Raw genomic sequence first — 144,179 nt, forward strand, 5'->3', positions numbered from 1 at the left:
GTCATCATCTAATGTACAATTTGTTTGTAGTCTTAGCTACTGTCCGATAGGCAGGTTCTCGCTTAAATGTTGTTGGTGATAGCTACTATACTGTGATAATGCGTTACGGTCAGTTGGCTTTCTATATAGTGAGCAGTCAAGTAAGCCACATTGTGCTTTGATTTCTAGAGCTAAAAAAATATTTGTTCTTTGGAATATTGATTGGTGGATTGGATGTCCTTATTACATCTCCATGCCAGGTCATTATAATATCATCAATGTAACGTCTCCATTCTTTGATGTGTGCATAGAGGAAAACATTTACTAAACCCATTAGTGCTGAGAAGATATGTGGTCATGCATCCAAGGTGCAGACTTGGCGCTAAAGCCTGCTTAACCTCCTAACTAAGGTGTGTGATCCCAGGCAAGTTATTTCATCTTAATCTGCTGTTTTCCCCAAAATTGGGGCATGACGTAAGGGTTTTGTATTGTGGGGAAGCAGGATGCCAGGCATGGGTTTGGTATTTCAGGGGCTGTTTGGGTTAGGGGGGACTTCATATCTGGATCTTGTGTTGTTGGCTCTTCTCTATGAACCACATTGTGTAAAACCCTATTAAAACCCACAGTTTTGTGAGCTCAGTGGTTTTGAGACCGTTTTGGGAAAATGGGTACTCCTTGTTTGTACATTTCTCAGCCTGGCAGTGAGGACCAAAACTATGATCCTCTGTCTGCAGCACTGATGGGCTGGAAGTGCTCTCTCTTGGCCGCTTGCCACGGAGGAGCAGGAGTGCTGCAAGAATCTGGCCAACCAGAAGTATGGAGGGAGAGCTGCTGTGCCCAAATGGCCCCTGTAATGAATGTCCTTATAAGCTGCCTGTAACCTCGCCGTGATACCCCAGGGTCTGGGCGTGTAACAAATGCAATAAATAAATAAATAAAGTACCTATGAGGAGGTGTATTTGCTTTGCTGTGGGTGTGGTGCCCGCAGCCCGGGTAGTGTGGAGCGTTGCTTGCCTCAATGCTTTAATGACATCCACCCATGCTAGCGGGTAAGTGTGGCAGCAGCTCTTATATTTAAATGAAAAAAGTGTATTTGCCATTTCAGGCACTGCGTGTTGGTTCCAGAGATAGTCAGACCGTCGCATATTAAGAAGCTGTTGATCCATAATGGTATCCGTAAAGACTATTACAATCATGTCTGTTTTGCCTTTCCTGAAAGCTTTCAATGGGGAACTTTATTCCTGAAAAGTTCCCAATAGGTTTTGACAGGTGGGCTTAGTGTGCCTGGTGCTGGCAGGAGTGACCAAGAGGAAGGGGGTGATGCCTAGCCTCCCCCATTTCATGCTTGATAAAACCACACTCTGGCTACTTTTCTGACTGTTCTGATGGCCGTAAGCAAGCATGTGGAATAGTGATTTCAGAGGAACATCCCGATGAGGAAGGGTTGCCGACAAATAATTATTATTTTATTTATTGGGTTTTTATAATGCGCTTACACACAAGTGTTTCAAGGCACAACAGACAAGGGGGGACGGAACAGAGATGACAAAACAGAAATGGTCCTAATAGGCCTTGTGACATTTGGATCGTGCAAGTGCAGTAATAGAAGTGCAGGGTGGAGGGGAGAAGGGCCGAAGGTTAAGTAAGTGCGGGGGAGGTCGGGTGGACAGAGTCCAGAGAGAAGAGAGTGCAGGGGCAGAAGGTCCACATGCTAAGTGCCAGGAACGGGCTGGAAGGGCTAAGGTGTTGCAGGCCCAGCCAGGCTAGTGCAGGGGGATAGCTGCCAAGTTTCGCAGTTCCATGCAGCATCTTTGAGCCAGTCCTGTGTTTTTTCCGCACTGCATGCTGGGGTTTGTAGGCCCACACTTGCAATGGGAGAAAAAAATGTAACTACAAGTTACAGCATGCAATTGGAAGAAAAAAAAGCAGCACTTGCTTGAGGTGTCAGCATGGAGCTGAGAAACTTTACTTATTTTTTGCATTTTTAAAGCGCTCTCGAGGCGCTGTTACAGGAATTGTTTCTTTGTGTTGCGTTATTGTTTTTTTGTTTCTTAGTTGCATATTTATAATGCGCTTAAACACCCATGGTTTCTAAGCGCGAACCAGGGGATTCAACCTGTGTTGCTTAGTGTCACTTTGCTTCCAATGCGAGCACGTTGCCACTGAGCTATCCTCCCAGCTACAGCTCCGTTAGAGGGATGAACACATTTATATAATTTGTCCCACAATGCATTTTGTCCCAATCATGCGATATAGTGCGTAATAGCAAGGTGAGCAAAAATATTAACTTTAAATCGGAATTCGTGATAGTTTTAGCCAAACCGAGAAACCGCCTGGCGTTTCATTGTATTGTAATGGGGAGGTGGAACCTGTCAATGGCCCCCACCCCCATTGTGCCCAATCCGCGTGACCGCCTGATAAGTCACTTCGTGTCGCCTCCTCCCTGTCCCTCTTCCTCGATAATCAGCCACAGAGGGCTGTGTGGTATAACTTGGCGATCGTCATTTCTGGAATTACTTGCATCCCCACTTTCATTGATCAACAACGGAGTGAGTTTCCCCACTTCCCGTGGCACCTTAGTTTACGTAATTTCCGGTATCACCTGGTGTGCAACGATTTTCATTTCCGGCAACACCTCGCAACTCGGAGAAAACTGTCCAGAGTTGGAGCCGGAAAGGGGATGGGGCTCGGGTGCCTCCTGCTGCTGCTGCTGGGTAAGTCCAGGGGGTCGGGGGGAGATGGGGCAGACCCGAGTACTTCCTCCCAAGTGTAGATGCTTCGGACGCAGGCTTCCCGGCAGGACTAGATACTTTCCCAGGGCTAGAAGTCCTCCTCTGAGCCGGCTGCTGGGCATGCACCCGCGGGAGGCCGATAGGCGCTGCTTGCAGGCGGGAGCGCGCACCTCCAGTTTGCTCGCTATATGTAATGTCTTATATATGCTAGTATTGCAGCGAGCTAGGGGTCTCAGGAAGAACGTGCAATGATTTCTCAGTGGGACTCCCATGCTTTTCAATGGGGCGGGATGGTATTGTCGCGTGTCGGCTGCAGGGGGCGACACAGTTGCAATGGCCCAGTAAAAGCAGCGCTCGCCTGTGCTTTGCTGTTAATTGGACGTTGCTGTTGCGGCATGTGGCCCCTCACAGCTGATTGCGTGGTTTTTATTTGACTAGAGAGAGAGTGTGTGTGTCTCTTTTTTTATTTTTTTTATGTATTTATTTTTTCTTCTTTGGGACAGTAGCCTAACTTCTCAGCTTGGCTGCTGAGTTTTCAATTTTGCATTGCTAGCGTTTCTCACTCGGAATGTTGTTGTTAGTACTGTAATGTTGGCCGTTCTCGTTAGTGCTGGGGTGTTTTAGATGTGAAACACTGCAGGGATTTCACACTCTATTTCCTGTATGTGTATCACTCTTGCTTACATTTTGTAACCTTGTACCTAAGCCTCGCATATCCTGTAACTTCTGCGCCCTGATACCCTTGGGTCTGGAGCACATTATAAATGATCAAACAAACTATGGGTAGGACACTAACCAATCATGGCAGGAGGGTCCTTGCAGTATTAATACACCCTCTCGTCCTCGTTTCAGGGGTAGTTTGGCTCAATCACGTCGAGGTGGTTCAGCTTGCAGGGTGTGCCATCTGAAATCCACTTTTACTTATCGAATGTGTACGGGCTAACTGCATCCGTTGATGGATATAATTATGTTTTTTTGTCAGTGGCTGTTGTAGTTCACTATTATAGTAGCTAAGGATTTGTCAGCCTCTGGAAGTGCAGATCTCAAAGAAGGTTTAAAACCATGGGTAACCAATTCAGAGATGCCGGAAACCAAAGGGAGCGCGCGAGCACCGAATAAACAAGTAGAAAGTTGCATGCAGGAACGTTGGCAGATTAGGTGGTGTATCGCTGAAGTGGGCAATGTTTCTATGTTAGCTTTCACACCAAATATTGCCCCATAGAAGAAGCTGGGGGCAAAGGGACATTTAAGGGAATACATTAAAGTAGTTTCTCAACTGTAGTGAACATATATCTGCACTTTTAAAACGGATTTGTGTTGTTGCAGCCTATACTTCATTTGAATTGAGCAATTCAAGTCTAGAAATAGATTTCATTTGATCTTTACTGACCTCTAAGGAACGGGTAACGCGTCTGCAGCGCTCCTCTTTGTCGACCATTTTGTGGATACCGGCTAGTTTAAGCGCAGCAATGCAGGAGGGTCGATGCTTGCAGTCGCCTCCTGTTTTATTTTCTTGTGACAGATCTGCTGCTTAACTGGAGCCTTGAGTGTAACTAGTCGTGGCATTTGCGGGCACAGAGGTTTGATAATGGTCTGCTAGTCTAGGCCATGCCGGTGAACAAGGTGGTGCTTGGTTCGCACCCTGGTAAAACGTCTGGTATGTCTTTTTTTGTTTTGGGTTGAGAAATCTGCTCTGCACTATGTACCTTATTGACCTAAAAAAATACAGACGAGCAGCATATACCATCTGAAAGGGAGTAGTTGGTCCCTTTACCGTGTCCGTGGACCTGCCCAAGAGCAAGTGGAACTGCCATTGAGACACTGCAGCAGTGAAGGGCAGGCATGCAGTTGTAGGAGGAAAGGGGCTGGTGGTGTAGGTTTACATGAAGGAAGTGGGTAGGGGGCAATATGGGTACCATGAGTAGGCGCTGTTGGCCTGGAGCGAATGTGGGTGATCACTTGAGGATTCTGGCCAGGTTCCCGACAACCTGACTGGTTGACGATTCTCCCCTGGGGGTTAATGTTTCAATCATCTGTGTAGTCAGACAGGCAAAATGTTTCGGTTGCAAATAAATTGCTCAGTGTAACGTGATTTGCAGTCAATGTACTGTCAATACACAAAGAGTAGGGAGTAGAATCAAATGAAAAGCCCCCCCCCCCCCTTGCCACCCGCTAGTCTGCCTTTGGGAAACTCCTTCATATTAGCACCGGCCACTTTCACTGTGACATTGCAGGCCTGAGTCTGGTTGGTATGTATTGCAAATGATGAGACCAATTTCACACTGTTCTCGAGCTCATCTTAGTGTTCTACTCCACCTCCTGTAAGAGCAAAGGCTCTCGGCTATTGCGGCCAACATCAGTGATGGGGTGGGGGAGAATAAAATAAGGGGCACAATCGTTAACTGTAAGGGGGGGGTCAGAAAATGTCCATTCCATGGGCCAAGAGAACACACACCACCGTCCACCTTCAGCCATGTATGTAGGGTTGGACTAGGACAAAAGTAGCCTCAGCCCAGGAAAAAGTGGCCCATTTTTGTGCATTTAGATTCACGACTTGCTGGTGGTAGCACATTTTTTGGAACATCTGTTTAATGTGAAGTGCATTTGGATCAGCGCAATTGGCCAGAACTAGACTTTCCAGCCCTGACCTCAAGGAAGCTCATTCAGTTCACCTATGCGGAAATCCCTGTAGCAATACACACGTTCCTGACGGGGCTGTGCACCACCCGGTGTGCTCACAATCGCCTCATATCCTGTGCGCAATATTGGCCACTGGTTCAGCCAGTAGGGCCGCAATTCCAGGGATGCGCCCATGACATGTCATCCGGTTTTCAGGGCATATTGTGCAACTCGAGCTCCGTGTTTCAGTACCTTCTTGACCTCTTAATAAAACCAATAGGTTGTTCTGGCTGGGACTATGCCAGCCGGCACTTAAACGACACCCGCTTTGCTGACACGTGTCTTAAAAGCTCCAGATGTCTGGCCCGTGTGTGTGTGTGTGTGTGTGTGTGTGTGTATATATATAACCGGTTCTGTATGAAGACCCTGGAGCCAAGCTGCAGAGCTGCCAGGGCAAACGCCAGCATTGTACCAATCAATTTAGGAGCAATATGTCAGTCCGAAGACCACCGAGGGAGGTAACTTTGCCAGCGCGTTTCATAATAACCAGGGCGTGAAGTGTCGAGCTATTCCTCTGGACAAAGTATTTCTGGAGCGTTAAATGTAATGGACATGTTCTTGAAGTTCCATGGCACAGACACGAGTTTATACTGCTACAAAAATATGTAGCGAGGGAAGTCCCTATCCTGAAACCCACCAGAGCAGGCACACAGATGAACATACTGGGCTGCGAATGATCGCGACTTGTAAAGGGAAATCACGCTTCAGGCCGCACAGTGTGTTCCCACACAGGGACCCATTTGTAGGTCTGAACATATCGCAAGGCCTGGTACAGGGCTTTGTGATGGTTCAAGTCACACATGGGTTTGCTACCGTTCGGGCCTGCCTAGAGGCGTTGCAAGATTGGTTTGGGGTGGTTCTGGACCTGCAGCACACCGCAAGGTGTCTGCCGGGGTTCTGTACATCTCCTCAGCCGTCGTGTGGTTTGTAGCATCCTGTGGGATGTTGCGTGCAGCATATTCGGGGCCTGCCTAGAGGCGTTGCAAGGTTGGTTTGGGGTGCTTCTGGACCTGCAGCACATCGAAAGGTGTCTGCCGGGGTTCTGTACATCTCCTCAGCCATTGTGTGCTATGCAGCATCCAGTGGGATGTTGCGTGCAGTATATTCGGGGCCTGCCTAGAGGCGTTGCAAGGTTGGTTTGGGGTGCTTCTGGACCTGCAGCACATCGCAAGGTGTCTGCCGGGGTTCTGTACATCTCCTCAGCCATCGTGTGCTATGCAGCAGCCAGTGGGATGTCGTGTACAGTATTTGCACTGGTTCTTCTGGGCGTCCAGTACGGTGTCATGGCGTTTGCAGTGGTTTTGAACATGCACTGGGATACCACGCCACTTGCAATGGCGCTGAGCATTCACTGTGAGTTCACATGGGTGCTTTTGCACCCGTCGGAACACGTCCTGGCGCACGCTTAGATGCATCACATGGGGTGTGAGGAACCGCTCTGAACATATCCTAAGGAGGTCTCCGGTTCATGACATGCACTGAAGGGTCACACACAGTATTGCTTGTGTTCTTCTGAACACACACACACGTGCCGCATAGGGTGTTTGCTGAGGCTCTGAACATACTGTGGGCTCTCATGTGGATTTTCCTGATGGCTTTATACATAAAGGGATGTTGCATGGGTGTTTTGCCCTGGTTCGGGTATCTCACAGAGATGCTTGCCATGGTTCTGAACGTACACCACAATGTCATGTGAGCTGTCTATAATGGCCTGTAGCATGGCGTTGGAGTGTTGCATACACTCTTAACTCCTCCTTCCAGTACTTACCTTTGAGTGGCTTTGGCTCCTTCTGGGAACTGGCCTCCAAGCTCTTTCCTTGTGGGCTCTGCCCCTCCTCTGGGGGTATAAACTCCACTGTACCCACAAGGCCACAGTTTTTCTTTGTTACTGCCAGGAAATGAAACTGGCTTTCTCTTTGTCTGGGAACGGAGGGACAATGTTTGGCGACCCTTGTCCGCGCAGAGCTTGGGCATCGTATGGTGACTGCTGCAGGATTGCCAGGGCGACAGAGCTTGGCAGGTGGGAGCCTGGTGCTGTGGGCAGACCAAAGAGGCCTGGTGGAATCTGCTCCACTTCATTGGGTCTGGAGGGTAGTGGCTTGCAGCACGGTGTGTAGGAACTGCTCAAAGAAAACGCCACAGACTCTCCCGGTAGGCAGGTATGAGATCCCACTCTCCGAGGAACCTTTTAAATTCAATTGGTCACTGGGCAGACACTCCTCTATCCTCTCTGCAAGCTATCCACATCAGGGGAATAGACTTTATAAGGGCAGACACGCTTATTGGGGCCTTCTCAGATAGTAGCAGGGTCAATGACTCTTCAACAGTCGATATTCCGAGAAATTTGCAGGAGATTCGTGAGTTCCTAGATAGACCCGTCTACATCTCCTCTCAATGCTCCTGTTCTTCTACAGTTCCCTGTGGGGGCACGGGTGGAGACCCTGTTAATAGACTAGCCCACGACCCTGGTCTCCCACCCTAGCTATTCCCTTAATCGCACTGGTGATGCTCAAGATAAGGGAGAGCCGAGTCACGGCAATGTTGGTGGTTTGTTTCTGGCAGGAGGGGTTGTTTCCTGGTTCTTATTTTGCATCAGTTGAGACCATCATGGGTGTTACTGGGTTGGCTGACCCCCTTACAGTGATGGCCTGTTCATCAATCCAGCCAGTTCAGTGGGTGGGGTCTGTAAGTTGAAAGGAGAGGATTGTAGAAGCTGGGACTGTCCCTTCAGGTGACAGGTGGCCGGAGGGCTCTTTGGTCTTCTACGCTTCATTCGTATGACTGCCACTGGGTCAACTTTGTGGCATGGTGCGGCAGAACGAATCTTCAAGCCCTGGAGTGTGGGATTCCAGTGATGTCGATTGGAGCATTGGTCCTCTCCTCGGTCCTCTCCTTCTAAGAGCTCATCTATCTCACTGCCAGTGCAATCATCTGCTGACCCGTCGCAGGATTTCTCTTTAGTTCTATACATGGGGCAGAAGCCCCCCCTTTGAGCCCACAGGGTACATTGATTTGAAATGTTTAACCTTGAAAACCACATTTTTAGTCGCTGTGCTCTTGGCACCGAGACTGGGGGAACTTGGGGAACTCTGTGCAGACTACCTTTCTTGAAGCTTCGTAAATGGGCTCTCATTTTCCGTCATGACCCCGTCTTTGTTCCCAAAGATGCTTCCTATAGATTTCAATGGTCTCAAGAAGTACCTTCCCAGCCTTCTTCCTGGAGCCTGTCTCTCCCGAGTGAAGAGGCACGTCACTGTCTTGATATCGAGAGAGAAGTATCGCAATACCTTGACCGTGCTACATCCATTAGGAACATTGACGACTTGCTGGTTTCCTTCTGCGGCTGGTGGGAGTGGCAAGAAGGCATCAACAACTGCCATTATTTAGGAAGCTTATCTTGATGGCTTGTGAATAAGCAGAGCAACGTCTTGGGGGCCTGAACCGGGGTAGATCCACAATGGGGATAGCCACCTCTTAGGCAAACCTACAGGGTGTGTCTTTGCAAGACATCTATTGGGCTTCCCCGTGGTCCAGCTATAACATATTTATTAGGCACTATTCTTTGAATGCGTTGCGGTTCCCAGTCTACAACATTTAGGGCTGGAGTGTTGCAATCGGGGCTCGATTAATCTGTACTTTCACTATGGTCTCCCAGCACAATAAAATGCAGATGGATTAGCTTGGCATCATCTTTGGTGCCAGGAGTATTTTTAAGTCCTAGATCCCTTTGCTATGGCCTTGGCACATCTCAGAGGTAAGTACTGGGACGAGGAAGGGGGGCATGGAGGTAATGCTAATCTTCATTACTCCTAGCCCAACTCTTCCCAGTATGGACGTCCATCCTCTCTCTCCCTACATGGGCATGGTTCCCATTACAGAGTTAAAAAAAAAAAGACACTGAGGTCTCATGGGTGAAGAGGAGGTTATAACTCTAGAGGACTAGTGGAGCAAACCGGGGAAGAGCTTGGAAGATGCTTCCTGGAGGAAGCAGAAGGCTCTTGATATTAAGTACTGGAACGAGGAAGAGCATGACTAGACGCAATGAAGGTTAGCGGTCAGTATTCCAATCATTAGCACGCAAGGGAAAGGCTGAACCCAGTTGGGTAGCCTGAAACGCTGCTGTGTTCACCAGTACAAGCCAGAGTTATACCCTCCCCATCACATCCACCCCCCCTCACCCCCGACCCAAGATCTTCCATTAATCACCTCATTTTGGCCCTGCCACAAACCCTATGTTGCATCTACTCCACAACCCTCACCCCACTGCAAATGAACGCTGGCATGCACAGCCCCTTCCTCATCGGTCTCATTTGGCGTTGGAAAGAGTAAGAACTTACTCCCTTTACTGTTTCCCCTTTCCAGCCGTCTTGATTTTTGGGTATGTGAGTAATGCGCTCTCCGATTTCCTTTAAAATAAATCAGGCAATGGAAGCTCCAGGTCGCTAATGGCGTACCAGTCCATCCCGGCCCAGTCATTAACGCTCCATTGGAATTGGCTCTTCTGAAGTCTCACTTGGGGGTGTTCTCAACATACTCTGGCATTGCAACAGGTCCTTGGGCATGTTTTGAATGTACACAAATACAGCATTTTGGTCCTCTGCTATGGGCTATACAGGATGTCATGAGGTGCTTATCACTGCCGAGAAACTCCTCTCCAGGCGGTGCCACAAGAATCGTGCCCCCACCCCCTTTTTATTGGGGAGCTATCAGTCTGTCTGAGGTGAAACTTTTAATTTTTTTTTTTTTTTTTTTACACTAAACTAGACCTGTGGTGGTGGTCAGTCCTGCCCCCAAATTTCCACTTGCCAATAACAATTCGAGACTAACAATTGACTCTTGGCAAGTACAACACTGTGTGCTATGAACACGTAAATCACTGAGGGGGCGTGACTTTATGCATGGCTAGTAGCTTGCAACTTAAACAATGTGAACTATAAATGAATTCTATGTTTTCGTAACAATATCAAGAATATTTTTTTTTAATTGAGCAGGCATGCATAGTTCATCGATGGAATTTGTATTAATTCACGATGAACTAGATAAGTTATGCAACTGGGATACACCTCACCTTTGCAAAACATAGTAGTTTGCAACTTGACGTTTGTATCTGATGATGATTTTCCATTTTTAAGTGAGTGGAAGACCACCTTTTGAAACTTGTGACTATTGAGTGGATCCTGCAATGCCTTGTGGGGAAATGTTGGATTTTTTTTTTATCTTCAGAGGTTTATAGTGTCTGTATATTTTAGATATTTACCCGATTTATGATTGTCTATTTGGAGTACATTTTTGCAGTGGGTACACCCTTCAAGCTAGTACTAGCCTGGCATAAAGTCACTTGAACACACCCCCGTCCCCCCCAACCCTCCCCATACCCCAATTCAGAGCCCAGCTCTGTACTATGTATTGCACAGGGTCAGTGGTCTCCTGTAGATGGTAACCGGGAATCTACAACTTCATTTTGTGACTACTCCAGAGCACAATGGTCTATTTAAAGCCGAAAGTGACGGGTGCAAAATGTTGGCATGTTGGAACAGGGGGCTTGCAGCAGCCATCGCTGGTCCACGAACTCTCCTTAGCCAGCCAGTCTTTCAAGCTCGTGTCTCCCCTGTGTTACTGAAATCAGAAAACCGCCTATTGCAGCTTTCCAATATCGGTGTAAATTGTTTCTTGGGAAATTAATCTGAGGCCGGGAAGTCACGGACATGTTCCATTCTCTAAGTGTCTTGCGCAGCATGCGATTTTCCCCGTATACATAGTTGATGAACCGACGAGAATTTTTCCAGTGTGAGCAGTTTCTATTGAGTCTTTTTGATGTTCAGGTGGTCAATGCAAAGCCCGCATTTCATCTTTAAACATGATTTTTGAACGCAGTAGGACTTCAATGGGACTTTCCCTAAATGCTCTGCAAACTGGGACATAGCAGCTCATTGATGATACCTTGTTCTGTGATGCCAAACAAGCTTTGAGATGGGCATTTAGATCCAAATGCTCAGCTAGCTCCGTCATGGCACGGTTCTTGCTGTATAGGACATTGCTCTGCCAGCTGTGCCAAGACAACGTTCTTGATGTAGGACCTTGTTCTGGAATGGTGAGCAAGCTGCGTCCTGACATGGTTCCTGCTGTATAGGACATTGTGCTGCAATGCTTTGCCATGACACGGTTCTTGGTGTATAGGACATTGTTCTGGAATGGTGGCAAGCTGCGTCCTGACACGGTTCTTGATGTAGGACCTTGTTCTGGAATGGTGGACAAGCTGTGACATGGCAAGGTTCTTGCTTCATGCCCTTGTTTCGGAATGTACTGTGGCAATCTCCGCCATGGTACGGTTCTTGATGTAGGACCTTGTTCTGGAATGGTGGGCAAGCTCTGTCATGGCACGGTTCTTGCTGTATAGGGCATTGTTCTGCAATACTGTGCCACAACACGGTTCTTGATGTAGGACCTAGTTCTGGAATGGGGGCCAGCTGTGCCATGACATGGTTCTTGCTTCATGCCTTGTTTCGGAATGTGCCGTGGCAAGCTCCGCCATGACACGGTTCTTGATGTATAGTGCATTGATCTGCAATACTGTGCCATGACATGGTTCTTGGTGTATAGGACATGTTCTGGAATGGTGGGCAAGGTGTGGCATGACACGTTTCTTGAAGAAGGACCTTGTTCTGGAATGGTGGGTAAGCTGTGACACGGCACGGTTCTAGAAGTAGGACCTTGTTCTGGAATGGTGGGGAAGCTCCGTCATGGCACGATTCTTGCTGTATAGTGCATTGTTCTGCAATACTGTGCCATGACACGATTCTTGATGTAGGACCTTGTTCTGGAATGGTGGGCAAGCTGTGAAATGGCAAGGTTCTTGCTTCATGCCCTTGTTTCGGAATGTGCCGTGGCAAGCTCCGCCATGACACGGTTCTTGATGTATAGGGCATTGTTCTGCAATACTGTGCCATGACACGGTTCTTGATGTAGGACCTTGTTCTGGAATGGTGGGCAAGCTGTAACACAGCAAGGTTCTTGCTTCATGCCCTTGTTTCGGAATGTGCCGCGGCAAGCTCCGCCATGACACGGTTCTTGATGTATAGGGCATTGTTCTGCAATACTGTGCCATGACACGGTTCTTGATTTGGACCTTGTTCTGGAATGGTGGGGAAGCTCCGTCATAGCACGGCTCTTGCTGTATAGGGTTCTGCAATACTGTGCCATGACACGGTTCTTGATGTAGGACCTTGTTCTGGAATGTTGGGGAAGCTCCGTCATGGCATGCTTCTTGCTGTATAGGGCATTGTTCTGCAATACTGTGCCATGACACGGTTCTTGATGTAGGACCTTGTTCTGGAATGGTGGGCAAGCTGTGACACAGCAAGGTTCTTGCTTCATGCCCTTGTTTCGGAATGTGTCGTGGCAAGGGTCTTGCTATGGGACTTTGTTCTGGAATGCTCGGCTAGATGGACACGGCAAGCCAATATGTGACCTAGCGGCACACGGAGTACGAATCCCGATTACACATCTTGCCTGTGGATTCTTCCGAGCACGCCTGGCAAGTTGTGGCAAAGCCAGCACTGTCACTAAAAACTTGAATGTTCAGCAAGGTGTCACCCCAGCCTGCGTGCCATGTGGAGCATCTTTGTTGCATTGCTTAATTCTGGAAAATGTGGCAGCATGCACTGAGCAAGCCGCTGCAGGCATCTGCGGGCAACACAGCGTCGCAGTGCTTCTGATGGCGAAATGTGCCTGACGTTCTGGGAAGGTGCTCCTGAAAGTGAACCTGACGCAACTATCCAAGGCTTTGAGGACCACTTGGAAGATCCTGGCGGTACATTCTATAACGGATGGAATCGCCAACGTGGCAATTAAGTGCTGTTTCTCGTGCAGGCCCGAAAGGAATTGCACTCGAGGCAGGAGTGAAATGTTAACTGCACGCCTTTTCCCCCGCCTTCAAAGGGAAAGAACATGACTGGAGTGGTAACGCTAGGCTTTCATGAGTTATGCTCTGCTTGTGTGCCTTGCTTTACTGCTCCCCTCCACGTGAAGTGACGGGTCACTGCCAGACTACACAAGGCTCCCCAAGACTGTACAAGTCTCTAATCCGGTTTCCAGGATGTGTTGGGATCTCGGGAAATTAGCCGTACTGGGAAAGCCGAACTAACTACCTGTGCGAACTGGTATTGCACTAGACCCGACCAGGCTACCATGGTCATCCAATTGCAAACTAGCCAGAAAGCAGACTGTAGGCTTGAGGGAGCTGATCAGGACTTACTACTGCTTCAGGCCGCTAGATGGTCACCCCTGACATCAGGTTTTAGTCCAATGATCCTTGAACTATGAGAACAGCCAGGCATTACCTGGCGTAAGCGCTCTGACGTGACGGAAAGGTGACCTCTGGCGCTCCGCCAAATGCATGGGTAAATACATGCTTCAAGAATAGTTTTGTAAAACGAATCTCTGGCCCCCCTTACCCCCCCCCCCCTTTTTGATTTTGTAATTTCATTCGAGTCACCCGCCTTTGTATGACGGAGAAATACTGCTGCCGCCCCTTAGGTGGTATGCAGTGATTTTATTATTCTTTTTTTTTTTATAATCGAATTTAAAATAACGAATGAAATTAGGTATTGTAAACAAGGTGCATTAACCCACTGAGCTCTCTTAAAAGCGAGTTGAACAAGTAATGTCTGTGTTGAGTTTAGTTTGCCAGTCTATGGCCTGCTCACAATCGTCCTTTTAAAATGGATGAATAATGAAATACGTCTTGTCTATATTTTTTATTGTGACTATTGGGTGTCGATACTGCGCACAAGCTTTAAACTCTAGGCATGGGAAGCTAGGAGAGAGATGGCATGTGCGGAGGGCGACACAGCCTGTGGGCGTCTGGATTTGTGCTTGTGGAAATAAAATGCTGAGCCTTAAAACACTTTATAATCAATATGTGTCCTAGCATCTGTTCTTTGCACTGAATTTTTGTTAGAAATAAGAATTGGCAAGGCTAACGGCATTTGCCAGTTGTTGCCATTTATGTCTAGGTAGTACCCAGAAAACTACTACAAATTCCACACCACATAGTTTTCTAAAATTCGTCTCCAGCAGCCCTTTTTATGGTTGGCTGGGCTATTTCCCCCCCTAACCCCTATCCTTGTGATGGCCAGGATTTCCGACATCAGTTGGTCCACGGAGACCATGCCCGAGGCGGAGCTGATGTCACGGCCATTGATCCCCGTGGCCTGCCTGCCTGCCCCCTTTTCTTCTCGTTGAATGCCTTTCGCAAGGCAACGTGGGCTGGCTGGATGATGTATTTATGTGGGTGACGATCTGTTAATTAATACCTTTCGGCTGTGGCCGCACCTAGGTGCGGCCCCCAACACCCAGTCGCGGTTCAGCCTCTCCATACTCCAGCTGTGATTTCCCGCAGCCAGCTTACCAGAGCGGGGCTTCCTGCCAGCCAGCCGGGTGTGGGCTGAGGCATGGAGCACGAGCCGAGAGGATTGGCCTTTAACCTCACTGTGCAGGTCCCTGTTCATGACAGCCTAACCTTCCTCACCAATGCCCTTTCTCTGTGCCGTCATGCCCGGGGCCGCACTCGCCTCTCGCCCAGTGTCGCCCTGTAGACGGATGGGTGGTTAGCAGACGCAGGCCAGATGGCTCTGAGGGTTCAGCTCTGTCTGTCTCGCCCTGCAGGTCAGAGGTGCACGTTTCCCGAGCAGCGGCTGGCTCGCTCATGGAACGTTCTCATGTGTTATTGAGTTGTGTGCTGCGCTCTACTGCCTTAGCGTGGGCACCCCAGTGCCTCGTCCTCCCAACCCCCCCCCCCCCCACACCCCTCCTCCATGCCCTGGCCCCATGCCCCCCCCACCACGCAACCCGGCATATGTCATACATTACATGTTGGCAAGAACAACTCGGAAGCCTTGTACAGTTGGAAGAGTGAAATGCCTCAGCAGCTTTATTTTTCATAAAGTCTTGGAGTTATCTTACAGGCGATCCGTAATTCACCACCACAGGTATTCTACTCTGTGTGCGGCTACCTAGGTATCCCTTGCCCCCTCCCCCTTACCGTCCTCGTCCGGTGGACGCCTCAGGTAGAGCCCGGCCCTTGCTATTAACCTCTCTCTACCCCTGGCCGTTTGTAGGTTTCCCATGACCGACTTCTTGACATATGCCCCGCCCCCCCCTTTGATCTAAGGTCCTTGTTGAGAATCCCCTGCCCGCCCCCACTCTACTCTGTCCCCCCCCCCCGTCCCCCAAGTGCCGCTTGTACTGGAAGCCCTACCCTATCTAGGCTGCCCTCCCGTGTCTCCCTTCCATCTTGCCGAGCCCCTAAAACCTCCCAGTTCCCTCTCCGCCAGGCCTCCCTGTGGAGTCTAGCCCAGTGGCCCCCGCCAGCGTAATCTCTTCCATGTACCCTAGCCCTTCTCCTTCCTTCCTTTCCCTAGCTTGCTCCTCCACTCTCCAGGTCCCCAGTTTTTTAGGGTGCCGCCAACCCCCCCCCTGCCTGCCGTTTCTGCCCCTCCATATATATCCTAGCTCCTTTTCCCCCCAGGGACAGACTTACCAGCCCTGTTTTTCCGTACCCAGTCTCCTGTCCCCCAGCTTTTGGTCCTTGCCACCCCCCCCCCCTTATTCCTTGGGGCTGGCTTCCTCCGTCCTGTTCCCTCTGTTCGCCTGCCGCCCTCTCTTGGATCCCCCTCATGCCTCCCTCCTTCCGTGAACACTTCCCCTTACTGTTATTTTGTCCCCGTTACCTGAGCCCCCCCTTAGTCTCCTCTTGCCCCCCCCCCCCCCCCCAACCGACTTCCCTTGATGGCCTTGTTTGTGAGTTTGTTATTCGTTCCCTCCCTCCCTGCAATTTTGGGCTTGGAATTGGCTCCCAAGTCCCCTACATCCCTCCCCTTTTTCCCAGGGCCTCCCCTGAGCCTAGTACTCTTGGGGCGTCGTAAATCTAATCTGTTGGCTGATCATTCCCCTATGGGTCTGTCAGTGCTCTGCTATAGGGATTGACCTGTGACACCTCCAAGATTCTCTGCTGGCTGCCAGCGGCGGAGAGTTCCCCCCAGCCTGCACAGGGCACTTCACTCTTAGTATTCGTTTTGATCTAGCAAGCCTTCGCGCCTCCACCTCCTGTTCTGGCGTGTGGATGGTAGGGGGGAAGCGGGTTGGGTGGGGTGGAGCGGGTTGGGGGAGGTACGGGGTGGAATCGCCCCCCCTTAGCCCCCTGCCCTGCCCCTTTTGCCTGTACCCTATCGCGAGCATCCAGCGTTTTTAGTGCCATCCTCCATTCTAAGGACATTAGAGCGGTGCCCACCTCGGACAGGTGTGTTTTGGCCTTATCAAAATAACCAGGTACCTTTTAGGTAATCAGCGGGTGCCGAACCCATACCCTCACTCTGCTTTTTAGGAAACCCCCCATACGACCATTAGTTTTCCTCCTCCCCTATCGCCCCGTGGCGTAGCGCCCCCCCCCTCCATTCCTACCTTGGAATTCTCTCAGACCACATCACCTCGCACTCCCTGAACACCCTTCCAATTCTGGTTAGTAAAGTTCTTAATAGCTCTGTCAAATCCTTCCTCCCTTTTGTCACCAGGTCGTTGCCCCCAATGTGTATTAACAAAATGTCGTTAGAAGGGTGTTGCTGAGCTGCTTGTTCCAATGTATCCCATAAGAGCATGCTTTTTATATCTCCCTTGGCGATCCAACTGATCTGTGTATTCCGGAGGCCCAGGTTCCCGTCCCAAAATGCCGTCCGTGCTCTGGCAGCTGCCCTGGCCACGAAGGAGTGTCCCACGACCCATACCCTGGTGACTTCTGTGGAAACATGAGAGGTCATATTAGATCTTTGGCAGAGGTGGTGGTGCCTCACAGGACCCCCCCCCCAGTGCCGCATTGGCCTGTTTACCGTACATATAATTTTTGACCCTGTCCTCCCCCAGGCCCTCCCTGCTTGCCGCCGTGGCTGCGCCTATGCGGAACGAGTGGGTTGAATATTGGACCGGGTTCATGCTGGATCCCGCCACGGCTCCCTCCAAGACTCGCCTGAATTGGAACTGGGTAAGTGGGGCACCGTCCTCGTGTCTGAATAGGTATCCTGGCCCCTCCCCCCGACGTTACACAGAAGAATCGCTCCAATGGCCCCCCCTGCTTCCTGCCGAGACCACCCACTGCAAACGGCGTTACAGTGAACGCTAGGTAACGTGCTCCATAGTACTCCTACTGCCATGTCCCTATGCTATCCCTTCAATAAAAGTAAACATGCTCTTGACCCCCAAGCTTTCTCTACAGAAGTTTTGTTCGCCCTCTCAACGGAACCACCGAGCGTTCCCTGGGAGCCTGTCCGCCTTGGTGCTTCTCCCTGAGCCGTCCCCTTTCCCTCCCCCCCGACAACCCCCAATCCCCCCCCCCCACGACCACGCTGCACACAAAACTACACTTGCGTTCGGCGGCCGCCAAGACGCTCACCTCGGGCCGTCCAGCAATCAAACCACTCAACTATTGGACATACCTTTCTTTGCCCGACTGGAACCGAAACCCGCTGCGGCCAGAACTCCCGAAAATCAGCACGTCTCCAACTCCTGGACTGCGCTTGGAACCGCGACGGCCGGGATCCAGGATGCAAGAGGGTTCTCCGCGTGAGGCAAGATACGAAACAAAATTCACGATCCGGCGAGGCAGGAAACCGAGGGATAATGTGCTGGTACCTGGAAAACCCGTGCCTTTATGGGGCCTGACTCTCCCTCGGTTCCCTGCCCCGCCCCTCATGTTTCGCGTGCTCCCGTCTACTTCCGGGAGCGGGCTATCGTGTTCCTCCACATCCCCGCCCCCCCCCTGATCCGTTTGAGGAGTGGGGGAGGAGGTCGGCTGGGCAACCCCCACTAAGGGGCGGCGCTCGCCAGGCCACCTTCGCTGGCGCGTTCGGCCGCCATTTGCAGCGGCGGATCTTAAAGGGTGGGGCATGGGGGACAGGTTTGGTCAATGCTGGAAGAGGGGAAAGTGCAGAGCCGCTTTGTTGTTTGATGCGTGTACCCAAAGAATTGCCCGGGTACTGGCTGTTGGGTGGCTTGTGTCCAGAAGGGAGCCCTGTGTTAATGTAAATGGAGGATCCACAGGTCGTGGCTATAACCTAGAGCTTGGTTGTAGAGGGGTAGCATTATATGTTAGTGGTGGGGGTGGGGGGGCGGTGTAATTGACGTGTGTGGCTGGCATAGTTGGTTTGCATATTGTTTGGTGGACGTACAATTGGATCATGTTCCACAGGGCACAGTCAGTGGAGATGTGATGGTCTTTGTAGCACCCATGCAGTGTGAATGTGCCAGCATCCTGCCAATTACCTGCCTCTGGATGGGTCATTGTAAGGAGAAGTCTGGCCGGTACGAAATCACATCACATCGAAGAAAGATGGGGGGGGGGGGGTGTCTAAGACATGTAAGAGAAGCCAGCAGTGGCTACCAAGTCAACAGTGGGGCAAACCCGCTCCATGGAAAATTCCACGTAGGGGCTCCTAGGAGCAGAACGTACACTGGGCACCTGCGAGGAAAATGGGCAGGGGTAAACGGCAGTATTAATCGCTATATAAAAAAGTGTGGTTTACATTCACATGGCTCATACACAGAACCGTCCTGGCAGGCCGACTGCCTTTTGAGAGGGTGGGGTGACGTAGTGTGGGACACAGTCTGTTTTAGTAATGGGAGTAGTAGTCTTATTCCGCTCCATTGCATCGACGCAGATCGCAGGTAAGGGGTAGTAGGAGTATATGGTATACGTTTCAAGTTGGGGGGGGGGCGCACAGCATGTAAGCCCATGGAAGTGGCGTGGAGTGCTGGTGTCTGCATGGAGTAACGGGATGTTGACATCTGCTTTGTGAACGTGGTCGTAGAGCGCATCACAGCAGAGTGGTGTCGCACTTTTCTTGTCGTTGGCACCTTTGGCCACCTGTTCCTGTTTTTTTTTTATTCAGGGGTAACTAAACCTGTCAATTTTCAAGCTACTAACCGGCATAAAGTCACTTGCCCCCTCAGTTCTCTGCATGCAAACGGAACATGATTTCTTACTGGCCAAATGCGAATTATCACTCGCCGATGGCTAGTCGTGAGTTCACATTTTGAGTCCTGTTTTAGGGATTGCAGTAGAAATTTAAATTTCTCCATTATGCTTGGATGTCTGCAATTTCTTTAGTATGTTCTAAATGAGTACACATAGTCTTGTGTTTTTTGTTTTTCTTCCATCAGTAGGGAGCCTCCCACCCCAGCCAAGCAACAGTTTCAATAGCCTTTCTCTTAATCTCATGCTGAAGGATGGTGTGGCTACCTGATAGGGGGGTGCACCTCTGTGAATGATCACGGTGTTGCTGAGGCAGCTGCTCTTGTTATCTGACCATCTGCCGGTCGCGGCACTCACCGGTTCCTGCTCAAAAGACTGGACCAGGTGCAAGACCCTCTCACTACAGTTTGGCTGTCCAGGTACTGAATCTTAAAAGTGAAATTCGCACTGTAAGCAGGCCATAGCCAAGTGGAGGGCTAGAATAATGCTGTTTGGTGGTTGAAGGAATTCAATGATGCTGGTTTACTACACCTTGTTTCTTGGTAGTTGGAAGATGGTCTCTGTAATTTGACTAATACACGTTTCACTTGGGGCCGTGCCATTACTCGCACCTCTAGATCCCATTGTGAACAGTTCTGCAGACTTCCCAGAGATGTTAGTCCTGATGAGGAGTCGCCTGCAGGATTCTTTGCGAGACTTGCGCCAGGAGTCTTACTTTCATTTATAGTGTGTGTGGCTTAAGCATTGAACTGCAGAAACTAACGGGATCCAAAGGCCAAAATATGCTAGTGGACGAAAGGAGGGGATGTTGTGGTGGCATAGGTTTTGCATCCTCCTACTTTTCAGGGACAAATTGAATTCGGTCTGACGGATGATTTTCAACTTCAGGTGTGGTGCAATGAATGTGACCAAAAAACGTAATGATCTTCCCAGCCCTTCCCTACTCGGCAGTCTGCCCTGGTCCCTTTTTCCTGTGAGCCTTTGCAAATTGGTGATCGTTCTACTCTGACTCTGCGGGAATGAAAAGATCACTAATTCCATTCTAGCCCCGATTCCCTTTCTTCCTCGTACAGATGTCCAATGCTCGCTCTCAGAGGAACAAGCAGGTTGGCGACACTTTGGGCGATGCCGGTCTAGTGGAGATTGCGCAATCCTTGCCTAGATGTCCCTAGCGACTGCCCACCTCCTGCAATGGCGAGCTTGACTGGGGACCTATGTTCCTCAACCAGCCAATCTTACAAAATGCATCTGACATACAGCCTTCGTCAGGATTGTCTTTTTATATACTGCTCCAGTCACCACTGTAGCAGTCGTGCAGCACCGAAGCTTGTCTGGAGAGTGGCACTTGCCAGGGGTATCCGGTCTTCAGTCCGCGAGAGACTAGAACAAGGCAAGCAGAGTAAGGGAAAGGGCATATGAAGAGAGAGGTTAAATGTGCATTGCAGATGTGTACGAGTAAGGCCGGGAAGGAGGAGTAGGAATGGAATTTGATTTTCCATCCTGCAGTGAGTGTGGCATGTTTACAGCATAGCACTGATCAGGAAAGGCCAAATGTTTAATAGTCCTAACAATACCATTGTGGGCAGTTTCTAATGCTGAATAGGAGGGGATGACCTATGTCAGTGTTTGGTCGGGTAATTGGATTGACATGTCTTCATTCGTAACATTTAAGCATGGATGGTGATGGCCTGTTGGGTGTTACAGGAAACTGCCTGCTCTGCCTGAAGGGAAAGAGACTGTAGTGGACTGCGTGGGTGGAAATTCCGGTGGACGCATGGATCGGCAGAGCGGGGGGGATATTCTGTGTGAGTGGCCCTGCCTCCGCATGCCACGTGCACATGGCTACATACTGAACAATGGGGTAAGTTGGAGGAGGCAAGAGGGAGTGTTGCATCTGAGAGCAGCCACTAAACCGCTCAGGTGTCCTGTGCAGAGGCACCATGTTTGCTTGTTTTATTAATTCTAACGCGCGCCAGACTCAGTTATCGGAGCGCAGGTACATGGATATGTTCAGCTTCAAGTTACAATTTATGGAGTTGCACAAAAAAAAACCAGTATAATAATTTGCGCTTGAAGTTACAGGTTACGGAATTACACAGAAAAACAGTAGGACTACAATGGTGAGATAAATATATACAATAAGATATATTCACATAGCAAGGTTAGAAGACAGGGAGGGAGGTATTCAGCAAGACTTGAGCATGTTGGTGGTAGAGAGGAGATTGGTAAGGTTGGTGGTCATTTTCTTTGAACCAGTTAAAGATGTTAAGTCTGAAGTTGCAATAGGTTTGGTCAGCCCTTAGATAAGGGGGTAAAGAGTTCCAGAACTGAGCTGCTTTGACGGGGAAGCTACTCCCCCCCCCCCCCCCCCAACTTTTGTCAGTTTGAATCTTGGGACTGTCAGACAGTTTGTGTTGGCAACTCTGGTGGGTCGGTGTTAGGGAGAATTCTCATTTCATGCTAATTTCCCTTACCTAGTGAGTCCCTCAGCAGCTTTGCTGGATCTCTGGAGTTGTTTCTTTCCACTTGGTAAGAGTGTGAGCTTTTAACCACTCTTACTAGTGTTGTGTTTTTACCTGTTTTTGTGATTGTGGACTCTGGAGTACACCACTTCAGTAGCCCCCTTCTTGCACCGTCTGTGCAGTGACACATGGTTGTCGTTCAGACTTCCCACCGACTCCATTTCTGAGGTTGACTACCGTCCCCCAGAAAAGGGTAATGTTACCATTAACTTCACTTAGTCAAATTAACAACAGATCCAGTACACCCCATCTTACATGGAGTACTGGAAGGGTTAACTCTTAGCCCTTTTTATCTGTAACTCGTAGAGCATTGTTTTGCTCTTTTAACATTTAGACATGGCTGGTGGCAGTGGTATCTACCCTACTTTTCTACTGCGGGTATCTTGTATATAACCGTGGTAATATTATAGGCTATTGTGTTAGCCTCGAACTTAAACCCGCTCGACCAAATACTTTTTCGTTTGGCTCCGGTTCATTCGCCATTTCTTTTTGTTAAAATCGTTCTTGTGTTTTACTTTGCGCGGCAAACCAGGTTTGCCTTCTTTGTTCACTGTCTTTTGGTGGGCTTCTGCCAAGAAGCCCTCCTCAAGGCGCCTGGGTGTCTAGGGGGACTGAATGTGAGGGAGGGGTGTCGTCACCCCCCTGCACAGGGTATCCTAGGAAACCCAAGTCACACTTTTTCATGATTGGCTGAGGTGGTTGTCTGGGCTGGACAACCCCCCTGCTGTGATTGACAGCCAGGCTGTGTGAATGGGGGATTCTCGCATAAAAGGCAGGTCTCAGTTGCCACTGGAACTACAAGGAACTGAAGAGAAGCGGAGGAGAGGTCGACTGCTGAAACTACCCCGTACCGGTGAAGCCCTGCTGCAGTCCTGAGCTATCTACCCTTCAATGACTAAGAGGAGATCCAGTCCGGAGTCTTCTTCCCTTGAGCCTGGTGGGGATAACCAGCTCATCTTTTTCAGCCAGAGGTCTCCTTCGTGGTCGAAATCGCTGCACATTGCTGTAGAGGTCCGGATAGCCACCTGAAGAACATCTCCAGTTTTAAGGAGCGCACCTTTTTATTCATCGTCGCTGCTGCCGGCCTCATCCCTGTGTGGTGTAGACCCCCTTCATTGCCCTTCTTAGTGCCAAAGCCAGGAATCGTGAGTCTACAGGAAACTACCAGGAACAACTGCTGTGGCACCAGCTTCTTCTTTGAAAGGGTACTGTGTCCTGCCTGAGGAATTTTTGGTGAAATCCCTATTTCTCGCTTATAAGGCTTGCCCTTATTTTTCCCTCCTTCTTATAACTTTTGCTTCCGAACATTTGACAATGTCTAAACTACTCTTGGCAACTTTGAATCCCGAACTATCCGACGTGTGATCCTTGACACAGGAACCCTGTTCCAATTGACACTGGCTCCGGCCTCTTGACTCTTGTATTTCTGTCTGAGTGTTCTTCGATTCTGTCTGCCTATCTAACATATTGCCTATGATTTCTGCCCACAACTCTCTCTGGGTATCTCAGGTTCTAAGTGTGTTTTTGCCCCGGTAGCATTTCTTGCCGCGGATACGTGTTTATGTAGTACACCGAATTGTCAAAAAATGATCGCAATCGTATTCACGGTAACGTGTGAATTGGTCAGGGGTAGTGTATTTAACGTGTGGAATAGAAGTGTTGTGTTAATAACAAATGGTTTAAAAAATAAATGTACTTAAATTTTTTACATGAAACCTTGAGTCAGTGTCTGCTTGAGTCACAGTAATTGTGTCCCTTTGTGTAATCGCTGCTACTGCTCATATGCTCTTGAGACGCTACCACTCTAACATAGTAGTACACCAAAGGTAAAACCTGTATTCCTAGCTGTGGTCTTAATTGTGTGTAGTGGTCCCTAAGGGCACTGCACAGGATTCTGCCTAGCAGTCGGTTGGACGGTTTTCTGTTAAATCTGTCTGAGATAGCGGGGTGCAGCATTATTTAGGCACTTGTAAGTTAGTGAGGCAGAATTTTGTCACTGGTGGAGAGGCAGTTATTCTGCCTCCTTACCTCAGAGATATGCTCTTTCCTGGCTATGCCTAGTGCTGCGCTCGGAGCGTTATTCTGTAATGTCTGAATTTTTCTGATGTTTTTATTGGCACCAAGCTATATGGCGTTACAATAGTCCAATTTGAACGAGATTGATGCTCTGGGCAGAGTGATGCAGCTGCTTTTAGATAAAAATGGTTTGGCCTCTCCAATCAACTTACATGTATAGGCCGTGGAGGAGGACATCTCATTCACTTGATTGGCCAAGGTAAGGCTAGAGTCCAGGTAGAAGCCTAAGGTTTTAATCTCTTTGGCAACCTTGATAGTATAACCATCAATATCAAAGGAGGTGTATTTATGACCTAGTTTGTTAGAGAGAGGTAGAGAGAGAGGTAGAGATAATGAATATAGCTCGGCTTTTCCGTAACTTAAAGTGGGCCTGATCAAAACGAAGATGGCGGGGGAGGCTGTTCCAAAGAAGGGAGCCTGCTGAGGAAAGCGTCTGACCACCTGCTCTGTTTTGCAAACCACTTCACATGCAAGAAGTTGGTGCCAGAGGAACGCAGGTGTCTAGAGGGGGAGTATTTGGCCAGAAAGAGTTGCAGATAGTGGTCCCTCGCCCCAGACAGCCTTATGGATGATGCAGAGGGATTTTAATTTAATCCGTGCTATGATCGCAAGCCAGTGAAGACTTTGTAGGGCAGGAGCAATTTCAGGGCTAGAGAGGATGCTGTCCCTGGGCTTGAGGCCATGGATAAATCTTGCTATCTTATTCTGGATTAGCTGGAAGGGTCGCAGAGTGGACGAAGGTAGATTAAGGAGGAGACTATTGCAATAGTCAAGCCTAGAGAGAGTCTGGGGGAAGGTGAGGAAAGGTAGAATTCCTTTCAGAAGGAAAACCTGAAAGTGGGACTTCTGGACAATGTCCTGGGTATGCGGGCAGAAGAAGAGGGAGGAGTCGAAGATTACGCTGAGGCTTCCAGCTCCCGAAGAGGGAGCAGGGGCTGAGCACATGGAAGAGGGCCAAAATGAAGGGAAGAAGTTGGGTGCCGTGGTCCCAATAGTGAGGATCTCTGTTTTGCTGGCATTGAGGCAAAGACCATTGGCGTACACCAGGCCTGGATGGCTGAGAGGCAGTCTGGGATGAAGGAGGGTGCAAGGGCGTCGGGCATCGGTAGGAAGTTTGAAGAAGAGTTGTGTGTCATCAGCATAGCAATGGAAGTTTGAGGAGAAGGAGGAAATGAGGCATGCCAGCAGAGTAAGGTAGATGTTAAAGAGCTAAGGCGAAAGAATTCAGCCCTGGGCGACGCCACAGCAGGAGGAGGAGGAGGAAGTGGGGGAGGAGAAGGTGCCCAGTATGACTTTGGAAGAGCGGTCGATTAGGAAGGAGGGACGTCAGTTCAGTGGCTGCTCTGAGATCCTAAGGGCGTCATGGAGCCTTTTTATGAGGATGGAATGGTTCTCTGTGTCAAAAGCAGAAGAGAGATCAAGGAGGATGACAACAGCATGGGAGTTGGAATCAAGGGATACAAGCAGTTCTTTAAAGGTGTTCAGAAGAGCAGTTTCCATGCCACTGGATGATCTAAATTCAGATTGATGGTCGTGAAGACCACCAATAAATTCTTGTGGGAGTTTTGGGGGAGGGCCAACATCTCGAGCAGTTTCCCCAGGAAAAGGGTGATAGTTGGCCAGATAGGAAGGGTCCGCTGATGGTTTTTTAAGGCGGGGGCGCACAAGGCAGTGCTTGATTGAGGATGGAAAAGACCCAGTAGCAAAGGAGTGGTTACAAAGATCAGCGAGAGCAGGGGCAAGAGAGATGTTGTCCTTGATGGTCCTGGATGAGCAAGGGACAACCCGTTTGGAAGAGACCATTATGGAGTTGACAACTCTGACTTCCTCCGGAGAGACCGAGGCAAAGGAGGAGGGTGAGGGGTCAGGGGAGGAAAGTGGGGATGATTTGGATGAGTGTATGATAAGACTATTGTATGTTCTAGGTTTTGGAGGTGTGGCGAGTGCATTGCAAAGGGTCTGTGAAGGAGTAGGGGCAGAGGGTACTGTGGACGGGTTGTCCAGTTCCCTTCAGATTTTGAAGAGTTAAGCCGTGTTGTTGGACGCGCCAGATACTCGTGCCTGAATGTGGGCCCTTTTTTGGCATGGATAGAGTCTGTAATGGCTTTGGAGCAAGCGGCAGGCCAGTTTGCCAGAGGGTGAACCTGATATTTGCCACTTTCGTTCTTCAGCCCTGCACTTATGTTTTTGGTCTTCAAGTTGAATCATACCAGGTGTTTATGCTTGGAGGCAGGTTTCAGGCGGATCCTCGTGAATGGGGCAAGGATATCAAGGCTGTTGGTAATTAATAGTTAGAGGTTGCTGAGAGCAGATTCAGATGTAGAGTCTGTGTTGGGTGGCCAAGGGGGAATTAAGGTGAAGGCAGCAGCTGACACACGTTTCATCTGACGGATGTTCATGAACGAGGTTGGAAGAGCTTTTGGAGGAGTTATTACAGGACCATAGGCACCCAAGAGTGGTCAGACCACGAGAGAGGGGTGACCAGAGAAGAGAGAGGTAGGTCAGAATGGATGATTGCGTCCAGCGTGTGTCAGGCAGAGTGGGTTGGACCAGAAGGAAGAATGGAGAGGGATAGGGCACTGCAGAGGTCAATGAAGAGGTTGGATGCCGTGCATGGCGAGTCCAAATGGATGTTAGTCACCCAGGAGTGAAACTAAAGTGTGTTCCCGTATAGATAATATTACACAACTGATTCAAAGGCTGCTAGCAATTGCTCTACTAGTAGCCGTCACGAAAAAAATCATATAATTTAGAAAAGAAATTATCATATACCACCTACATACTTCGCTTGTGCAGTGTATTATTGTCACAAAACAGACCTAGTAGTGTAAACAAAAATGTCATTGTTTATCGATAAAGAAAAAGCAAATTATAAAGCTTGTGTAAACTGCATTTGGTTACATCATTGCTTCTTAAAAAAATAGCAAAACATTTCACAGAAAAAGTTGCAAATATTTACAAAACTTACAACATCTTGGTAATATACAAATACATTTAACTTTGAAAGGAAACAAACAGAAAAGCTGAATATAACAGATCACGCTCAGTATGACATCCGCTTAGGTCTATCTATGAGGCTAAATGTGCTGGATAGGTCATGAAACGGACTATATAGCTACCTGTCCCTAGCTCAATTAAGGCTAGTATTAAGGCAAATTGAGAAAAAGGCTGTTGCAGTAGTCAGGCCTCAGGAAGAAAGTAAGCTTCTGGGGGATAGTGGGAAAAGGAATACCTTTGAGGAGGTGCAGCTGGCAGTGGGCCTTCCTGGCAAGGTCTATGATGTGAGGAGAGGGCTGAGTCAAAGATGATGCCTCACAGGAAGGCCAAGGAGGGCGACCAGAGTGAGAGAGGGAAAGTGGGAGCTGGGGTCCCAATGAGAAGGATCTCAGTCTTACTGGCACTGAGGCAGAGATCGTTGGAGGCGCACCAATCGTGAATGGGGAATGAGCAAGAGCGGAGAGGAGGCTGAGGGAAGCCTGAAAGAGAGCGGAGTGTCATCCGTATAACATTGAAAGTTAGAGAAGAAGGTAGAGATCAGGTGGGGCCAATTACATATTGAAGAGCCAGGGTGAGAGGTTAGAGCCCTGGGGAACACCACACATGGAGAGGTGGTGGGGAGAAAGGACCTCAGCTGGACCTGGGAGGGGGTGGTCTAGCAGGAAGGACAACCATTCCAGGACCTGATCCGTTATGCCCAGGTTCTCACAGAGTCGATTGAACAGGGTGGCGTGTTTGACCATGTCAAAAGCAGAGTAAAGTTCAAGGAGGATGAGGACGGAAGGAATGCTTGAATCAAGATTCATGAGCAGGTCTTCACTGATGTTCAAGAGCGCATATTCCATACCTCTGGCTGCTCTGAAGTCAGACTGATGTTCATGATGTTACTTAATACCCAGAGGTTTCTAAGCGCGGACCTGGGGCTCGAACCTGTGTTGCTCTGTGTCATCTTGCTTCCAAGGCGAGCATGTTGCCCCGGAGTTATCCTACCGAGGTCGAGTGCAGACAACCAACAGATTTCACTGTGTAGAGTAAGCTGGGAGATAGCCAGCTTTTCCAGGAATTTGCCCAGGAAAGGAGTGATGGAGATCGGGTGATAGTTTGACGGACAGGTAGGATCGGCAGAGGGCTTTTTAAGGAGGGGATGCAAAAGGGAGTGCTTGAGGAGAGAGGGCGAAGTTCAAGTGGCAAAGGAGTGATTGCAGAAATCAGCCAAGGCTGGAACGAGGGCGACAATGTGGTCTTTGATGGTGCTGGAAGAGCAGGGGAGCACCTGTTTGGACGACACTTTCATAGATCAGACTTGTCTAAAAACCTCGTCGGTTGTAGTCTGAGAGGCGGTCAGTGGGGGGGGCAGAGAGAGGCGGAGGAGAGGGAGGCCAGGGTGTCCTGAGGTTTAGTGGTGGAGTGAGAAGCCAGAGCCATACAGAGGGCCTGGGAGGGAACGGGGTAGGTGGAGACTGCAGAAGGATTGGCCAGCTCCTTGCATATTCTAAAGAGTTCAGCCGTGTTTGAGGCCGCAGAGATGCAGGCTTGAATGTGGGCTCTCTTCTTGGACTGTCTGTATTGCCTTTGGAGCCGGCAGCATGCCAGTTTGTCAGAGGATGCCCTCCATACCCTCTCAGCCATCCTGCACTTGCGTTTCAGGGTGGCGAGGTTGGAGTCATACCAAGAGTTGCACTTGGAGGTAGGCTTCAAACAGATTCTCGTGACTGGGGCAAGGACGTCCAGAGTGTTGGAGCTAGAAAGATGCAGGTTAGGGAGGGCGAGTCAGCTGCAGGAGTAAGAAGAGGAGGGAAAGTAGTGGCAAAGGCATCAACTGACACATGCTTCATGGGCTGAATGACTGAGAAGGTAGGTGGAAATGCTGGGGTGGGATTAGCCTGGGGGGGCAGAGCATGTCGGCTGATAGGAGAGCAGAAAGTAGTTGGTCCAAGAGAGGGGATGTCTGAGGAGATGAGAATGTTTCAAGGTGTGCCGGGCAGAGTGTCAGACAAGAGGGTAAAATGGCAAGAGAGAGAGTGTAGCAGAGGTTGCAGAAGAGCCCAGAGGAGGGATTAGAAGCATCCAGGTGGATGTTGAGGTCTCTGAGCAGAAGTTGAGAGGTAGAGGCAAGAAGAGAAGAAAAGAGACAAGGTGAGCCCAATCTGAGAGGAAGAGGGCGACTTGGCCAGGTGGCCTGTAGATTGTGGCCACAGTCCGAGAGATGTTAGAGCTAGGGAGCCTGCAGACCAGGAGATCAAAGGAGTAGTAGGCAAGCGTAGGAATGACGGAAGCAGGGACCCATTCCGCAAAGAGTGCTTGGCACAGGCAAAGACATAGACATTCATGAGAGCGGTTTCCGTGGAGTGTGTAAGATGAACACACCCCTTTTGAGTACTTTATTGCAGAAGGAGTGACACAGTGTGATAGCTTGTAAGTTCGGGCCAGCAACTTGTTTTTTTAGGTGCGGGACGACCCATGGCTGATTTGAAAACTGAGGAAAAGCAAGCACAGTCGAAGTACGGGTTGAAGAGTTCAGCGAAGTGAGAGACCACTAAAGGGGCAATAGGCTTAACTCGCTGAGGAGCAAGAGAGTTTGATGAGGCACAAGTGGGGTTAGCCTTCATCAGTAGAGGGAGGATTTTGTGATTATTAGTGTGACTAAAGTGGGATATGGAGGCAGAGGATGATGGTAAAGTAGGCGGAGTGTAGAATGTAGAAGGGAGTGTGGGGAAGGTCAGGAGAAAGTCTCTCTAATTTTGGAAATGTTTGCATCAAAGTATTCAGCCTGGTCATTAGCTGTGAGAGTGGAGTTGATAGTCGTAGACTTGGGGAGGAGTGAGGTTACGGTGCCCTGTAGCTGGTGAGGATGGTTGGAGTGAGTCAATGAGTGTTGGGTAGAATTTCCCCCCCTTTTCGCTCTATCAAGAGTGAACTCCCTCTTCGGCAAGAGTCTCCTTGGCCCTCCCAGGTGTGAGCTGGATCTCCTTAAGTTCTGGAAGATTCACAAGACGCCCACTCTCCCAATCGCTTGTTAATGCCCCCTCTGCCGCTTTGACTGGCTGCCTTGTCCCTTCTTGTGCTTGGTCTGTTCCTGCTTTGCCACTCTCTGGCTGCCTCCCTTGGCCCTGCGCCCGCGCCAGCATGCGAGACAAAAAATCTTGGTCATCTTGGATTCCACTCTCTCGTTCTCCCATCACATTTCAGACCTCTCTAAAATGTCCAACTACCAGCTGCCCCTCCCCAGATGGACTCTTCCTTTTCTCACCTTCCCCAAGAGGCTCAATGTCTCCAAAGCCCTGGTTCTCTCAAGGTTTGACTACTGCAACAGCCTCTTTCTCATCCCCCCTGCCTCTGCTTTACACCCTTTGCAACTCATCCAGAACAGAACCACAAGACTTATGCTTGGCCTCAAGCCCAGCAACAGCATCTCCCTGGCGCTGAAATCCCTCCACTGGGAAACGACATTCCTCTTCTCCTATTCCTTATCTCTCCCCCTACCCTGCTAATCCTCTCTCTGCTCTATCCCGCTCTCCCTCCTTTCCCACTCAGCATGCCGACTGGCTGCTGCGACTAGCTCAGAGTCTCACAGGTCTCCTGCACCGTCGTCAGTTCTCCAGCGCTTGCCTCAGGGCCTAGACTTGCCGCATTACTACTGCACTCGGTCAATTACCCATTGAGAATGGCATATCTCAGCATTTAGCCAGTTCCGACCAACTGGGGCACCTGGTCTCCACCCCCTGCACTTCTCCCCCCCCCCCTCCTCTGTACCGTCTTGTGCACTTGCATGATCTGAATGAACCATGCCTCAAAGATCGTCAATCCTTTCCTCCCTGTCTCCCCTCCTGCATGGTGGCACCTCTATGGTCTTGAAAAAACTGCAGAACCCTCGTCGGACCGATTTGCTATCTTCACTGTTTAACTGTATTATATGAACTTAATTGGCCTGAGCAGGCTGGTTATCGTTCAGAAATTCAAGGGCTCTCAATGACTGTTGTTTTTCTCCCCTGCTCCCTCCCTCCTTGAGCACCTTGAAACACTTGCCTTGTGTATAGGCGCTTTACAAATAAACATACCATACCATTTTGAATCTTACAGGGCACCAGGCCCTCCTTGACCAGTCTGCCCCAGCAACCACCCTAACATGCCCTTGCTCTTCTGGCCCCTTCCCCTAACTAACTTGGCAGGGTGTGCCTCCCTACCGAGGCTGGTCCACCCCCCCCCGTCCTTGCACTTAGCATGTGATGCCCTCCACTGGTATCCCCTGGCGCTTGCCCACCTGTCCTCCCCTTGGCACTTGCCTAGCCCCTTGGCCCTCTTCTTCCCCACCTGCACAAGTATGCCACCCTCTGCCCCACACCTTCCTCCCACCCTACAGTTAACACTTCCTCCGTGTGCTAACTGCCTCCCCCTCACTCCCGTACCCCTTGCACTTCTCATTGCTGCACTTGGATGATTTGAATGACACAATGCCTAGTAGGACCATTGTTGTTTTTCCTCCCCTGTCTTCCCCCAACCCCTTTTGGTCTTGTAGCGCCTTGAAACACCATTTACTGTAAAGGCGCTTTATAAATGCGCAATCAATAAAGTGGAGAGCGTAGTAACTAAGAAAAGACTGAAGTTCAGATTTCTGAGAAGTGATTGGAGAAGGGAAGATTAAAGTCACCTAAGCGAACAAGATGTTTACTGCAAAGAGAATGAAGGAGTTGCCCAAGATCATCCAAGAATGGTCCAGGGGGACCAGCAGGACGATGGATGGATGGATGGATGGATGGATGGATGGATGGATGGATGGAGATGATGTGAACCTATGAGGCGAGGCACAGCGATAGTAGATGGTGAATTCAAGAGATGGGAGAGGATGTAGCATTGGGGATTTGTGAGCCATTGAGACGTGAAGAGAGTAGGTGCCCGACGCCTCCCCCTCAGTCGAGGAGAGTAAAGGAAGGACAGTTTGAAGTTATGTAGGGCTGCCAGAGTGGCAGTGTCGGATGGAGAAATCCAGGTTTCAGTGATAGCAAGAAGGTCTAGCGGAGGAGAGCTTGAGTGAAAGTAGTCGGTGATAAAGGACGTTTTGTTGCATACAGACTGACCAGGTAAGCCAAGCGGATAGGTGTTCGAGCCGGTATGGTTATCCTGTCTGCTTTGTTGGGAGGAGGCTGAAAAGAGATGGAGTAGTGGGAGTTTCGAGTTGTATGTTTTTAGAATGGGGACAGGAAAAGAGGAGAGTAAGTTGAAGCGTAATTGGAGAAAGTGTAGGGCGAGGAGAGTAGGAGGAGCAGCAGGAGTGAATGCATTATTGGTGAGTAGCAGTGTGGAGAGACAGTACAGTAGTTTGGAAGCTTGGGGAAACTCACAGGTGCAACAGTGAGAAAGGCAAAGGCTCATGGGCAAAGAGGCTGGTCAACAGCTGGTCATCGCCCTTCACTATAGAGCGAAGAGGCTGTCTTCACCCATCAATGTTACGCCCCTAACCGGGATGGCCATGGCTGCATACATCTATGGAGCTCAGATGGGATGGCACGCCTAGTCCATCAGTGGTTGATCTCTCTGATATTGCCCATGGTGTTGTTGGGATGAGGTGATTTATTTCTGATTGGCATTGGCAGAGGAGCCTCTTGTTGCCTTCACTTAGATATGGGGTTGATCCAATGTGCCCTTTGAAATTCACTGATTAGCGAGACCTCATCCTTGCATCAACTAAACTTCTTGCTCATGTATTGTGCGGTCTTGTTTTGGTGAGTCAGTGTTTTTCTAATGCTGGATGTTGCTCTACCGTGGTCAACCAAGTAAACGTGACATTTCAGATGAGAATGTTTTGGGGCAGTTTACAAATACCAATGGGCTTCAGTCTCCTGAGGTTTTTGGATCCCTTTTTTAGGAACATGTTGATCATGCTTTTCCTCTCTAGATTGTGGTGGGGGGAGTGTGCCATTACAGGGTTCGAAGTTAACATTTGACAAGCCGTACTAAAACCAGCTCTTGGATGTCATACGTCCCCCGATAGGCAGGCGCTAACACTGGGGAGCCAGGATCGTGTACCCAGCCCACCGCCAATCAAACTTCAACATGAGATGCACACTTTACAATTTTGCCCATGTCTATTTATTTGAATTTTTGTTTAGCGCTGGCCTTACCCAGAGTGTCTCAGAGCTCCTTACATGGTTCAAATATTGAAAAGGTGGGAGTTGAAAAAAGGGGATACAAAATATTTTCAGGAAAGGATAGGATGATTCGGATGGACCAATCAGGGTAGTGGAGGCGGCTTGGATTATGTGTGGAGAAACTGGTATGTTTTGAGGCTCTTTCTGAAAGTGGTGATGGAGAATGCAGTGCATGTGCGAAGAGGATTATGCATGATTCGTTATGTTTAAATGTGTAATAGATATGTCCTAATTCTTCTGATAATTCTCAAGTACTCCACGGTAATGTCACTTATGCATGTTTGGAAAGCACCAGCTGACCTGGGGAGCCAAAAGTACCTCCTGGTAGATGTTTGTTTCATGCTTACCACGCTCTCCTAGGCTAGAGGCAGGAGCTAATTTTGAATCCCGTACCAATGTTGAGACCAGTTCAGTGGTTCCTTTCAGGGGTATGTGCACTTCATGTCCCAATACACATGAGGCTTCAAAGGTTTGTTGGGAAGGTTTTCGTAAGGGTTTTCTAGCTATTTTCCGAATCATTGGGTGGAGGGCCACTGTTTTTATATCTAGAATACATTCGAATTGCAATCCTTTTTTTAACTATGGGATTGAATAGTGCAAACGTTTCAGGCCCCCACCGCCTCCTGGGGGACCACAGTGTCTGTAATCCGGTAAATGGCAATGGAAATGAAGACATGTGCCTAGAAGTCCTTATGGTAAAATGTAATTTTTATTTTTATGAATGACTTGATGTACACCTGCAACTCAGCGCCTCTCCCACCACACCCCCCCTTAATTCAAATTGTCACCACCTCCTCCCCAGTCCTGGTACTCTAACCCCCTCCACCCCACAGCACAGTTTAGTTGTTGAGTGATCACACAGGACGCCACCACGAGGCAGCGGAAATGGTAACGGTGCACTTTGGAAATCCCTCAGGCCATTTTTTTTTTTTTTTTGTCCTAATGGTAAAGAATCCGTACCCTTCTTGTTATTGGGGATCTATCAGTCAACCCGAGGTGCTACCCTTTTTTTACTAACCTAGATCTGTGTTGATAATCGGTTCTTGCCCAAAACGTCCACGTACTACTAGAAATTGGGAGTGTCAATTGACCTGGAAGGTACAACCTTCCTTCACAATGAAATGGAGAGGTAGTCCCACTAGAAAACATCCCACCTTTTTGTAAAGCATAGTAGCTTGCAACTTGACCTTTTTCATATGGTCATTTTCTATTTAAGTGGGTGGAAGGACCACCTTTTGAAAATTGGGACTTGGTGTGGATTATGCAGTGCTTTGGGGAAATGTCCTTTTTTTTTTGTTTGTGCTCCTTTTCACTTCAGGGGTTTAAAGTGTCTGTCCACATCTTTTAGATATTGAACCAATTCGTTTTTGTTTTCTGCAGCGGGTAAACATTTAAAGTTGCAAGCTACTACTAGCCTGGCGTGAAGTTACTCAATTGCCCCTCCACACCCCCTTAGTTCACCACCTACACACAAGTGCTGACTCGCCACATCTCTCTCAATTGGTTAGTGAAGAGTGAACATTTTTAGACTTGATGATTACGGAAGAAACATCACAGCCCTAGTGTGAATTTGGAATTCTAATATTCCTTTGCGGAATTTCCTTTGGATTGCTTGTTGCTCTCGATTGTCATGCTGTGGCCATCTTCATCTGTCCATGTTCAACTTATTGTAGACCATTTTCTTAGTCTTTTTGTGTGACTGTCAGAGGTTACTTGTCTATTGAAGCAGAATTAGTCTGGCCTCCAAACCTTTAAAACGCTGCCTAATTAAATAAGATCCACGATTTTTATATCAAGTTCTGAGTTTAAAATTAAAATGGTTACCTGCTCAGGAGTACGACCGTGGAAATAATGGGCAGGCTTTCATATTCAGGTAGGCAATGTGAGTGAGTAGAGAACAAGGGAATATTGTAAGTACAACACCCATTTTCTCAAAATGAGAATCTAGGATAATATAGAGGGTTCGCAGTCGCCCATTAATTTTGGTCCAAGAGGGATGCTCACGTCTTTTTACTGTGCCGGCACTCATGTGGGCCCCACTGCAGTACTTCAGGGGCTTAAACTCCGCCTGCAAGACACCATTGCTCAGTGGGTGATCTACTGTGTGGCACTGAAGATTGCTGTGATTGTGGGCAAGAGAAGTGGGAGGTAGCCAAGACCAGCTGTCCTGTTGCCTCCGATCTCAGATGAATCCAATGAGCAAAACTCGGGCCACCTGTGGCATTCAATGTCTGACACTGACCCAGTGGAGTCCAAAAAAACATGATCTGGCATTTATAAGGCGCGTGTACACAAGTGTTTCTAGCCGCGACAAGAGAATTGGGGGGGGGGGGCAGGCAGAGGGAGGACAAAACTATCTGACTGGGCCTTGTCATTCAGATCGCGCAAGTGCAGGGAAGTGGAAGGGGAGAAGTGCCAAGAAGGGGGGGGGGTGGAGGTGGAGGTGGAGAGGGAGGGGAGAAGTCCCAGTGCAGCCAGCGAGTGGCTGGCTCGGTGCAGGTAATCAAAGTGAAGTAACCGGTGATTCATAAGTGCAGAGAGAACGGTCTGTAGGGTTACAGATACAGACCACAAGTGCTGGGGGAGCCAGGAGGCCGTGCGAGGTGCGACTGGACAGGTAGGGACCTGGGCCCAAGTTAGAGGGTGGCCAGGTGACAGTTCGTGGAACAGACAGGTTATCCGGAGGGGAGAGTAAAAGAGAAAGAGAAAGCGGAAGCGAAGAGGAAGGTCTTGCGTTGCATCCGGAACCAGAGGTGGTTCTGCTCAAGTTTGAGAGAGGCAGGGAAGCTGTTCCAAAGGGAGGCCCCAGCCGAAGAAAGATCTACCCCCCTCACCCCCTCCACACACGCTTGCTTGGAAAAGCGACTGACCCTTGGAGAGTTGGAGGTGGATGAGCAGAGAGCTCAAGTAGGGAGATGTTTAGGAAGAGAGAAATTGAGGTAGTGGGGTCCCAAGCCCCAGAAATCCTTGTGGCCGATACAGAGGGTCTTGAACTTGATCCTTGCCACCACTGGGAGCCAATGAAGAGTATCCCTGCTGAGATGGGTACTGGCAGCAGGCTGTAGTGGTACGGGGTGCTGGGGGCAGGTACTGATCTGCTGCTGGGGGGGCGGGGGGAGAGGAGGTCCTGATCCGCCACAGCCAACAATTGAAGGTGGTTCTCTGAACCTAGGAGTGACAATGCTAAGCAGAGTAATAAGGCAGCTGCTCGCAAATGGTGGCAGAGGCGGAAAGCGAAGGAACCCACAAATGGCCATCAAGAGGATGAGATCCACAAAGGCAGACATCCGAGACAGGCGTTCAAGGAGTAAAGCTGTTGATTAATAAAAAGTAGGGCCCGAATCAGTTTGGGGGAATGTGCCAGTGATGAATGGCATCATCTGTGTGACATGCAGCCCAAACCTGCAGCATGTGGAACATTAAGATACTGTTCCCCAAGGAACCCCTAAATCGAGGGCACCACCTACAGGCCGCAGCAGAGCATTTCTCAAGTTGGGAGCTAATGGTACTGGCCACCTTTGTCTGCCTTTTTGGAAGTAATATAGCAATGAGCAGGAATAGGAACCAGTGCTGCAGATAATATTTTGAACTGGGAGTATTTTACTCCCCCTTTTTTTTGTTGGGAGTAAAATGATTTTGTAGAGAGTAAAAAAAGTATGTCCTGTTCCAAATGGGACTATTGTATAAGCGAGTTGTAAATATTTTAACTGTAAAACAAATGTTTTTGTAATGAGTGTTTCTTTGCACCTAGTTCTTCATGCACATTAAAATAAACATGTTTACCTCTCCAGATCAGGCGGTAGTTTCTTCCTGTGTCACAACGTGCGCTACTGATCCAAACACATCAATGACGCTGTGTGGGTGAAAGTGGGTGGAAAGGCACCGTATGTGTCTGTTTCTTATTTTATGTCGGGAGTATTTTCCTCCCTATTTTTATTTTTTGGGAGTATTTGCCCATTTTTGAGAGTACACGTGCTTGATAGACCCCTTATTTGTAGGGCTGAGGGGAACACGAATAAGGTGGATTAATTGCTTGGGTATTTGCATACTTGATCGTTGCCCAAATTGATCTTTACAGAATTGACCACTTTTTTTTTTTGTTCAGATTCTTTAGCAGTTTTTAGTAAATTTTAAATTGAATGTAGATGTGGAGCAAGGGAATAGATTAAGGTGGGGGAGGGGCGAGGGATCTGTCCCCACCCCCTACATAAAAATTCGGTCAATTGTGAGAAGGTGATTTTTTTTTTTTTTCTCGATCAAATGGACCTAAACCGTTGCTTGCGCAGCTTTATCATGGTTTTCCCTCAAGCCAAGGAGAAGATGTGAAATGATGTTCTCTCCGCTTTAGAGTTGTGCTTCTGAAGAAGGTGTAGAACTAGGGGCTTTGTAATTCCAAAACCTGCATGTTAACCGGCGTTCTGTATCTAGGGTGTGCTAAAATAATTCCACCAGCCTGCTCTGTAGAATGCAGCATGTAATGGACTTCTGTTACTGCTGGATGGTCATTGCTGAACGTGTAGTTTGCGTGCTGACCGCTGCAAAGCGTTCGAATAATTACTCGGTGTTTGTCATTAGGATGTCCAAATGTTAAGTTTGTAATTTGCAAATAATCTTTCCTGGATGTAATCAAGCATGAGCTTTTTGTAAGTTTTGGCTAGAAGATATTGTGGTGGTTTTGCCAATAGAAGCAGAGGGTAATTGCATCACTTTATTAATTGAACTTTAGTATCAGCCTTCTTAAAATCATTTCTTATTTTTCTTAAGCACAGCTGTAACAGAGCTCCATCAGATAACTGATGCCACACTTTGAAATGGAGCCATTAGCTGCCAAATTAAGAAACCCAGTTGTCCTTTTTAGTTTGGGATATTAGGCGTGGCTTGCAGCGCTTAGAAGCTGAATTGCATTGGAGTACAGAAGGACCAAATGAGGAGGGACGCAGTATGTAGGTGTTGTTTGGTTATGTTTCCACCCATTGCCTGCCCATTGCCATGCTAATACCTATGGCCATTCGTATCCATTCCTGCCCCTGCCTGCCCAAAACACCTCCTCCCGGGAACTCTTTGAGCTCACCTTAATCGAGCCTTACCATCAGGCTTTGCATGCAAAGGGCCTGCCAGTGTTTGTTCAAAGCAGTCGTTTGAGAATTAATGACTTAATTGGAGTTGTAAACCCACTACATGGTGTAATAATAAAAATGTCATACCAGCCACTCAATTTATAAGCACTCTGCGTTTCCTTCACTGAAATCCTATTTAAAACCAGCATTGTCAAAGCCAACATTTTTGGCTTGTGCAAACGTTTTAAGCTTTTGACAGGCACTGCTATTAGATGCCCAGGTACTCGCACCATTTTGTACCTGCTGCCAACAATGGGTAGTTAATGCCACTATGGCTGTGCTTGACAAGTTCCGTTCCCATGCCTATACAAAAACCCAAACTGTTGGCATTGCCAATGCTTGTTTATTTCAATTGCCAATGCAACCAAAACGGGATAGACTGGAGCCCTATTTGGTGGACTACTTTTCAGTTGGATTACCCCTATCCCCGAAAGAAGAGTCTTGGTTTCCTGAGGAAGCACTTGGTGTATTGGATCAGTCAGATAATACAAAGCATTTTAATGTTTCGAAGACCCCACAGAGGGGTTAGCCATGGAAAATCTGCTGTTGCATTTGCCTCAATGCAGGAAATGATGTATGGTGGGAATGCTTGGTTTGTGGACAAGAATGGTGTGTCTGCGAGCAGGAATAATCAGAAGGCCGTTTAAGGTTTTTATTTTTTTGTGTGTCACCTGAACGCTTTTTTCAAAGTATATCATTTTTGCAAGTGCGTTGGTCAATAAGACACAGATAACTGCCTCCCTATAGTGCAGTGGGATTAGGACATCAATATCGACCCGTCAGCAACGCATGAGCAATATTGACTTTGGGGAGTATTTACGGTAATGAGAAACAGAAAGGATTAGCAGCAATGTGAAGCTTGGCTCGGATCAGCAGTAATGACCACCTGGCAAGGTCAGCAATACAAACGAGCAGGTGGAGGATTTGCTGGTAAATGATCAAATGTCGGGTCCTTTGGGATTAGGAAAATAAGCGCGTGTGGCATTTGCAACAATGACCAGAGGATGAGCCATGCTGACTGCCAGACCGGATTGGCAATGATTACAGACTGGATTCCTTGGCAATTCCATTGCTCTAGTATTCAACCAATTCCCCACTCCCTTTAACGTCTCCATTCAAAGGCGCGCTGTCTCCTCCTGTCAACAGACCCACAGCACATCCACAAGCTGCATTTATCCACCAACCTCAGGTAACCTATCTTATTCCACCCACTCCCCCACACCCACTAACCAGTGCTCCAGATACGATTTGGAAGTGGAGTATTTTACTCCGTTTTTTAAAATTGGAAGTAAAATTATTTTTAGGGAGTAAAAATGTAAGTCAATTTCCCAATGAGAGTATTTTATAAGCAAACTGTAAATGGGAACGTTTTTGTATTAATTCATTCTTTGCACCTAGTTATCCATGCACATTAAAAGATGCAAGCTTACTTCTTCCAATCAGGCTTTTATAACATGCACTACTGACCCAAATATCTCTCTGGAGCTCTGTGCAGGGACGTCGTTTCATCAACATGCCAGGGGTAGAGGAAGTGACATCACACGACCCTTGACCCCTGATGACATCACAGGAAGTGATGTAATTTGACCCCACTCCAAAGTGATATTGCAGGAAGCGATGGAACACAACCTTTCACCCGTTGACAAAACAGGAAGTGGCATCACATAGCATTGTACACTACGAAAAATATGGTTACGATATCACTATAATGTGATGTACATTTCATAACTGAATGGATCGCCATATGTATCGTTAAGATCAGTCAGTGTGTATAGGCCCATATTACTAAATTACTATGAATGCAAGCAGACGTCCATGACCAAATGATAATGATGTGTTATATAACACTTATGCTTAAGCGCTTTACATAGAAGACATATACACCCACTGTCACCCAACCTGTGTTGGTACCCATTTATCAACCTCAGAAGGATGAAAGGCTGAGTTGAGGCGTTTGAGAACAGACTAAATCAGTGACTCAACCCCTGAAGTGTGCCTGAAATAAACCTTTGAGTCTAGCAATTATTGTATAGAATTCCAGAAAGACACATTTTTTGCCATTCCTATTCTTTCTTATTTAGGTTCAGTGCTGAAAGTGTTAGACTTGTGGCCCTCATTTTATTTTTCTTTTTTTTTAAGGGGCCTGAACAAGAAAGCCCGCCACTCCAGAATTAAAGAGCGACATGGTGCTGGCCACAGCCCAGAAACTTGCATTGCAAAAAAAAAAAAGGTTCTTATTATTTAAGAGATTGCCTGGGAGACCTCAGAGGTCGCACTTGCGACCTCTGGCGACCCCCAAATGACGTCCCTGGCTCTGTGGGTGAAAGCAGAGTCTCAAGGTACTACGTGTCTGTTTACTATTTTCTTTCTTGGATTTTTTGTGAGTATTTGCCTATCTTTTAGTGAGCAAAAGTGGCCGATACATCTCTTATCTGTAGGGCTGCCACTGACGCTCATAAACCCCACCCCCACCAACCCATTGGCCATTCTACAATCACCCTTCACATTTCCATCAGCCAGTTGCATCAAATAAGGAGAGCATAGAAAGTTGCGTGAAAGGGGAGAAGACAAATGAAGGAAAACAGACCATGTCGACTGAAAAAGTTGGCCACCTGGAATCAGAGGGTTCCTTCTAATCTTGGCTTCCGCACTTGAACAAAGTTGCGTAATCTTGGGCAAGCCATCACTGTCACTTTGTGTGCTTCAGTGTCCTTTACTGCCAAATATGGTTGTGCTATATTAAATAAAAAAAATATTCCATACTAAGAGGGTGATGGGGGGGGGGGGGGTTTATGTATTTTACTGGCCTTGTTGAGGACCTAGGAACTAGACTATTGGGGTCCTAATCCTGTCTTTCTCATTTGACCCAAACTGTTTGTCATGTAAACCTCTTGCTCTTCCAATTCTTCTCACATCTGTTTGAGAATGCCTGCAGCCAAACTGAATGCCATTAAATAACGTTCTAGCCAAATAGATGGGTGTGAAGAGAGAGCGACTAGTTCGTAAATCGTGGAATTTGGAAACAGATGTTCAAGATTAAAATAGTGTAAATCCTTTTGGGTAGAAAATGCTATTCTTGGGTTACAGTTTAGTCACTGGGATCTGCTGTGCAAGCGCTATGATTTAACTAACCTAACTACCAATGCATTCCAACGAAGTATGCTGTGAGCTTTTGCTTGTTTGAAAAGTTTGAATATGCTGCAGCTTAAACTGTTCAGTAAATCTAGGTAGGCTGACTCTTTCGGCGGCAATTCTGTGAATAGAGTTAAAGTATTGCATACTTTTTTTCTGGCTTGACCACTTTCTCTCCCTGTGGTTTAGGCTATTTACCAAATGTGCCAAAAGCTGGAGGGAAACATGAACCTTTATAAAGTTCGTGATAACTGACCTTTTGACAAATCATCTTTTCCACTTGTGTTTCTGTTCCAAAACCTTCTAACGTGGGACTGTTTAGAAATTAACAGGACCCATCAAAAAGTGCAGCTTCAAATTATTTTGTATGTTGTGATTTGTACAAAACTAAATTACAATGATCAAGCTGCAAAAAAGCAAATCTCTCTGCTTGATGAATCTGTTAACTTTTCTAGAAAACCTTCCCTCCCAAATATAAAATGCTGCTTATTTTTAAGTAAAATAGATCTTTTCAATAAACTTTATGAACTGCACAGCCACCAATATTCCCTTTATACTTTCTGCATACAATAGGCACCTATTTTGTGGTCTGGAGAGTATGTGAAATGTACAGGGATCATAAATGATACATTCAAAGCCTTGCAACTCAACAAGTTGTATTAACTTATAAACATTGAGTTGTACCATATTTGTTTTATTAGGCTATGTTCATGCCCAAATAACCTATCATTTTTGGAAATTCAAACCGAGTGGAGTCACATTTTATTAACGTCCCAATCGTTTGCCTTTCAATTTTAGTCCCTGTACATCTCAGGAATTTACACGTGTCCAACTCTTCAGGGCACGATTATTACATTTTGCGTGCAACCATCCTTCTTACTATTTGGGCTGATCTAGGACTTGCTTAACACAAAACCCTTGTGTGTTGGTCTTTGTTTGCGAAATGTTTCTGTTCTAATGCACAGCCCTTGGCTGGCATGGCTAATTAAACCAAATCCAGCCAAATAAATGCCATTAATATGGATTGGGTAGGCCAGCAACTGATATACTTTACAAAACAGAAGGTTTGCCATCTGGCTCTTAATGGAGCAAGGCTGCAAGTCTTTTTAGGAACCGGTGTTACCCAGAGCAATTAAATGAAATGTCTAATGTATTATATAGAACCAGTACGTTGACTTCACGTAGCGTTACTCAAACACACCCTCCCTGGTGATGTATAACTTACAAATACACGCTCTTCATATCCCAATCGGCTACTAACATGTATACAGTCACTGCTAGTATACATGTTTACAAAAGTACACATTTGTAGAATGCAAAAGCATACATTTTGAAATCACTTATTGCTTTGTGTGTCAATTCATCTGATTGAATGTGACTATTTTTTTCTTTTCCACACTACTTGATACCAATGTTTCCTACACTGTTATTGCTTTTTCTCCGAGCTTAGAACAGACATGTTTCAACATATGTGCAATTCATTCCATGCCCTGTCTTCCTCAGGATAAATTATGTATTATTTGTACTTCGGTGTTTGGGATACCCAGACAAGATCTATAGAACAGATCTCCGGCGTCAGACCTCCACCACCACTAACCCCCCCCCCCACCCGCGTGCCAAATGCTCAAAGCTCCACTCTATAAAGTGTCATGGGTGGTACCTTTTTTACTTTGACATTATAGATTCTACATGTTTCAGTATGGGGACAATTCTCTGCAATTGGCCAATTCGGGCAGAAAATCATTGCTGATGATCTTGCTTTTTTCTTCTTATATATATAATCTCGTTTTGAAACCGAGGTTCACATCAGATCGCAAAGCTGCATCATAACTCGGATTTTCGTAGCAACAGCTACATCCCAGATCATGTTCTCCACCCCTGATACAGAGCCCCTAGAATCTCCAGCCCTCCCCATCTGTGTCCCGCTAGAACACCCCCACCCCACTCAATGTCCGTAGTCCCGCTCCTGCTCGTCGACCAACCCTGTTTCCCCTCCCCCCACTTAGCCCTCAACCTGCCTCCTGCCGTTTGCTCCCTATTGCATGATGCGTCTGGGGGCAGCCCCTTTCTCTGTATGTAAGTTTGAGCTCACTGCAGTGGTCCATTCCCTCTTGCCATGTTGCTATGCTTGGGCTTGCCTTGCCTCCCCACCCTGCTGCCAAGTCTTATTCGCCCCCATCAATGCTGTTTTAATGTGGCATTTGTGTTTGAGGGTAAAATCTGAATTCCCCCAAATATGGAGAAGTCGCCCCGTGGGGCAGTGCCCATACTCCCAGACATGGCCTCCCTTGCAGATCTCCAGTAGGGCTGTATCCTGTGTCACTCCCAGATGGTAAAACGTGCCGCAGCAATTCCACACCTCAAATAGTTTGGGTCCACGGCCCTCCCCATGTAAACTAACTCTAGTGTAGTATGTCCTATGGAGTATTTTGGATTGGATGAGCCGCATTCTACTGGATATACTGGCCTCTGCAGGTGCCCCCCAAAGCCTCCAGCCATTCTCCTCCATTGGTCCCTGGACCCTTTCCCACTTATCACGTAACCTTTGCAGCAGGAATGTTGAGGTTGTATTGCTCTCTGTGGCATTCATCAATGTTGACCAATATTCTTATGCAAAGACTTCATCCAATTGCAGTGGTCTCTAGCAATGCTATTAACTGGTTTCGATCTTTCCTTGAAAGCAGAGCATATGACTAGGCAATGTCCTCTTCCCTGGTAGCCATGCACCCTGCAGAGCGGCCCCATTGCGCTCCTCACCTTTGCCATATGAATGTTAAAACAGTAATGGAATGTTGTCTGGTCGTACACTCACCTCATCTTCATTCTCATGTGGACGATGGGCAGATCCTGGTTAAAAGAAGCTATTCTCTACCATCTCCAGAGGACTAGCCAACTTTGATGGATGAGTGGCAATTTCCTGAGGTTCTGTGGATCCATAGCGAAGGCAACCAGCAAATGGACACCGCCTGCCCTCCTCCCACCTTGCAGGCACTCCACATTAAACCAGTTATTTGAAACCTTGCTTTCTTGTTAAAGGCGAATATGACCCTCACTTGTCCCTATTGGTGCTGTGGTCACAACCACTTCAAGATAAATGAATGCACACGATCCTCTGCTTTGTTTCCCAGGAAGAGCATCCCATTGTGGCTGCTGGCTGCTCTTATCAACTCAAGGCTGGATTACGCAAAGTCGCTTTGTGCGTTCCTCCTGTAAACAAATTAAACCCATTTCGTTAAGCTAAGCAAGACATATTGCCAATCAGTTGTCGTAATTATAATGTTAAATGTCACCCAACCCGTTTTTCTCAGCCAAATTAAATACAAATTGTGTTTTTTCCTTTTGCACGTCCATGTTACAGAAAAACGACAAAGTGCATATAAATGTGCGAAAAATCCAACCCTGTCCTTTAAAAATGCAGTAGACATTTATTATTCGAGAGTAAATGCAATTTCAATACTAAAAGATTCTCCTTTGCAAAAGAGTAAATGTTTCGGATTCTGATCTTGTCACCCATACAACTGCATTCACACATAGCCCACCTACCCTGCACCTTAAAGATGACACGTCAAACCAAGGTCCTACACATAGTGTGCAGCAGCCTCTATCCATTAGTACATGGGGCACGTGTTTACATGGGCCTTCTCCGTCCCTAGTCGGAGCTTGTCACTGTTCCATCGTGTGACCCATCACAGGTGGGAGAGCCAGCAATGTCCTGGGTAGAGCTGAACGGGAACCGAATAGGTGGCCTGACTTTCGGTGCTAAACCTGAGCTGATCGGTCAAATCGCAAATATCCTTCTACCTGTCCTCCCCCCAACCTTCCACAACACAAAGCCCAAACCTGGGATCACAAGCTTAGCCGATGTGGCACACCGGAATAACGTGATCCGCCGAAGATCATACACTGTTCAAAAGGCGAAGCCAGGATTTGAGCCCATTGTGCACTTTGCACAGTATCTTGTAAACTCTAATTGATATAAATGTGCTATGTTTGGCTTTCTGCCAAAGGAGTAATTGTTCGATATTCAAAGGAGGGCTTTTCCTATAGAAATGTACACCCCCCTAACCCCCCTCACCACTGTAATTGTTTCTTCCAACTGAAGAGCTTCCGATTCAAAATACTCGGTGGATTGAGTTGCGTTAAAGGATTGTATCACTAGTTTCCCACGAGTAACAAAGCAATTAGTTTGTGTTGCCATTAGCATTTTAGAAAAACTCACAAGGGCTATTTTGGCACAAAAACAGACACACGGCCCTGCTTTCCACACGGCCCTGCTTTCCTTTTTTGGAACTAAAATGTTTACATGAACATCTTTAAATAAAGACTGGACGCTACCCTCCCGTTTTGGCTTCATCTTAGTGGCAGTCACTACTGAAAACGTAATCGCACCATCTTTATTCCAATCGAATTGCTTCTTCAGTGACCATACTTCTCATCTGAATGATTCTTGTCTTTTTTTTTTTTCAAGCTGTTTCACATGTAGTCATTCAAAGACATAATATATGGCCAGCGCATTTCGGACCGTGTCCCCCCCCCCCCCGGCCGATTCTGCAGATCCTACAAATCCATTCCCGATTAATAAAAGCCTGACGCCTTATCTTCAATCAAGGTGTAGCCCAGGACCAAGTCATTCGGGAGTGGTTTGCTTCTATTGTAACCACGAAAGGTGTCACAGACAGGAGTATTCTGTGTACAGAGGAAACCAGGGTTGATATGTAAATCCTGTCGCACTGATTGCAATTCAGGAAATGGTTTAAATGCAGTTCTATCCCTTAGAAACGCATGCTCTTTTTGACAAAACTTTTAACCAAATCGGCCTGCCATGGATTAGTGACAGACGATGTGAAGTCCTGCTTTTAAACCTATGCTTGCGAACATTCGGAGGGTTTTTCAGCTCCGAATTTATCACTTTTTTACATTTGAATTGTCGAATTCTACATCCTTCCTTTCAAGTTTATCATGCTGCATTTACAAAGTGACTGAAATATGTACAAGCCTCAGTCCCCAGTCCCCAGTTGTATAGATGAGAGGAAATCGTCCCTCCGTGTTATTTCTGTTGTGGTATCTTGTGCTCTAGCACAGTGCTTTTAAAATGAATGATCCATTACCCCCCACAAACCCATCTCTATGGGAAGCGAGCAGAAAACCTTTAACCCCGGAGCAAGCATGAACTTCAATAAACCGGTCCTCAAAGTGGGCTTGGGTGTTTAAAAACAGCGAATCCCTCCATGCCAGCCTCGGGATGAAGCGTCGCACGGAATTCTTTTTGGGGCAGAAGATCCAGTTAAACCCAATGAACCATGCCATTAGCCCAGGACTGAATTGCTGTACCAGCCACATACACTATCCATCTTCCCATGCTCCTAAGGGTGCAAGACATTGAGGGTATGTTCTGTTGTAGTGTGTCTACATTCTACAGGTTGCCATTAGTCTTCAGGAGTAGTAAACTGGGAGGAGAGGTGTGCAGGTGCGTGGGGGGAGTTGAAGGGGTGCATGAACAGCGAGCAATAACTGCGGTAAATCTCACCCATAGGCAGTAAGGATAATGTGATTAACTGCAGCTGAATGTCTTGTACTAACTGCATTGCATGTGGGGCACCGTGGACTACATACCAAAAACATCCTTTTGGAGGTGGCATAGAATTGCTCCAGATAAGAAAGCCCTGGTGTCTCTGCTTGCCATGCACATTAGTCAACGTGGGCATGGGCTGCAGAGTTTGGCACAAGGCTTCCCACAAGCTGAAGTGCTACAGTGCCACGTACAGGTGCAAGGTGAGGAGTTGCACTAATAGCCGCTATGGCCCACCTACGTAGAATAATACACATGGAAAAATGAAATGTGGCATATTTACAGCAATTGCATGTGTGAAAAGCTCTCGTATGCCACTTATCTGGAGGTCTGGACATTGTACATATTGAATTAAATTGCATTACAAATTGCTGAGTTCAGGGAAAAATACACCATTGCCATGTGTTCTATTTTGCATGTTGTGAGAATGTTTCAATACACTAGTCGGTCAGATAGCACAGCGAGTAGAGTGCTTGCTTTGACATCCGTGCAGAGTCTGCTGACGCAGCCTTTCATCCTTTCGAGGTCGATAAATGAGCGCCACACTATGGGTAAAAATTAGCAGCGCTCAGATGCCCGCGGGTACGTAGCGCTCTATAAATGCAAAAACAAACAAACTTAAACAGCTCTGTACATCTTTTGAAGCCTTAGTTCCAAGGCCAGAGCACCAGAAAGTAGGATGTGACAGAACAAGAGACGCAGCCAAACAGAACACGTGAATGCTGGGCCGTTTGCCACGTGACTACGTTAGTAGTATTCACTTTGAGCTACGTTCCTAAGGAGGCTGGTTAACCCAAACGGCACGTGATCGTTGCAAAGCGCAAACAACCCGTGAATGTTGGTCCACATAGCTTGCACGCTGCCACAGCAACGAGTCACTCCAACTCAATCGAGCAATGAGCCGTCCACCGCGTGACCACGCCAGTCGCAAGTAGTGAATGACCAGTCACGACGTTGCCGTTACCACGGCAACCAGTAAGTCCAACCCAATCGAGCAATGGGCCGTCTACCTCTAGTCGTAAAATAGTGAGCAACAGGTCCACTCCGAGCCCCGCCACCAAGAAGGCCAATCGACCCGAAATGGCACATAATCGTTGGTGCACACAACACGTGCATGCTGGGCAACGTAGTTTAGACGTTACCGTTGTCACGGCAACCAGTCATTCGAACTAAATCGGGTAATTTGGCTTGTACAGCAAAACTGACTCGACTAGTTTGTCTTGGGGGAAGAGAATACCCAGTCATAAGCCAAATGTGCATATCTCAGAAAAACGTTTCTTAAGTATGCAAATGGGCAGTCCCCGCATTTAAATGATGCCTGTGCATCTGACCCACACACTTCCAGTTGGTCAGAAGTCGCCAGCAAACAGGTTGCCAAGGCAACACCACAACTCTAATATGTCCCGACAACTGACCCAATATATGGAAGAGAATGTTGGACAAGGAATGTTATATACCTACATGCCAGGGTTCTAAGGTATTTAGCCCTTCGGTCAGAGTTTTTAAATTGAAGGTCCATAATTCTTCTTTGTAGGCTAGGTTTTTTAGGATTTGGCTTGAATTATTCCCAAAAACCCTTCCACACAAAACCATTCCATTTGATCTGCTTTATGGCCCATCTCCACATAATGAATCACCATAGGGGCATGAAGGTTACAAGTTTTTATTTTCGAGCGATGCTCATTGATCCGTGTGCTTACTTCCCGGGTCGTCTTACCAATGTACATTTTTTTGACATGGGCACCGAATTGCATAGCTAACATTTTTATTTTTGCAAGTCGTAAAAGTGCAGAGGTCCCACTGTTTCTGTTGCATGAAAAACAAAGTCGTTTTTTTAGAGAATCTACAAGCCACACAGGTGGTGCATGGATAATGCCTGAGGACCGGCTTTTGGTTCACGTCCCGTATCATCGTCAGTTTTTGGTTACTTCTACTGGCGCGTGTAATCTTCTGTTTAAGATTTTTACTTTTTTTAAATGCAAAAAGGGGTTTGGGTAACATAGTTCCTGAAGCATTTAAAATGCGCCAGTTTTTTAGTATGATGCCTTTCATGGCTTCACTATGTTGGCAAAAAGTTGATACCCAAAGTTCAACTACAGAAAAAAGAAGAACTAGTATGCGTAACAGGAGGGCCTCTCTGTTTGCAAAACGGGCTATTTTTCTAGATTGTTTTATAAGTCTTTTGGGATAGCCCCGTTCCAAAAGTCTTTGTTCCAAAACAGAAGCATGTTTTGTAAAATTGTTAATGTATGTGCAATTGCGTCGTAGTCGCAAAAACATGCCATAAGGCAAATTCCGAAAGACTTGCCGGGTGTTGACTCTCATATTTTAGTGTTGTATTTCTTTCAGTTGCTTTTCTGTGTAATTCGGTATGAAGAACATTTCCATCAGTAAAAATGGATGGGTCCAAAAATACAATTCTTGACGTGGAATGTTCAAAAGTGAAATGGATGTCTGTGTCCACTTTATTGAGCCATTCCATGAACGCCAACAAAAATTCCATGGAGCCCTCCCAGATCATAAATATATCAACGATAAATCTTGATCTTTTCTCTAAACGGATTGGAGGTGTGTAAGATTTGTTTCTTCCTCAAGTAGAGACATGAAGATTATAGCCAAGTTTGGGGCAAAAGTACACCCCATCGCTGTGCCCTTACTTTGTAGAAAAAATTCTTCCTTAAATTTAAAGAAGCTATTAGTCAGAACCAATTGGGCTGCTTTACACAAATTCTGTAGGTACAATATGGGGGGATGGTCTCCTATCTAGTATTGTTCTTAGACTCAGGATTGCTCTGTCTTGAGGTATATTTGTATATAACGCCTCAATATCTAGGGAGACTAATATTTGTATAGATGAATCGAAAGGTCTCAATTCGACAAGATTAATTACGTCTCGTGAATCCAGTAGGAAAGTTGGGATAGACATAGCCAAAGGTTTTATGAAAAAATCAATATATTTGGATATTGGTTCGAGTAAAGAGCCCCACATCCAGAGACTATAGGCCGACCTGGAGGGTTTTCAATATTTTTATGTATCTTCGGCATTATATAAAACAGAGGTGTACGCTCCTCTGAAAAATTAATATATTCAGATTCTTTTGTCGAAAGGAACCCTGCATGGCTCCCTTCCTCTGTTATTGACAAAATCTTGTCCTTGATGGATTTCGATGGGTCATGGGCAATCCGAGTATAATGGCCTGGGATAGACAGAAGTCGCAGGACTTCTAGATGGTATTTACTTGCTTCCCAGACAACTATGCCCCCACACTTATCTGCAGGCTTGATAACTATAGAGAGATCATCCGCTAATGTCTGTATTGCTTGGAACTCCTGTAGTTTCAAATTCGGTCCGGAATGCATTATTGGATAGCAAATTACTTGTTCAATTCCTTTTAACACCAGTTTTTCAAAAGTGATCACCTCTGAGGGCAAATCATTCAAGTTGGGAGTAGCTGCACAATACATCAAACACAAAGTTTCTACACCTTGACCTTTGACTTGGCCATAAACTATCATCTGTACATGTCTGTTTTGAAGACAGGCCTGCTTATTAAGTAAATCTGCTTGTATTGGAACCTCCAACGCTCATAACTTGGGAATGCTTCATCTGTTTTAAATTAATCAAAGGATTTTCCATTTCTGTAAATTCAAATATAATATAGCAGCATGTACACACTTAATACATTTAGCTATTTCAGTAACTTTTTCATATTACATGTTATTGGGGCCTGGGACATGTCTTTAGATTTAGAATGATCTTGCAGTTTCAAAAATGTATTCCATTTAATGAAGGGATATGTTTATAGCAGAAAGTAAGAGGGAAAAATTGATAGGAGTCTAAACTGACCCAGAACTTCAAACTGGAATGGCAACGTCGCTCATTTTCACATGGCAAAATACATTGGACCTGTCAAAATAGATTGGACGGTGATTTGGAGTTTCTGCAACTGAAGATGAGCAGTGATCAGACCTGTCCAGTGAGAAACCTTTGCATCAAATGATGCTCCATTCAGCATCCACTATTTAAGCCCAAGCACACAAAGGAGAGTTCACTGAAAATCTGCAAATGGAGAGATCTTGTCCGACAGACGTGCCGATGTGGGATCATACCTTGGAGGTAGCGAATGATGGGTCCCTTTAGAAAGTCTTGTCTGGAGGGAAACTGGTGCAGAAGCCTTGCTGAAGACAGAACCAGATTCCTAAGGGGTTTTGAAAGCCGAGGGCATATTGGAGGCAGAGCTGACTGGGCAAAGCTGCCTGGAGCTCTAGATGGACCTTTTTAAAAGGTAAACCAGAAGTGAGTACAATACATCTCCGTGCATTTAGATGCATGTCCCTAGAACTAGTAAACTCCTGATGGCAGTTAAAACTCCTTCTGAGGAATCCTTTACCAGCCAGGCCATTGAGTGAGGACTAGGCTGTAAGGGAAAGATTGGGGAGGTGTATTTAAAAATAAAATGCCATAGAAATGTGAGGGGTAGGTTGTAGGGATTGAAAGGGGAAAGTGTGACCTTTTTATGCATGGACTGGTGTTTCTGCTTTGCATCTGTGGGTGTAGAAGGAGGCACTTTGGCTTGAAAGTAGTTTATGGCTGGTCTGTAGGTTTTCTGCTGATATTGATCCAACTTGCAGTGTTGCCTTTGAAGGAGGTAGACTGGGTTGCAGATGAGAGCTGGGTTTTGAGATTAGCATCTGTTATTAGTTGACCAGTGTACATTTTCCAGGGAAACGAGAGGGTGAGTCTGATTAAATGTGACCAGGACATGTTCCTCAAATATGCTTCTCTGTGTTATAAGTGTATTACATGCTTGTAGTTTGGTAATTTAATTGGGCAGGGGTGTGTTTTGAAAGAGGTTTGGGTGTGCAAACGTTTTGATAATGAACACACTTATCCTGAATAACTCTAGCCCTGCCCTTTATGAAATTCAGGTTTCTGCTAGACTCTCATTTCACCCGACACCCTATGTAGTGGATGACTTTGGTCTTATTGCCGATACACCTGCAATTCTATAGGCCAAATGTGAGTTGGGGGATTTTGAAGGTGCTCTGCATTTCGAGCGTGGAACGCCTTGTAGTGAAGGGCAGGGTGCATAAAACGTGGTTGCCCGCCTCCATTAAGCTTGTGGGTAATGACATTTGCAAGAGAATTTCCTCTCTGCAGCGCATATCTGTTGGTAGGAAGTGAGCTATGATTAGGAGGAGTATACCACTAGCAGGAGAACCAGGATGGAGGGTGTGATGACCTTTTCTTGTCTACATGCCATTGGCCGTTCAGTAGAGTGCTAGTTGGTTGGAGACTGCTGTTGGGTTGCTTGTTTGGTGGGTGAGAGTTTGTGGGCCCTTACTATCAAGTAAAGATGGATCATTAGCAATTGAAGGTGTTGGGGATTTGGGGCTTGGTTCGTGCGTGTAAACCAAGCTAAAATGAATCCCTTTACTGGTTGCACAGCTCCTTTTGGTAGGACTTTGTCCGTGAATTCTCCAAATATTTACTTCGACATTTTCCTTGACCATTTTAATAATATCGCTTTCTTATATAGCACTACACACCCATGGATCTCGGAGCACTGAAATAACAGATGACATTATCCCATATAGCGGTACTCAATTTATCGACTTCGGATGGATGAAAGGCTGAGTTCACCTTACTGGGATTGGAAACTGCGACCCCAGGCTTCACACAGATATCTGGGGAGAGCACTCGGCTCGCTGTTCTACCTGACCGGCTACACGATTCGCGCACCATTCTCTGATCTCATTATTGGGGGAACCTCCCTTTCCCCAGCCTTTTATCTGCAAATGCATGTGTGTGCAATGGTTAAGAATCTATACTCCTTATTCAACCCACAATATTTTTATTTTATTAAATGTTCTGTCGGTGAGTTATTGTAGATGTTTACTTCTCCTGACTAAGACTATAAAGTGAAAGGCGATGAAAACATGTTGAAACCTTCTGACGTCTCTGCCTATTCAAATGTACAAGGCAATCTAAAGATGACTTGATCTACTTGAATTTCGAGATAAGGCACAATCTTTCACACTCTCCCCACTCTTTTTAGATTGCTGATGCAAACAGTAGATTTGACATTGTTAGCACAAGGAATACTTTCTCTACTAGGTTTGCTGTTGTACGGTTCTGAACCTGTGATCACCAGCTCACTTCTCAAGGTTTAGGTGGCCACCCTAGTTTAGTGGATCAGGTGAACCTTCTGGACAAGCCCGACCAATCAAGGTACCTTAACATCAGTAAGATGAAACAATTCCTACACTAGCGTATCACGAATCGGAGTGATTTGCCGCGACTGAAAGTACAGCGGGCAAACCGTTCCCATGAGAAAGGTGCGAACTACCAAAGGTTTGCGCCTTTCTCATGCGAACACACACCCACACACCCCCCACAACTCCCACACCCCCAACATAAACAAACCCCACTTACCTTCATCTTCACGCTGGTTCCCTGCAGCGCCAGTTCCCTTTCACTTCCGTGATTGGGAACCGGCACTGCAGGGTCCTTTTACTTTTTTTTTTTTATTTTTTTATTGTAACGGAAGGCTGCGGGGATGTCCCCCGCAACCCCCACTCACTATACCATAAAGTATAGTGAGCGGGGGACACCCCAGCAGCCCCCGTTTTTTTTTCTTCTTCAAAGGTTCAAACTTCTGGTGTTTGAACCTTTGGTAGCATTTTTAGAACTTTTGGTCAATGCGACTATTTTAGAATTTTTAGTACATTTTTTTTTTTTTTTTAGGTCATTTCAACCTAAACCGCGTATCACTAGATTACATATATACAATTGCTTTTCGACTAATGCAAGTTGGCGGAAAACACATCCACAACCTGTAAGAGAAGGGGTATTAACACCAGTATTGCATTGGGCCTATCTTGAGAATCCAACCACTAGGTTAAGCAGTCCAAACCTACGAAGTGGGGAGCCTTGTGCTCAAAGGGACAGCAGTGCATTTACAACACGTGTCGTGATCAAGAGCAAAGATTGTACCTCTTCTGGGGGCTGTAGCAGTTCAGGAAGGGGCTTGAGGTGATGAATAAGGTGCATTTATCCATGGAGAGTCTGTCTCTGCAGGTAGAGCAACTTTCGACGTTCAGAAATAGCTAGGGAGCACAGGCTAGCCCAGTCAAGTGAGGATCTTTCTAAGGGATTCTTGTCCGCAAAAATGTATCGGCTGTGCCAGGGCCCACTGGTAAGGTAAGCAAGTAATCACTGCCCCTTGTCATGGGTCAGACCAAAGTTTGCCAGTTTAGTCAAGGTCGCTTGTAGGTTCAAGCTCTGCAGTTTCTCGGGGAGCTGGCTTTCAGTGGCTGCGGGACAGTAGCCTTTTCTCAGTTCATGAAGGAGAGGAAGAAAATTCAAATGCTTCAGGACACAGTAGGGCAGCTGGCAAAGCACGCACAGTGACCGCCACCACAACGTAGTGACGTAGGAATCAAAAAGGCTTGCAGCGTGGTGCACTTTGTTTGTGACCCAGAGGAGCTAGGACTATGAAATGTGGTGGGAGAGGGCCCAGGACCACGATTCCCCAAGTCTTGTGTCAACTTGGAATAGCGGCGCTCCTATGCGATACTCCGGGGTAGAGCTAGTCAGTTCACTGGACGACCCAGGAACACTTCCAAAAAGGCTCTTTTGGTGGGTAATCGGGAGGTGCCATGAGTAGTTCTCACTACTCCAAAGGGTCGAAGCGCCCTTGCTGGCCTTTTCGGATCGATGACAAAAGCATTGGTCCAAGTGGACCGCAACAGGCTCAGGGTGCCATACCTTCCAGTGCATCTCCAGCGGTTCCACAGGTCTGCTTCAGCATTTCAGGATACTTGGCTCCGTCTGTACAGAGTGAACTTCACTTGATTGACCTGGAGTGGATGCAGAGCCCCTTCTCTTATCCAAGTTTCGGTTCACGCTCAAATCTGGGATAACCAATGGAAGATCTGCTCTCTTGCATGCACGCCATGCGTGGGCCAATCATGGTCCATGGTGGTCTGTCATTCAGGCATACCAGATATCCTGGCACCAGTAGTGTGGATTGGGACCAGACATTCCCAGTCCTCTTCCTGGGCATTAGCACACATGACATGCAGGAGCCTGCGAAAGATGCAGTTTTCGCGGGAGGCTGCATGCCCAAATAAGGAAGGCCCGGGTCCACTCAACCTGGGTGAAGGCTATGGACAAGATGCCAAAGGACAGAACAAAAGACTTTGTGGCACGGCCATTTTCAGCACTGCCCACCGCATGGGTCCAAATGCGATGAACGCGGTATGGTACAATAAAAAGTTAAAATACCAGTAAAGGCATATTTGTCTCTTCAGCAAAAATCCTTAGTGTCTAGGGCCATAATATGAAAAGACCCCTGTGTTGGATTCATAAACCTAGTTTCCCAGTACTGACAGTCCAAAGGACGTGTTCGTTTCCCCATAACAAATGAGCAAAAGCCCAGGTGAGTATAGCTGATGGCTGTGCTCCACTGGAAAAGTCAAGTTAGGTCAGTCGAGCAAAAGGTTTGGGGTGGAGGTCCATAATATGGAGGGAAAATTACACTTGGAGAAATCTTTCCTAATGCTCTCCCCACCCAGACCAAGGCCAAGGGGGGGGGGGAACTAATCCACCCCTGTATGGGCTTCTTAATCAGGTCTAGTAAACATTCTGGACAACCATCAGCATTTCTATGTTGGGACACCTGGCCTGTGCTCAATGGTGAAGTGAAACCTTTGCAGTCTAATTGACCACCTGAGCAACTTTGGATTCTCTCCCTTTATGTTCATTAGCCACTTTAAGGGTTTATGGTCCGTTTGCACAGTGAAGTGGGCCCCATAGAGGTAGGGTTCAGCTTCTTTCTCCACAATGGACCACCTGAGCTATGTCCTTAAGCAGGCGGCTAATTAATCCAATCGGGTGTTTCTTGCCTTTCTCATCTACCTGTGATAGTCCAGCACCTACCCCAGTGTCAGAGGCATCTGTATGCACAATAAAAGAACGTTTGTAATAGGACCGGGGGAGGGGGTCCTGAGAACAGGGGCCTGGCACAGGGCGTCTTTTAAGCTTTGGAAGGACTTCCCACACTCCTCAGACAATTCTTCGGTGTAGTGGGAGGGGCAGCTTTGGTCCCATAGGCTGCCATGTAATTTTGGTAATTCCCAAAAGGCGTTCACTTGGGTTTGTGTAGTGGGGGTAGGCCAGTCTTGTACTTGTACATAGTCTTTTACTGCTTGTACTTTGCTGGGTACAGGCTGTATCCTCCTCCACCTACTTTATGCCCAAGGTAGAACACTAAGTCCTGACCAATTTGGCACCTGGTGGCCATTCTGTGTCTGGTTGCCCTTAAATTTGGCAAACAAGGGAACAGAGGCACAGAGATGCAAAGAGCGGGTTGCCCCGTGTCACAATTTGGTTAGTGATGCTGGGAATAGCACTGAGGTTTACGGGTTCAAAGTCAGCAACTGACTGACTCCTAAGGTCCTGTGGACAGTCTTTACAGGCGTGTGACTATGCCCTAGGTGATCCAAACCAAGAGGCTTACTGGAAGGCCTCTTTTCACTAGCCCCAAGATGCACTGCTGCGCTCCTTGCAAGAAACGCCTGTGCTCACCAGGCAAGTGGCTCATGGATGCTGGGCAAGCATGCTCTGGCCCCAGCTTCTGCTAGGCTCAGAAGAAAGCAGTCTTTTAGGGCATGGAAAAGCAGCATCGTCTGCCTGATATCTGCCGGCGCTCTCAGCTACTGTGGGATAGCCTCCACTTCACTGGGCAACATTTCTTTCCCCAGGCTGAGCATTTCTGAACTGTGCCCAGATGCTTACTGTCACCTGCTGTGACAAGTCAGTGCGGGGAGCAGTGGGAAGAGGCGGAGTGTTCGCATGTGTGTTAAAGCTGCCGCACTCCTTGAATTGTTTACAAAAGTACTTAAATCTAGGCTTCTAGTGTCTCTTTTCCCCTCAAATAATAGCACAGAGCTGTGCCCCACACGCCTCCGCCCAAAACACCTCCTGCTGGGAAGCCTTTGAGCTCACTCTAATCCACCTTACCATCAAACTTTGTGCTTGACGTGCCCGTCAGTGTTTTTTCCAAGCAGCCATGTGAGTTAATCGCTTAATTTGGAGTTGTAAACCCGCATTTGGTGTAATAAAACCAGGTCTGCTTCAGCCACTCAATTTATGAACACTGCCTGTCCTTTTCTGGAGTCTTTACAAACATTTGTCAAATGGCAAGATTTTTGGCTATTGTAGAAGTATTAGGCATTTGGCAGGTAATAAAAGCCCAAACTATTGGCATTGCCAATACTTGTTTGGGGACATGGTCAGGCTGGTGGCAAGAGAATTCCCCTTGCATAACCTGCAGCAGCTGGCCGGGGCAGATTTGCTCTACAGAGCAATTACTAGTAGGGAATCTCTTCAATTACGAGCTAACTGCACCAGCATTAAAAGTCCTGTGAAAAAGGATTATCCTTTGTTCCACCTGCAATGCACAATCCTTTCCAAGCAAGAATTCAGTTTCCTCAATTGCTAGGAAAATCGGACTAAAACAATACTTTAGCACTCTCTCTGACTATGCTCCAGACACTACAGGATTGCAAAATCCCTCCACTTTTTATCCTCCTCCACTGCCATCTCTCTGTAATCAATCACATTTTGAGAAAGAACTAATGAAAAGTCTAGAAAAGTTAGCAGCCACAGTGCGTGTTCGTTATAAGAACTGCGCGAACAAAGATTGAGATGCTGTAACAGTTTGTCATCCAATACAGCCATTATAATAAAACCAGCAAACAAAGGTGGGGCAATTGTGGCAATGAACACCTGTGATTATCAAGAGATGGCAAAAAAGACTTGATTCTAGATCCAGTTACAATCCTTTGCCACTTGATCCCACACAAGCACTGCATAGCTTGATCAACCCTCTAATTGAAGAAGCTCTAGCCGAGGGATACATCCGTAACAAAGCAGCCTAATTCCCATCACCAAAATCTCCCAGCATTAGATCTACTCCCAAAACTATATAGAAAGTGACCAATCCACCTCCAGGTCGCCCTATTGTGTCGGACATAGTTTCAATTGTGGAACCATTATCACAATTTGTTGACTTCCTGAATGGAGAGATGCCTAAAATGAAATCATATGTTAAGGATTCTAAAGCAATGCTAGACCATATGACAACACAACTAGTAGTTACGTTTGACATAGTCCATAGAGTCCTTATACGCACAGGTGGAAACAGGAGCAACCCATTAGACTCTGCATCCTGAATCAGTTTGTTCTCCAACTACCTGAATTAGCCCTGACAAAAACTATTTATCTTTGAAGACCAGTTCTATGAACCGACATCAGGCACTGCAATGGGTGCTACCTTCGCCGTGAGCCTCGCTAACTTCTATGTAGCTGATTTTTGAAAAAAACATTGATGCACATAATCCTTTTTAAAGACCAGATTCTGTTGTGGTCAAGATACCTTGATGACATTTCTGGGGGAGCAAAGCATCAGTAAATGATTTCCACTCCTGGTGAAACACACGGCATCAGCATTGATTAAAGGGGTAAATGGTATGTTACGCATCAGTTTATCACAAAGCCGCGGATCACAATTAATTGCTCCTATACTTAAGTTATCATAATAGACATCTGCGGGACAATATCCCGTTTGGGCAATATCTTTTCTTTTGCAGAAACTGCTCTACCCGTGGAGAGTACGACAAGCAGGCTGACTTTTTGACCACTAAGCACCACTCGCGTGGATCCCCAAAAACATCTTAGACAGGCATACAAAAGGGTGAGGAATATTCTGCTAGACATTGCGTTACAACATCCCAGGCCAACAAAAACAAATAATAAAATCTCAATGGATTTGAGCTGCTCACCTGTGTTCTAAAATTAAGGAAGCAGTGAAAAAGCTGTGACCAATTTTAAATGTGGGATCTAATAGCATTAATCCACCGAGATTCGCAAACAGAGGCGCAACCTCAGAGACTTGGTCAACACTGGCCAAGAGAAATCTGTTGGAAGCTACGATTGTTGGGAAAGATTCCCATTTATGTGTAATTTTCCCTCTTGTTGTGTACCCCAAATTTTTTGCTGCTATTTAAACACCATAGTCTGACTTTGCCAGTGAAGCACAGCCTTCTGCTGCACTCCACAGGGCTTTTCGCTCACTTTATTATGGGGAAACTGACATGCCCTTAAAGACAGTCCGTACTGGGAGACTTTGTTTCCCTTAGTCCTTTTACAATGTTACAACTTTTCTGCAACATGTAACAAGTGCACAATGTACCTTACAGTACAGTGTGCTTTGGTCATCCTTTTGTTTCCGAAGGCCCTAGATGCCCGGAGAAGTGCGGATGTGCCTTGGACAGGGCTGGCGGCAGCTTATCTTTTTGTGTATTTTTAACCTTTTCTTGCCATGCAAACTTCGTTTACTGCGGTTTGCGCAGAAAGGCGGCCTAGCCCCAAAAGGACCATGCCACAAGGTTCTTTGTCCTTTCCTTTGGCCATCTTGTCCCTGTGCCTTTCCCCAGGTAGAGCCGATTCGGGTCAGTCCTTATTTGGGCATGCCTTTCCCCGCAATGCCAAGCTTTTGCGGGCTTCTGCGTGCCTTGTGTGTGTGCGCCTCCAGGATGTGGGCTGGACCATCTAGTTCCAATACACATCCTCGGTGCCAGAGAGTCTGGTGTGTTGGGAATTACTGGGACCCCCATGGTCCGGGTTTGCTCCACGTCTGGTGTGCCTGTATGTGAGGAGATCTCCCATTGGCTCCTCTCTGTTTTGGCGCAAAGGAGATTCTGGATAAGAGAAGGCCCCAAACACCCACACTACGTCCATCTCTTTGAGTTCTCCCTAAACCTAGGATACGATCCAAGTATCCTGAAATGAAGAAGCAGAGTTGGAACTGCTAGTGACCCGCTGGAAGGTTTGGCACCCTGAGCTCGCTGTTGTCCTGCTGGACCCCTCTGCATCTGATCCAACCAGAAAGTCTGCAAAGGCGCTTCGACCCATTTTTGAATAGTGGGACCAACTATTCACATCACCTTCATCTAAACCTGCAAGTAAGCCTCTTCGGAAGTGTCCCTGGGCCAACCAGTGGGCTGACAAGCTTGCGCAGGACCTTTTTGCTCTGAAACCGCTGCCGTTTCGAGTAGACCCATAACCTGGTACGTTGCAAGCTCTGTGTTCACGGCACTCGCACCGAATTTCATACACTTGCATTACCAGGTCTGGAATAAAGGGAGAGCGCCCGAGTACACAGTTACTGTCACTCAGCCGTGGTGACGAACTTCACAGGTGCCTTGCTGCTGTGTTCCTCTGTGCCCTGAGGCCTGCTGCAGTGAAACTGGCCTGAACCATCCACCAGGAGTGGAGAAATTGCCACTGTCCTGCCAGGGAATCATTGCTGTAACTTTGCTGCTGAAAGCCACAGAGCCGCACAATTACTGCATTTGAACCTGCAACCGAAGTGGACTCGACTGACGAAGTTTGGTCCGGAGTGCGCCAGGGGTCGGTGAGTACTTGCAACCCTTACCAGTGGCCCCTTGCGCATCCATCCACTTTTACGCACTCGTGTCCCCTGAAGGCCACTCACCTTTCCACAGGTAGCCTGTGCCACTGTCCCTTTCCCAACTCCTGGAACCTGTTCTGCCCTTTTGGGGAGACCCTCCATGAATAGTGTCAACTTTTTCTTCATTGCTTCACCCACCTTCCGGAGCTGCTATAGGCCCTGCAATAGAGCCTGTTTTCGCCCTTTTGCATCCTTCTGCACTATCGCGTGCACCAGCATTTGAAAGTACATTGAGCGATAGGCTCCGCTATTTGTAGGGACTGGACTGCCTCTCAGTTGGGGTTTATTTTATGAAGAACTGCCTAAAGACTATTTGCACTACTTGTTTCCTTCCCTTTCAGCTTGTGGACCCTTCTGTCCTTTTAACCCCTTAGGCCACTTGGTATGGTATATATGTTTATAGTAGTGTTGTGTTGATGTATTGCTATTGATACTTGCTTGTGTTGAAGTTCAAAGGCCTTGGATACATGTACTTATATTTTTAATATATATACACCTGTCTGGGAGTGATTTGTAGTGTCCTTTACTCTGTGTGCTCATTGAGGTCTTTCAGTCGCCCTCACCCCTCCTGAGACCTAGTCTTGACCGCCACCAATGCTACCTTGATTGGTCTGGCTTGTCCAGAGGTTACCCTATTCCAAGAAACTAGGCTGGCCTTCTGAACCTCTGCCCACCAGGTCGGAGTTCAGAAATCCATCGTAACGATCAACCAACATTGTGGTCGCTACCACGCACAATAGGGCATGCCCCTTGTGGCTCCCGTTCAATGTTTGACCAGACCACCCAGTGTTTGACCAGACCACCCAAAGTCTATCGATTGACATTGGCTGGAACACCTCATGGATCCAGTAAGATTTCACTAATTACAACTCACAAAATGTGATATACCACATAACATGTAAATTTGGATTGCCTTACGTGGGCTTGACTCTGAGATGTTTAAAAAAACGGATTATTGAACACGGGTCGGGTATCTGCACAAAAAAGATGTGTTTGCTTTCGGTGGAACACTTTGGACAACACCAACACTCTGAAAGGATTTCATGTGGACCATTTTATAACAGATAAAGCTACCATGGAGGGATAGGAATATCAGCACCTTGTTGCTGCGCAGAGAACAGAACTGGATCTTTAAGCTCCGAACAGATAGGATGGGCCTTAATGAAAATACACCATGGCAATATCTGGCAGTTCTGTAACCGTCTTGCAGTATGTGCATGAGGACACAGAGTAGCTCTAATGGCCAAGCCCTTTACATTTTCAAGATACCAGTAGAAGCAGCTCTTATTGGGCCCCATTGATTAGGGAAATTAGTTGCTACACTGAAGCTTTGTTTAATGCCACATGCAGAATAAGAATTGATGTTCAGTTCCATTTGTTTGTAGAAAAGTGATTACATTATTATACTGTGCTCCATATTACGGTTCCTCACATACGTGTACTTCTACAGAATAATGGGTAAGGCTTTTGATGTAGCCTGTTTGTGACTTTTCAAGATGGCTCTAGAAAATGCCCCATGATCACCATATGACGCATGCTACAATGTTGTTACGCATCATGTGACAAGAACGCGTATCCTCGCAAAATAAAAATGGCTACACAAACGCATTCCGAATAAACCAAGCGGGAGACTCCAGCACTCGGTATTGCGGTAGCCAGTGTATGTATTTTTGCTGACAAATTTGGTAGTTTTTAAATGAAATTGTGTTTGGAAGCAGGTCTGACTTTTGTAGCGCTCGAAATAGACAAGTGCTAATGAACATGTGCATGTTTGCAGGCATGAATAACCAAACGCAAATAAAACTGATGCTAAACAAATTATGCAAAGGAACTTTCCAAGCCTTGACATGGATACAAAGTGACTAGAGGGCAAGTCCCTTGATCCACATGCCAATTGTTGGGGTGTTTTTTCTCAATCTAATTCTCATGGCCGTGGACAAATTAATTAGAGAAAGTTGTTCTCTTTTTTATCTTCCTCACTGATTGCATTTAGCAATAGGTGCGCGTGAAGTATGGCATCTCACGTGTTAGCATCCCTCCAGAAAAAGGGTTTCCCTAATCCTGAAGAAGGCGGCAGAACCACGCAAACCAGCTGAAACCGCTTGACTGTCTATAGGGGAGTGAACCCAAACAGGTTTACCCCATAGCATCTAATACCACAGTATGATACGGTGGATTGAGTAACTACACCCCTATTGGGTGTTGCTCTTTGCCACTGAAATTTCATCTGATGACACTTGAGTGATTTTTGTTTTTTAGCATAGTATTCAGATGGTCAAGAATAAAATTAGGTGACACATCTAGAATACTTTTTACATTTTGTATGGAAAGTGTAGCTAGAATCATATTGTTGATGCTTTATTAGGGCAAGCTATTTTTTAAAAACCTTAACAATTAAAGTCAGTAAGACAACACAATTAATATAAACAAACATTTACAATTATATATAATCAACAACCATAATTAAAACAACCGTATCAACGGATACCTATATACAATTATTCAAAAACATACATTCTTAAATTCATCGAGTAGTTACAGACAACATTATTGGAAAATGTTCCAAATTCAATCGTGATCATCTCATTATTGACAAAATCAATAAACATAACAGTACATAAGTTCAGAGTAATAGCAAGAGTAGTAAGATAATTTGCACCAAACAACAACTTATGATAAACACGTCCCTGATCATTGTTTACTTCATGCTAATTCTGAACCAGGGGTGACTACTGACTTTTCAAGTAGTTTACTTTCAAGAATTATCAGAAAATTAGTTAGACTCAAAACAAGACTTTGAGACCTGCCCCACATGCATCTTTGCCATAAATTCTCCCTGCTCACATTTGATTCTGAGTAGAGATACTCTCCAAACATAACTTTCCTTTCAGGTTCAAAATACCCACAATAAACAGTTAGATGTTTCAACGATTCATTAATATTATTAATTTTACAGAATCTACAGTACCCCCTATTGGTCTTACTTTTATATTGGTTCCAATGCATTAATTTTTCATATGTTTGTAGCTGGTTTAAACGAAATCTTAGATATTGCGTCCTGGCTAAGTGACATGGAAAGATTTCATCGTACTTCGTACGATAGCCCCACTGCTTTGGACATTTAGCATATTCAGAGAAGGATTTATAGGTATTTATTTTATCAACCAAAAGACACCAGTAGTAGCGACAATATTTGATTTTACCTGAGGGGAGTCCTAATATCAGGTCCTCATGACTAACCATGGTGGCAGGTAGTAATTCCTCCATCTTAGTTCTAAATTTCAAAAAGGAAGGTAGATAGCCTTGGGCAATCATCATCCCTAGATCTACATATAACAAATCTTTGGGAGGTGACAACATTTTACCATAATTTACAAGTAAACGCCAATGCCATTTGACGGATAATGGCAGCAAGCCCAACTCATGGCAGATGATTGCATTTGGCGTAGACAGAGCCAGGCCTAAAACTCTCTTCCACATTTTACCCTGGATTATGTCTAATGTTCCGTCCAATTCATAAAGACTTATATCTAAGGCATAAAGTAGAATCGGCTCCACTTTTTGTAAATAAAATGTAAGAATTGGATGCAGAGAGAATTTCCCCAATCAATTGTATATTATTTTCATCTGTGCAGTCAACGGTTGCACTTTGTTGTCTATGATCACCTTCCAGCCATCAAGAGAATATGTACTCGATAGGTGATAAACCAGATATCGAATAGAGGATGACTTTGGAATCGAGATACCATTAAGGCACCAAGTAAATTTGGCCAATCTTTTTCGACCTTCAGCAAAAACAATGAAGGACTTTTCAGGTTTTACTTGTAGGTTATGTTTACTAGCAAAGGAATAAAATAAACCCAGCTTCGTCTGGAGCCCAAAGGGGGTCCGATCGAAAAACAAGAAGTCATCGGCAAAACTTAACCAATTCAGAGACAAAGCTCCCAATTTTACCAGAAAAATCCAAGCCTCCTTCCATTCACATCTAGATCCAATAGATATAGATTAACTAGTACTGCCACAAGATTACAGCCCTGTTTGAGTCCTATTTCCGTGAGGATAGGCTCGGTCAGTGCACCAGCCTTTGTCAGCCGAATCCTATAAGTAGTTTGTTTGTGCAGAGCTGCAATCGTTGCAACCAATTGGGCAGAAAAAACATATTTAATCAATTTAGCCCACAATATTACTCTATTACTGAGTCAAAGGCCGCAGTAAGATCAAGGGCTGCCATATAAATTGGACCAGAAGTAGAGAACCTAGCCAGCTGATATAAATGAGCAATTTATGCTCTTTTCCTAGATAGGCGGCCCACCATCGCACTTTAGGGAAGGAGATTTTCAAGGGACAGAGTTTGTCTGTTGGGGGAAGGCAGTGATTGCTACTAATGCCGATTGTGGTATATGAAAGTTCTTTCTTTTTGGGTGGACACGATTCTATATGGGTCCCTGCGGAATGGCTCGACTTGAACATCATGTAACGTGAATCTCGTGAATACCTGGTGGTTCTCCCATAACATTAGTTCCCCGCAAGTGAATTAACCGTTGATCTGGAATTGGTTGCCTGAAATTACTTTGAATACATTAAATTGAATAGTAAATGATGGCCACTTGCTACGATTGGCAATCTGCTTCATTGTTAATGGCCCGCTAGCCTGAGGTAATCAGCCTGAGTGAAGCACATGCCAATTTTGGACTGGTAAACCCTGTACCTGCAGCCATCCATGCTTTTAGCACTCTCCTCTGGTAAAAATCTGTGGTACTACTGGTCGTCTTTATTTAATTAATGTAAAACGGGAACATGCTTTGTGCGTACATATTTCCCTTAAAATCATAAAATCGACAAAGATGGCATGACTTAGAAATAGTAAGAGACTTTGTGCATGCTCCCTCTTATTTCCGTTGGGGCTTTGGCATTTGGTGAATGAATGGTGGATGACGGCAGCAGAGAACAGGTTGGCAGAGGAGTAGTCTGAGGGGTTTGGGATTCCAGAGGGGTTGGTAGATGTTGTTCCTGGGAGCCGGGCATGTGGTAGACAAGTCGATGCCTGTCTGTGGCAGAGGCCCAAGTGGCCGGCATGGAAAATGGGTTTTGATTGCTAGATTAAGCCTGCTTTCCTGGCCCATTGGTTGACTACTCTCTGCCGCGGGTTCAATTGCAATTACATTTTAGAATTTTCTTTGCTAAGTTGTATGGCATTTATTATGGCAAGTAATGTTTGATTCGAGGGGATTGGTTCCTCTGACGTATTCCAGATCTATGACAGGTAATCACCACAGCTGTGCTGCATCAGAAAACGTTATACGTCGATACGCTGTCCTCGAGGGCCTCTGTCGAGCAGATGTCACCGGATGTTATAAGCAGGATGCATGACGCCCGTAGCCTTAGTTCTGTTTTTTCCACGAACATGTTCGCTTCGGAGCACGCCTCGGTTCTTCTGAGTTTCTATCGGTTCTTTCGTACTTGTTCTTTGTGAAGATCATCATGTCTTCGTCTTCTTCCACCCCGCTGCTGGGTTTCAAGAAGTGTCGGGACTGCGATTCCAAGATGTCACTGACGGATCCGCACAGCGCCTGCCCCTGGTGCCTCGGTGAGGACCACGCCACGGATGCCTAACGATTGCCAGTCGCTTACGTTGGAGGCCTTGCGGGAACGTAAGAAGCAGCTTTCTGTCGGTAGGGTTTCCAAGCCCCGAAAGTCGAATTCCACCGGGCTTTCGACTGACGATTTGAGAGGCGACTCTCCGCATCATCGGTGTAAGTCCAGGGGGTCGGGAGGGGGTCTTGGTCCCGGAGTGGTTCTGTCCCGTCATTCCTCTGCTTCTTCGAGGCACTTGCGGCGGATTGCTTGTCCCAGCAAGCATTCTGCTCCTGCTTAATTGGAGTCATTTCGCAAGGAAATGATGGTGATTTTTGAGTCGCAGGGCTCCGGTCCGTCTGCACCTTCGAGAAAAGCCGGCCGTGACCGTGCTAGAGCCACCACGCACACGCCTTCGGGCTCAGGTGGTCGGCCCGATCATCGAGCACCTTCGAGGTCTTGATCGGAAAAAGGTGGATCGCTCTAGCCATGCCTGCTCCAGGTCCTGGTCCTCGACGCCCTCGAGACCGTGTGAGCCTGTGAGGTCTTCAAAGAACACATCAACGCCATCGGCGCCATGTCCGTCGAGGGACGCCCTTGAGGCCTGTGTCAAAGTCCTCGGCGCCACGCTCAACGCCGATTCTGTCGACTCCCCTGATGCCTTTTGTGGAGGCTTTACCGGAGTTACCCCATGTTTCAGTGGAAACTCTGAGGAAGGCCCTGAAAAAGTCAGTAAGGCCTGTCTTTGAGCCTTTTTCTGTGCCCTCTTCCAGGGATTTGTTCCAGCCTCTGGATTATATTTCTGAGGTGGAAGAAGGGTCTGAAGAAGGTTTGGTTCCTGATGAGGTACTGATGAAATATTGTCTGGCCATAGCCAGATTGAAGACCTGCGTCAGTCGTTGCACGATGCCAGTGGTCTGGACACCTCTCCGGAGGTGGAGTTTGGTGGGCCTGAGCCTGGCACTCACGCCGAGTCTTCATACCGGTGGCTTATGTCAAGGGTGTCGGAGTACTTGGGGTGGTCTGCGCCCCCAGTGGATTTTCTGCAGGATGACCTGACAGATATCCTGGACCTTGGTCCACCAAATGAGCCGGTTATGCCTTTCCATATGGCCTTCCAAAGAAGGGTGGTGGCGGCTTGGACTGCTCCGGAGAGTCTTCTGGCGGTGGGAAAGTCGTTGCCGGAAAAATACCACCCAGCCAGTGGCGACCCCGGCTACTTGTCCGTGCATCCTACTCAGGAGAGTCTGGTGGTGCATGCAGCTACGGCCCCGGCTAAACAGGCGTCGTACCCTATCATCCCTCCTGATAGGGACGACAAGCGTTTTGATGGTTGGGTGAAGAAAGTGTTTTCTTCAGGGGTATGGCTTTGAAAGCAGTCCCTTGTCACGTTTCACTCATACTCTGTGGAATTGTGCTTCATTAGCGGCTGAACATATCCCCAAAGGGGAGGAACGGGATGCCTTTCTTGCCCTTGTACAGGATGGCAAGGATGCCATGTGTGAAGCCGTTCAGTCGGGTCTGGACGTGGCAGACTGTGTCAGCCGGTCCATGGCGGCGAGCACCGTGATGCTCAGATTTGCGTGGTTGCGGAAGTCGGGGTTTGCTCCTGATGTGCAGGCCCGGCTTCTCAACATGCCCTTTGATGGTGACCATCTTTATGGCAGCAAGGCTGACGAGAGCCTTGAGAGGTTGCAGACCTCCAAAGCTGCAGCGAAGTCATTGAGCGCTGCAGTTTGCCAACCTCCGCCTTTTCGTCCTACGGGACAGCAATGGGGGGGAGGTTCCTTTCGATATTACTCATCCTTTGGTAGATCGAGGGGAGCTGCAAGTCAAAGGAGCCAACGTAGGAGTACCAGAGGTGGAAGACAAGGTACTCGCGGTGCCAAGACCGCTCGGGCAGTTGCCTCTTTGCCCTCAGGCACTGCCGCTTCAGGTCAGTCTTGAGGCCATGTCCCATGGTTCGCCAGTTGGGGGAAGGCTGGCGCAGCATCTTGTAGAATGGCGTGCCATTACTCCAGATGTGTGGGTTCTGGAGATCATAGCCCACGGCTACTATCTTTCCTTTCGGCAGAGGCCTCACGACAATCCACCAGGCAATCTCTCTTTGAAGAGTCCGGATCCGCTCCTTGCGCAGGAAATCAAATCCCCGCTGGAGAAAGGCTTCATAGAACTGGTGCCTGTAGTGGAGAGTAACAAGGGATGGTATTCCCCTTATTTTTGAAAAAAGACAGGGGATTGAGACCCATCATGGACTTGTGTGGTTTGAACAAGCTCCTCAGGTAGGACAAGTTCAAGATGGTTACTCTCTCAAGTCCTCCAGGCCCTTCAACTTCAGGACTAGTTGGTGTCACTCGACCTCAAGGACGCTTACTTTCATGTGCCGATTCATCCCAAGCACAAGTACCTGAGGTTCACGGTTGGCGACTCGCACTTTCAGTTTCGGTTCCTGCAGTTCGGATTGGCCTCGGCCCCGAGGGCCTTCACCAAGCTCATGGTGGTGGTGGCAGCGTATCTCAGGAAAGGGGGATTCACGTCTACCCCTACCTGGACGATTGGTTGATCAGGGCATGCTCTCCCAAGCAAGTCCGCGATCATCTGTTCTTCACCGGCTGGGCTTCTCCCTCAACTTAAAGAAGTCCCACTTGACACCAACCCAGCGGCTTCAGTACATCGGAGCAGTGCTCGACACATCCCTGGGGCAGTGTTTCCCTCCCCAGGTCAGGGCTCATCACATTCTGCAGATGGTGAACAAGTTTCAACATGCCCAGAGTCTCCCGGCGTTCGAGTTCTTGAGGTTGCTCGGCCTCATGGCATCCTGCATTCTTCTGGTGCCAGAGGCCAGGCTGCTGATGAGATCTCTGCAGTGGGCTCTCAAGATGCAGTGGTCACAATCCTCCGGCAGGATGTCAGACCCCGTTCAGGTGCTGCCCTCGGTTGCCCAGAATCTTCTGTGGTGGGCCGTCAAAGGCAATCTGATGAAGGGAGGGCCCCATTTTGGCTACCTTGGCCGGAGGTGAAGATTGTGACGGACGCATCACTCACGGATGGGGAGCTCATGCCAACGAGTTGACAGTCAGTGTTTGTTGGTCTCCGTTGGAGTCCAGACTCCATATCAATCTGTTGGAGCTGAGGGCCATCAGGCTAGCTCTGAAAGCTTTTCTGCCGTCTGTGCGAGGGAAGAATGTCCCGATCCTGACGGACAACACGGTGGCCATGCACTACCTCAACAAAAAGGGGGGGGGGGCAGGTTCACTTCCTCTGTGCAGAGAGGCGATGCAGCTCTGGTTCTGGGCCATCCAGCAGGAAATTTATTTCGATCTAGGCAGTTCATCTGGCCGGAGACGAAAACGAGACGGCGGACGCTCTGAGCAGGCAGAGCACGATCTCTCACAAGTGGGAGTTGGCTCAGGAGATTCTCCTGGAGATATTCGCCCCTTAGGTGGACCCCACAAGTGGATCTTTGCCACCAGTGTCAACCGGAAGTGCAAAGGTTCTGGTGGTGGGAATTCCCTCCAAGAGGAGCCTTAGGGGACGCGTTCGTGGTGAAGTGGTCGTTCCCACTGCTGTATGCATTTCCTCCAGTCCCTGTCATTCCTGAAGTGCTGCGGAGGTTATGGAGGTTCGGTTCCCGGATGATCCTCATTGCTCCGGCATGAGCCCGGAGAACGTGGTTCTCGTACCTTCTTGACTTGTCCATCTGCCCCCCACGCCGTCTTCCCTACCGAGACCATCTGTTCTCACGGGAGGGGGGGGTCAGGTTCTCTATCCAGAGGTCAGATCTCTCAACCTTCACGCTTGGCTTCTGAAAGGTTGAGGTAGAAGGATTGGGACCCCCCCCTGAAAACGTGATGGAGGTGTTGCTTTCAGTCAGGCGGCCTGCAACTAAGACCCTGTACCGTTGTCGTTGGAGAAAGTTCCGTGACTCGTGCAGGGTTCAGAATGTGGATCCTTTTTCATGTGACATACCTGTGGTTCTGTCTTTTTTTTTTTTGCTTTCCGTAGCCCACAAGGGCCTGCAAGTGGGTACCATTAGGTTACCTGGTGGCGCTGTCCATATTTAAGCGCTCGTCTGAGGAGTGTTCTTATTTCAAAATTCCTTTTTAATTTCTCAGTTTCTGAAAGGGCTCACTAATGTGTTTCCACCGTCACCTTTCCAGGTGCCTGGTTGGGGATTTGAACCTGGTTCTAAAATTCTTAATAGCTGCTCCATTTGAGCCTTTACATTCTTGTCCTTTGAGACTGTTGACGCTTAAAACTGTTTTTAGTTGCGGTCACTTCCGCTCGCAGAGTGAGTGAATTGCAGGCACTTTCTGTTAAGCCACCCTTCACGGTGTTTCATAAGGACAGGGTTGTCCTTAGGGTTCGTCCTTCTTTTCTTCCGAAAGTTGTATCGGAATTTATTTTATGCCAGAAGGTCATTCTTCCGCCATTCTATCCTCCTCCGCATCCTGTTAAGGACGAGGAGAGGCTCCATAGGTTGGATCCTAGGAGAGCTTTAAGTTTCTACATTTCACGCATGTCCCAGGTCAGAGTGGACGATCAGCTCTTCATGGGATACGCTGGAAGGCATTTGAGACAAGCTGTCTAAGCAGACTTTGTCTAGGTGGATTATCTTGGCAATTTCTGAAGGTTACCGCTTGGCGGGTAAGGACCCTCCGGTAGGCTTACGGGCCCATTCTACTAGGGGTGTGGCTGCCTCTACTGCCCTGCAGAGGGGTGTTCACATTCGTAACATCTGTGAACAAGCCACATGGGCTTCGGTCCATACATTTGTAAGACACTACTCCCTAGATTCTATCCATGGGCAGATTCTGGCCTTTGTCAAGGCAGTCCTCTATTCTGCAATTTAATTTGGCATTCTAAATTCTAAATATTTTTCCCTCCTGCATACGTTGGTACTGCTTTGGGAGTCTGTCATAGATATGGACTATGTCGGAGGAACCAATCCCCTCAAAGAACAAGTTACTTTCTTACCTGGTTACGTTCTTTCGATGGGATGTTCCGACAAAGTATTACATATCGCACCCTCTCTGCCCCGCTACATAATTTCTTATGCTATTGCAGCTTAGTTTCTGCAAGGCTTTCTGCGGTCATACTGGCAGAAAATTAGTGCCGCACGTTCTGGGAAAAACTACAACTGAGGCTACGGGCGTCGTGCGTCCTACTTATAACATCCGGTGACGTCGACTCGATGGAGGCCCTCGAGGACAGCGTATTGACGTCATCGACGCAGGACGCAGACGCCTAAAATTTTCCAAAGCGGCACAGCTGTGGTGATAACCTGTCATAGATATGTAATACGTCGTTGGAACATCCCATCGAAAGAACGTTACCAGGTAAGAAAGTAACTTATTCTTCTTGACTTTTTGTTTGTTCAAGCCGCTAAGTAAGTATCCTAAAAAATATTCTACTACAATCGGGGCTCAATATTTGCACTCGACGATTGGCTAGTGAACTTTTGCTCTTGGCGAGTAACAAAATAGGTGTGCTGTGTATAATGTTAACGATTGAGATACCGAGTGACTTTTTGGCTGGGTAGTAGCTTGCAACTGATACAATCCTGGCACGAGAATATGCAAGGCTCCAGGTAAGGATTCGAGTGGTAGCATTTTGCTCCCTATTTATTTGAAGTTGCGTACAACATTTTTAGGGATGAAAAAAGGTAATTCCCATTGGAGTATTTTTGTTTTGTAGGAGAGTAAAAATGTATTTAATCTGAAACTGGCAGTTTTGAAATCTATGCTTCTTTGCACCTAGTTATACATGCAAATACAAATATTTTTTTTACAGTAAAGTTCATCTTCAGGTCAGGCAATAATAATATTGGAGATCTTTCCTTTGGCACTCATTGTTTCCTATTTTTGTTGGGAGTTTATCAAAGTCTATCCCTGGGGTGTGTTTGCTTAGCTGAGCATTTACCGGGTGTACCAGTGACTGGGAGGACCCTACTCTGTGAGCTGGTATGTCTTTGCCTTTTCGGATAACGCTATTTGCATTGTGTGACCTCCTGTCCACAGACTCCTATTGGCCTCAACAGTTCTCCCAGAAAGCCTGTCACTCTATGCTGCTGACATTGCTCTTTCCATCTGTTCTTTTTTTTGGTGGGGAACCCCCAAATCTCTGTGATCGCCTGCCCATCATGATAATTTGCCCCACATTAGCCTTTCGATGTGCGAGTGCAGTGGTGACGGGCACACTGTGCCCAGAATGGAGGCCAAGTGTTTTAAGCCACAAGGGTTCTATGGCTTCATCCACCCATTAAACTATTTTTTCAGGCTCTGTTCAGAAGAAAATAGTTTTCTAGAATATATGGCAGTGCTCGTTTCAAAAGAACACGCTCATTCGATGGAAACTACTGCTGTTACGCCGTGCCTCCACTAAGCTACATGACACACCCCTGACTCGGAAGTGCTACGTACATTAATATGACTGTCTTCAATTGCATGGGTCAAACATACCAACAAGTAATTGGCATATTGATAGGTCTTTGTGCGTAGACCAGATAAGCATGGGGGGGGGGCGCTTACCCTCCCCACGCACAGTTATGTACTTTAGAGGTTCAGGTTTCCCCATCTGCTCCAATTGCTGAAAAAGGGGCAACCCCCCAAACCCCCGGTTGCATAGTGAGCAGGAACCGTACCTTTGCCTTCAAATGAAGTAACTCTAGATCGCTCAGTCTCCATTTTTATTTTTTCCAAATCTGATTTTATTTATTAATGCAATAAAAGCTATAAATAAAAAGCTTTGTATCTTTTTGTGGTTTCCGCAGCTTGAGGAATAATGGAATTCTGTGAAGTAATGGGAATATCATTAAGAGGTTTGTGATGCTCAGCCTAAGATCCACCTCCACCAATGTAGAAACCATAAACTCTAGAAGGGCTGACCTGAATCCTGGATTACCTTGGTTTGCACACAAAAACTTCACAAACATTTAGACTTTTTTTTTTCAATTTTTTCTTTTTTTAAAAATCATTGTCAAATTTAATAATCTTTCATAAAATGAAAGCCATCGTATTTTCAAAAAGCATCGCTACAGGGTGAGAGATATTTAGGCTATGCATTTCAGCTGCATCAGATGAGTCATTTACAAATAGGGAAATTGCACGTGAATTTCATTAGTAAAATACTCGAGACATCCAATGATTTCAACATGTCTTGAAGATATGGGTGACTTTCGGTTGATGAAATAGATCATGAAGTTAAAAGAATATTTTCAAAATCGAGCTATTTGAGAAGTTTCTTCCTTCGTTTGCTAACAAAGCTAAACTGGGGTGCATTTCGGCCCATCTACACTATACTTAGCTGTGGGGCAGTTGAAATGCTGAATATTGATTTTCTTCTGCATAAAGGTTGAAATTCTGTTTAACAAATTGTGGAGTTTACTCCTGTCAGTGAGTGGGGAGCGTGTGTAGAGGCGTTTGAAATACAGGTGCAGATGTGCTCATGTCAAAAAAGTATACTAACCCCTACTCCAACCCCCCCACACTATCTTGTTTCTGGGGGGGGGGTCACGATGACAGAACCGTGCCCTTTTTGGTCAATGCTCTTTCTCCTCTATCCCAGGTGTTATGGAGGGTAACTTGCTGTCACTTTCTCTGGTTCCCCAACAGTTGTATCTAATGTTCTCTCTGTGTACATCAAAGTGGACGACGAAGTGTATGGAGTCGTCGGAGATCAAGTAAAGCTTCGGTGTACATTTCAGTCAGATTTCCCGACCTCCGAGAAGGTAACGGTGGACTGGACTTACAAGCCCCAGAATGGAGGGCCCCTTGAGACGGTAAGTTTCTTCAATGTCGTTCCAAACCCCAGCGACGTTCTGCTGTGTGGCATGATCGGACATCTCCATGTGTTTGCCAAAGGAGGAATAACCGGGCTTGCCTTCTGTTGCAGATTTTTCATTACCAGCGGGAAGCTTATCCTACGACGAGTGGCATCTTTAAGGATCGCGTTGTGTGGAAGGGGAACATTCCTTGGAAGGATGCCTCTATCGTTATTGAAGACCTGACCCTGCAGGACAACGGCACCTTCTCCTGTACAGTCAAGAACCCCCCGGATGTCTTCAGTAATCTTCCACACACTGTGCTTATGGTGACAGAGAAAAGTAAGATGTTCTCAAGATGAGGCTGTTTACCAAATTAGAAGCCAACCCATAATGTTGGCAATGCCTGACCTCTGGCCAGGGGCTTTGGACATAGTTTGCATACGTGGGCTGAGCTTTGCCACGCAGGTGTTGGTTGTCCACGAGGTTTCCACTACAGCACCTTAGTAATAATATTGAATGTTGCTGCTCGGTAGCTCTAGGTTGCCCCAGACTCCAGTCTTTGTGTGGGGGTGGATGTTTTGGTTTGCAGGAGCTTCCGAGCATGCTGTCCTTCTGTTTCCTTTTCAAAAGCCGGTCTTCACTTTGCAAAATCAGAAGGGACCTTTTAAATGTGGTGTTTTGAAATGGAAGTCTATGATCCTACTTTCATAGTGGAAGATTTAAAGTCAAAGTAGAACTTTCCCCCAGTTGATGAGGTCTCCGCACATATAGCGTGTGCTTAATTAAAGATCTAAATATATAAATGCTATTATCAAATGCAAAACTAAGAAAATGCAACAGCAAACTTTGCCAGACCGGTTTAAAACAAACCAAAAGGCAAGGCCAACATTCCTCTTCTGAAGGCCATAATCTCCATAATCACTTGTTCATCCTTTCCACAAGTCATCATTTGGCTTATACATATAAACGTAGGCCACATTAGGGAAGTACCGCAGCTGGGGCAATGGGAGTTGTATGCCAACATTGAGCTGCTCACCCTGTAAACATCCTACCTGTGTTGCAGTTTCTGCTCCAGATAAGATTTTGAAGTGGGAGTATTTTACTCTTTTTTTGAAAGTTGGGAGTAAAATAATGTTTGGGACTAAAGCGTCCCATTCCTAGTGGGAGTCTTTTTTTTTTAATGGAATATCTAACTATAAAACAAATGTGTTTGCAATACATATTTGTATGCACATATTCATTCACATTAAAATATACATTTTACCTTTTCAGATAGGCAGTAATATTTTGTTTTCCGACGGCTCAACATGTTCCATTGGTCCAAACATATCCATGTAACTGTGTAGGTGAATGCAGGCGGGCAGGAACCTTGTGTCTGTTTCCTAGTTTTGGTTGACCGTATTGTTCCTCTGTTTTACATTTTTGGAGGTCGGGCGGGGGAGTGAAAGTGGCCGGTACACCCCTTATCTGTAGGGCTGGTTGCAGTTTGTGTGATGGAACTGAAGGGTTTCACGTGGTATCCTCTCACCCCTCCTGTTTATTTGTTCTCTCGAAGGCATCTTTTTCCGTCTGACTGAAGTTTCGCTCTTGTCCATCCTGGTGTTTGCCCCATCGACCCTCGTGCTGATTTTGCTGTTTGTGAGAATGGGCAGAAAATACAGTGTCCTGGGTCAGCGGAGGAAGAGCACCAAGAAGTCCTCTATTGAAGTCTCCAGAGAGTGAGTACGTGTGTGTGGCATGACTGTGGGCTTGACTGACGCATGCAGGCAGAAAAGAAATGAGCAGAACCTCCTGGTACTGCAAGCCTCGTGTGGACACGGTCTCGCGTGGTGCGCAACTTGGAATTCTGAGGCAGGATCTTCCTGGGTTCTTCATGTGACTCTGGAATGGTGTGGTTTACCAGAAGAAATTAACAAAAGGGAGAGACCAAGTGTGAGTCTGTCAGGGGGATAGAAGGCGGTGCTACAAGTGTCTAGTATAATGTAGTACGATGATACATAATCTAAAAAAGAAAACCTATTGTGCAAGGTCCTGCTGGTGCACTTTAGACACACTTTCCTTAGGCATTTCTCATAACTAACATTTAAGACACACCTACTTATGCAGCAATTACATAAGTGTGAGATATAATTAGAGTGGTTGATTTCTGACCCCCTCCCCAGATGTCTGTTCTACAGAAGAAAAGATGTGAGCTTTATCGTTTCTGGCGCTCGTCTGCCCCAAGGAACCATGAGTGCTGTTAGCATTTTCCTCTTCCCCTTAAAAGGTGCATTCCCTTACGGGCTTCTCTCCGTTGCCATGGCCGTGTTACCTAGAGACCAGGCAATGCATGGAGGACAGCAATGTGAGGGGGTCAGAAATGAAAGCTGGCCACAAAGTTGTCATGTTTTTGGTTAAAGATTTTTATTTAAATAAAAAGGGGTTGGGGGAGGGGAGAGCCTCTCTGACTCTATTCTAAAGAGGAGGCCCCGACCTGAGTGTTTTTTGTTTTTGTTTTTTTGGCATCTGTCTGTGTCAGGATGTCAAAAACTAAAAAGCTGCCCTTGTCTTCAAAATGTCCTCTCCTCACCCTTGCACTACAAACAAAACAAAGTGAGAAAGGAAATGTCTTCAACCTGATATTGGCAAACAAGTGTTCACAAATGATGATCAGAATAACTCCAACAAAAATGTTCTCCAAGGTGAAAAGATCTTGGATCCAGAGGGTAGTTCCCTTCTACTGGATTCTTAAATGGGATGGCAATGTCTTTCTACTAACAGTTCCTGTGTCTCTCTGTGATTCACAAAACTCCCGTTAGGCAACAAGTTCTGTAACAGTCTTTCTTTAACACAAGCTTCTTCTTTGTCTTACACTGTCCTTATTTAACATTTCTTGTAGCTTTGTAAATAGCCTTTTGTACTCCTCTGCCAGGTCTTCCCCTGTGTTTCCAACTGTCTGGTATCCTTCTCGTGCCAGGACTACTTATGTGTTTTCAATTCCTCTACCACCAAAACTGCATATACCATTCTTGACTTGGTATATCTCTCTGCGCCAATGTTCGTTCAAACTTTGCCCCACACTTGCATCTCATGCACTCGTATATTATTGAGGTTTGGTTCTGTACTTTGCCTTTTTTCTGCTTTCAAACAATCTTCTTATGGTTTAGGTGTTTGCAATCTCCTAACTTTCAAATTGTCGTTGGCGCTGTTGCCAGAATGCCCTTGGGTCCCCACTTGCTTTGGGCTGGCTCTCTGCAGCATATCCGGTCCTGTTGCGCCTCTTTGGCTCTGCCGCTTACTTCCCACTCTGGGTTGTGCACACGTCCTTCTGGCTTCCTTCGTGGCTCTGCTCTCACGCCTGCTTCTCTTCAGGTCGCGTTAAGGCGAATGCTGCATTTCTGAACTTCTGCGTGCCCAGGACCTTTCTTGTGGCTCACGGCATCTCCGCGGCTTCTCTTGTTCACGCACTGCGTCTCTCCTTCTGTCTCGGTGAACTCTGTTGTTCTGCCACATCGGTTCGCATCTCCAGCATTCGTGAGCCCCTGCATAGGAACCAACATCTTCTCCTGCACTGTCACTCTGTAGTGCGGTTGCCATCTTTAAATGTCCCGCACACAGGTGTTTTTGTAGAACTTGCCTGCACGTTGTACTTCAGGCTTCTGTTACCTTGTACCAACTCCTTCATCCACCTTGTCTCGGTACTTGGGTGGTTATGGGAGTTGGAGTCCATAGTGTCATTGGACATACAGTAGTCAGATAGTCTTTCTCAGTGGTTTTACATGAGAACAGTTTCACATAGAGGTGCACCAGAAGCTAAAAGTGTTTTGTTGGAGCTATGATTCTTCCATTCATAGGTAGGAGTTTGACCTAAAGAACCATTTAGAAGAAATAATTTTTTTCTTCCAATACGAGGGGGGAACAAACCAATGGCTATAGGCAATCAAGGTCTTGGGCATTAGCGGGTCTTCCTCCTGGGAAAGGGGGGGAGGGAATACTGTGTCTCGTCCAATGAAGTCATGACGTCTCCCCAGTAGTTGTCTCCTCATATGTGATCCTTCCTCATGTAGCCGCCCCCAGGATCAGGTAGCAACTGCATTCCGCTGGCCTCATGGTAGGAGGTAACCAATGGGGAAACGGTGATGACTCCATTGCAGTCATCACAGCAAACTGATGCGATTTTCCCCTCCACCCGTAGTTCCTTGCAGTATTTCTCAACCCTTGATCCTGCAGACAGAGCCTCATAGTATGTCTTCAACAAATGAATTTTATATAGAGAAAGGTCGCAGCACTGGAATAGAAGGGTTTGCTGTGGTCTGGATTGAGGTGCATTGGCAGAGCTGTCCGAGGGCCCTGCTGTTAAAATAGCTGCAGATGTTACATTCCATGAATGATTGGATTGAAAGAGTTCTGTATAATAGTCACCCATTGAATATTTAGGCAAATTAAAGTAAAATGGGAATTTAAAGCAGTAGTTGCCGCAAAGGCTTGTGAGGTGTCAAACTTATTTGATTGGCCAAAAGGGTTGTGACCTTTTTGTATTAAATTCCCTCACCGTCTCCACAGGACCGGCATGGACCAGAGGCCTGGCTGCCTGATGCGGGTATGCATCCGATGTGCGAGCTGCATGGAAGTAAGTTTTGGTTGATTTATTTTGTGTGCCAGATCGGGGCTTTCATTTATTTTTTGTTACAATTTAGTCTCTGAAAATGAAATGTAAAAGATTGAATTGGGTTTCCACTAAGAGGTTTTACTAACCTGCGATCAATGGTAATCCAGGTAAAAATACCAAGACTTCAGACCAGCCCCACCCCCCATCACACTCCCTTGTCCTTCTCCTCTCCTGTCACACCTGAAGAAGTTACCAGAGTTGTCCGCGCCATGAAGGTCTCTTCTAAACGGGTCTCCCCTTGTTCATCCAGGACCATCAAGGCCAACCTTGGCTTGTTTGCCCCTACTCTTGCTGATTTGTGCAACCACTCTTTTGTCACTGAATACTTCCCTCCCCCCTTAAGCACTCCCTTGTGTGCTCACTCCTGAAAAGAAACTCTGACCCTACCTGCCATGCCAGTTAACACCCGATCTCCATCACCCCCCTTCTTGGGGTAGCTGATTGAGAAGATGGCCTTGCCCCAACTCAAACTCTCACACTGAACTTGTTGGTGGCCTCCACGACCATCAATCTGGATGTCGAGCACCCAGAGGCACGGAACCTTCTCTTCTGAACACCCGTGAAGAACTTCTCGCATTTCTGGATTCCAATTCCCCAGCTGTCCTTATCAATCGCTCCTCTGCATCTGACAGTTAACCATTCCATCCTCATACAAAGGCTCCACAATACACTTGGTATCTCGGAACGGGCACTGGATTGGCTGTCCTCTTTCCTCACTAACCGCTCTTCCCAAGTCGTGCTGGGCCCCTTTTCCTCTCCTATTTCCATCTCCTCCTGTGGTGTCCCCCAGGGTTCTATACACTCCCCCTTTCTCTTTAACATCTACCTTGCTCTCCTTATCTCCTTTCTCCTCCAAATTTGACACACAGCTCTTCAGATTCCCTGCTGACCCTCTTGCACACTAGATCATCCCTGACTGCCTAACTGCCATCCAGTCCTGGTGCGCTTCCAGTGATCTCTGCCTAAACGCCTGTAAAACTGAGATCCTTCCCATTGGGACGCCTGCTCCCTCCTTCTCCCCCGCACTCTTGCCTTCCTCCATGGGCTCTCCCCCTGTGCCTTCAACTGAAACCAGAAACCTTGGGGTCTTCGACTCCTCCCTCCCTCACACTCAGGACATTGCCAAGAAGTCCAACTATCAGCTCTTGCTTCTCAAAGGAATTTTACCTTTCTCATTTTCCCCTAGAGGCTCAATGTGACTCAAGCCCTGGTTCTCTCTATACTCAACTGCTGTAACAGCCTCCTCCTGAATCTTCCTTCTTCCACTCTGTGAACCCCCTCCACCCTGCAGCTTATCCAGAATAGTGCAGCAAGACTTAATCTTGGCCTTAAGGCCAGGGACCGCATCTCTCCTGCACTAAAAGGTCTTCGCTGGCTCCCGGTTGCTGCACGGATTAAATTCAAATCTCTCTGCATCATCCACAAGGCTTTCTGAGCCCGGGGACCACACTTTCTTCAACTTTATCTCACTAAATAATCTCCCTCTAGATCACGTCACTCCTCTGGCACCAACTCTTTATGTGTAAAGCTTTTTGCTGAACAGAGGGCAGGGGGGGTAGCTCACTTTCCTCTGCGGGCTTCCTCCTATAGAATAGCTCCTCCTGCCCCTGCGCAGGATCTTCTCAAATTCCAGAAGCTCCTTAAGACTTTCCTCTTTTCCTCCTCCTTCCCTCCTCTGCTAATCTCACAGTTGGTGAATCATTGTCCTTGGTCCTTTATGCATCTTTGGGGCTGTGACCCCCTGCACCAATTCTTCCCAGCTCCTGTCTATCCACAGCACTTTGCATCTGCACACCCTCTGCTCTAGAGGCTCACACTTACACCTCCTGCGGCCCAGTCGTGTAGCACACAACATTCCTAGCAATTTGTCCATGGCTCACCCACAAGCTGGACTCCCCAGCACTTGCCCCCCTCTTCCTTTCTGCACTTTCACGTTATAGGTTCGTCCCTTTTCTCCCCCCCCGTCCCTCCCTCTCCTCCCCTCTGCTCTTAAAATGTTGTGGTGTAATGTATTTCCCACCTGTTCTCCCTCCCTGCCCTGTGGGTGCTTTGAAACAGTATTTTATTATTGTATAAGCACCTAACAAGCAAACAATAAATAAGTGATGGTAGGGCCTCTGGTGACCTATGCACCTGGTTGGAGCAAGGACGGTACTCTGCTGTACGTCTGGCTCCTTCCCTTGACAGTGCAGGTACCCACTTCAGGCAACAGGGGCTGCATGATTTATTATTTTATTTACTGCGTGGACCTCGCTCGTGAGAAGTGCAGTACTGTACAGAGTATGGGTAGCCAGAATTTGGGCTGGCATCTTTTAGTAGCGCAGTACTGTGAGGTATGCATCGGTATGTGTCCCCATTCAAATTCGTCTTTGGTTGGGTGTTGTTGAAAGAGCCATGCTTTGAGAGGTTTGTGAAATTGGAGAATTAAGGAGTTGCGAGCAGACACCGGGATAGAGTTCCAGAGGGTGGGCACACGACAAGAGAAGGATTGTTTGTGGGTTCTCTTTGCGGACGAGTTGTTATTCAAGCCAGTTGGTCGATTTGCTGCACGAGAAGCTTGTGCTACGAGATATGTGGAACTTAGCTGCCAGGTGCGCTGTTGTGCTACTCGCGTCTGCTTTGTAGATGATACATGCAGTCTTGAACAGTATCCTGGCTTGGAGTGGAAGCCAATGTAGTTTGCATAGGATGGGGGTAATTCTGTCAAATTGCTGTGCTCCATAATAAGACGTGCTGCAGCGTGGTGGACTGCATTTAGGGGTGATGCAGGTGGAGTGAACTCTACAGCACATCAAACAGTCCTCTAGGTAAAGCACTAGACAAATGATGTGTTCTATCAACCGGGCTAAACTATTCTACTCTTGAAAGCCCATTTGTCTTTACTTTGTATTCATGTTGTAAAAAAAGACGTATGTAGCCAAAGTTCAAATATTTCACACTCGGACAAAACCCCCTTCCATACGCACAACCAGGGGTACATGTGCATTAGGTAACATCCAGTGTTTTTTAGACGCGGTGACCCAACACCTCGCTTCATCCTGTATAGCAAAGCTGTCTTCCCACCCTCTCAAGTCTCCCGCAGTACCACCAGTATTGCCTCTGGGCACCTTATGGACTCGAGCACGGGCCACAGCTTCAGTCTATCAACTTTGTTGAAGGCTGTGCTTAAGTCCATAAAAGCAAGGTACACCGCCTCTCCCTTGCAGAACACAAAGTTGGAAACCAGGAGATACAAATTCAGTGCTTGTACCATCGTTCCCAATCCTGATCGAAATCCGAACTGGATGTCTGTCAAAACCTCCCCTTCTGTAAGCCAGGTCTCAATATGTCCTAACAAGACCTGTCCAAAAACTTTAAATGAGGTATCCAAGAGAGATAAAGGGCAATAGAATGATGGTATAGTTGGATCTCTTTTTAAAGATTGTGAATATGATCGCTTATTTCCATGAGGACGGATAATGACCCAAAATTAAGCAGGTATTAAAAGCTAAGGTCAATACCGGTGCCCATAGGTCAGTTTGCTCCAAGAACAGGTCAGCCGGTATTGCATCTGGACCTGAAGCTCGATTTCGGGCCTGGTCTCCTCCCCCATCGCTTTTAAGACCTTCTATAGAAAAACAAAGCATTGAACTGCAGGTCTCCTTCCTCTCCGCTTCACAACTTACACAGAACAAAGACCCAAAATAGGATACCCAATGAGACGCCCCCGCATGGGTTACCCTTATGACCCACCTTCCCATTGTATACAGGCCCCCCCTTAACAAATTTTCAAAAACCTTTGGCATTATTCGTCCTATTTGCCTCCAGAAACTCTTCCCATGCCAATTCTCAAGCTCTATTTTTCTATGTTCAATCGCCCTACGGTAGTTGGATCTGGCCTTGCCGATGTTGCCTCTAGCCGTCTTCGGAGATTTTAGAGCATCTAGAAGTGCCTGTTTAGCCGTCCTACAGGCCTGTTTGAACCAAACCCCTCCTCCCAGAGTTCCCCTTCCATTTATGCTCTACTAAAAAGCTCCCTGTGAGTTCCTCCAAAATAGCCATAAACAATCCTGCCACCGCCACCACTGGTTTGGCTGAGTTTGCAAGGGTTGCAGTCATTTCCGGGGTCAACCCAGCCAATATATTTAAATGCAAACTGGATACTTGAATTTTCCCCCAGTTTATCCTTCTTTGTGACACTGTTCGATTACCACTTGGCAGGGACCCTCCCTTCCAAACAGTCCTCTGATGGTTAAGGCCAAGGGATAATTATCACTACTTCCCACTCTGACCACTTCAAAACTCCTTTCCACAAATCTAGTGATCGCCAAAAATATTCAATGGTTGAGGAACCCTGATGGTTATTGAACGTACGTTTCCCTGGGATGTCCGGCTCAATAGGACCGTTCACCAATCTCATGCCCCATTCGATCAACCAAGCACTTAGTTGAAGACCCCTTGCACATATCCTGGTGTCCTCCATTTGAGGTTCCCAAACATGTAGGAGTTGGTCCTCCAATGGTTCACAAAGATCTTTTACTAACCCACACCCCATTCTAAGGTTCAAGTCACCCCCAGAAATTAACCTATTGTTAGTACACCCTTTATTTGCCTGATAATGTTCCCCTCTGCCTTGTGGGGACTATTATAGCAATTTAGGATATCAAACTTCTCTACCAGGCGGACTAAACCTTAAGTTGTAAAGTAAACCTGCGTCTCCACCACCTTAAGCCTTCCAGGTAGTGACACCTTGACCAAGATGGCCAGACCTCCATAACTCCTCCGCCTCCGGTTTCTTTTGGCTGATCTGCCATAAGAGACCTAACGATCCAATAGGGGAGTCTCTTGGTCCCAGGTTTCTTGTAGGAGGATCACATCGTAAGGCCTCAAAAAATCTAGGTGATCTGCTGCTCCAATTTACCCTTTGAACCTGCTCTATTCCAGGAAATGATCTTACATTGGAACCAACCTCCTCAAGATCATGCCCACTCCCAGCCCTACAATCTTGGACCCCCCCCCTCTGTGCTCTGAGGCAAACAGTCCCTCTGTCAGTCCTGCTCATCCAGGGATAGTAAGGGATCAAATCTATTCTGGGACACCAAACCCCCTGATGACTTCACCCCTACCATACCCCTGTTGTTCACTCCTATGCACCTTGACCCATGGTTGCATGCAGATAGAATTGCGTGTAACTGGGGCACCCCCATCACCAAGTCCTGTGCCCCTGTTTACCATCCTCTACATGAGTCCCTCTGTGGGTGCAGCCAGTGACCCAATGGGAGGGGGGTTAAAGGTCCAAGCCCCCCATCCTACTGCCCAGTCTCGATCCATTTGCCATTAAATTTGAGGTTACCATATGCCTGACAGTCTGGATTTGTGAAGCAGACCACAATGCAGTCGCCCTCAACTGATGTTCTAGTGAGGCCCACCCATCCCATCCCATTAAAACTAGATTCAGGGCCATGCTTGGACCCATCAGGTTGGTATAAATCCAATGCGTAGCTTTGTTCATCGATTTCGTGGATTCAGACACCCTTGGCCAGGCCCCTTACTCCCATTATCTTCCCCCACCAACGGGGGGAAGATTTAACCCAGTGTTCTCTCCATCGGCCTGCACTGCACCAGGAGCACTAACCAGGGCTTCCTGAATAGGCTTGGTCCTTCCTGAAGCCTTGAACCTAGGATTCTTCCTTCCACAAAACTGTCACCCCCATCTTGGACAATTGTACCACCTGTTTCAGTGCCCTCCATACAACTCAATCCCACCTTGTTAAGGGGCTACTACGGAAAAAAACACTCCCACACACACCCCCCCACCCACACCCCCACCCACACCCCCACCCCCATACACACCCCCCCACACACCCCCTACACACCCCCCCCACACCACCCCCACACACCACCCACCCCCCCACACACCACCCACCCCCCCACACACCACCCACACACCACCCCACACCCCCCCCACACCCCCCCCACCCCACACCCCCCCACCGCACACCCCCCCCACCGCACCCCCCCCCACCGCACACCCCCCCCACCGCACACCCCCCCCACCGCACACCCCCACACACACACACACACACACACACACACACACACACACACACACACACACACACACACACACACACACACACACACACACACACACACACACACACACACACACACACACACACACACACACACACACACACACACACACACACACACACACACACACACACACACACACACACACACACACACACACACACACACACACACACACACACACACACACACACACACACACCCCCCCCCCCCCCCCCCCCCCCCCCCCCCACTTTTAGTTTTAGGTCTCTAATTTAATCATCCAAGATTTCTAAGGTATTCATTACCCCACTTTTGAAGGATTGGAGTAGGATGTGGGTGGCTTCAATTTTATCCAACCATTTAGCATCTTCAGGTATATTCATTGTTGGTGTACCATGTTTAGAGGCCAAGAGCTCATAAAGGGGCATTTTTTACATTTTTTTTATCAATTAGGGTCTCTAACCAGATCTTATTGTCGTTGAGGTCCGTGAAATATCAGCCACCCCCACCTTGGACCTCTCATCCATGGCCCCCTCCCCTCCATCTATTGATGCTGTGGGTACTATTGTAACCCCATTGTTACAAAACAGGGAGGTACCCATTCTCAAGGGAGTCTCAAGGATAGCCAGGTTGGACCCAACCACCACGTCCGCACCAATGTCCTTATTGCTCACATTACACGATATCTGGCCCACAGGTGAACCCCCCCCACCCTTCCCCCCCTTTCGTCTAGCCCCCCAATGGACGAGGCAGCTTCCCAAATAGCTTTTTCAGTAACCTGGATCCTCTCAAGCAGATTCCCGGCTATAGCTTTTAGATGGGTATCCAATGAATGTTGGGATGCAGCCCGCCTAGCTCTTAAGGTCCCAACTGTGAGTTTGGGGGTTTGTTTTGGGGCTCTGGATTGTTTAGGTTTTTTTGCACTAGCCATTTTACCCGAAGCTCCTTCTTCCCTCAATTTCCTTCTTAAAATTGCTTGAGAAAGCTCGTTGTTAATTTGGTAACAGAGAGTGGGGGCTAGAATGCTGAAGTGCTAGTAATATACAGTAATATGCAAATCCGTTCTAATAAAACAACGTTGGCACAAGGAACAAGTGAAGATCATGAATATCAGGATAAAAACGAATATGATGTGGTGATTGATACACAAATTATTAAAAATATTGCTGAGTTAGTGATAAAAAGTGTGTAGCATAGAAAGGATCAAAACAATCAAAGGCAATATTTGTTTTTATTTTTTTTTAACAAATTAATATACAAATTCCAATACTAGAGTTAATAGCCAATTCCGTTTTTCCTGTTCTTTCTACAAATTGGACAGGGTTAGTCGGGAGTGATTTTAGGCAGTCCGATTTGTAAACAATTAGCGTTACCACATATATATATTTTTGAAGCCAGTAATCCAATGTGCCGATCTTATGAATTCTTATCAAATATTAGCTGATATGAACTGATTAAAACAGTTTTGAGCCGGTGATCTTAGCAGCCCTCTGCTTTCGACCCCTCTAACCTCTCCAGACCCTGCTGCCTAACCGCTGCTGCTTAAGGGGAGAGGAACTCGCAGCACCTATGGTGCAGATGGAGGGCAGACCGAAATTACAGGCCCAATAAGTATCAAATGTCAAAATATAGCAGGAAATAGAAGGTGGCGGTCACTAGTTTTTGCGGGCCAAAATATTCTGGGAGAAAGCAGCTGGTGTAAGGCAGAACTAGTGCTTCTAAGCCCAAGGGTAGTGCACGCCCGACGGCTTAAGGAGCTGCCAAAGTCAACCTCTACCCCCTCCCCCACCCCCCCTACCGCCCCTTGGGACTAAAGACGCGCACTGCAGAAAACCTTTTCGGAAGACGGCAGTCAATTCAATTAATTCTCAGTCAGTTTGGTTAATTTCAGCAAATTTAGGACCGCAGCAATGGCGGCATGAAGAAGCAGCAAAGGCTGTCAATGTCAACAGTGATCGGCCCCAAATCTGAGTAAGTGGGCTTGAGTTGCGATTCCATATCGTAGCTTACTGCCGCGCGGTTCTGTGCGCCGGAAAGACGGGGATTCCCACGAAAGCACCACACAGGTCACACCTGCGTGCGCCATATGCACGGACTGCAAGGACTTCAAGGACTTTATGCATTCTAATGAAGCTGAGCGTAAGGCCCTTTGGGTATTGTGCATGCAATGGATGGCGATGCAGAATAACTGACACCAAATAATCAAACCAACTCAGGAAGATGGAATAAGTGCTGTTTTATTAACAATTATCTAAAACTGGGAGTTACAACGAACGTTCGCTCGAGCTCTCAATGCATTTCTCATAAAAACATCCTTATATGCAGAAAATACATCGGTTGTGACATCATACTACGTGGCAAATGAGAAAAACCTATCCGGGGTTGTGTTAGGTTCAAGGGGACCATCGAAGTACACTTTCTATAAGGGGTGTGATTGTGATAACTCATGCCTACCTCTAAAACATGTCATCTTCAACACTATTAAGTACACAGTATGTCATTGGCTCTCAAACTATAAGGCCCTTTGTTTTACGGCCCTCTATAATTGGTTGGCATGCTCGTGCCATGTCTAGAAAATTCGGTTCACTTAGCAGCATGTAAGCTCAGACCCAGGTGCCAGGAGGTGGACTTGACTTTACCTCCCCATCCAATTAGCCCAACATCTCATCACCCATGCCATCTGCCATGACGATTGTCTTTGAACTTGACCTTGCAAAGTATCCTTGTCTGTGGGAATATATGGGAGTACAGGCTTTCACTATCGTTGTTCTAGAACTCAACGCTGAACTCCATTTCCATCCTTCACTTACGTGACAGAAGACCACAATTTGGTCCATTTTGCAGCATTTAAATGTCTTGAATGAATAAAACTTGGCACGCTTGGTGTTCTTTCTTTACACCTTAACAAGAGATGATTCAGCTTCGCACAATCACCGACCTTGGCTGCTTCAGCGTTGACACAAGGCCAGACAGCCCTTCCAAGCTCTTTCACGATCTCAGCTAATGTGTGCTGTAACACAGTTCTCGGCTTTTCCTCCATGGGTCCTGGCCTACTAAAATTCATGACACCGATGTCCAGCTTCTATACATTGGCAGCTTCGGCTGCAGTCTATTCACTACATATAGCTGGCTTCTAAGATTACTTAATCTACTTGCGTTACAGCATCTGTACAGTTATTGAATGGCTTGCATTGCTTGCAATGCTTCACACACGTGCAATCTTCTTTTCGCATATGAAACTTTACTAACTTCGTCAGTTTCTGTAAGGGCCATGCATTCTCTTCAGCCAGTATTGTCCGGGCATCGCGCTAGTCTTTCGTGATGTCGCCAGCTCCTCTTTTTGCTCCTTTTCATATTCCTTCAGGGAGTTCCTTCCTCAGATTGTCGTCTCTTCGGGGATACATTTAATAGGGTTTTCTCAGTGGGTACCTTTCGAAAACTCGCTGTGGAATTGGCACAACTGCTGCTGTTAAACATGGCACAATCTCAGGCTTCCAACATAGAGGAGGTAGGGGGGCAGGACTTCATGCAGAGGCATGTAACTGCTCATCTACAAAACTATTCTAGTGCAGCTTCAATGCTACAAGCGGTTAACTCTCTCCTTTAAGTCTGAAAGCACCCACTTATGGACTGCTGTGAGAATAAGCATTCTCCTGTCCCCTCTCTGCTCTTCCAATCACTTCCCTCGCATGCAAGCACTAAACCCACATCAAGATTTCAATTGTCTAAAGAATTATGCATTTGAATGCAGGCACTAAGAGTGAAATGCTTAACGTTCGTAATTGCTGGGCCTTTCTTAACAGCGAAACCCTGGTGCCGTTTAACATCTGTGTCCTGTTCTGTCATGGGGAGTGTGTGATAAATCACAATGGTCATCCATGTCCAGGCTAAGCAGGCTTGCTATGTGGAATTAGTGGCTAGAGAGGCATTTTGGTGCAGCCAGTCTAGTAATTTCTTAGTTTGGCTTGACTTTTTTTTTTTTTTTAACTGGGCATCTCTGATAAAGCAGCCCTGGCTAGACTGGCATTTGTGTGCTGCCAGTCTAGCGGTTTCTTACGGCAGCATTGCACATTTTTCTGGGCATCTGTGATAAAATAACCTGAAGTGTAATTGCTTAGTTAGTCTGCCATTTTGGTGCAACCAGTCTAGATGAACTGGATAACCTTCCAGCCCTTTAAGATGGGTTAGCAATACATTTGAGAAGGATGGGGGGGGTGGGTGCAGAACACCAATAATCAAAATGACTCAAAGTAGGCAAAAAGATGCTATTTTAATATCAATTATCTAAAACTGGGAGTACACCAAACCTCTGCGGACGTCCAAATATACGATCTCAATGCGAGTTTATAAAAAAACACACTTTTCTACTAAAATCTCGTCATAAGTGACATTTAACCTGCATTTTACTGACATCCTACGTGGCCAACTACAAAACTTATTGAAGCAAGTGATAGGGTTGGAGGAAATATCTAAGTATACAATCCATACTTGTCTAATGGGCGTGTGAAAAGTGATAGGCTTCTTAACATCATGTGGGGCAACTAAGCCCTTCCCTCAAAACAGCCACTATGAACGTCACTAAATACACGACGTCCCATTGGCTACAAAATTATAGGACCCCCCTAATCATGTTTGTTTGTTTTATTCATTGTTTGTGCGCGCCAGACCCAAGGGTAGCAGGGCGCAATGACAAGAAAATGCGAAACTTACAGGTTACATCAGAGCACAGTGTACATTAGAAATTACATTAGGGCACGAGGTTGCATCATAGCACAATGTACATTAGAAATTACAGTAGGGTCACACAAATAGATACAAAATATACAAGTTCAAGTAGGTCGATCAGAATTCCCACTGTATGGAATGATGGTCTATTGATAAATATCAGTAGGAGGTAGATAACACCAGTCAACTAAGGTCAGTCAAGGTAAGGAATTGAATGACTTTTTTCCTGAAACAAAGGTAGGTCAGGTCCGCTCTAAGGTCTTGTGGTAGTGAGTTCCAGGTTTTAGCTGCCATAACCGGGAAACTATTTCCTCCGATAGTAGTGAGTCTAAAGTTCGGTATTGTCAGGCAATTGGAATTGCCGGCTCTAGTTGGTCTAAGAGATGTTCTCCTGTGGAATTTGTTAGACAGGTAACTAGGGGCCGAATTGTTAAGGGCTTTGTGGGTCAGTGATGACACCTTAAGTTTTATTTTGTTCTCCGTGGTCAACCAGTTGTGATGTCGACTAGTGGAGGAAATATGGGACCTTTTATTAATGCCTAGTGCTGCTCTCAAGGCATTATTTTGTAATGTTTGTAGTCTTTGGGTTATTTTTTTACTGGCTCCAGAGTATAGCGCATTACAATAATCCATTCTAGAAAGCATTAAGGCTCTAGCCAGGATTAGGCAACTCTTATTGGAAAGGAATGGTTTACCGGATCCAATCAGTTTGCACGTGTAGGCCGTGGATTGGTATAATTGGTCAGTTCCTAACCTTTGTCAGCGCCTGCCCAGGTGCTGGCGTTTTAGGCTTGAGCATCCGCTTCCCACCAATTGGAACATAATCACCTCAGTGGTCTGCTGTCAATTAGGGCCTTTGAACTCATCATTGGGAGTGTTCTTCTGCTGTGGAAGGTACAGGGGAGTGGAGGCTCACCCTGCCCTCCAGTGTAGGTGTGACCATCATGCTCGTCCAATTTCTTCCCTACACGTGACTGAAAACCACAAAATCGAGCTAAAGTGTATTTAAAAATACTATTTTCCCCCAGGTCTCTGACGTTTTGTTTGTTCTCATCCATGTCTCTAACTAGGAGGTGCGTTTCCCCCACAACATTGTAACCAATTTCTGTTCTTCTCAGCCGGATACAGCCTTGGCTTCCTGGCTCATTCAAGCTCGCTATTCTGAGATTCGCCTGTAATGCGCCATGCTGAAAAAGCAGCCTTTCTCCTTTTGCTCGGCTCTGTTTTATAATTCTTAGTGGAACCATTCAGTCTTCACTTATTCCTATGTATCCATACGTAGGCGCTTGCTGCAATCTATTCACTATAAGCTAGCTTTTCTGAAAACTTTGTCTGCTTGCATTACGTTGCTTTTGTACACGTATGAACTAACTTGATAACTCAATTATTTCTGTAGCATAAGCCTCTACACCTTGAGCCCAAGATGTTGCTTATCTTTGATACTTTCTTGATGCCTTATAGAATATCCGCATTCTCTAGTCTCTGAATCTCTTCTATGCACGTCAACTCGGCTCTGCGTGATGTTACCAATCTGCTTCGTCATTCAGGCGTCCTGCTTCTTCTGGAATCTCATTTAAACAGCCATCATACCATCTCGTATGCAGGTATGGTTTTCTCAATGGGAACCTCGCCTCCAGGATTCCCTTGGGCCTTTGTCGTTTCAGTTGCTCTGTATACGGTGCATACTCTGCTTTCCAACATATAGGCACAACTGGCGGGGCATTTGAGGTGGGGGTACTTGGCTCCTCCTTTACACAGGTATGTCTAAATGTGGCCTGGCGTGCTTTAAAATGTTAAAGGTATTTTTACCACGCACCGTCACCAACGGAATTGGTCCCCAGATGCTCTAGCGGATCTGTAAGCGATAAGGTGGGATGGGTTAGTAAGGTGAAGAGGGAGTAGGATAGTGAGAGGAGTGGTGTTCTGTTGGCAGCTTCAACTCGGTATACACCCGGTGCAGAGCTTTGGTGCAGGTATTGGATCGGTGTCAGTCCGCGTGTGCTGTTGCTCCGGCTTATGTGTTGTTGCAGTGTTGTGAAGTGCGTGCGGCTTGTTGTGTGAGAGATGGTTGAGAGTTTTTATAAGTGAGAGAAGTATGCAGAGTTTGAACTTATATTGGTTAGTGGGTTACCTGACCTATAGCATGCTAACATTCACAGTTTTGTTTAAGTGTGGCACTTGTTGACCTTCACAATCCTATCTAGATGCGGCGCAGGCTAATGTTTAGAATTCTATCTAGGTGTGGGCATGCTAACATTCAGGCTTTACTGTAATGTTATTACGTGTCTAGGCTGGTCTTTATGGGTGCGGGACGGTATGGCCACCCATGGCACATAGGGTATTCCCTCAAAAAAAACGAATCGCAAAACGAGCCCGGCAATGCAGTGTTATTTTTATTTATTGAATTTTGTAAAAAAAAAAATGTTTACACAAAATAGAAAGGGGTGGGGTAAGGGAATAAATTAAGGTATGGGGGCTGTGGAAGGTCTCGACACCCACCCTTATATATATATATTTTTTTTTTAAAAACTGCAAAGAAACAAAATGCCTTTTCGGCTTTATTTTAAATTTGGTATTTCAACGTAGAACCGGCACATAGGGCCCAAATAATTTCAGCAAGTTGTGGCATCTATAAGCTATAGGGCGACACACCGGGCTTCCTGCACACTAAAAGGCTGGATATACCAGTTAATACATTTGGCAGAGTTTTGTGTTTTGAAGCAGTATCTTTTACAGTATGAGTAAGTATAATTGACGGTACAATCATACATGTACATTAAACATAGAACTATATATTATTACTTCGTCTTATCAAAATGAATCACAATTAAAGCAGAGTTTAATCTAGCAGACACTAAAGTCTCGACCTGCTTCGGGAGTCCTTTCCCTTCAGGAGCAGTCCCTTGAATCGATCAATATTTTTACGCTGTGTAGGGGCGCTGGGGTATCTCGCAACTTGTCATTTGCCCATTGGTAGTTGATGATTGGTTTTAGGCAGAAAATACGGCTGTCCCCGCTTCACTGTGAGAGCTCATGGCAGAGATATACTGCAGTGCAAGCATCAGAAGAATACCTGTTCAGTCCTTGAGAAAGCCACCTGCCGCTTTTTCTATAGAAGGGACCAATGTAGAAACGTACTATTCAATCTTGAATGCAAAGAAATCTGTTGGGTGCAGCACCCTAGGTAGGCCAGTCCTGGTGATCTGCTGTTCTGTATTGGCCCAGCCTCCAAGACTGATTACTTGCAAACTAGGGATTACCAACTCGCCCCGAATCAAGCGAGTGCACTGTTCTCAGACATGGGTCTGCAACCTGCGGCTCTCCTGATGTTTTAGACTAGGACTCTCATGATCTCTCGCCATTGACTATGCCGACTAGGGCTGGCTGATCGTGGTTGCATTCCAAAACATCTGGTGTGCCCAGGGTTGCAGACCCCTGTTCTACAAAGAGCGTAATGCTGCAATTGCTCTGCAAGAAGTGCTGGAAATCGAGTGAACATGCCTTATGTCCTGCACAAAGGACTTTATATGTCACTCTGTTCTCCACTGGTGGGTGAGGCGAGCGGAAGGGGGGGTGGGAGACGCACATGGTTGAGTTGCCTCGGCCGCCTCCAGTTGGCTGCAGCTGATGGAAAGACTGCTTGGGAGGCACATATTGAGGGCTTTGCAATGGTCTAGCTTCAATGAAACCAAGAGATTAGGAAGCATAACTTGCACTAGGGAAGTGAATGGCGTACAGCATGCATCAGAAGCCAAGGTTAGGAGGGATGGGGCAGAAGGGGAGGCGAAGCAGACTAGGAAACTGGTACATTTGAAGAAAGTACAATCTTCTCTAAACCTAGTAGTGCTTTCTGAGATTAATTTGGGTTCTTTAGTTGAAATGATTCCCTCTCCCACCGCCTTCGGCCATGCAAGATGGGGCGATCCGTGTCTAATCTTAGGAAGAATTGAGAAACCATGCTGTATTTGCCTCACTTTCTTATCCATCAAAAGGCTTTGAGATGAGGCCAAAAGGCGTTGGGGAAGAAGGATAGCTCAAGGGCAATGCATTTGTCTTGGAAGCAATACAATGCAGCCGCAACACAGGTTCGAATCCCGATCGCATGCTTAGAAAACATTAGCTGGCATTAAGCGCATTATAAAAGAACAATGAAAAAGAACAATTCTAATTGTGCGTTTTATGGGAAAGTTGTGTACATCTGATCAGCTCCCCTCCCGGTTCGTGTTGTGCACGCTTTAGTACCCCGCTCTTTATATGTAGTCCTCTGTTATCCGGTTGGGCCTGGTCCGAGCTAAGCAAAACTACATGTTAAGATTGATGCTATTGACTTGTATAATGTGACTCTCCCCTTTTCCCTCCCTGTGCAGGATTCCGATGACGAGCACGATGTCCAGGAGCGTTGAAAGCTTATCCTTGGTGACCTGGAATTCACGCTGGTGACAAAGACTTTTCTAAAGTTTCTCGCCTGTAGGAGGGGCATCAGCCTGCTGCCCACCTGTCGTATAGACCTAGCGTCCTCTTCCAAGGAGCCGAGAAAAAGAAATCATTCCAAGCTGCTTTTCGATTTTTCTAGGATATATTTGTCTACGAATTTCATATTTGCCGGAATAGTAAACTGCAAATATATATTTGAGCATTATAGCCGGTGGAACAAAAGATGCAGCGGTCCTGATCAAAGGAATTGGTACCTTATCACAAAATAAGTTTTACTATGGCAAGCGTTTTTTGGCTACATTTATGAAGCTAATGGAACTCGTGTGTATGACACTGGACATAGAGCTGCACATAAAATGATCTATTTTATTTCTTGTACTTTCCTAGGATGCAGTTGATTTGCAGTTGCAAACGCCCTTCCCACTGTCTCATGTCGAAGGGAGCTGCGACCGTACTGTCATTTAGTGCTTTTCATTGTTATAATGAGCCTAGTCCTTTTTAGTGTGTGTTCTTCTACGTCCTTACATGACTGAAGATGCCCCAGTGCAAGGAACCTTCCCTGGTAAGATGTAAGGTATTGGACGCAGGGGTGGAGCTGCCTTGACCTTCAATGTCCAGCGGGATGCATTGAGATGGGACCTTGCCTTCTCCTATCGCTCCCTCATTTAAATGAAGTGTTGACGAGTTTCGTGTGGGGTCTACTCCCTAGTCCCTCTAATGTGCCATAGGTGTCCATTATCATCTGTGGCACCCACATGCACCCTCTCCTCTGCATGTCAAATTGCTGCAGACCACCCATAGTCTGGCCTGTGGAGTCTGTCACTGTTCAGTCTCTTGATATCAAATCAACCCCCGGCGTGTCCTCCTACAAGTTCTCGACACGGTCCTGCATGACCTCGGAGCCCAGGGTAATGCCTGATTGTATGTAGGGTCTGCATTTACATAATCTACCTGAAGCAAGGTACAAAGGAAGGCCACACACTGTTGGTTGCTGTGTGGCTGAGACTGTGGCTATGTTTCTTGTTTTTGTAAATTTCTCTAAATAACATAGTACCATATAGGGGTCCAGCAGGTCATAGCCCCCTATGCATTTGTTTTTGGCCTTTGAGGTCCAGCTAATGCTGTCCGATACTTGGCTGTCGGATAAAAGACGGTCATGTCAGAGACCTGGCCTGGAAAGGGAGTGGAGTGGAGTGTAGTGTGTGTGTGTGTGTGTGTGTGTGTGTGTGTGTGTGTGATGCTCAGTGGCTGTTCCTGGGGGTGAAACAAAGTTGGCATCCTGTCTGCATTTATCACATTTATGGGATTCATTTAGGTTTTCCCCTTCGATATCGTAATGGTGACGCTCGGCCTTGAAATGCTGTAGAATTGTTTAGCATTCCTCTTGCTGATGGGAGCAGAGAGAGCCTCGCCAGGCTAGTTCCAAGCCGCCTCAACGTGCTGCGAAGGTTTCATCTGGAATCTTGCTTATTCCATGTAACCGGATTCACGGTCATTAGATCTTTGGTGTAATTCTGTTAATGGAGTCTTGGATATGGAGGGTATTATCTTTTTTTAAATTGGCTCGATTTAATGATGGAGTTACCTAATCTGCGGGTGGCATTAATTTGGCTTCAGAGGGATGTTTCTCTGATGGTTTGTTATTTAGAATCTCAACGAGGCTGCTAATCTTGGATGACCGTTGCGTGTGGTTGATTTCAGTGGGAAGTGCTGCCTGATTGGGGGAAGCATAGCATAATTTAATGGCAATGGCAGGAAATGCCTTCAAGTGATTGGTGCATCACCACTGTCTCTTGATGATTGATTGATGCTTGCCCGTTGAACGATGGGGAATGTGTGATGCCTCCTCACTGGATGGATATGTATGTGTATGTGTGTGGAGTCGCACAAAGTGTACTTTATTGAATAATGGAAATGGTTGACCTTTCTCCATGAAGGACTATGATGATTGAGCAGGGTCTTGCCAATGCATGATTGCGTGGTGCACCTCCTTTGGATGCTGGTGTTTGGTGACCACACAATTCTTGTGCATTAGAAGCTGGTGATGGTGCCTTAACCCCCGACCCCCACCCCCACCCTACCCTCTTGGATGTGTGAAAACAAAGAAATTGATATGAGGCTGGGAGGCCCAAAGGAAACACACCAACACAGATTACAAAGGACATACAAAGTGATTTATTTAAAAGCTACAACAGTTACCAAAAAGTCAATTGACAAACGGATAGCTATTCGGCTCTCAGAGTAACATAACGAACTTCAACGAGAGTTCACTGCGTTAGTGAGAGAGACCGTACATTGGGATATTTGTGCTTTTATACTTTTTATCCAGCTCTGGCCAACCCCCTCGCGGGTTAACCATTCTTAGGACCAGGCCTAGGGTTCCTCGCCAGGTCAATCCTATAATTTATGCATTTTGATCAGTTTCGCTGATATAGTTGTACATTTACACATAGGTCAGGGATAGGACAAGGTCTCAGTTCGCGACCCCGACAATTGGCCTGCAGGCATATTATTTATTCATGTGTGCGGAGGTCACAACGGCCAGAATCTCACTCAGAATGTCATTCGGCCTCCATTTTAATGTTCAGGGTGACTTCCACATTACAAGAGAACCTAAAATGGCGGCTAAATCCAAGATGGCGACTTACACAGTTTTCGTTAAGGTCAAGACCTTGCCGCGGAATCTATTTACACGATATTTTAGACAACTTGGCGTAGGCCAACACACATTCAAATACTGGGATAGGAGGCATAATATTTCAATTCCAACAGATGTTGCTGGGATTGGGCGGTGCTCGTCCAGAAAGTGCTGACATTCCAGAAGCTGCCCGTGCAGCTGTGGTGGTAGTCTTTTGCGCCTGCTCAAGTGGCGGCAGTCCCTGGGGCATACGTCATTCGTCTTCCACGACATCCAGCTGCTTCACCGTGCCCCACTTTGAGACGTGTACAAACGAGCATCTCCGTGCAGGTGTGAGCCGATGCACTGTTTCCTTTGCTGTTCTGGGACAGTGTGTCCTGTGACTAGTTGTGCGGCCTAGGATTGAGGGGGCTTCCGAGTACTGCCGCAGCAGAATAGTCGCAATGCGACTAGGATTCCGTTTAGAAATCTGCAGTGCACCTTAACTTTTTAAACACAAGTATTGTTTTTAGCAAGTGTCCATCTTCTGGAAGAAAAGTAGGTCAATATAATAGAACACATCTTTTCTTAGCTACCAATTGCACGTGTTACCTTAGTTCTTCATCTTCATCTCCAGCTCTGTGACCCCCCATCTATGCTACTTTCCTGCACACAGCACTAATCCGTTGTGGGTCTTCCGTGCTCTGTGCAGTAGGTGGCCCCTATGCCCCACTGTGCGTCATTGGGGAACTGTAGCAGAGTCGGCTTTTCTGCACCCTAGTATAGCTGGCCCCATTTTACAGCTGAGTATTTAGGAGTGCTTTTTTCCCAGTTGAATCAACTGAAGATTTGGAAATTTCAGTTCAAAACCGTTTTACGCTGCTATTTTCTGGTCAGTATTCTGTAAATTGAGTATGGGCGAGGGGGTGAAACTCTTGTGGAACTTCTGTAAATTATTAAAGTATATTTTATCAATCGAGACTGGCTATGTTGCTTTCTTTGTTGTGCTTAGGTGCACTACCCAATGTGAACCAGTCCGTTGTCTTACGGCGAAGTGCTTAATAATTCGAAATGGAGCGTAAATTGAGTAATCCTAGTCCCCAGCTGGGCTCTACCCCGAAGAAGTTCATATCAGACTTCCTTAATGTTTTTTGTAATGTGATGCAAGAAAATACAAGATGGTCGATTGCAATTAAGAACTCTACGATAAACGGGTTTTTATGCTGCGTATTTAACAGTGCTGCATGTTTGGTAATGAGGAAATGTTAAACGAGGTGGCGGGCGACTGTCAGTAATGGCCCACTGCTCAAATTAAGGGCCTGAGCCAAGCGAGCCTCCCTTAAGGAGGGTGGCGGTGCCATTACAGACCGGGTCGGCTCACCACCGACGTTAAAATTGTCATTAACAGCCATGTTGTTTCCTACACGGGTGCCAATGGTGTCCCTTTTTTTTTTCTCACGAAGGAAAAAAAGAAAAGGAACCTTACCTTTTGTGGTGCAGCTCGGCCCCGGAAGTGCTGTCGGGGAAGTGAATTTTCCATGTTGATGACAGTCAATCACATGGACGACAGATTTCCTGAAGAGCTGCACTGATGGAGCCGAGACGCACCACAAAGTTAAGGTTAATTTGTTTTCCTTATTGTAAAAACGACCCCATTGGCACCCATGTGTAACTACATGGGTGCTAAAGGGTGAAGGGGGAGCGGGGAAGGGAAGCGCCAGTCACCAATGAGAATGCTCGGAATGCAGGTTTTACTTGGTCAATTCAGCTCTTGTTCCGACCATTCCTATTGGTGGAAGGCGCCTTGCAGGGTGCTAGTGACTTTAATTGCCCTTAAGAACCAGAGGAGCGGTAAAAAAAATGATCAAAAGGATAAACTGTTGTGACGCCACTAGCTGTTTAGAGTGATGGCTCTGCACTACACAGCAGTAAAATTGGAAGTTTGTTCAGTAGTTTGTTGCTTTAGTTTTGTTCATGCCACCCCACCCCACTCCTGAAGTAGGTGGTTGAAGACTGAGGGGGTACAGTGGAGCAGCCATTGATGTGACTGTGGATATATTGGGGCAGACGTGGATGTACAAGGGCTTTGCTTGGAACCACTAGTCCTTGTTCTAGGGCAGCAAATGGTTTGGGGCTGATTTTTTTTTTTTTGTTGTTGCTGTTCTACAAAGGTTATTCAATTCACAAGAGCTGCAAGCTCCATCTGTAGTACTCCTGGCTGTCCTACGGGGAGGATGTACCAGGACCCCAACCTGCCGGGCGAGCCAGTGTGTGCGCGCCAATAGTGGGCATCTCAGCGGCAGGAGTTGGCAAAGGGTACATGCAGCAGGAGCACTTTCCAGGATGATGAGGCAGGACTCAAGTGGTAGGCTTTTGACCCTGCAGGACTCTCCAGGGAAGACAGCCCGAGAGGCTTCCTGGGCTCCCGCATGCTCCTCCTCCTGCTTGAAATGGGAGTTGACGTCTGTCGTGGTCCAACTCTGCAAGTGACCAACCCATTTCTGGCAAGATTGTTGAATCAAGATGGCATCCTTGTGGATTTCATGGTAGTGACTGTGACTTGTAGGGAGTGGGCAATGTCATACCTGCATATGCGGAAGTCCAAAGGGGCGTATCTATTTTTGAAATGTTCAACTTCATCTTTGACCTGGTGGGTGACAGTTTGATAGATGCTGTGTTTCCTGGGATGCAGCTAGAGTTGTTAGGACACACTGTAAGCTCGATGGAAGCAGCCTACTGTGGTGGTGGCAGGCAATCTGAATACTTATTCACCATGCTGCCTCACGGCATTCAAGGTTATTGCAGGGGAGTCTTCACATCGAATGAGCAAATGACAAAGGCAAGTTAGCCTTTGGTGTGGGCTGCACTCCCTAAATACTCATTTGTGGTTAAATTCAGTAAGTGCGATTGTTAATATCTTTAGTTCAAGCTTTCATGTAGAGTTCATACACCATACACTTTTTGTTTTGTTTTTCTTCATGAATGCCACAAGTTGGCTTATTTTAATTGAGATACTTTCCGGATGCGCCTACAGCCAATGGATTTCGGACTGTAGAGTCCTGCTTCACGGCCTGCATTAGTCCTCTTTAGTCATACATGTCAAACAAATGTCATAACACAAACCATATTCAGTAATCAAAAAATGTTCCCAAAAGTTGTGCCGATATCTACCCAACCATTAGTCCCACATTCATAGGAGTAAACATCAAGGCAGCGTGTCGCCAGCATGCATAAAATAAAACGATCAACTGTAATTGCCATACAATGCGCAATTGCCACAACATACAACATGTAAGCAATTCATAAAAAATAATGAAAAACGTTCTAGGATAAACTGCGAGCCTTCATGTCAATGTAGCATGATCAGCATACATTACTTTCTGTGAGAAACTACAAGCCTTTGTGTCTATGTAGCGTGGTAAGCATATATTACATTTTACTCAATGGCGTTCGTCCACAATTCTGTTATTGCTACCAAACATTACTGAGTTCCCCAGAACACTGTGGGTATGAAATGTTGGCCCTAGTTAGTAGAAGTGATGGTAAAGCTTCTTATGGTTGGTATCCTTGGCACCTAAATAGTGCTGGCTGACCTGCATTTGCCACTATACTTGTATCTGGTAACGGACATTGCCATATATAGTGATTCTGCTGAAAGTGTATGATGATCGATGTTAATCTCTGTGTACAGTAGAGAAATCGCAATGTTATTTGGTTTGCAAAAGGCTTACTGAAGCTGACGCTTGATTCAACCGGTGTGTCCGATCGACCTCAGCGGGAAGCGCTCAATATGAAAACATTAAAGTCAACAGTGGGTATCTATGAACACTGTGATGATACCCTGCGGCGTCATGCTGGCGTGGAGCCTGCTGGGAGTAATGTGGAATTGCTGTCAGCCATCTTGGATTGGTGTAAATAAACGTATATATGTTCAATACTAAAGCGTTGTATATCGCCTGCTTTGAGAGTTGGTGCTTTACAATCTATTGGTTTGCAATAATCTGGATGTTTTTTCTTGCAACTTTGGTACCAAAACAATAAATCCACCCACAAAAACTTGGTGTTAATATGGAATAGCCAACAAGGCGGCTGGTCTATCTTCCTGTGTTATGCTTGTAGAAATAGGTTCAACACATATGCGTGGTATGAATACAATCCGCAAGAATCTAATGACTATAAGAGTCGCAGCATTTACTGGAGTCATTTATTATTACTGTGTATTGTAGCGTATAATTATGTTCCTTTCCAACATGGTTTTTGGTGAACATGGTCATACAAAATGATTAGTTAAACATACGCAAAAGAAATATGTACAGAAAGGAAACAGAATTTTTATTAAAATAAACACGATCATTTAAAAGCATGCAAAAAATAAATCTATTCAAGATTGGTAAACAGGAGATGAAATGCTTCAAACCTATTGCACATAATTCCATGCTTATCTGATTTACTCCTGCCTCATATTTGAAACAACTGATTCAAAGAAAGCAGTTACAATCAAACTGTTCATTGCATCCGGCGTTAGTGCATCAAGCCAATCTATCCAAAATGCTTCTTTTCTTTAGGTCTCTTTTGCGACTGCCTGCTTTGAGGATTTCCAACAATTGAAATCTTAGTTGTGATATACTGTGTGCTTTATCTTGAAAGTGTCTGGCCACTGCCGAGGTCATGTTAGTATTTCTAATGCAAGATTTGTTCATTAATCCTCATGCAGACTTTTCTTGCAGTTTCACCTACATAATATACTCTGCAAGGGCATTTAATGCAGTAGATAACGTTCTATGATAGGCCGTGGCTAACTGTTTTAGTCTGATCTTATCTCCTGTCCTAGGATGGAATACAATTGCCCCTTTAGTGATGTTACAATTGCCACAGTTCAAGCATGGGTAGGTGCCTTGCTGTTTATCCTTCACCTTAGTGCCTATGAACTGGATAGTACAGCCCCTTTGATGAGCAGCAATTACCCTTGAGATGGATGGTCATGCAGATCTTACTCTTACACCAAATGGAGCCAACTCAGGAAGTTGACAAAAGAAAGACTGTTTTAATGTTCTAAAACTGGGAGAATAACTAACATCAACGCAAACACTTGATCTTCAAACTCAAAGCATTTAAGAAAAACTGTACTTTTATAATCAAGATGTGTCATCACTGACGTCTAACCTACGTGTTACCAACGTCGTCCTACGTGGCAAATGAAAAAACCTAACTGAGGGAGAGATTGGCTCTAAGTGTATATCCTAGTCCAAACAAGTGTAACTATGTGGTTGGTTACTTAACATAAGGTGGGCAACTAAGCCCTTGTCTAAAAATGACCACTATGAATGTCACTAAATACACAACGTCCCATTGGTTTACACACTAAAGGACCCTTGAATACGCAGGCCCTCTAAAATTGGTTGGCACTCTGTCCATCTTGAGTACTTTTCCACCTATGTTAGCAGCCTTTAGGCTGGCTGTCCAGATGCTGGTATGGTTGCCTTAACTTTAGCTTCCCACCAATTCGCATATCAATCCATCATCTCCTCAGTGCTCTCCTGTCAATTAGTCCTTTGAACTTAGTCCTTGAGAGTGTTCTTGGCTCTGAGAAAATTAGGGAGTGAGAAGCACAGCCTGCCTCATGCGTAGGTGTGATCATCTCGGTCATCCTACTTCATGCTTCCATGTGACTGGAGACCATAAAATCAAGCCTTTTCGTGTATTTAATATTTTATTCCAATACACCTCTGACGTCTTCCTTGTTATTTCACTCCTTTGGACAGGAGGTTTGTTCTTTCACACGATTTTGTATCCAAAGTCAGTCTACTCCAGTTTGATGAGAACTTGGCTTCTTGGGGCTCATCCAACATCGCCTTTCTGTGCTCCACTTCTGTAATACAATGTCAATTTTTCCAACTGCGACACAATAATCTGAGGCCTTTTTGCTAACGTTCCAACCTTCTTTAATATGTTTAGTGGAAACATCCATAATTCTCTCATTCCTATGTATGTGTACGTTGGCGCTTGTCGCAATCTATTTTACTATAAGCTTAGAGCTAGTTTCATGATTACTTTGCTGCTTGCGTTTGTTCTGCATCTGTTCACGTGTAAAATGATTTCATATCTTCATCTGTTTCTGTGGCATAAGTTCCTTCACCTTGAGCCCACTTATCCTTATTGCTTTCTTGATGCCTTGTAGAATATCCGCATTCTCTGATCACTGCATCCTTTTATGTACTTCATCTTCATAGAACATATACTTGGCAATGGCTAGTAATACTACCATTCATCCTTGCCGTTTATTGGTTCTGCTTCTTCAGGGAGTTCATTCAGATGGCCATCATATTTCTTTGTATGCAAATAAGGTTTTCTCAATGGGTTCCTTGGCTGCCAGATCCTCTTAGGTACTGGCCCTTTTATTGGTACTGGACTGAGTCCATATTCTGCCCTTTGTCGATTCAACTGTTCTGTATGTCTCATACTCTGGTTTCCAGCATACAGGTAAAAGGGGCATGTTGATTGAAATGGGAGTACTTGGCTCCTTCTCTACACCTACGTGGCTCCTGGTTTTGACCAACATATCGCTCAAGTTATTGCTTCTGTGGTATGCAAATACTTGTGTATCTGGAAATCTATTTTTAGTACGCTTGTCACAGGTTAAGATGTTTCAGTGTTTGCAAATAGTTTTTTTGTTTAGATTTGCTGGCTTTGTCTTGAACATTTTGATACAAAAAACATCCCTGGTGTTTCCTGCTTTAGTTTTTTTTCTGTATTCGGTGAGTGTGTTTTGCGATCTGTTTTGTTACCTGCTGTTTCAAGATCTTCTCCAGGATAACCTCTTGCTCTTAGTTTGTCCTGTAATTTTGCTATTTCTTCTTTGCATTCTTCTGAGTTGCTTACAATTCTCTTAATCCTAAGCATTTGTCCATACAGTAGGTTTTTGAGGGTATTTGGAGGATGAAAACTCAATCTGTGAAGCAAATTATTCCTGTCTAATATCTTGGTGAATAACGTTGCTGTTATCTTTAGTTCTTTTAACTCTGATCTGTACATTGAGAAAATGGACATCTGGATTGCCTATGTCAGTTGTGAACTGAATTCTTGGATCAATATTGTTGATGTATAGTAGAAAATTATTACATTTCTCATTGCTGCCATGTCAGATGCCAAAAATGTCATCGATGTATCATAGCCATTTCTTGATGTGAGGTGTCCAGCCCGGGTGTTCTAGGATGTGTGTCATTTCAAAGCTAAACATGAAACTATTGACATATGATGGAGCCATTGTGGCTCCAATCGCCGTCCCTGATGTCTGGAGATAAAGTGTTGTTGGACTCAAAGTAAGAATTCAGAGAAATGAAATTCAAAAGTATCAGAAATTCTTTCAAGGCTCCTATCGATTCCTGTTGTAACAATAGCCATTCCACTGCTTCTTGTCCTCGATTGTGTGGAATGCTTGTCTGCAGACTGCTGACATCTATAGTGAATAGAATATCTTCTTAATTTAGTTGGATTTGTAAAAAGTGAGTAGTGTCCTTCATGTATGTAGATGTCTGTTGTATGATTGTTTGTAAAATATAGTCTATGTATGTTTCAAGTGGTTGCAGCATCCCTCCAGTGGCCGCTACAAATGGTCTTCCTGGTGGTTTGTGTATTTTCGGAACGGTATATAAATGTAGTTTCTGAGGGCGAGTGAGTAGAAAAGATTTGATTTTCTCAGAAATCCACCCCATCTCTTCTGCAGGGATACAATCTTTTCAAGGTCAGACTGTATCTTTGTAGTAGGATCCGGGTCCAGTTTAGAATAGGTGTTGCCACCTGTAAGTTGTTGTTCACATTCTTCTTTGTAATCAAGGGCATCTAATATCACAATGGCCCTGCCCTACACCTCGTCCCATCACTCACAATAATTAATTTTTTCACGAAGTCCTCTTTAATGCCAATTAATGTAATCTTTCGTAATGCACCAGTCTCGAAGTGTGGTACTGGGGTTCGAACCTGTGTTGCTCTGTTGTCTTGCTTTCAAGATGAAGGCGTTGCCTTGCCTTGTGCTGCACTCCTTGCCCTAAATGTGTAGATGGCTTCTGTGCAGAGGGTGCAATATATGCACACGATCTAAACTCCATTGAAGTGATTAGGAGCCCTACGGAACACGTAAGTGTGGGAGAAAATAAACCTTTCTATGATCACATGCCCCTTCAAGCTAAGATGAGCATTAGATGATGGACATTGAAGAGCTGGGCGGGAGTCGCAGTGCGGTGGAATTTAGGCATCCGAATGCTGGGAAGTACGTGGCAGAGAGCGAGTCAGGCAGCAGTTTCTAACAGTGTAACTCATTGTGCTTCAGTGCCAAAATTCCCAGAGCGTGATAAACTCTGCTGGGAAGGAGACCAGCAAGATTGTCCAGGCTGCAAGGGACTGGGAGGATGGAGACCAGAGAGAAGTGTGGAGAAGCTGGTATTAGCTTGAAATGACAAAACAAGAGTGTGAGCATGTTGGGGACTGAAGTGAGGAAGGCCGTCTTGTACCAAGCCCACGAGCAAGGTTTTTGAGGCAGTCCATCCAGAGCTGGGTGCCAGTGGGCAAACGCTTCTGCAGGGGCAACTCTGTCATCAGAGCAATGACAGATGGTGGGAGTCCAGAGAGGGCCACCAGGGAGCAGCAGTGGAAGAAAGCGGTGGGGCCTAGAGCCCAGGAGAGTCTTGAGAAGATTGAAACTGGGGCGAGAAACGGGAGGAGGTGCTACGGGCGAATTGCATATGGACGTTTGGAGTTTTGGTCCTTCGAAAGTCTAGCACAATTATATTGACATGGCTAAGAGAACCAGAGCTGCTGTGCCTATTGGCAGGGTCGGCCTTAGGGGCAGCAGCGCCCTGGGTGAATTGGCGCCCCTGGTCAACAGGGGGTGGGGCCAGGATGTGCCACTAACCTCCTCGCTCCGGCGAGGAGATAATGCTGTGAATAGGGTGCATCAGCACCCTATTGTTTTTAAATGAGCTCTGCTGCCGCAGGTGCATTGACTAACAATGAGTTGCCTGCCATGCCTTCCACCACTACGCCAGCTCGGGGGAGCCCTTGAAAGACTCCCCTGAGCTGGCGTGGTGGGGGGCTAATGGATCCTTTTGTTAAAAGCCCCTGCGGCAGAGGAGCACATTTAATGACAATAGGGTGCTGGCAGCACCCTATTGTCATTAAATGCGCCCGCTGCCGGAGGTGCATTTAATCGCAACAGCCCGCCTGCCGCGCCTTCTCCCACTAAGCCAGCTCGGGGGAGCCCTTGAAAGAATCCCCCTGTCCTGGCGGGGGCCAATGGTGCCCAGGTGGGCGAAGCGCCCGGGGTGATCCCCCGGCTCGCCCTCCCTTAAGCCCGGCTCTGCCTATTGGTAGTTTTTGTTCTAACGGTTCTACATTGAAATGACAAAGGCGAGAACAACACGGCACTGAACGCCGAAGCGTAAAGCTACGTATTACAAAAATATCCACTTCTCCAGATCGGAAGGACTGTGCGTGGGAAACTAACACGCAAAAGCAAAGATAGTGAAACACATGCTCCAAAGATCTTTAAAAAAAAAAAACTTTACGCAGAAAGTGAGGAAAGTAAAATACATGGAATATAAAGCTTTGAAATGTACGCGTTCCCTGTTGCTCCGTATCGTTTGTTAGATCCACAAAATCCTGCTGGTAATCTCATCAGCGTGGGAAACCAGTGGGTTTTCTGACAGCCATCCCAATAAAAAAAAACAACGGTTTTCCTCACAGCAAGTTTATTCAACTGGCAATTGTCTCATGCTTTCCACACCGCCACAACCCCTGAGCCCATAATGCCGAACAAGGGTAGCTGGGGACACCTCTGTAACCCCTGCTCCCCTTGTTTGGTGTTATGGGACTCAGAATTTTCATCTGTGCTGAATGCGCACTAAATTCGCATTCCGCGTTTTTTTTGGAGTTATGTTCGAGCAATTCCGTATATCACTCCGAAAGCCTAGCACGGTAGTGTTGATACACAAATGCTAAAAAAAAATAGACACACGTGCACCTTGGGACTTGCAATCCTAACACTACAAAAACCTGTATAGTGATGGCACTGAACATTGCAAGAGAACCAAAGGAGAAAGACATTGGGCGTATTGGTTCTAATCCTTTAAAAGCCTGGTACAGTGGCATTGACAAAGTCAAAGGTTCCATGTGTTAAAATCGTGGCAAAAATGGCCGTGAACACAAAATATCGCGTCAAAAAGGCTGTGGTTTTGCCGCTGCAATCCATGTAAAGGATGCGGGGGACACCCCCCGACCCATTATACCATTTATTGGGAGCGGGGGAAACCCCTGTAACTCCCGCTCCCCTTAAATGGTGTAATGGGGTACATCTATAACGGGTCAAACCATGGCATTTTTGCCACCATTCTTTTTGTTGAGGCGACATTTTTGCAGCGATTTTTGTATTTTTTTTTTGTATTTTTTAAAAAAAAATTGTATTTTTTTTTTTTGTATTTATTATTTTTTTTTATCACTGCATACCAAGTCAAATGAATCGGAGCTGTTCATGCTGCGAACATTGACCTGCTCTAGTGCAGGCACACTGCCACGACCTAGAACCGAGGGCGCGATTGGCATCTCTGAGTTCTGGTTCCAACACCCAAAAGCCCAAAGCATGAGTAAGCACTGACCAAGATGGCTCTAAGAATTGTGATTTTTGACTTATGAGCAGCGCACAGTGGGGACTGTTTTAGGTGGCATTACTTAACCGAAATTTGCCAATTTCAATGTGTGGTGTGTGTGTGTGTTTAAAATATATATGCATATGTTTTGCATTGTAACACAGTGTGGGAAATCCTATCTCCTTACTGTGATCTCATCGGCGGGCAGGATCTCAATGTTGGAGCAGTGCCCTGCACGCCTGCATCCGCTGATCAGGCCTATCCACCCATAGAGGCCTGCATCTCCGCTAACAAGACTCCCTTCCACGGTCATCTCAGCATAACGCCACCAATTTCAATCCAGCACCCTGCTATCTGCAGCGCTTGCACTTACCACCCCCTTGACCAGCACCAGTTGTATTCTGATTGGCCTCTCCAGTCTATCTCCAAACCAAGGACCTGACCCCATGACAATTCTCCATAAGGTAATACGAACGCTATCTCACAATTTGATGCTATACTATCTCCTTTCTCACGGTGCCATTGTGGCTGTATATATATAAGTATAGGCATAGGCAGCTTACTGTACCTGCCCTCAACTCTATACTGTGTACTGGCCTACAGTGCCTGCCCTCAATTAGACTTGTCATCAGACTGCATTGTGTTGTGCCCTATGGTCGTCTAGACCTCATTCGCATTGTGTTGTACCCTATGGTCGCCTAGACCTCATTTGCATTGTGTTGTACCCTATGGTCGCCTAGACCTCATTTGCATTGTGTTGTACCCTATGGTCGCCTAGACCGCACTTGCATTGTGTTGTGCCCTATGGTCGCCCTGACCTCATTTGCATTGTGTTGTACCCTATGGTCGCCCTGACCTCATTTGCATTGTGTTGTACCCTATGGTCGCCTAGACCTCATTTGCATTGTGTTGTACCCTATGGTCGCCTTCACCTCACTTGCATTGTGTTGTGCCCTATGCTCGCCCTGACCTCATTTGCATTGTGTTGTACCCTATGGTCGCCTAGACCTCATTTGCATTGTGTTGTACCCTATGGTCGCCTTCACCTCACTTGCATTGTGTTGTGCCCTATGCTCGCCCTGACCTCATTTGCATTGTGTCTTACCCTATGGTCGCCCTGACCTCATTTGCATTGTGTTGTACCCTATGGTCGCCTAGACCTCATTCGCATTGTGTTGTACCCTATGGTCGCCTAGACCTCATTTGCATTGTGTTGTACCCTATGGTCGCCTAGACCTCATTTGCATTGTGTTGTACCCTATGGTCGCCTAGACCGCACTTGCATTGTGTTGTGCCCTATGGTCGCCTTCACCTCACTTGCATTGTGTTGTGCCCTATGCTCGCCCTGACCTCATTTGCATTGTGTTGTACCCTATGGTCGCCTAGACCTCATTTGCATTGTGTTGTACCCCATGGTCGCCTAGACCTCATTTGCATTGTGTTGTACCCTATGGTCGCCCTGACCTCACCTGCATTGTGTTGCGCCCCATGGTCGCCCTGACCTCACCTGCATTGTGTTGTGCCCTATGGTCTCCCTGACCTCATTCGCATTGTGCTGTGCCCTACGGTCACCTCAGACCCAACCCACATTGTGTTGTGCCCCACCTATATCACCAATGCCCCCCACCCGCCACTCCTCTGTACATCACCCTAGCCCCAGCATGCTACTTTGCCTGACGGCGATCATGTTCCCCTTCTGTGTCATGCAAAGCAACATACCTTGCACTGGCAATAGTTACCTAGCCTATAACAATGGCTTAGTCAGACCCGCCTGCCCAAGACATCACCCGATCACCTGCCCCACACCATTCCTGCCCACCACACCAGCCTTCCTCCCGGATCCTAAATCCGCCCATCCCACCCATAGCCATGCACACTCTCCGGATGTCCCAGCTAATACGCACCTAGCTGTCTACAAGCGGAACCCCATCAACACGAGAGCATCATGCCCCACTTTCGACTACAGCACCACCACAATAGCTAACCCAACTATCTCCCGAACCACCACCTTCATCCCTTCCGATCGAAACATTAGACTTGGCGCCAGAACCCACTACAGATCTAGCAAAGGCCCAGCCAAATCACCTAATAAGACCAACCCTCACACTGTAACACCTATCAACACCATCCATCCCATTCCTAAAGGAGCTCTCCTAAATGTCAGATCACTAGTCGCCCACTCCACAGAAGTCGCAGATATTATTCTAACAAACAACTTGGACTTCCTTGCGGTAACCGAAACATGGCTGCACGATGCTGCAGGACCATCTCTCACTCTAGCCATACCTGATAACTACACCATCCTTAGAGCAGATAGACCGAACGCTCGAGGAGGCGGTGTAGCCATTATCTTTAAGTCCACGCTTGACATCAGACTAGCCTCCTCTCCTCCACTTAAATCCTGTGAGCACATCACAGTCAAATTTCAAACTTCCCCTAAAAGTACTATCACGCTGCATTTAATTTACCGACCCCCGGGCCCACCTGGCTCATTTGAGGAAGACATCACCTCACTAGTTGCTGAAAGCTCCAAACCATCAGCACAAATGATTATACTTGGAGACTTTAATCTTGGGTTTAACGACCCCCTCGACACCCCAGCCACTGCCCTGGCCATGGCATTAGAGGAGCATGGCCTCCAACAACTTTGCTCCAAACCCACCCACTCGAAGGGCAGAATCCTCGACTGGATAACGGCCCTTAATTGCAACATTACTGTGAAAGATCCCACACAACTTATTTGGACTGACCACTACTTCCTCCCTTTTGACATTCACACTAGCAACTTAGCGCATAAAAGGCCTATCATTGCACCTGCCTGCCCAACCAGGAAAAAGAGCAACATTACAGCGGAAGCCTTAATACCTTTGGTGATCCCTACTTTGAACGCACTACCTGCTATAACGGACTTGAACCAATTGGTCAACGTCTACAATGATTCCATGGCCAAAGCCATCGACATCATTGCCCCACTGAAACTGCGTAAAGGGAAACCTAAAGCGCACCTGAACACATGGTACACCCCGGAGCTCAAAACCCTCCGTCAACAAAAAAATAAACTCGAAGCACTATGGAAATCAGTGCCTTCTGTAAATAACAGAACTAATCTCACCAACATCTCCACTCTCTATAAAAACGAGATTACACGTGCCAAGAAAGAATCTCTCAACACTAGAATCTCCCAGGCAAGCTCCAGCACAAAGGAGCTCTTTAACATACTAAAGGAATTAGAAAACCCCATTACTCCCACCGACGCTTGCACTAAGGACAAACCGTGGTGCACAGGGATCCAGAATGCCCTAGCTAACAAAATCTCAGGGCTCCAAACCAAAATCAACAACAAACGACAACAACTTACTCTTGATCCTACCTCCATCCCCATTCCCCCTCCACTTACTGCCACCAGCTCAGGCTTCACCTTCAAAAAGGTATCCATATCGGAGGTTCAGAAAATTATAGCATCCTTGAAACCATCTAACTGCAAGGGGGACAGTTGCCCCGCACAGATCATAAAAGATGCAGCTAGGGATCTCTCCCCATTCATCACTAAACTAATAAACCTGTCTTTCGCCAATAACATGGTCCCCAGCAATCTGAAACAGTCCTGGGTCTTACCTCTACTAAAAAAAACTACGCTCAACCCTGACATTCCCACGAATTATAGACCCATTACCACCGTCCCATTCTTACTAAAAATCTTGGACAGAGTGGCCTATTTACAAATCCAGGACTACCTCGAGGCAAATCATTTACTAGGAACTCGCCAATCTGGCTTTCGACCACAACACGGGACAGAAACGGCCCTTGTTGATCTCAAATGCCAGATAGACGAACTCAAAGACAAAGGTAAGGCTGCCATCCTTCTACTCCTCGACCTCTCCGCTGCCTTTGACCTGGTCGACCATAAAATCCTGTGCAACCATTTGTCTCTGGCAGCACACTTCTCCCACTCTGCGGTCACATGGATCCAATCTTTCCTGGACAATAGGACCATGCGGGTCTTCTCTCCCTTAGCAGCGGCTGACCCTATCCCCATTACCTGCGGTGTCCCACAAGGTTCCTGTGTCTCACCCACCCTATACAATATATTCACTAAGCCCCTATTCGATAAGCTGGACAATTTGGGTGTCACCTACACGAACTACGCAGATGACACCCAGATACTCCTCACCTTATCAGGTAACTACAACAAGGACGCCAAATGGATCAACGAAGTCTTCTCCATCATTCAGGCATGGATGGCCACACATGGCCTGTGCCTGAATGATGATAAGACTGAACTGCTCCTTGTCGGTTCACCTAACACCATCCGAAAACTCTGTCCCGGCTACACTAGCTTTACTATTGACGGTAACACCATACCCATCGCCAAGAGCGTAAAAACCCTCGGCTTTTACCTAGACACGAACACCAACCTAGCTAAACAAATCAACATGACTGCCTCAGCCACTGCCTACACTGGTAAATTAATTAGGGCCTGCAGACCATTGATCTCCCCTAACAACTGTCTCATCCTAGCCAGAGCACTCATTCAATCCAAACTGGATTACTGTAATAGCCTCTATGTAGGTGCCAACAAAACAGTAATCAATAAATTGCAAGTCCTACAAAACAACGCACTCCGTGCCGCCCTCAATATCCCCAGAAGAGAACACATCTCCGCCACCAGAACTGCTTGTAAATGGCTGTCCATCCAACAAAAAATAGACCTAAAAACTATATGCCTTACATACAAAGCCCTTAATCATCTTGCCCCGCCCTACCTCTCTAACAAATTTACATTAAGACAGAATACTAGAACCACCAGATCGTCTAACACATTACAACTAACAGTACCCAAATACTCCCTCAAAAGAGCCGGTGGATCCAGCTTCCCAGCTCTGGCCTCACAACTTTGGAACACTATCCCACTGGATATCAAATCCACACCCACTTTCCAACCCTTCAGAACCAAGATCATCTCCTGGTTACTTAACAAATAACCATCCATCCTACCATATATGTATGCATTCCCAATGTCCAATTGTTTTCCTATGTTATTTGCCTATTATTATCTATGCATTAACTGCCTTCCTGTTCAACTTTCCTATGCCCTATTACTACTGTACTATTGTCCGTTACTTGTAACATGATGTTAAAGCGCACATATACCCCTGGGTCAAGAGCGCTATACAAATAAATAAACAAACAAACAAACAAACAAACAAACAAACATAACCAAAAATCGATTTAGTGTCATTATAATAGGTTACAACTCTAGTTAAAGTTTTTCCTGAAAATGTTTGCAGTGTTTTAAGAAAAAAAAGAAGAATCTAAATGATGTACTGTGTCTATGCTCCACAGTCACTTTTCAAAAGAAACTATGCGATGGGCATGGCACTATGCTCCAGGCAAAGTCGAGCATAAGTGCATGGCTGCAGCTAGGAGGGTCGCCTGTGCATAGACCATCAATGCCTGCTGTGTTTGACTACAACCCGGCACAGTGAATATACCAAGGGAGTGGAGCCAAGGAACTGGGTAGGAAAAAAGGTCTTTACCGTATGACGTTGAAGGCAATTCCATCAAGATTTTCTAAAGGACTACAGAAGGATGTTGAATCGATGTAGACCTTACAAAAGTCCTTCTCTACAAAAGTAGAAGCCGATGCTTTGTAACTTCACTAAAATGCTAATGACATTTGCTGCACATTGGCCATGCGCCCTTTTGAAATCTTCCATTGTTAAAAGTCGTCCTGCTCTCACCTTCTCATTAAGACTGATTGATTTAGTGGGTAGGGCTTCAAGTACAAATCTGTATCTGCCAACCTTTTTTTTTATAAATGAGTTATGAATATAAATATGTATTTCAATCCATAGAGTAAGTTTGGAAGCAAAATTTGAGAAGAATACTGAATAGTTTTTGTAACACTGTTTCTTTAAGTGATCGTCTTCTGTAAATGACTAGTAATAGAACGCGTTCTGTTGACGACACACTCATCAACTGTTGAAAATCAATGCCCCTGTATGCTGCTATTCCGATAAGCTTATTGCTTGATGTGCTTTGCACCCAGAAGTAAACTGCACTGAGAATGGGCACGTGTGGCTGGCTGGCGGACCCCGGGGTGGACGTTGGGGTGGGGGGAGGCGAGAGTTGGTGTGCTGCTGCATACGTGGACCTTCTGTGCTCTCTCCCCACCTGTTGCCTTACCCTGGCGTGGTGCAGTTCATTGCAGTGCAAATATCTCGAAAACCGTGCATCCCAGGCCCTTGAAACCGTGCATCCCAGGCCCTCGAAACGTGTTTTTCACAGTGCCTATTTTGTTTCTTGTGTCCGGAACGGTCCTTCTAAGACCACATTGATGTTTCGCTGATTTCAGGCAACCGTCTCATGTGTGAAGGTGCTGAAATCTGGGAACGGGGTTGGGTGTTCAAATGTCATGTAGCCAGTAATGTCCGGAGCGTCTTAATGGGTAACTATTCAAAATGTGGTGCAGATTGGTGAAACAGTGTGGAAATAAATAAGGAACAACACTTTGCCAAGACACAAACCAATGTTGACTTTTGCTGAAATCCATGGAAATGGGTGCAGTGTCCAAATGTCATGTAGCCAGTAATGTCCGGAGGGTCCTAACAGGTAACTGTGCAAAATGTGGTGCAGATTGGCGAAAAAGTGTGGAATTGTGTAGAGCAGCCCCTCAATACTCGCACGATGAAAAAATACAACCCACTAGGGGAAAAAGGCACAGCACACCTCTTGCTAGGAGAAGTTTATTTCCACAAAAAGACAGAAGCACCAGCAAAGGACTCTGCTGCCACAGAGTGCTCTGACTAAATCAACATGGGCGATAGTTTATAAAGGTGAAAAGCGTCACAGCTGATGTACATTACATAGGCTACAGATCCACATAGCTGGTTGGTGGGACTCTATACATAGGTGGTTTGCTCCATATGGGATGCCAGGTCATTGGTCTCAGCCTCCTCTGTTCATCTTCTTCCATGTGTGGTTCTTTCTTGCACACCATTGGGCTTGCAGCCCCTAATTACCAATTAAAACCACAAATCATAGAATTAATATCTGTGGCCTAATGTGCACGTGTACTGCAGACATGGGCGCAGAGGATGCTTTCGAAGTTCTACGATTTTACAAACCCCTGGTCCATTCCAGAGGCGTCGGCGCCGTTCCAATTCTTCCCACTCTATGCTTAAAGTTGTTGCTTTTCTGCCCTGGCACCTCACAGCACAAATCACACAGGGCCAGGCTATTCTGGGAAATGGGCAATCTAACAGTTTTATGGTTAGTGGTCCTCGGTTGGCTGATGCTCTAGAATGCTGGGGGTCTTGGGTGAGTGGCGTCTGGACACTATATATTGTTTGGGCTGGGGTAGGTCAGAGGCTTGTGCCCTCCTTCTCGTGGGATAACTGTGCCCAGGGAGCCCTCGGCCCCCTTGTGGCCTTGCAGGGCGCATTCTTTCTAGGTTACACATGCTAATAGTATGAGACAATGAGATGTTTGTGTCCCTGCGGGTTTGGCCTTTCCCACTGCTTCCCACTGCTGCAACCCGCTCCTGCATTCACACATGTATCGCTATGTTCCATGCCCGGGCCTACTGTCTGGCTTCAGCACAGCGCCTGGCCTTGATTTCAAGATGGCTGCTATTTTCGAAGATGGCATTTCATTTTCTAGTGCAATCTACACGCAGTCGCATAGTAACCTACCCATAATGCAGCTTCTATCAGCACTCCACTCCTCCCTATAACCTCCCCAAGCATCTACAACACACTCTTAGGCCTCGGCTGCATTCGTAACCTCTTGGGGGGGGGGGGCCTGGGACGATCGCCTCTGCTTCCCAACAATTGCATAAGGAACAACGCTTCACCAAGCCACAAATGTTGACTTATTAATACAGATATGGATACCCATGAGGTTTACATGTGCACCAACAGCAAGTCGATTCACGGCACCATATTGTTAAAGGTGTGTTTGATAATCTGCCATCAGCCTCATGCGGCTGAAACTGTGGCCACTGTTGGATTTGATTTAAAACAATTCGTTTTTTTACTTAACTGCTTTTATGTTGCAGCAAAGCAACCAAGCCTGGAGGACACTGTGCATGACCTTCCTGCCCCAGGCATATGAACATATCAAAAATGTCCACTGCTCGTGGGCTTGGATATGGTGCATATCTCACCATTTTATGCTGGGCATGACTTCAGCTTGGACATTACCTTCAGCCATGCTCCGGGCCCAGTGTACATTAAACGATGGCTGGGCATGGCTCCAGGCATGATGAACATGGCTTCGGTACATGCTGGACATAATCACAGCCCTGGGCATCACCATGCCCCCTCTCCATTGGATGATATACCTAGAGTATACTTTGAGCATGCTCCAGACAGAGGCGTACCTGTGGTCTCCCTGGGCTTCCTTCTCCCAGTCGTTTCCTTTATCCTTGCTTGTTCCCTCTCCCACCATCGGGTTCTGCTTCGGACCAGTGGGGCCTGCTGCAGCCTGCCTGCTCTCGCTAAACTTTATTGGTTTTATATTTACCTCGGTGCTCCCTTCATCCTGTGATGATTATGTGGTTCTCTGTAATCACAGAGAATACATAAACTAATGCTTTTTCACGGAAAACAATAAGTGAAAACATTGTTTTGTCCCCCCCAAACCCTGTGTTTCTCTGTGCTTAAACCAACCCAACCCCATTCCCACCCGTTTTACCCCGTTACCCCACCCCCACATCGAATTTAAAAATGCTTTGATGTTTTTTCTGTTTTTGTTTCTCTGTTATAGCATTCTCTGTAATTGTATTCTCTATCACTGGATACTGTTTATATCCACCTGCCACCTCTCGTGTCGGTACCACCTGGTCTAGTCTGTGTCTGCTGTTACTGCCTCAAAAGTGGTGCCGGATTGGTCTGCTCTGGGGTATCTCCCCTTGATGTCATACTCCCCACCACCTTCATTTCTATCTCCTTGTGGGGCTTTTCTGTCTACTTCCTCTATATCACAATTTCCTCTTGATGTTACCTCCTCGGTGTCACTGTCACCAACTAGTGTTAACACCTCATTGGGTCTCACCACCCTCTGCGCACTGGTTTCTACCATCGCCTCTGGACATTCAATCTTGTGTTCTGATATCCTTTGCGCCTGCGAGTGTCCTGATTCTCACCTTCTGTCACAGCCTTATGATGGGGACCAAGCTAGGATGATCAATGGATGCTCGCCAAGAGAACTCACTTGACTTCTAAAGCTGTGATGCAACAGCGGAAACATTTCACAATGAAACATATCCCCAAAATCGAGGATCGTAACAACTGGAGCTGTGCAGGCATATCCATTAGTTATGGGGACAGGATATCTGAGACGAAACCATTCTACCCATTAACGGTCACTTTTGGCTGTCAGCCCAAAGACACCAGATGCATGAATGGCCCAGTGGAAGCTTCTTAATAAAAGACAAGGGGCAAATGGGATCTATGTCAAGCAAAATACATCAATGAACAGAATTAATAGCACAACAGAACTGAAAGGAGGGGCAATTTGACAATGGCATCCTAGAATACATGTGGTTCAAATCATTTATACAACTCCAGGAGCATGGACATATGATATCTTGTACCTTCAAGAGACATGCATGACTACACTGCCAATTTTGGACGGGTTTAGTTTTCTCTCTAATCTCACATACAAGGGGGAGAAGGTAAGACCGTCGGTGGGTATCTTAACTCTTGTTAAAACCGGGAAAGGTATGAACATTACTACTTCCTGAAATGAGAACTCTTTCATACAAGGCACTCGTCTGTCGTTATGTATAAATTCCTCATCATCCCAATGAGGACTGTTAATCCTTAATTTATACTGAAACCGCGATCCAAGCTAACTGCATTTTGGAGAATGCCACACATATCTTGGACAACTATGTTTCCCAACCTGATCCCCCATTAATAACTATATGTGGAGACCTTAATGTCTCTTGCCTGGATCAAAGGGGAAACATCATAACGCACTTTGACAGCATGGCGTATAGGGCTCAGGCAAGAGCCGCGGTCTGGACCATGGCCTTGGAGGACAGAAATATATGCATGCTAAATAGAACAAACCATAGGCGTTTTTCCTCGGAAACCAACATGGTGAAATGGAAAAAAATGCAAAGATGGTAGATTATTATTTTGCCAATTCCAAAATGAGGACCTATGTGAGGTCTTTGGAAGTACTCCAAACAAGAAATGGCTATCACTCTCTTTTGAAACTGACAATTGACAAAAGCTCGAAGTCCATAACTAAAGGATCTAACCAGAAGGATTTAGAGCTAGCTCAAGGAAGAAATCAAAGCAACATTAGGCCAAAGGATGTGCCCAAACCTTTAGCTAGGTACAATGCACAGAGTGAACAGCAAAGGGCAGTACATTTTGCCCCTCTACTGTAGACTTCAAGGTGTTGACAAATGGTCCAGGCAAAACGGATTTCATCCCAAAACATGTAAGGGATGAGGTTATCACCAAAATGAAAACCCAGTTAAGATCGGGCCTTTGTAAAATCTGATGCTGAAAACCACATTTCCTTTGGGAAGTTCTGAGGACAACAAAGCAGCAATACAAAAACTGTCTAATTTCACACAGAGTGCAAATGACCCAAGTGGATCCAGAATCAAGAACACTAAAGAAATATGGCATCTCCTAAATTCAACATCAACGTCCCAAGCCGCCCTACTGACAAACGCAGTAACGGAAGGAAACTGGTTGCAATTTTAACCGAAGCTGTTTGGGCCTAGAGACATAACTAAAAAATAATTTTTACAGGAAGCGAAGGAGAATGGAAGATCCCTTTTGATGATGTTGACTTAATACTAATAAATCAGGCCAAGGGTTCTACCGCTCCAGGCCCAGATGGCTTGACTTATAGATCGATTTTAAATCTAGCCCTATAGCCTGGATCCCTCTAATCTAAAAAAAAATATTTGGCAATATTCTAAGGAGGGTGAGAAACCACAGTCCTGGAAAAGAGCTAATGTGATTCCAATTTGTAAGAAAGGCAACAGAGCGGATCCAAACAACTATCGACCAATTGCTCTTTTGGATGTTGTAGGAAAGCTGTTTGTGGCTATGATCCTGAAACATCTCCAAGTATGGGCAACTCAGACCAAAAGATGGGACCAACGTCAAACAGGCTTTGTTAAAGGTGTTGGAACAGAGCTCAATCTATTCCTGATTAACCTACTAAAAAAGAAGGCTATTGCAAAAGGTACTAAAACCTACCTGGCCTTCATTGACCCTAAGAAAAGCATTCAATAGTGTCAAAAGACATATCCTTTGGTCGAAATTGCACGTCTGGAATTTTCCCCTGCACTTACTGGTTGCAACCAAGGCACTATACAGCTCAACAACAGTGCAGGTAAGATTGAACTCGGAGGGTCTATTATGCAGGGAAATTCCAACATCAAGAGGGCTGAAACAGGGGTACACTCTTGCGCCGACACTTTTCAATCTTTTTCTCTCAGACTTCTATGAAACACTGAACACTAAACACTATATGCTAATTTCCACCAAGAGTGAACTGCCAACACCTGGTCTGGTCCCTGTATGCTGATGATTTGTTCCTTATGGATCAGACACTGATAGGCTTACATAGAAGACTGGCCAGTTTGTAAGAAACTGTTGTCAAAAATGGACTACAGATGAATGGGGGGAAAAGTCCAACATTCTGATTTTAAACCAAATGACGAGGAAAAAGACGAAGCACTTTCAAATGGACCTGAACCGGATTTAATTGTCAATTGTGAAGGAAACAATTTATTTGGGTGCATCATTAAGTTCAAGCATAAAGGACAAGTCCAGGCAATTGGAGCTAAGGATCAGGGTGAAATCTCTAGCAGCTCAGGCCAGGGCAATCCACAAAAAATATGGTAAGTTTTAAAACTGACCTATTTTGGAATTTTCCAAAATGAAAGTAATTCCAATACTTATGGGTGGAAGCGTTCTTGTCATTTCCTTGGAGAAACTGGGCTACTCTTGAGAGCTTATTTTGGAGACGGGTTCTACAGATCACAAGAAGGGCCTCTCCAGCAGCAATAAGACACAAACTGGCTCTAATTTCCATCCACGCAATAGTAATGTGAAAAACCTTAGCCTTCTACAGGAAATGCATCATGCCACAAACACCATGTCCATACCAAATACTAAACCTTAATATGATCAGTGACTTCCCTCTGCATCACTGGAAGAACAGAAGCAACAAATCCGTCTCTAACTAACAAAAAAGTATGGCAGCAAGACTGGACCCAGACAGAACAAGCAAGCAAGATGCAAACATAGGCTACACTGGAACTCGGTCATTGAACCAAGGGCTATTAATGGAATTTCCAGGTTTTATGCACAGAAATCAATTTAGGAGATTCCGTTTGAACTGCTTCCCTACGAAAGAATCCATAAAAGTATTTGCAGCGCCTCCAGTAGAACTCAATTGCAGATACTCTAATCTGAAAGAACCAGAAGAAACCTTGTAACACATAGTTTTATCGTGCACAGGCTTGACCCGACAAAGAACAATTTATCTGGCTCCAATGATGATGGAAATAGTCGTGTACTATGCTTGGGAGAAAATGACCAACTAACCTTGGCTCTGCGACACCTCCTGAAAGTCGTCTTCCCTAAGTAAACCTTGAGTTTAAGGGGCATTTTATAAAAAAAAAGTCCTCTGCTTTTCCCAATTCTGTGATTGAGACTCTTGCTTCCCTTGACATTATTTTCATCCTGATCATCTGTTTGATAACTTGGCAATATATCAATAAGAAATATAAAAAGACTGTGGCAAAAAGCTTAAATGTAGCGTGGCATTCAGCACCCCAGGCCCAGGTCGCACACATGAGCAACAGAATAGGTTGAATCCCAGGCACTGATGAGAAAGGCCAGAGCTACATAGAGCCATAAATCCTTCATTGTCCTAAAATGTTACCAACGTTGGCACCCTGGGAAGAATGCGTCTTGCAAGGCCATGGGAAGAAGGCTGAGTGTCTATGAACAATATGATCCCACGAGAATGAGGGCACGGGCATCCAACCCCCACCAGCCCCAATTCTAAGCTATAGCACCCAAATGCCCCAGTTTTAGGACCCCTGAATTCCAAGGTACCAGCCAGACCACTGACCATAAACCCCCCCGATCGATCAAAAAGAACAAAACAGGACTTTCCTGCCATTACCTCTTGGTCACATGATTTGTGCTGCGAGGTGCGGGGAGGGATGAAATGATATCCCAGAACGAGGGTCGAAGACCTTGGAGAGATGCCAGCCTGTCTGGGAGCAAGCGATGTGTGTGAGTTAGTATGACCTCTGTTTTTCCCCCGGGCCCCTGTCTGCTCATGCCAGGTGCACTGTTACATAGATAGAGATGTGTTCTTTGTAATATGATTGCCACTTGGGAGCCCTCTGACCGATGATGACTGCAGCATCACACACGTGGAAGAAGGTGACGGATGGGGCTGGGACCAATGGCCTGGCATTCTCTATGGAACAGGTAACCTGTGTGTAGGGTCGCACCAATTAGCTGCACAAGTTGCTACTGTGTGCAGAGTTCTTTGTTGACGCTTTTTCCTTTTGTATGCAAGTAAAACTTTGCATTCCTTGCAAGAGGTGTATGGAGCCTTTTACCCTAGTGGGTTGCATTTTTCTGGTGCGAGCATCTAGGGGCTTTCCTACATTTGGTTATCCCGATGTGACCACTGCGACAACAGAGGCTTCCAGGCAGCTTCTCTTGAGGGATTGTGCTCACCTACAGTGACCAGTCAAAAGCACACAAACAGCAGAGATGTGCAGGAGCCATTTTGACAGAATTCCTGTCTGCTCTTTGAAGCAGGGTGCTACTCCAGGGAGAGTGCACCCTGTAATTGGGACCCTGTGACAGAGGAGCTCGGGTGAACACGCAGACGTGAGTACATCTTTTGCGAGGGATAACGAGGGGCATAGTGTGTGGACGAGTCGTGTGAGAAGGAGGAGTGTGATAAGACCCTGTGGTGATATTTAGTTTTATTCTTATTTTTTGGATAATTTAAACGTTTTTTTACAGAAGAAAAACAGCAGTGTAGGGAAGCTTTCCGAGTGAGGGAACATGATAGTGCCATTTGGTTTGTGACAAGGAGATAAAGGGAAAATTAGGAGCTCCATATAATTGGTGAGCTCCGTGGAAGTAGTGGTTGTTGTTTTAGTTTGTTATTTTAGCTCGTTGTTTTGTATTATGATTTTTGTGGCGGGGGGGGGGTGTGGGGGGGTTGTGTGTGTGTGTGTGTGTGTGTGTGTGTGTGTGTGTGTAGGTGTAGGTGTAGGTGTGTAGGTGTGGGTGTGTAGGTGTGTAGGAGGTGTTCACAGGGGGCTATGGGAAGGCAGGACAGTGGACCCGTAGTGACTTTTGTAATCAAAGTGTGCGCATCGCATATTTGTAAAGGTTGAGCTTTTGGGGCACGCAAACTGCAAAGATGGGAGAGGTGGACACCATTAGAATATATGTACAGCGCATTACCATTGTACAGGGACAACATTTTAAAATGTCATAACCAATGGGGGGTAGAGACACAAGGAGGAAGGATGCCCTGCTACTGGCAAGAGGGGGGCACCGACAATAGAGGGATATTAGATCACATGCGCACGTTCTTATCTGCCAAATATAAGGGTGAACGGCTTCAGAAAAGGAAGGAGATAATAGATCTGTGGACGATCCTGATGAAGGGGGGGACAGGGGTCGCACCTCCGATCCCTGAGCTCTCCCTTGCTACCCTGGAAAAAAAAAAGATACAGGGCATTCCACAAGTGTAACATTTTGCACCAGACCTGCAGATGAACTGGCCTGCTGTTAAATCTCACTTTTCAGTTTAATGGTATCCACTGCAGAATGTAATTTGCTTTCTGACTTTGAGAACGTTCATACATGTAATTGCTCATTTTACTATAGCCGGTTAGATAGCTATAGCTGGTAAGATAGCTCAGTGGGTTGAGTGCTCACTGCTGCGATGTGTGATTGATCTGCAGGTTGCAGGTTCGAATCCCAACAAGGTAAGTTCAGCCTTTCATCCTTCTGAGGTTGATAAATGAGTCCCAACACAGGTTGTGTGATATTCTATGTATAATTGTTCTATACAAACTGCTAAAGCGCTATATAATAACACATCATTATCATTTGGTCTTGGACGTCTTCTTGCATTCACAGTAATTTGGTAATATGTGCCTATACACACTGATATTAACGATACATATGGTGATCCATTCTTGTATGAAATGTATATCACATAACAGTGATATCGTAACCATATTGTTTGTAGTGTACTTAGGAACAATGCTATGTGATGCCACTTCCTGTTTTGTCAAGGGGTGAAATGCTGTGTTCCATCACTTTCCGCCATGTCACTTCGGTGTGGTGTCAAATAACACCACTTCCTGTGATGTCATGAGGGGGTCAAGGGACATGTGATGTCACTTTTGCTGCCCCTGGCATTTTGGTGAAATGACTACCCTGAAGGGGGGGCAACCACAGAGGAGTTTGCTATAAATGTAATGTCTGGGACAACACAGGAGAACAAAGCAGCACTCCCACAGACGGGGTCTTTACCCCCTCACCACTCACTGAGCAATGGGATATACAAACCCGACATATGTGCCTACAATGGCTACTGCCCCACCTCCCTACATGCTAACACTTAGTGGGATCCCACACCATGTCAATAAGGTACAGAAGGAGCTAGAAGAGGCATTGGATGGTAGGCGGGTAGAAATGGCCCGACTGAGGGTGGCACAGGAAGGAGGAGGGAAGAAGGGGAGTGGGTTGGAAGAATGGAGAGCAGCAGACATTTTATTTCGGTTAGCACAGCCGTAAAGGATGTGCACATTGAGAAGGAGCTATGTGGTGATGGGTGAGCGGGAAGCACGGGATACAGGACTGTGAGTTCTTACAGGGATGTGGACAGGGAGCTGAGGGAAGACGAAAGGGACTCAGTCGATGAGATTGAAGATGACAAAGAGGATGGGCAAATACCGGAGGTCACACCACGGTTGGAAAGTTTGTGGGGACCGTTGTTAAGTAACAGGTTTGCCGGGTGGCAGTAGCGAGGAAAAAGGGAAGTGTTGGATGCACGGAAGGGAGAGTTATAGGTACCCCAATGCCGTTATTGCACAGAGGCCTGGGCAGGATGCACTATGGTGCCCTAGGCACAAATGTATAATAATCATTTGATTAAGCTGCTCCTGCCCCTTACTTCCGGGGCCGGGAAATGGATTTACACATTTGAAAAACAGACAGCAGGGATTCCCTTGGCTGTGGGGGATATGAAAAGCCTACTTTTTGCAATTGTGGGATCAGGCTGGAGATGTGTGTATCAAAAAGGATATCCAGGAGTAAAGTTGGACAATGACGCACATGATGGCGTGCCTTTTAACAACAACAGAGCGCAGGTGTGGGATGTGCTGCGGTGGACGTACCCCAACATACCAGACCTGCAGTCTATCATGCAGTACACCATGGGGGACAATGAGGACCCCACATGATACATTATTAAGGTTCAGGAGAGGTGGCATGCAGAGACGGGGGACCAGTGGGACCGATTAGTTCCTCTTTTTTAATTTGTTTATTGAAAGGGTCTTACCCAAGCTAGTTCAGAAGGCGCTAGACAAGATAGTGGGTATTGAAGCGAAAGGGTGGGCTGAGTTCCAAACTATAATGATACACTGAAAAAGAGGTACGGATGCCCCTCTTCAAGAACGAATATGGCCTAATGACCTGTTCTATGGGAAGGTGCCCACTCAAAAGTCTGCAGCCAATTTATTGCTCACTGTACCTTTCTCAATGGAGGAATATATTTGCATATCGTCTTTGTTCCACCAACTTGAGCAGTTCAGCACTGAAATGCTAGGCAATCCTCCTTTGAACAAGCGTACCAACAGCAACCGCAGACACGTGTTTCGGCCTAGTCGGGCTTCATCAGGCATCATCAGTGAAGTGGAGCTGTGCCTCTCTGAGTACCGTGAGCAAGGGGTCCATGTCTGGATAACCCTAGGTAACTTAGGGTGACCAAACTAAGTTCCTTAAACATAGAAAAAGATGTGCAGGCGCCCTTCTGTGAGACCAAACGCATCTTAATGACCTGTTCTATGGAACGTGCCCACTTGAGAGTCCACAGCTACATTTTTAGCTCACTGTACCGTTCACAAAGGATAAATGTCCATTTGCATGTCAGTCTTTGTCCCACTCGCTTGAGCATGTGGCTGCAGACTCTCGAGTGGGTACTATATTCTTGAAGCGCTACAAGCGTCACAAGACTGCCACGTGACAATTTTCTCTGATTCAGTATGTCACCACCACCGTGCATGTTGGCCTTGCATGGTGGAAGAGGAGGGGATTCAGGAGAGCTGATGGGTCTCCAGTGCAACATACTGCCTTATTGGGCAAGCTCATCCAAGTGCTGTCCTAACCCTCTGTAGTGGCAGTCATGAAATGCACCACCCACACTAATAACATAGACATGGCCTCACTTGGTAACGCTGCTGCAGGTGTGGCGGCAAAAGTGGCAGTTTATTTTCCGGTGCTAAAGGCTTCAGAGTACCTTGTACTAACAACCAACACTGAACAGTTGCCAACACCCTACAAATTGCACTGAAAATATAGATACAAGGTGGAGCACCACAGAAGGAAAAAGAACTGTGGGTGAAAAGGGGGTGTAAACAGTCCCTGGCTGATTTGTTGTGGAGGCATGAGACATTGCAGAAAGCAGTTATGCCTCATGAATTATTACTGGTCGCATTGGACCAGTTACATCATCCATTGCATGCTTCTAAACAGCACATTGCAGTGGGCATACAGGAAGACTGGTTTGTCCCCAATCTACAGGAGAACTTAACTAACATGACCATACTGCACCACGTGTCGGCGTTACAATACAGGGCTTACATTGAAAACTATTAGAGGCATCTTGACCCACCCTACTAGGCTGTTCCACGAGCTGCACATTGCTTATGCAGACGTGGGTGAAAGGTGCAATGTATCTTGTTATCTTATTGTGATAGCGCACCACTTCTCACGATGGATCTAGGTGGGACCTTGTGCATATCCAGATGCTAAATGCACTGCAAAATGTTTGGTGCAGGAGGTTTTTCCTTGATGGTGGTGTGTGCGATGTATTAAGGCCAAACAATGGCACACATTTCTTTATCAACCTTTTAAAATAAATTTTGGCATTAATGGCCATCAGGCGTCGGATGTGCACCATTTACCACCCCAGGCCAACGGGATCATCGATTGTGTCAATGGTCTCTTCAAAAGCAAGCTGTTGAAGCTGCGCACCACGTCAAAGAAAAACAGGGTGCACAGTTTACCACTTGCATTGTTCAGATTGCGCGCACAGCTCTGCAAAGACCACCATTGTGGTCATAGGATGCTTCATGCACACCCCATTCTCTCCTGTTAGAAGAGCGTCAGACGCTCATAGGGCATCGTCAATTTTGGGGGAGGAATTTAGAAGCTATTTGTCCTCCATAACAAAGGCAATACAATTTGCCTCCCAACAGATTGTGCCTCCCGAGAAAGAGGAAAGAGCCAGCGCTGCAATGGACACACCAGCAACATCACCCCCTTTGTAGCTGTTCCCCGGGGACTGGATAAATGTAAAGAATTTCATCCACCGGTGGAAACAACACAGCTATAACAGCCCCTTCCAGGTCGTTTATGCCCCTCCCCTTGCAGTTAAGGTGAAGGAGGTACAGTACTGGGTGCACCTCTCTGATGTCCGCAAGGCACCCCTGCCCCAGTCTGCTTCAGAAAATTAAACTGCCACGTGCCCACAGCACCTACAAACTCACCCTCATATACAGCCATACAACCCTTTAAGAAAACACTAAAAGTATACTATCCAATGCTACCCCACAATGCTGCTACACATCACATTTGCAAAGGGATTGCACTCTTGCCGTTCTCCATACTCTTCTCTTTCTCCTTCATTCAGTCTCTTTCTCTACCTTTTTCACCTCCTCCCCCCTTTTCATCAATATCTTATAACAGCACTTCCTTTTCAGGTGGTTTTCAAGATGGACCCGGCTGGATCTACTGATTCTGTTTGTTAGAAAAAGTAATTTTGTATAATACCATGTCCAGGTTTTTGTATTGATGCGCACTACAATATATTGCTGGTCTGTTTGCAATAATCCTGTTTAGTTTAGGCATATATTTAAACTGTACTTTTATATGGGGTGGGCATATAATAGAGGGGTGTACACAAGCAAATGCTACCATAAATGGGTCTATTTAGGATGTAAGTTTGACCAAAAGTATAAACTTGCATGTGTTCCCATTCCATTTCACACACGACACTGTGGCCATGGATCCCCATGTTAATGATCAAATATGAAATAATAGTACTGTTCACAACACCACTGATTCTATTATTTCTTCCAGGATACCTTCTGCTATCACCAAGTCTTTTGAAAATGTATATAACATAGTTTTAGTATGTAGAAAAAGGCAACTGAACAAGTATAAATATGATAAATACTGCGTGCTTGGTTTGGATGCAATATTGGAATTGTTATTGTTAACTTGCATTTATATAGCGCCTTATATACCATTGGTATGGTCTGAAGGCGCTGGTAGGTTGAACGCCCTTGGGAACCGAAGTTCATATCAGTAGAGAGAGAGAAGAGAGAGTCAAAAGGGTGCGTGTGGGCACCGGGTATGTGTGCAGCTCATGCGGTATCCGTGTAATAGCTGCATTCTAGCGGTAGGTGTGCTGGTTGTGAGGTCAGGAGTATGTGTTCGTTCTGGCAGGAATTATCCAGAACGGATGTGGCTGCGTTAGGCCTGAGGAGAGCGCGTGGCTGGGGGTGTGTTACCCGCAGTAATTACTTAGAATGATGTGGAGTGAGCGGCGAGTGTTGGTATGAGAACAGTTATACCGAATGGTGTCATAGTATCACTGTGTTCTAGTTGCGTGGTGATGTAAGGTGATATTTCGGTCACGCATTCATGCATTCTGGTGCAATAGAAGATGTTCACCAAACAGAATTCTCAAATAGTTGGTACGCGGACATAAATTCAGTGCAGAAGAGCAAGGTGAATGCAAGTTATGTCTGTTCGTTGATACCACATGCGTCGGGAGCACCCAAGGTATTGATATCACAAGAACTACCGATTTTAGAGGCTGAAAGCTTGAGTCATCTGGCACTTTGTAGGCTGCGAGGCACGTTCCAGGCGCAAAGTGTGCAACTATGAACTATGGATCCTGATCAGCTGCAGTGCACCCAAAATCCCAAATGCATCCAGTGTTTGCGGAGGCCCTACTTCAACTTACGAGGGTTAAAATATGTGGACCGCAGGTGACAAGAAACATCAATGAATTGCGCAACAGGAGGATTGCTGGCATTCAGTATTGGCTCAAGTGAATAAAGTATTTGCACAATCCTGCAACGAACATATCGCAAAACTGACGTGTATCAAAGCAATGGAAAAGCCACTTGAAGTACAACAAAATCATGAAATATGCTTTTATAACAAAGGAACTGCTTTTGAACGGGCCAACATTAGATGCAATAAAACATTAATTCCAGACCCCAAAAAAGGCATTGCTGCACTAATGAACTACTACTAGGTGTGTGGACAGAAGGCCTTATTGCACCTCCCACCTTCATGGAGGGGCTACTGCTCACTGTCCAGGCTGCATTCTGCAATTCCCGCGATTCTCGAAGAACATCTCACAGTAGGATAGAAAACCTGGCCTGCCCCAACCCCAGCTTCAACTGTCATACATTTTGCCAATCTTTACTACTGCCTAGGGTCCAAACAGCCACCAATGCCAAGTGGCTCCAAATTATCCGATGGGAGATGGTGAACGACATGGAACAAGGCCTCTATACAATCAAGGTTGAGATGCGTGTCCTAAGATTGATGATCCGCCAGAACTGATATATGTTTGACCTGCTCATGGCGATGGAAGGGGGAATTTGCTGCAAAAGTTGTGCCTCCAAATGACACAGAGAACAGCTCCCTGACACACAGAATAGGAGCATTGCACACCTCCGGATCGCACATGCAAACTGAAGCTGGCATAAAAGAAGATGACTGGTTTGACAGCTTTTTTGTCTGGATTGGGGCAATCGTGAAGATGCTAGTGCCCGTCCTCGTGTTCATGTTGGTCCTTTTTTGTACCTGCTAATTGGGACTTTGATGTTCTGCCAAAATAGTACCTAGCAGTGCCATTTTATGGTTTCAATTGGATTATCTAGTGCACCTTGCGGTACAAAAGAAAGTGCTGTTCAAACAGATGACCCAAACAACCCACGCATGGTGTAGTGATAGATCAGCATTTACACCCTCCTGGCACTATCACCACGCCCCCACCTGACCCAGAGCATTTTACGGAGCATTGGGTTGACCTGGCAGGAGTTGAGAGGTGGTATATATATATATATGGCATGCCCCCCTGGGGAATATGCCCAATCTGGTCAAAGTTTGCATCATGTATGTAGAGCATGGGTTCCAAAGGAGGGATCATTGCCTTATGTAGAGGCTGAGGGGTTGGAAGAGGAGCGTTGGTGAGGGACAAATAAGGATGGGTTTATTGGGTAGTTTTGTTAATGTAGAATTAACAAAAGGGGTGGAATGTTGGGAAGGCATTACAATCTTCTCACATCCCCAAGTGCTTTGGGATAAGGCAAAGGCTGTCGCAGGTACTGTAAGAGACCAGGGGGAAGAGGGTGCCCTTAAAGGCTTCTGTAAAGCTTTTGCACGATTACATTATTGCATGCTGACTTCTGCACAATTGCCTGATTGCATGCTTTATCGACGCAGTGCACACACAGGAATAGCAGCCATCTTCGATATTAGCAGCCATAATGTGGCACAAAGCTTAAACGTAGCGCGGCAGTCGGCACCACAGGCCGCGAACATGAGCAAAGGAATAGGTTGAATCCCTGGCAGTGATGAGAAAGGCCAGAGCTTCATAGATCCATAAACCCTTCATTGTCCTCAAATGTTACCAACTTTAGCGTCCTGAGAAGAATGTGCCTCGCAAGGCCATGGGAGAGGGCATGGGCCTCCAACCCCCACCAGTCCCAATTCTAAGCTATAGCACCCAAATGGCCCTAGTTTTAGGACCTCTGAATTCCAAGGTACCAGCCAGCCACTGACAATAAACCTGTTAGACCCCCCGATCGATCAAAGGATCACAGAATAGGACTTTCATGCCTTTACTTCTAGGTCATGTTATTTGTGCTGCGAGGTGCAGGGAGGGATGACATTATAGCCCAGAACAAGGGTGGAAGACCTTGGAGAGATGCCGTCTTGTCTGGGAGTGAGTGAAGTGTGTGAGTTAGTATGACCTCGGCTTTTCCTCCGGGGTTCTGTCTGCTCATGCCAGGTACACTGTTACATAGAAAAAGATGTGTTCTTTGTGATATGATTGCCACTTGGATGCCCTCTGACCGATGACGACTGCAGCATCACCCACGTGGGAGAAGATGGACGGACAGGGCTGGGACCAATGGCCTGGCATCCCCTATGGAGCAGGTAACCTATGTGAAGGGTCGCACCAACCAGCCGCGCAAGTTTCTACTATATATAATGATGTCACTGATGATGCTGTGTACCTTCATAGTGTGCCGCTCATGCAGATTCTGGCAGAACGTTCCGCGGCAGTAGAGTTCTTCGTTGGCGCTTTTTCCTTTTGTATGGAAGAAAAACTTTGTTGTCCTTGCAAGAGGTGTATGGGGCCTTGTTTCCTAGCGGGTTGTATTTTTTTCTGGTGTGAGCGTCTAGGGACGTTCCTACAGGAGTCATCTAGTGTGAAGGAGGTTGAAGGAGAATAGACCCATTACCATCTGTGGTGGAGGACAGAGGAAAGCTAGACTGGCAGATAGTCAGGTGAGAGCAGAGTCCTGAGCCTGTTTCCCCAGACCTTGAGGGCATGAACCACTGTGGAAGATACATTACCTCCAACATTTGCAGGATACCTCCTAACTGCTACAGACCGTTACTGTACAGCACTTGCTTGGGAGGGGGAGCAGTTACTTCGGGGTCCTTGGGGGTTATGTTCACCCTCAGGCTTGGACAGCTGCCTTCATACTGAACATGGAACCCACTTCTGGGCTGTGACGCTGCTGAGGCCACAGAGAGTGGGTGAAAGATTTCCAGAGAGTTTGTATCTGGCCACCTTTTCTCCTCCTTCACGGTTTGCTTCAGCAGGTCCCGTGGGTGATACGGGACTGCTCAGTAATCCAGCTGCCACCATATTGGGAGGCATGCACTCTTTTTGGTCCTGTATCCCAAAGGGCTGCCATGGACTCTTTTCACCATGGTCCCTTAAGTCAAGATGGAAACTGGGCTCCTGTGTCTCAGCCAATCACATGCTTTGATTTAGATCCGAATTTGCATCTCAAGACCATACATAGACCAAGTGGATGAAATGGCCTTACAATGTTTGACCCACTTTTGTTATAATTATAATGATTTTTTTAAAACATTTTTTATGAAGCCACCTGGATTATTTTCACCAAAACAAGCAAAGTAAAGGTTTGGTATAAATTCATCCAGCAGTTTTTCTGTACGCGAGAGTAAATGCTCTCTAGGGCTTCTTCAATGGAGAATGCCGCTTTTGAGGCTTGACTCAACTGAATGGAGTTGCGTGCAACTTTCCCCAAAAATTAAGCACCGGCTGCATGTTTGTTTGCTTATAAAACGTTGCACAGTTTCATCATACAGGGCCATTAGTGTTTTATCTGCTTATTGACGCGTGCATTAAACATCATCAAACAAGGCCTACCTTTAGCTGTGCCACATTAGAGTACATGTCAAAGCGAAGTTTGGGGAACATTTTCATGGTTTTAAAACTAGTGTAAAAAAGAGAGCAATGGTTCAGTTTTGCCAGCATGGCAGTTTGCCGACCCTAGTATAATAAAAGCGGGCCGTTTGATGTTTCTAACTGGTAGTTTAAGTTATCAATGAAGAACAACCAGTCCATTCGGAGAGGTTTTCCAGTATATCTATAGTTCCGACCTGCAGAAAAGGACTTTATATTTTCTGTCGAACAATGTGTGTCGTGGTATAAATATCCTTTAACATTAACATGATGCCATGGGTCCCACCTCCGCACGTATGAGAGACACGTGGCAGACGACCTTAGCTTTTATTCTGAATATTCCTGAAAAGTAACTAGAACATGGCTACTGTCAAAGTTCTAGAGCGGCCCTGAGCCAAACGCTCAGATTTCTCCTCTCGCGATACTTGCAGAAATGAACATGTTCTTCCATTAGTCAGCTGGCCAGCTCATAGCAAAGCTCAGACGCCCAGCACATGTAGAGGCGAGGTGATTCCATGCAGGCAAGAAGCCAGCATCCCTCGAGGAGGTAGAAGAGCACCCCATACCCGAATGGACAATCTGGATCCTCGTATCCATTTCTTTCTCCATGTTAAGATATGATATGACAAGTCATTTATAACACATCTGTACACAAGTGTTTCTAGGTGTTAGTGTTCCAGAGCAGCTTTATAAACCTGTATATGAAACACGAGCCAGTGATTGGAAGATAATGTACCCATCAAAGCAGACTTAATGGGAAAGGAAACTCAAATAATAAGATATATTTAATGCACCAAAATACAAGTTGCCCATATGCGGTTAATCACAGGTGGCACCTTCCCCTTCCTCTACAGGGTCAGTGTGGAGACCCAATGCTTGCCCTAACTGACAGGGCAGGATGCAGACTAGTGGCCAATACCACTTACATTGCACTACAAAGGATGTTACTTCCAGTAACAATCAAAGCGGCCATGGGGTGATGGGGGCGTGTCTTAGGTCAGGTAACATAATGAGCATCTTCCAACACTTCCAGCAGGTCATTCCATGCGATATCCCTTGTCTTCAGTTTGCGGGTTTTGTGGGTTGACTGAACCGTGGTTGGTTGAGTGGTTGTATGTGAATTGTTCTTTTTACAACTGTTGGAATTACAATTGTCCTTTTCACAATTGACTGAATTGTGAAGGGTCAATTGTAACATATATGCGGGGAAAACCCCCTGCAGCCTCCCACCCAACCCCCCCAAAACCCTAAATATATATATATATATATATATATATATATATATGGTCAATTGTGAAAAGGTCAATTGTGACCCTTTAAAATCGGTCAATTGTTTATTCGAACAATTGTAGACGAACAATTTGGTGTATACCGGTTGAGTAGGTGGAACAAGGCCTCCTGCAGCCGGGGCTTGTAGGACTTCGGGAAGCTTGCAGCTCTACTCCAGCAAGAGCAGGCAATGGACAAGCTTCTTTAGAAACTGCTCACATCCTTCTGGTATAGGAAAGGAGCCAGATGCGTTCTCTGCCATGGAACCCTTTTAGCCATCACCACAGTATACCACTGATCACGGTCTACATATTTATTTAGCTTTAGCACTCGGACGGGTGAGCAATGTATGCTTGGATCGCTGGCTGAATCTACCGATCCAAGCCCTCGTTCCATGCAACCTGTTGGCTGCTTTCCCCCGACTGCCATCTTTCCCCCACCCCACCTTCCCGTCACATCTTCTGTCACCCCCACCCCCACTTACCCAAATACTTCTGTGGCGACAACACCATGGAAATGGAAGAGGGGCTGTGGAGCCCTGCCCTGCCTTGATGATCCATGGCGGCCCTCTTAAGTATTTTGCATCAAAATACTTGGCTCTTAGCACCCCAGATTTCCAGATTACAAACCTGGGGTCCTAATTGCGATAATGCCTAATCTGGCCCAACGGATCAGGTGGTAACACCACCAGGGCCCATCGGTAAGGCCCTGTGCTCGGGAATCCCTGTGCTCGGGAATAATACCCGATTCGGCTAGCCCGCCGAATCGGGTATTATTGCTAAATTAAATTTTTGTTGACTCAATATATGATAATGGATCATAAAACAAAATGCTCTGTGTCCTTGATCTGCCTCTATCCGGGATCAGCCCGATGGGGAAATCGGGTCACTACTAAACATCCTCTAGCCACATCCAGCTACACCGCCCCCTCCCATCCAGCTACACCACTCCATCCCATCTAGCTACACCACCCCATCCAGCTACACCGCCCCATCCCATCCAGCTACACCACCCCATCCAGCTACACAACCCCATCCACCTACACCGCCCCATCTCATCCAGCTACACCACCCCATCAGCTACACAACCCCATCCAGCTTCACCAACCCATCCAGCTACAAAACCTCATGCAGCTACACCGCCCCATCCAGCTACACCACCCCATGCAGCTACCCCAGCCCATCCAGCTACACCACCCCTCCAGCTACACAACCCCATGCAGCTACTCCACCCCATCCAGCTACACGACATGATCCAGCTACACCACCCCATCCGGCTACACCACCCCTCCAGCTACACCACCCCATCCGGCTACACAGCCCCATCCTGCTACACCACCCCACCCAGCTACACCACCCCATACAGCTACACCACCCCTTGCAGTTACACCACCCCATCCAGCTACACCACCCCTCCCGCTACACCACCCTTCCCGCTACACCACCCCTCCAGCTACACCACCCCATCCGGCTACACAGCCCCATCCTGCTACACCACCCCACCCAGCTACACCACCCCATACAGCTACACCACCCCTTGCAGCTACAGCACCCCATCCAGCTACACCACCCCTCCCGCTACACCACCCCTCCCGCTACACCACCCCTCCCAGCTACACTACTCCTCCAGCTACACCACCCCATCCAGCTATACTGCCCCCTCCAGCTACACCGCCCCATGCAGCTACACCGCCCCATGCAGCTACACCACCCCATGCAGCTACACCGCCCCATGCAGCTACACAGCCCCATGCAGCTAAACCTCCCCATGCAGCTACACCACACGATCCAGCTACACCACCCCATCCAGCTACACCACCCCATGCAGCTACACCACACGATCCAGCTACAATCCCCCATCCAGCTACACCACGCCATCCAGCTACACCACGCCATCCAGCTACACCACACCATCCAGCTACACAGCCCCATGCAGCTACACCACCCCCTCCAGCTACACCACCCCCCTCCAGCTACACCACCCCTCCAGCTACACCACCCCCTCCAGCTACACCACCCAACCAGCTACACCGCCCCATGCAGCTACACAACCCCATGCAGCTACACTGCCACATCCAGCTACACTGCCACATCCAGCTACACCACCCCATCCAGCCACACCACCCCATCCAGCTACACCACCCCATCCAGCTACGCCACACCATCCAGCTACGCCACCCCTCCAGCTCCACCACCCCATCCAGCTACACCACCCCATCCAGCTACACCGCCCCATCCAGCTACACCACCCCATGCAGCTACGCCGCCCCATCCAGCTACGCCGCCACATCCAGCTACGCCACAACATCCAGCTACACCACTGCATCCCGCTACACCACCCCATCCCGCTACACCACACCACCCCTCCAGCTACACCACCCCTTCCCAGCTACACCACCCCTTCCCAGCTACACCAACCCATCCAGCTACACCGCCCCTCCAGCTGCACCGCCCCATGCAGCTACACCACACCACCCCATCCAGCTACACCACACCACCCCATCTAGCTACACCACCCCTCCAGCTATACCGCCCCATGCAGCTACACCACCCCATCCAGCTACACCACCCCATCCAGCTACACCGCCCCATGCAGCTACAGCGCCCCATGCAGCTACACCACCCCATCCCTCCAGCTACACCACCCATCCCTCCAGCTACACCGCCCCATCCAGCTACACCACCACATCCAGCTACTCCACCCCTCCAGCTATATCATCCAGCTACACCACCCCATGCAGCTACACCACCCCATGCAGCTACACCACCCCATCCCTCCAGCTACACCACCCATCCCTCCAGCTACACCACCCATCCCTCCAGCTACACCACCCATCCCTCCAGCTACGCCGCACCGTCCAGCTACACCGCCCCGTCAAGCTACACCGCCCCTCCAGCTACACCACCCCATCCCCTCCAGCTACACCGCCCCATCCAGCTACACCACACCATCCAGCTACACCACCCCTCCAGCTACCCCACTCCTACAGCTACACCGCCCCATGCATCTACACCACCCCATCCAGCTACACTGCCACATCAAGCTACACCACCCCTCCAGCTACACCACCCCATCCCCTCCAGCTACACCTCCCCATCCCATCCAGCTACACCGCCCCATCCAGCTACACCGCCCCATCCAGCTACACCACACCATCCAGCTACACCACCCCTCCAGCTACACCACTCCTACAGCTACACCGCCCCATGCATCTACACCACCCCATGCAGCTACACCACCCCATCCCCTCCAGCTACACCACCCCATCCAGCTACACCACCCCATCCAGCTACACCGCCCCATCCAGCTACACCGCCCCATGCAGCTGCTTTCCTCGGTTTTTATGCTTATTATTTGAGAACCATTAAATGGTTTTGTTGTACAATCCGTTGCATAGCACCTTATTTGAATGATTTTCTGCATTTCAGGAACTTCTGTGGTACTGTGCCTTGAGCATGGCCCTTCTGTTGGCATGCAGTATCACAGAGGGCGTGCCTGTGGTCCTTTCTTTGTTTCTACACGACCCAGCAGGCCACTGGGCTGGCTGCAGTGTTCCTTTGACCAGCTCATGTTTTGTTTACTGTAATGCTTTATCTACCAAGACGGGGCCGACTCATCTCTTCATATTGCCCTACGTGCAACTTCCTGTCATTATGCATTAAGGGGAGGATTTTGGGCGACCAGCCCCTCTCGTTATTCGCGTAGTTTAGAATATCCAGAGGCACATCACTTCCTGTTTTAATTCCCTGTGATAACCCTTAATAACTAGACTGCTAGTGTAAGGAAGGGCACTCTTCACCTTCTGTTAATCAGACTATTAGTTTGTGATTAACAACCACAGTGTGACGTCATGAGTGTCACCCACAGTGAATATTCCTAGAGGGTCAACTACACGTCCACAAACTAATCCTAACTTTATAAAGAAACACGTCTCTCTCTCCTTTAAACTCATGTGCCCTAAAACAACCCAAGTACCCAAGAGGTCCCATCGTGTTATAACCAGATCTACAAGGTGCAAGTTACATCTACAGTGTATATAGTCCCTTCATCCTGCCAAATGAAAGAACTCCATTCTAGTTGGTCATTCAAGCTGCGCTTGTGTATCATATTTGAGAATATGGCGAGAGTCCACTTGCACAAGTCCTTATATCTTCTCTCTTGCTCAACCACGCCCAGAACCCACCAGCAAATGTTAGTATCTTTCTGTTTCTCTGCACTGACAGGGGTCACAAGGCAGTGCTGGCATTACGCCCCATCTGATCATGGATTGGTGTTCACTGCTCCCACACTCACAGGTCTAGTGGCCATCCCTACGCACAATGTATACGGACACTCCATGCCAAAGGAAACAGTCTGTGCCTGACAGCTACCTTGTCGTGCCTTCCAGATCACATTGTCATGTTTGTATTCCTCCATTACCTTGGTAAGATTACAAAAATGTCATTGGACAAAGGAGTTGGAGGTTAATTGCTCCTGGCGACCCCCATCATTTTGTTAAGGTATTTGTACATTCATTTCAACGAGTGCACCGGGTGGCTGCTCAGGTAGGTTATGGTACAAACAGATGTTGATGGGAATCACTGGCTTCTGTGTCGTGCATATGCACATTTTGAAGAACCATTTTTTTCCCTCATAGTTTAGGAAAAGTAGATTGCAGTTATGAGCATTCCTTTAAGGGTATACCCAGCAGTTAGAAGCTTCCTCAGCTTGGTGCCTGTCTCTGGTAGATGGTTGTAAGGAATGTGAAATATCAGGAAAGCTGAGAAGACCGCAGGGATGCAGCAGCCCGAAGTTGCAGAGTTAATGTACAGTAGTCTTCAAAAAGAGGTCCTTTAAAGGGATGGCGTAGTGGGGGTCTCAAGGTGCTCAAATGGCTGGAGTTCATTTGTTGAGTACAGCCCCGAATGCATAGGTAGACAAAATAGGGCACCTGAAAAGGTGTGAGTGATTTTCCAGATAATGGGTGCTCTTCAGGGGGTTAACACATGATTCATATCAGCAGATCTTACCAAAGGCTCACTTTAGTGGGATAGGCAGGGGAAGTTGCAGAACTCGTAGGCAGTGATAGTGGGTGAATGAACAGTTGTCGAGCTGTGTCTGGATCAGGCTTGTGATATAACAAGGCTATCTGATTCCAGAATGGTAGGTTCCCCCATATAAAGCCTTGTCCTGCCGAGACGCATGCCAGCAGCCAAATTACATGAGCACTATTAGGTACATCTAGGCATGAGGGGGCCCACTATAGCCACCCACCAATCACATTTGCCCACTGCCAACAGGACCCAAGTGACCCAGTAAGAACCTAATTTCTCCAGTTCCCCAGTAAGCCTGGTTATAAAAGGGGCAGTTCCAAATGCAGAGCAAGAGTGTTTGGAGAGAGGTTCACAGCAAGCAGTGGCATTAAGCGAGTCAAAGAGGAGGAAGTATCTGAGAGAGGACAGATATTGAGAAGGGTGTGATGAGGAGGAAGAGGGAAGGAGGTAATACCAAGGGAGGACAGAGTTTGAGGGAGACAGGCAGAAGAAGGAGAATAAATTAGTTCTGGTGAGTTTGTGAGAACAAAAAGGAGAGTGAAAGGGAAGTTGGAAGATTAAAAAGACTAGGACTAAGAGGTTGCTCTCCTTCTGGAAACTGCCTGGGGGGGAGGGGAATTGGGGGGCGGGAGTTTAGTGTGCGATTGTTACTATGACCTAAAAATGGGGTAGACCTCAATTGTCAAGCTATCAACCACAGGGGTGCTAACATTCCCTAGCAACCGCTACTAAAGGGCCCTGGACCTTGAGGACCACCCAAAAGAATTGTGGGTAACATAATGTGATCCTTTTAGGGCAATCTCACGCTGAACACAACCTGTTTAGAATAGGGTCTAAGACCGAGCACCCTGGTCTTCAATAGACTATCTCTTGAACAGCCTTTTCACTTACTAGTTCTGCACTTGTACCTGTTGTAGCTATGTGAATCCCTCTTTTTTTCTTTAAGGCTTTACTCACACCCCTCCGCTTTTGTATAAAGAGCCTAATCTAAAGCTCATTTAATAATGTTGAGTCTTCTGTTGTTTTCTGGGTGTGTGACAATTCTTGGTCGGAAATCGTCTCTTGTACCGCTTGCACTTTTGACTCAACCACTTTTATTTTAGATGAACTCGCATATACTCAACATTGTGACGATTCACCAGGTATCGTCACTACTCCCCAATCGGAAGCCCTTTCTCATGAGGCTAGGGAGGTGGCGCTGCTACCCAATGGTACCCATAGGGGTGGGTTAATGCAGGAGGACCTCACGGGGAGGGACTCCCCATCTGGGGACAAGGATGATCACCTAGGGTACAGCCTGTTGAACGTCACACCCCAACCATCCCTAGCCCACCCTCCAATCTAAACCACTTCCTTGAGAGTAGACCAATGTATTATTGTAGTATATTGGATACAGACAGTACTGGGACGAATAAGAGCACAGAAGATCTGAAGATTAGTTACTGTGCTAGTACTGGTACAAGGCAGCCCAAGGAGGCATGAAGATCAAGTTGTCAAAAGAAATTAAGACTTTGACAATCTGTCATGATGGGACTGGCAACAATGTATAAGAAGAGACGATGGACTAAAGAACTGTTCAAGCCCAGCAGGGAGAGGCAACAGGTGTGGAAACCATCAAGGGTGGGACTTTCAAATCCTGTCTGCAGACTGGAGATACAGAAGAGCGGAGGACGCTGGCAAATCGCTGACTGAGTTCTCCGTGGGTCCAGTTGGAGCGGGCACGAGCACGAAGCGGGAAATGAGAAGCTAGCAGTACAGCAGAGTGTGGAGCTGCCACAGTGCTGCAGAAGCAGAGGAGAGAAGCCCAAAGAGCCAGAAAGACTGACCTCAGTCCCAGGAAGCCCCAGTGGCATTCTGAAGTCCCAAAGAAGGTAACAGGAGATACTAGAGAGTCTGACCGGAAACGGGGGTGGAAGAAAGGCAGGCTTGAGTGGTTCTTCCCTGGCCCAGTAGTAACAACCAAACTATTGGGAAAAGAGGAGTGAGCATCTGAGGAGAACTGGGGAAGGGAGTAATTCCCCCTGGGAGCTTTTCACAAGAGTACATCTTGGGAACACCACCTGAATACCAGGAGAAGGGAGTCATTTTCCTGGAGAAAGAACTTTATGTTGGATTATTCTTTAGATGTAGTGTAAGGGATAGAAGTAGGTTGTGACACAGGATGGTGGAGTTTGATTTTGACAGACATTCTGACAGATCCTCTAGTATTAGTTTGAGGCAGGGAGACCCCTCTTAGAAGACGGGGATAGTGAGGGTTTATTTCTACTATAAATAGGTTTATGGCAACAAACCTGTCACCTTTGCACCAACTTCCTTCATCCACACCCTTACAACATGCTCTCCCTTTTAGCAAAAATGTTGTGATCTCTGAGTAGCTCTCCAATTGGCTTGAGCCTTATTTGTGCTCTTCCAAATTACCTGAAAATGTCATCTGATACAATTTAGAATATATAATTCGCAAAATGATGAAATAATACCTAAAATGCATACACAAAAAGAAATACATTTCTTTAGACAGTGTCCAAGTCTTGTCTTAAAGGCTGTTTTTAAAATATAGTTCCTTCTTGATTATTTCTAAATTAACAGCTCCAGACAGATCTCAGTTAGAAGATGTAATTACTGCGTTCAATTGGCCAAACATTTCTCAACTCAAGGGCAAAAGATAATCTTTTATTGTAATATAATTCATACCCCTAACATCAATGCAGGGTTGGAGGTCCCTGCATTTTCTCTTGCAAAAAAGAGCAGAGCCAAAGAAGAAGACAAAGGCTTAATGGAACCTTTTTAAGCCGCCCCTCAATATAATGTTTTGAAATATTCTATCAAGGTGTACATGCGCCTCCCCATAAGTGTTATTTTTTTTTAGGCATCACATCACCTGCACAACCATTTTGTGGTAACGTTGTTTCTTCTTTAGGAACAAACTCATCAGCATGATCTAGATAAATACACCAGAAACACTCACCCCCTAATGATAACTTTAGAATCACCTGCCTATATACAGTATTCCCCCCAGACCAATAACATAATACACATTGCCACCAGTCGGATCAAACTGAGTTATCTCATCATTGCAAATATCTAGTAAAGCTTACATTTCACTAGTGGGATTGCTGGTAATTAATTGAACATCAATACAGATATTCTAAGGCTTTAAGTAATTGCAGAACATGATGGACCCAATGCTGCCTCCTGGCAGGAATCCCCTCTTATTGCTGAGCTTTGGTGTTGCTGCCTTATCCTGGATACTGGTTAAAAGAAAATGAGCATTTCTTCACAATGCAGATGCAATCGCTCAGATCTCTATCTTCCTTGTCAGTAGGCTGTAGTTATCTTCCAGGTGATCAGGATAGCCCTATAACCATGGTAAACCCCAGCCAGAAGGACACCCATTGTTCTCTGATTAAACCCAAAGAGCCATTTCTTTTCACTTTAGACCCAATCTCCAAGGTGATCTTGAGGCTCGGCTCTGTGGGCCGCTCCTCTCTCCTCCGCTGTGGTAGTTGTGGGGCTGCATCAGATTGCGATGACCTTGTGCGTCCTGTGAACACAAAGATGAAAACTGCTAAGTCATGGTGATGGCAAATGTTCCTATGGGAAGGAAACAGAGTAGTTGTGTAAGCTTTATGTATTTAATCTGCAATTAGGTCCAGCTCTACAAGCCAGGTGCTCTTCCAGTCACCCTTCCAGCCCACAAGGAGTATTGCTAGCCCTGTGTACGCTACACTTTGCCCATGGACTCTACAAAGGAAGTCCATTTTTAGATTTCTTTGCAACCCATTTACTTGTATTATAAAAAATTAGGTTTAAAGACATCAAAGGCCCAACACTGCAATCTGAAAACTAAATTGCAGTTTTACAGGTGTTGTGGCTGCAGGACAGTTTAATTCCATTACTATACTTCCTGACAAAGTATGTTCCTATCAATGTTACGTCTATAATTGGGCAATAAGCACTGAGCCGGCAGGCCATTACGGTGTCAGGTAATGCCCCCAGGGTCCATAGTTACAGGCCCGAGCATAGCGAGCCCTTAACGAAGGCCCTGGGGGAATTACCTGATGCCGTATTGGCCAGCCTGCTCAGGGCTTATTGCCATTAGTATCCCGGGCCCGTTAGACCAGGGTACTAATGGTGGTTTTATTCGGTTGCGAGATGCGTTGCATTTCGCAGCTGAAAAAAAAGAAAGAAACAAAAAATGTCTGTGGCGGCCATAGTAAACAAAGAAAATGGCCTCCATGGAACGGGAGAAGTGACTCCATGTAGTACCTCCTCCCGTTCCATGGCAGCCATTAAAGTAAATGGAAAAAAAAGGTAAACAAACAAAATGCCCACCATGGAACAGGGAGAAGGGACTCCATGTAGTCCCTTCTCCCTTGTCATGGCGGCCCCTCCGGGAAGGAACTCGGGCTGCGGTGCAGAAGCAGAAGCTTCAGAGCCTTCTCAGCAAGGTAAGGCCCAGGCGATGGTCAATGAGCTTGCTTTTTACAAGCTCATTGACCCTAGCTGGTTACTAATTAAGACTACTTCCCAGTGAGCGAGAGAGAGAGAGACAAAGAGAGATCAAAAGGGAACAAGAGGAAAGACGAAGAGTGACGGAGTTTGAGAGAGTGGCCAGTTTAAACTGTTGGAGTTAGAGTGTGCGAGTGAGAGATATAGAAAGAATGTTTGAGGAAGGGGTGGCCAGGGAGTGAATTTGAGAAATGGAGTGGGAGCGTAAAGAAAGTGTGAAAGAGTATGTGCGAGAAAGAGGGATGTGTGAGAGTGGTTGTGTGGGAGTGCAAAGGAGATTGAGAAAATAGTGCTAGAGCATGAAAGACACTGGGCCTCATAAATTGGGCGGTGTGAGTAAAATGCGGCAGTAATAGTTTACTGCTGCATTACCGCACCTCTGAACTGCAAGTTTGTCTATAAGGTGGAAGAAAAACCTCCAGCAAGAAGCGGGAGGTATTGCCTTCACCTTGCTGCCCAAAACCCGACAATTCGGCAGTATTACTGCCGAAATCCCCCATGGAGTCCTATAGACTCTAATTAATGGGGACTCTTACCGCTGGATTACAAGTGGTAGTAGGCGGTCATACTGCCGGACTAAGTGGCGGTAATGGTAATGTTTATTTATAAAGCACCTATACACAAGGCAAGTGTTTCAAAGCGCTCAAGGAGGGTGGGAACGGGAAAAAAACAACAGTCATTCAGAGCCCTTGAAATTCTGAGGTGCTGATAGTTTGCACAGGCAGAGCAAGTGCATATAATATATTTAACAGTTAGGACACAGCAAATAGGCCTGACAGCGATTCTGCAGTTTTACCAAGTGCAATTAACGGGTGAAGACAGGGGAGAACAGACGATCTTCAGATACAATGCATTCCGATCATGCAAATGCACAGACGGTTAAAGGGAGGGGGCTGGGGAGTCCAAGTGCACCCAATCGGTGGAGACTGGGGTAAGTGCAGAGGGAGCCACTCCCTTGGGTCATTTCTTAAGTGCAATGAGGGTGGGGGGGGGGTGCTGGGCCCTGAGACAAGTGTGAGAGATGACTGGCGGGGGTGCCAGGGACCTGTGAGACTCTGAGGTACACCAGGCGGCCAGTCAGCAGGCTGTAAGGAAAAGGAGGGAGAGTTGGAAAGAGCAAAGAACTATGTTAGCAGGGTAGAGGGAGAGAGAAGGAGGAGGAGAAGAGGAAGGTCTTAAGTAGTTTCCTGAACTTAAGGAGATCAGGCTCAAGACAGAGGGCGGCAGGGAGGCGATTCCAGGGGGAGGCCCCTGCAGACGATAAGGATCTCCCTCCAAATCTCTGCTTAGAGAATCGGCTCACTCGCAGAAGGTTGGAGGTAGATGAGCCGAGGACTCTGGAGGGACAGTATTTAGATAGGCGGTGTTGTAGATGGGTAGGACCCTGGACCAAGAAAGCCTTGTGGACAATGCAGAGGGTCTTGAACTTGATCCTTGCAGACACAGGGAGCCAGTGAAGGTATTTCAGCACCGGAGATATGCGGCCCCTGGGCTTGAGGCCAAGGATAAGTCTTGTGGTTCTGTTCTGGATGAGTTGCAGAGGGCGCAGGGCAGAAGAAGGGAGGTTGAGGAAGAGGCTGTTGCAGTACTCCAGCCTAGAGAGAACCAGGGCTCTGGAGACAGTGAGTCGCTGGGGGAAAGTGAGAAACTGTAGAGTACCTCTGAGAAGGTGTAACTGATAGACTTTTTAGAGATGTCTGAGATGTGAGAGGAGAAGGGGCGAGTGGAATCGAAGATGGCCCCAAAGATCTCAGTCTTACTGGAATTGACGCAAAGGTCATTCCTTGACTGAGCAGCGGACAGAAAGTCAGATATGAGCAAGGAGGAGGAGACGGCTGAGGGTAGCCTTAAAGATAGTTGCGTGTCATCCGCGTACCACTGGAAGTTGGAGGTGAAAGTTATGATCACACGTGCCAAGGCAGCCATATAGACATTGAAGAACCAGGGGAATAGGTTAGATTCCTGGGGAACGCTACAGGTTGAGAGATAGCAGTATTCGAGAGAAAGTCTCCGAGTTCCACCTGGGATGGGCGGTCGGTGAGATAGGAGGTTAACCACGCCAGAGCCCAGGGTGTCACAGAGACGTGCGATTAGGATGTTGTGGTTAACCATGTTGAAGGCAGAGGAGAGGTCAAGGAGTAATACAGTTTGTCAGTATTTTGGCTGATTTACTGCTGAGATATTACCAACTCGTAATGAGGTCCACTGACCTCTAATTAATTGTTTTGAACCTTACAGCCTTTGATAAGACATGGCCTTTATCCTTTTGAAAAACACAGGAAAGAATGCACTAGAATTGCTAAAATGTGAACACTGAAAACAACATAAGCCTGTGGCTAACATTAGCCTTATGCTTCCCCCTTGCATAAGCTCATGCCATCTACTTCCTGCATCTCACTACTAAACGCCTGTGCCAGCACGTGTAGCGCTTCCACTTTTCTTCTGGTGCTTTCACAATCCAAATTTTGCTCCTGTAGCAATGCCAACTCAATCATTGTATGTATACAATCTGGGCACTGTATTACAGTGGCTGTAACGCCCTGTCATTTCTACTTCATTCCAGAATGAAACACAGTAACCTAGGCTTCAAGAACCATTTGTTAAA

At 46.7% G+C, this 144,179-nt stretch overlaps 1 protein-coding gene and 1 long non-coding RNA gene across 3 annotated transcripts in view; one reads left to right on the forward strand and one right to left on the reverse strand.

Moving 5' to 3' along the window:
* Positions 1-2,450: 2,450 nt before the first annotated feature.
* MPZL3 (myelin protein zero like 3) lies at positions 2,451-97,309 on the forward strand. 2 transcript variants are annotated; one of them, XM_069614452.1, is made up of 6 exons: positions 2,454-2,693; positions 73,698-73,864; positions 73,978-74,188; positions 75,405-75,567; positions 78,392-78,458; positions 93,647-97,309. In XM_069614452.1, exons 1-6 carry the CDS (start codon positions 2,660-2,662, stop codon positions 93,680-93,682), a joined length of 678 nt encoding a protein of 225 aa, XP_069470553.1. In that variant the 5' UTR covers positions 2,454-2,659; the 3' UTR covers positions 93,683-97,309. The 2 variants fall into 2 exon arrangements, with proteins under 2 accessions (XP_069470554.1, XP_069470553.1); XM_069614453.1 differs by lacking the exon at positions 78,392-78,458 and having other exon boundaries at positions 2,451-2,693.
* A 42,405-nt stretch (positions 97,310-139,714) lies between these two features.
* The window catches only part of LOC138487849 (uncharacterized), a 291,561-nt gene continuing 287,096 nt past the window's right edge, over positions 139,715-144,179 (reverse strand). The window contains exon 3 of the long non-coding RNA XR_011274550.1: positions 139,715-140,606. This is a non-coding gene — a long non-coding RNA (uncharacterized lncRNA). The remainder of the gene's footprint in view (positions 140,607-144,179) is intronic.

This window comes from Ambystoma mexicanum, chromosome 9 (genome assembly GCF_040938575.1).
Source record: "Ambystoma mexicanum isolate Mex_15411 chromosome 9, UKY_AmexF1_1, whole genome shotgun sequence".
NCBI classification, from domain to species: Eukaryota; Metazoa; Chordata; class Amphibia; order Caudata; family Ambystomatidae; genus Ambystoma; species Ambystoma mexicanum.

What these genes read in the sequence shown, in the direction of transcription:
- MPZL3 (XM_069614452.1), top strand. Translation starts at nt 2,660, where the DNA reads ATGGGGCTCGGGTGCCTCCTGCTGCTGCTGCTGG. An exon ending in GCTTATGGTGACAGAGAAAA is followed by an intron (nt 74,189 to 75,404) that starts GTAAGATGTTCT and finishes GTTCTCTCGAAG; the next exon opens with GCATCTTTTTCCGTCTGACT. An exon ending in GATGTGCGAGCTGCATGGAA is followed by an intron (nt 78,459 to 93,646) that starts GTAAGTTTTGGT and finishes CTCCCTGTGCAG; the next exon opens with GATTCCGATGACGAGCACGA.